At 32.8% G+C, this 144,179-nt stretch overlaps 2 protein-coding genes and 2 long non-coding RNA genes across 6 annotated transcripts in view; all 4 read left to right on the forward strand.

Moving 5' to 3' along the window:
* The first annotated feature begins 23,141 nt into the window (after window positions 1–23,141).
* Window positions 23,142–109,001, forward strand: LOC143079076 (uncharacterized). Of its 3 annotated transcripts, none has more exons than XM_076254239.1 (5): window positions 23,142–23,874; window positions 27,033–27,175; window positions 28,669–28,749; window positions 38,221–38,524; window positions 39,278–39,599. In XM_076254239.1, the coding sequence occupies exons 1-5, from the start codon at window positions 23,343–23,345 to the stop codon at window positions 39,472–39,474; spliced, it is 1,257 nt and encodes a 418-aa protein (XP_076110354.1). In that variant the 5' UTR covers window positions 23,142–23,342; the 3' UTR covers window positions 39,475–39,599. The 3 variants fall into 3 exon arrangements, with proteins under 3 accessions (XP_076110354.1, XP_076110355.1, XP_076110356.1); XM_076254240.1 differs by lacking the exon at window positions 39,278–39,599 and adding an exon at window positions 108,060–109,001 and having other exon boundaries at window positions 23,418–23,874; XM_076254241.1 differs by lacking the exons at window positions 23,142–23,874; window positions 27,033–27,175; window positions 28,669–28,749; window positions 38,221–38,524; window positions 39,278–39,599 and adding exons at window positions 92,331–92,775; window positions 98,504–98,649; window positions 105,839–106,154; window positions 108,060–108,416.
* Window positions 53,404–75,352, forward strand: LOC143079077 (uncharacterized). Its single transcript, XM_076254242.1, has 5 exons — window positions 53,404–53,590; window positions 54,240–54,589; window positions 55,508–55,674; window positions 60,460–60,784; window positions 74,894–75,352. Exons 1-5 carry the CDS (start codon window positions 53,484–53,486, stop codon window positions 75,085–75,087), a joined length of 1,143 nt encoding a protein of 380 aa, XP_076110357.1. The 5' UTR covers window positions 53,404–53,483; the 3' UTR covers window positions 75,088–75,352.
* On the forward strand, window positions 79,401–92,282 carry LOC143078011 (uncharacterized). The gene is made up of 3 exons (XR_012978992.1): window positions 79,401–79,457; window positions 84,558–84,761; window positions 91,799–92,282. It is a non-coding gene; the product is annotated as an uncharacterized LOC143078011 (long non-coding RNA).
* A 25,802-nt stretch (window positions 109,002–134,803) lies between the features above and the next one.
* The window catches only part of LOC143079079 (uncharacterized), a 14,798-nt gene continuing 5,422 nt past the window's right edge, over window positions 134,804–144,179 (forward strand). The window contains exons 1-2 of the long non-coding RNA XR_012979330.1: window positions 134,804–134,985; window positions 136,798–137,110. This is a non-coding gene — a long non-coding RNA (uncharacterized LOC143079079). The remainder of the gene's footprint in view (window positions 134,986–136,797; window positions 137,111–144,179) is intronic.

The following is a 144,179-nucleotide window of genomic DNA, read 5'->3' on the forward strand; positions in this document are numbered from 1 at the left end:
TAGCTGTTGTAGTTTAATATTGTTTTGTAAATGAAAACTTATGAGTGGTTGCATGTATGTTACTAAAAGTTATGCAGTTTCTACTTATGCTTGCGTTCTATGTTCATATATTTTGACTTGCATATTAAAAGATTTAAAATGTTTATTTCGAAGTTTTAAATCCATGCATTTTAGTTTTAGATAAGACTTTAAAAATCAGCATGGATAATCAATATACCTTACTGGTTTCACCCATTTAACAAAACATGACTTTTACCGATGCCAGTCGAATAATAAAGGCCACAGTAGTTTACCGAAATTCAAAAATCGATTGAGAAAAAAAAATCCGGGTTACAAACTTAAACTGAGGGAAACACATCAAACGTCAGAGGAGAACTACGACACAACAGAAACACAACATAAATATTTAACACACACAAAAACGAACATTAATATAACAATGGCCATTTTCCTGACTTGGTACAATCGACTATTGTCAAAAGTCCTTGTTCATGCAAATACAATCATTACACCATTAAAATGAAGGTAATAGCGTTTTCCTACTTTAAATTTAGTAACACCTGATATGAATAGTATGTATATTTTCTTACTATTTAAAATTCATATCTTGCAGCAAAAGCAAGTATGAATTGGACCATGAAAGATGGCAGGGGTGTCAAGTGGTTGATATTTCTTCTTTTGATTTGAAGGAGTAAAAAGGAAGATTTGATGACATTTAAATTTGAATTGAATGGAATATATTATAAACGATGCAGTATACAAAACATAAACCTGAAGTAAAAATGATGTTTTTGAAAGAGAAAAAAAATAAATAAACCAAGTCTTTGTTCTACGTCTTACCAAAAAATATTCAAAACATATATTCGTGGTCACACTCGAAAATACCCGATCAACTCTATATACCTATAGTAAGTATATCAAAGTTTGAAGATTTATATAATGGCAATCCCAATATACAGACTTTCATTTGACTACCATTCAATGATGGGATGGTAGTCAAATGAAGGGCTGTATTAGTACAGTTAAGATTTGTATGTTGTTTAAAAATGGAAAAAAATGTTTTGTAAACAAAGAAAAATACGATATTGGATATCCTGTATCAAAGTGGGTGTTACAACATTTAGATAAACAAGTTACAAATATCGATTAAGTTTTGGTTATTCGATTTTGAAATAATTTAGAAACATATGAATTAGTACATTATAGGCCTATTTCTAGAACAAGAAAAAAACTTCAAATTTTTTCAAAGCGGTTTGTGTTTGAAACGGCCGACAAAGAAGCCAACAATGGGATGGTGGTATGCCGTTTAATACCACATATAATGTTCTTAAGAATACCATTCTTAATTCTTCTACATTAAAGTCTATTTTCTCTCAGCAACAAGAAGACTATGGAATACTCTTCACTTATACATAAGAAAATGTGAATCTCTATCATTATTCAAAAATTACATTGTATTCAAAAATACTAAGGCTCTAACGTATTACTATAAAGGATATCGTTTTGTTAAATTCTTCTTGTTATTCATAAGAATGGATTAAAGTTCATGGAATTCTCACCTATTTCTTTCGCAATTTAGTAAACTCTCCTAATTGTTGTGGTGTTGTAGAAACAAATTCTCACCTCCTGTTGTCTTGTCCCATATACACTGATTTAAGACATGAACTATTACATTATTTTTCAGTTCTTCCTCTCCAAGATGACAAAACAACTTTGCTTTTTGGATCTACGGTACTCTCAGATGAGCAAAAGTTTGGTGCAGAAATATATATTTAGTAGTAAACGTTTAAACCCTTGATGTTAATGCTTCATCACCCAAGTATTTTCCACATTTTTCATATTCATATTCAGAGCATACCAGTATTAATATTTATATATTGTTCAATAGTAAAACTAATCTTTCAGTGCTTTTAACTAGTTCCTTAACTAATATCAAATAATTTAATTTTTATCTTTTAACTTTTGTCATATAATGATTTTCGGGCTATAAACAAATCCTTTGAAGTTTTAGATAGATTAATTGCTTTTGATGGTCCTTTTGATTCTGTTGACAATTTTGACTTTTCAACTCTTGATATTAACATTCACAAAATCTTATCAAACATGTTTTGTTCTATTTTATTAAATGGTCGTTTGGTAAATCTGAATGCAAATGTATTAGCAGCAACTCCATTAAGGCTCTGCTCTAATAAGAAAGGTAAATGTACTTACTGGAGGTGTGATGAGATAATCGGAGATTTTCTCTTTAATACATGTACGTATCGGCAGTAAAGTTTATTGACAGTTTGTAGGTATTACTATGGGCACCAATAGTGCACCTTTAATAGCAGACTTGTTCTTGTACGGTTATGAATCACAATTTATTTCTCCAAAAATATGTTCTGCGTAGCATCATCTTACATTGTTTGTATATGGCAACTAGTTCGCTATGCACGTGTCTGTTATATCCTTTTTGGATTGCAATGAACGTACTCTTTGTATCACTGGTGAATTATCGATCAAGTCACGGATTTCGATACGACAAATAACAGTATTTTTAAAAATCTTTCTTAAATTCTTCAATAGATAGAAATATTTTTTTCTTTCGAAGTTTTGTTGTACTTGTAAAAACTTATTTTAAAGGGGATAACACATCCGCATATGTACGGAGATGTTCTTAGCATAGCCCTGAAAGTTGAAAACGATCCGTGTAAACTTTTCGATCTTCAAATAAACGAATTCTAAATTGTTTCTGATTCAACACTGTAATTAGATCTTTGAATATAGTTTTTATTGGTATTAATATTAATATTGATTTTAATATCAGTAAATTAAAATCAAACTAACACATGACAAATAAAATATTATATTTTTATAAACATATATGCATATTCATGGCTCTTCAATCTGTCGATACCTGTATCTCATATAATTGACAATTTACAAGGTCGTGTTTTACTCTGACAGTTTATGACGTCTTTATACTATATCAAATGGATTTTGGATGTGTACTGGTTGATATTTTAGTCTTAAATGCATTATTTTTCCTTAGTTGATATTGGCTTTGAAATAGCTCACAGTAACCATGGTAACTGCGATTACAATCAAATCTGTACTTAGTGTCTTTCGTTTGTGTTTGTATGTATATGTTTCTTTCGGGCGTCCTCGTCCACTCTGTTTTGTTTTGTAGAAATATTTGTATTTGTACCATTTGTTGAGTTAATCATATTTTAACTAGTTTTGATAGTTTGTTCTCATGATGTTGTACTGCTACACCACTGTCCCCGGTTGAGCCGGGGGAAGGGGGGAGAGGGCTAGAGGTGGCGCCAACAAACGAGTTTATCCCTATACTCTGTATGTGCCTGTCCGCAATGTCAGGATCCTGTGACTCAGTTGTTGTCGTTTGTTGCTGTGTTACACATTTGTTTTTAGCTCACCTGGCCCGAAAAAGTGAGCTTTTCTCATCACTTGGCGTCCGTCATCTGTCGTCTGTCGTCGTCGTCCGTCATCGTCGTTAACCACTGAATGGAATGAAACCAAACATTGCATGAATGTTCCTTATGAGGTGCTGACCAAGTGTTGTTACTTTGTAGACGATCCATCATCCAAGATGGCCGCCAGCGGGGGACTTAGTTTAACATAGGACCCTATGGGAAATGCATACAAATGACTTCTTCTAGAGAACCACTGTATGGAATGAATCCAAACATGGCATGAATGTTCCTTATGAGGTGTTGACCAAGTGTTGTTACTTTGTAGCCGATCCATCATCCAAGATGGCCGCCAGCGGGGGACTTAGTGTATCATAGGACCCTATGGGAAATGCATACAAATGACTTCTTCTAGAGAACCACGGAATGGAATGAAACCAAACATGGCATGAATGTTCCTTATGAGGTGCTGACCAAGTGTTGTTACTTTGTAGCCGATCCATCATCCAAGATTGCCATTGGGGGGACTTAGTTTAACATAGGACCCTATGGGAAATGCATACAAATGACTTCTTCTAGAGAACCACTGAATGGAATGAAACAAAACATAGCATGAATGTTCCTTATGAGTTGCTGACCAAGTGTTGTTACTTTGTAGCCGATCCATCATCCAACATGGCCGCCAGTGGGGGGACTTAGTTTAACATAGACCCTATGGGAAATTCATACAAATGACTTCTTTTAGAGGACCACTGAATGGAATAAAACCAAACATGGCATAAATGTTCCTTATGAGGTGCTGACCAAGTGCTGTTACTTTGTAGCTGATCCATCATCCAAGATGGCCGCCATCATGGGGTGGGGGGCTTAGTTTAACATAGGACCCTATGGGAAATGCATACAAATCACATCTTTTAGAGAACCACTGAATGGAATGAAACCAAACATAGCATGAATGTTCCTTATGAGATGCTGACTAAGTGTTGTAACTTTGTCTCCGATCCATCATTCAAGATGGCTGCCAGCGGGGTCTTAGTTTAACATAGGACCCTATGGGAAATGCATACAAAAGTCTTCTTCTAGAGAACCAAGGAATTGAATGAAATCAAACATAGCATGAATAGTCCTTTCCTCATGAGGTGCTGCATGGCCAAGTGTTGTTACTTTGTAGTCAAATTTAATCTGTTTTTATATGATTTCAAAAACCAAAGTAGTCAGGTGAGCGATACAGGCTCTTGAGAGACTCTAGTTTGTTCATCATTTTGTTCATAAATCAGGCAGGTATTTTTGTCACTTTTATAGCTGACTATGCGGTATGGAATTGCTCATTGTTGAAGGCCATACCGGTGTTAAATTCTTTGTCATTTTTGTGATTGGTTGTTATATGAATTACTTGTATCGTTCAATCCCCTTAACTGGAAACCATTTTAATTATTTCTGTAAAAACAAACAAGAAAATCAATTCTTTATTGAAGATGAATACAAGTATTTTACAAATTTGACAAAACCTTAAGACACCTAGGATATATACTTCCTTATCAAAGACAGTTGCAAGATATCTGAATTTACAAGGAATGTCAATTTTTGCTGCCGGAGGTCGGTGTTTGTTTCCGGGCATTCCGGATTCCGTGGCCAATGTACGGACTGCCACGAAACAGCCAATAGTGTTGATAGTGGCGTTAACATAATCAATCAATGGTGAGACTTATTTTACCATATTTTAGACTATATACTATTATTAAAGATCATAAATTATAAGCTTTTTTAAAAGTATGCTAAAAACCCATGATCATATAGTCATATTCCATAGAACATGTATAACATTTAATAGCTGTACAAATAACCGTAGAAACATTAATATTGTAATATTTGTCTAGCTTGTTTCCAGATCTCATAATATAATTATACAGATTGTAAAACACATTTATAACTAGTAACCATATACTTTTGCTTCGAAACACGTTGAAAATAGAGGAGAGGATCGAAATAAGAGATAATAAAAGGACATATCTTTCTGCTGATTATAAATCTTTTTTCAAGTATTGTTCAATAATTTATAAAAACATTTGGTGTATTGAATAATATTTTTTTTTTAAATGCATTTGCACAAATAAAGTTTTCCCTTTTCCCTAGGTGACTGCTGTATGATCCCGGATCTGTTGAACATAATTTATACATAATTGCTATTTAAAAGTATTCTGGATTTCCGATTATTCTACTTTCACTTTCGTCGTAAACGCACTTGACAACAGTCAACAGGTATGAATTACTGTAACAATATGCGATAATTTATTTCTGCATCCATTTCTTTCAAATTTTGTCACTAGTCATATAAAATTGAATAACAGTTACGTTTTAATTAAGTTGAAGTTATTTTTGAAACATCTAACATCATGTCAGTGTGGTGTCCACATTGCTCCCCTTCGAAATAGATTATAAAGTACTGATGTTTTTATTTCGTATTACGTATGGACTGTTATATTGCATCCTCCGTTATTCGGAGAATAATAGAGATGTGTTACTAACGTATTCACAACAATATGTACAAGATCAATCCACATCCCAACACAAAGAGGATGCAGGGACAATGTGAAGCCTGCTATAATGGTGGAGGAAGCCGAAGTACTGGGAAAGAACCACTGGGGCACTCTACGGGAACAGACAAACCTGAGAGATAGAAGATTGATCTCCAGGTCAAAGAAGGTGGACTTTGAGTAAACTCTGTTTAAACTCTGGTCTTGGTACCAGAGAATTGGATGGTTTGGTAAAAATGACCATTGTGGTGTACAGAAATTTCCAACGTCCCGAGTCAGAATGGTACCGGCACCCTCAACATCGTAGTTATTGGTTTAAGCCACAAGACTACGAACCCATAATGGCATGCATCTAATATAGATCAATATAAGTTAGTTTATAATGAAATGCTATAGAACTTTCCAATTCACATAATTTCATTGAGAAAACCTTATGATACCACTGAATCTCTCTTTGTACTATGTTTTTGCCATTTTTTTTAAAATTTTCTGAGTTAACCAAAAGTGATTGATATTATAGAAATCAGATTTGTATAGCATTTTTCTTAGATGAATTTTCTTTTGAGTTTGGTCTTTTTCTAAACTGCTATATGACCACTATTCAAGTTGTTTGGCTTAATAAACCAGACTGTTAAGTTGGTATGGGAGTCTAAATAAAAACTGATAGAATTTGTTCATACTTAGCCAAAACGTAGTATTTATTGATATATGTCCAAAAATTTAATAAAAATTATAAGTCACTGCATTTTCTCAAGCTACAGGTTGTGACAAAATGACATGTTTAGTATGGATTATACAGGAAAAAGCATCATTATGTGATTAGAAGCTAAACTAAATGATAGAATTGTAAAATAAAATACGAGAAGATAGCTTTTATAAAATGTTTTTCTAAATATCAAATGAAAAGAAAGGGCCACCATGCGTTTTTCCGGCTAAACTAGAAAATAGCAAAATTCCATGTAGATTCCTTCAGAAAATACACTATTTCAGAGTTATCTCCCCTTAAAATGGCAATTTTAAAACATTGAAAATCAAGCAAATATAAGGTGCACTTGGAACAATTTTAATATTTAAAAGTTATAATATAATAAATTTGTTCTTTTAAATGCAAATTCACATGAGTTTTTTGGCATTACTGCATTAGATTTTGCAATCTTGATTGAAAATCTATACCTTAGATTCTATGTTTTTTACAATCCAAGATGGCGAAAAACACCCATACTACCTTAATATGGTATATAAGTTGCCTTCCTACTGAATTATTGCTTAGGGTATACATGTTAATGAACAATATTAAAAATTTTTGAATCTTTTTTTGCCTCTATAGGAAACATATTAGAGATATATGTTGACCTGTTGGACCGGTAATATTTAGGGGGTGGGGATGTGGGGGGGGGGGAGGGTTAATTACTTTTGAAACTGCTCTAATTCTAGCATCTTTGTTGAATTTGGGTTAATTACCGGTAGGACAGGTCGAATATTTGTCTTTTATATATATTGATATAGATGTTACTTGATCCAAATCATAATTCCCATAAAAACCTGCTGCTAGTCAACTTTATGCTATTCTACGTGTAATTGTGATTTTTGTTCTATATGGAGTATATGTGAATTTGATTTAGTTGCTGGCAGAACTATTTCTGAATGTGTTGATTTGCTTTCATTTATCATTCTTTGTTAATAAGATTAAACGTCCATTTTTTGGTTGTCTGCTTTCTTCATTTTGCTCTTTGCTTAAGTGATGATACTTTTCTGGGGTTGTAGCGTATACTGGTTTTAGTTAAATGTATTGTAAGACATGGTTTACAAATATTTGTAACTCTTTTGTATTATGACTTGCTATTGCGATATCATTCAAGCATACAATCATTCTTACAGTCTTTGACATCATAAAATTCTGATTAAACATGGAGGAATGCTTAATATAAAGGAATAATACCGTCATTGTATTCTCGATATATTTCTTTTTGTCTAAAGTCTATTCTAACGATGTGTTCAATGACTTCACATAAAATGAATAACACAACAATTCTTCTGTAGTTCTTTGAGTCTGTCTTACTTCCTTTGTTAGAAATAATAATCCTTATTTCTAATTGGTTGAATTCAGGTATAAATTTAATATGTACGTAGGCAGTGACCAATAATAGCATATACCCAGTGAGTCTTTCCCTACAAATATTATGCGTTTAATTTAAAGATAAAAAATACCTGATTTTTCTGTATTAATATATTTTTATGCTTAAACAAGTTCTGATCTTGCTATTGTTTGAGGAATAGCTTGACCGCGTAGATATATTATTGCTTGGTAGTCTACACCATATATATTCATGTTAATAAGAGCGATGGATTGTTTAATGTATATATATTACCTTGCCAAATATTGCATGCACATTCAGGAAAAGAGAAAAATAATAGTTTATACAATTACTTGTAAAGCAATTAACAACTGGAGGTAAAGGCTGTACATTTTGATTGGTACTGTTAAATTATGGTATGTTTAAGAACAGAAGTATCACTTTACATTAAGTAAATTCATCAACATTTGGAGATACGTTAACACACTATTACAGCCCGTGTAAACCTATGTTCTACAAATAATAATAGCATAAACAGCATAAACAATAAAGGTTAGTAGGCCGAAATCTGCAGTTGATTCGTTATGGAGTTTTTACCTTTTGGGGCCCATTTTAATTTTTTTTTCATGTTTATTGCTGTGCAATCTTGAACAGTATTAAATATTGAGTGATAAACTTTATACAGCAAAGATGAGAAGTGTGGTTTCCTTCACTTGAAGACGTAGATTAGATAACTATGCACACAACGGATATCGAAAAAATAGTTAACAAGTACTGGATAGAAAAAAAACAACCATCAGCGATTTCACCATAACAACAAGAAATGGAACACACCTACAATCACTTCGAGGTATGCAATATCAAACGAAGGAATCTATGTATTGATAAATATTTTCCGGACATCTGAAGCCAACACTAAAGCCAACCAGATATAAATAGCAGTTTGGAAAATCAATGTTCAACATCCAAGAAATATCTCAAGAGAAATGACAGACTGTAAAAAAACGATGAACAATATTAATAATAGAAACGGCCGCACAGGAATTCGCCGACAAAGTCACTTTCCTCGTCGACATTGGAATTTGACATTTGTTATCTTAGATATGCTTTCAATCACAATGTTAAAACGATTCACATAAAAACAAACGCAAATGGCTTGGATTATCTCGTTGCATTACAGTTGTAAAATACAAATAGAATTTAAGGCATTTTTTTGGAAATTATAGTTGTGAAAATGCGTTGAAAGTTTAGAATTAAATGTGCTTTTGACGACGCTTTTACATAAATAAAATACAAAAAAAAAACCATCCAAGACTTGAGTTAAAGTTGCCACGGTAACCAATTTGATAAAATTCAACTTGTACGTTTGTTTTATAGGACCTCGCTATACTATTTTATATTATCAAATGTTATATTTTGTGTAATTATATAATTTGTGTAGCGAATCTGATAGTATGACAACCCTAAAAGGAGATAAAAGGTAAAACCAGAATTCGTACAACAAACGACTCACAATCAAATCAGGGCAATGAGTGTTCCGATTATGAAGAAAACAGTCCAACTGTTTTACAGCAATTGTTACATTATAGTTCGTTTCTCTGTGTGTTACGTTTTGGTGTTGTGTCTCTGTTGTGTCGTAGTTCTCTTATATTTGTTAATTTTAGTTTGTAACCCGGATTTGTTTTTTTTTTCTCTATCGATTTATGAATTTTGAACAGCGGTATACTACTGTTGCCTTTATTTACAGACGTCGTCAAAACACAGAACTAGAATAATGGATCGAAAAATGGACGAAGTCGAAAGGAGGTTAGGGGAAGAAAAGTTTTTGGGCAGAGCGTCAGACGTATTTACCTTTAAATTGTCCATGTAAGTTGATTTGTAGAAATGCTATTTATATAGATAAAACTAGACGAGCTAAATTCAGTTAATATATCTAAGTGTATTAATTCTTAAAACTCTCTATCATGATTTAGATTACAATATTTTCAAACTTTGTTATCCCAATACAGTAAGATAGACTATTGTTCTGTTCTTTCACGTGAAATAGCAGTTTCGTTAGCTAGATTGTGATGTGTTATGTTTATGTAAAACCATGATAGGTTGAAAGTTGGAAGTCGATTTATTGTTGATGATTTATGAAATCGCATTGCCACTGGTGTACAATAAACCTTTATGCCCGCGTCACACTGTCCCGATTTTTACGCCGATGGCAACACGATAATGGAAATTTTCGAAATCGGGACTGATCGTATCCAGATCGGGCTATTCGTAGTGCCATCTTTAACCATCGTAGAACCATCGGCCACATTTTTTAGCCTTCGGGGACAACTTCGGGAAGGGTTCTAAATTTTTTAACATGTTAAAAAATCCCCGAAGGTGCGTCCGATGTTGAGGGTTCGTATTGAGTTCGTATTACCATCCTCACCATCGTAATGTCACCGGGAATGCATCTTTGCACATCGTATTGCATTCGTGTTTCCATCGTTTCCATCGGGAAGTTTTGACATTACGATGTCTACACGAATGAATCACGAAGATACCCGAAAGTCTTACGATGACAACACGACTTCGTGAAGACCTCGTAATCCCGTCGTGTTGCCATCGAATAAAAGTACGAAGGCGACAAGATGGAACTACGACGGCAATAAATCCAGCTTAATGTAAGTTAATTTTCGCGTTAAAATACATTTAAAGTGCCATGCGCGATATGCACTGGTCAGTCTAATACGACAGTTCAGAAAGACGTTCACAAAACATGGAGCTCATATCATATGATTCTATGAGAATAAGAAAGGCGACAGCGTTGTTTCTATTAGTTCAAATGGAACAAGAAGAGCAGCTATTACAGGCTGAGGATTTACTTTTACAAGTAAAATATTATTTTTTGTCAATTGTTGATATCAAGTAACATAATGAAAATCATAAAAGCGCCTCGTACACCAACACTACAGGTACACGTATATAGGGAAACCAACTTTTTCTTCATTATTCTGATTTTTTATGTATCGTCGGAGTTGTTGTCACACGAATGTTTACTCCATAACCATTTTGTTTTCTATATGTCATATTTTGCCGCATTTGTTGCTTTCCCCACATCCTCTCTTTTGTCTATATATTATTATGATATTCTCCTGGAAAGAGCTCTTTTTGAATAAAAGGGATCAACCAACCCATTACCTTACCTTCAAGATAGATCAGTAAACTTGGGCATAATTATGGGTGATTATTCAGACTAGTGCACACTTTTTACAGTTCAAACAAGGCAATGCCGAGCGTGGCACCCCCTCGTATGTAATATATTGGGGACAAATATGGACACTATATTTGTATATGACACATGCAGAAAATGGTAAATTGAATATGCATATTTGATACATTAACTATTTTTTTAGAAATCAACCAAAACAATCAGTAACTGGAAATACCTTTAATATTGTCTTCATAGAACCAGCAGGTAAAAATATGAGCAACCAATTTCCTGTGTATTATGCTATTTCAAGGAGAAAAAACAAGTCCATCTGCATGACCTTGACCTTTGGCCTTGAACGTAAAAAATGTCAGATCATTACAAGGAGGAACAATATACCAAATGTGGTTAAAACCTTTTGAAGCATATTGGTTTTAGAGTGTCAACAAGGGTGATATTGCCTTGTATTACAACTGCCACTGTGACCTTGACCTTTGAACTTTAAAGTCAATAGCGCTTAAGATATTCTTAACGAGTAACACCATACCAAGTTTTGAGCATTTTGGTTCTAGAGTGTCCATAACAATTTTATCTACACGCAAATTACATGTAGTAGGCCAGGGGATAATAAACTAAGTTTTATAAGAATTAGACAAAAAGATCGATTTCCCGCCATGCATGGCAGACTTGTACAGAAACGAAATGTTGTCGAAATTCTGTTCGTATCTTTTAGACATCGTATGGCCATCGCGCCATCATCGTAATCCATCATGTAGCCTTCGTAATCCATCGTGTAGCCTTCGTAATCAATCGTGTAGCCTTCGTGATCTATCGTGTAGGCTTCTGCTGAAATATGAAGCTTAAATACCCGTCTTCGGTTAACCTTCGTATGTCCATCTTTTGCTATCGTATATAATTTCGGCACCATCGTATATACTTCGTTATTCATCGTACTTGCTTCGGTCACTTTTTGGTATTTTAACGAGATCGGAACCAACTTCGTACGAACTTACAATTTTCGCATTCGGGTGTCCATCGTATATTAAAATCGGGACAGTGTGACGCGGGCATTAACTATTATTTTCTGTTCAAGAATAAAAGTTTTTGGAAATGACACAAGTTAATATGTTTTCAAGTAACAATTAAATAGGTAGCGAATAGTGATAAATGTGTACCACCAATCAGGATTTTTCGATCTTAATACAAGCCTGAAAACGCAAATTAACCTATACAATGACGTTATAAGTAATAGTTATCCAAAGAGGACACGATGTGTCAGTGTAAGATCACCACGATGGTCGGAGGCCAGAGAGTGACCTTACAATGACACACCAAGTCCGAATGGGATAACTATTTTACATCCCAGTTGTTTTAGATTAGACGAAAACCAATAACAATTCATAAAATATTGTTTAGAACGCCACACAACCATTATAATATACTTTATATATTAGTACATAATGTATATCCTTTATGACACCCGAACACGATGAGTAGATATAAAACAAAAGAAAGCATGCAAAACATCCCGCTCAGACCACCCCTGTTAGAACAAAGGAGCTGGGATGTAATATGTGTTCTCGTTCATTTGGAACTATATCAATATTCTTACTTTTAATTGATTTTTTTAACATAGGGAGATTGTTTTCCCAAATGTCAACACTAGACTATTCGTTGTTCAAACTGTTCAAGTAGAAAGTATGCTTAGGATCATTTTGTTTCAATTCAATGCTATGTTTAAGTGTGGGTTTTCAGTATATAAATTAAATTTTCTATAAAATTTTTAAAATACCAATCAAATATCGAAACTTCGAATTTTTTTTCATTTATATTTGAATACATACACAACAGAAAACTTGTTACAAGATAAACATGTTCGTTGGTGGGAATTGTATGTATCAAAGAACCTGTTCATTAACAGAGTAATCTCAGGAATACAGGAACCAATGTTTCTTCTTGTGTATAACTTGAACACGGTTTACCTAAGAAGCGTTTAATTATCATAACAATTAAACATTGGTTTTGAGTTGTAGATCTTTCCACTAATACGAAACGGTTAAGTGTGTTGTTTTGCTACTAAGGTTTTTCTAATTTGATAACACCTTACTATGATATTTTCGTCAGTGATCGCGTGATTGCGCAATTTGGATCAAACGAAATAATTATTGTCAAAACATCTTAAATTTAAAAAAAAACAGGCATAAATATAGCAAACAAAAACTTATTTCATACCACTTTTTATTTTACAAATCACCCGATATATTGTACACAGTGCAAATCCATTTGTTCCTGAATATATGATCGTGAAAGGAGGAAAACTCTATTACGGAAAATATATACCTTCTGTTGTTATTACACAAGGCATACATATTTCTCCAATTGTGTCGTCCATTTTAATTTTCTGATCATGAAAAAGTTTGATGTGACACGCTCTTATTTAAACCACGTAATTGCCAATCGTGATGGCCCAGGGCTTTAAAAATGATTAGTTTGCAACAAAAATATGTTCGGGTCATATGTTAGGAAGATTACCATGGATTCCGAGGTCGATATATAAAGGCGGTAGTCTCTATATTAAAATAAATAGAAAAGGCGTTTATCGATCATATGTCCAGGACTTAAGATAGGCTGGAACCAAACTTAGATACCGTATATGGTAGCATACAAGGGGAAGTAGTTAGTTATCAAAGGTACCAGGATTATAATTAAGTACGCCAGACGCGCGTTTCGTCTACATAAGACTGATCAGTGACGCTCATATCAAAATATTATAAAGCCAAACAAGTACAAAGTTGAAGAGCATTGAGGATCCAAAATTCCAAAAAGTTGTGCCAAATACGACTAAGGTTATTTATGCCTGGGATAAGAAAATCCTTAGTTTTTCCAAAAATTAAAACTTTTTGTAAACAGGAAAGGAGTAGGTCCAGTAAGACCCCTTTTTGGCCCCAAAATATAGCAGTTTTAAAAAATTGTTAAAATGTAAACTTTTAGTCATTTATTGCATAGTAGAAAGGTTCTGCTACATAAATATGGGCTCTTTTTGACAATACAAAGCACATATATTGAGAACTAGCACCATTAATTCATGCTAAATTACTGAAATCTTCACAATTCCAGCATTTTAGTTAATTTTTAGACGGTTTCCGTGTAAAACGAAAGTGGCCGCATTCGTGTTCATCCAAAATATTGAAATGGAGGTTGTATTTAATGATAATACATAACATATATAAAGATTGAGGATGAACACGGATGCGGCCACTTTCGTTTTTGACAAAAACCATCTGAAAAGTGACATTTTTTCGCATATTTGGTAGATTTCTCATATTTGAGCCAGAATCGGATCGTTTTTAATGACTAAATAAGTTAAAATCTTTCACATAAATAAATTGCATTATATGAAATAGACACTTAAGTGTTTAAAAAGTGGTCAAAATCTTTCGTCAGATGAAACTGAAATTTGAGGCCAAAATTGGTCCTTACCGGACCTACTCCTTTATAAAAATGACCACATTATTGATATTCATGTCAACACCGAAGTGTTGACTACTGGGCTGGTGATACCCTCGGGGACGAAACGTCCACCAGCAGTGGCATCGACCCAGTGGTGTAAATAGTTATCAAAGGTACCAGGATTATAATTTAGTACGCCAGAAGCGCGTTTCGTCTACATAAGACTCATCAGTGACGCTCATATCAAAATATTATAAAGCCAAACAACATCCCTATTGATTATTAGTATTTTCCCGCGTTTCGATCAGTATAGCGGGAAAATGTTGTATTCTCGATATGGGAATCGTCAATTTTCGGTAGGCCGAAGAAAATTTATCTGAGTTGTGGTCATATATAAGGTGTTTTTTCTGTGGTAGCTTCACTTCTAGCCGTCGTATTGACCGTGTAAACCAATGGACGCCGAATTACAGCAAGTTATCCAGACAGAAGTACAGAATGCCGTTCAATCCACACAGGACCAGATGTTGAACAGTATGACGAAGTTACTGGATTCACGTTTAGAAGGGTTCCAAAGAAGGATACAGGACAACCAGAAAGTGCTGTCGGACACACAAATAGCTAGGATGGACAAATCACTGACCGACAGTTATAAATTCCGAAAGAGGGGGAACGAAGAACAACACAAACATAACCAGAAAGTGTACGCCAAAATCAGAGAAGTACATGCAGAATTTGAGACGGACAACTTGACGCAGTCCAATATTAACAGTACAAAAAGAAAAATTTCAGAAGGTATGGACTTGATAAAAAATCGACAAAAGCTTATCAAACTTGTCGATTCTTCAGACGCGGGTTGGCGCGTGGTAGAAGAATACGTTACCAACCCACTCGCTGAAGATTCCGAGGACGAGAAGAAGATGTATAAAGCGCAGAGTAGAGCAGAAAGCAAGCTGAAAAAGGAAAAGTTAATTTGACGCCCAGACCGCAAGAGCGTGCCCTACACACAACAGGCCCCAGCAAAAACAGCAAATTCGATCCCTGTGAACGTTAGTGGTGGATCCAGGTCTGATGTACGACCCGGTAGATGTTTCTATTGTAATGAGTACGGGCACTGGATAAGGAATTGTCCAAAGTCTGCTGCTGAGCAAAAGCATAAGATAAGTATTGATACTACTATATGTAAAATTGATAAAGTAGAAATGCATACTCACCCAAAAACAGATCTAGCATCGGGTGAACTCTATTCAATGAGGAATGTTAGTTCAATAACACAGACATCACGTGATGTCCGGTCAATGAGCAATACACATACTACTACTACTATAGTAAAATATAACGGTACAGGTGTAGGTCATTTAAAAGAGAGCTTGAGCGAATGAAAGAGAATAGGTGCCACGGATTTTGTATTAGATATTATAGCAAACGGGTATAAAATTCCTTTCAGTACCATTCCATGCATGGTTGAATTACAAAATAACAAATCAGCAAGAGACAATCCCGAATTTGTTAAGAGCGAGATTGAAAAATTGCTCGAAAAAGGATGTATTACTCAAGTGTCTCGTAAGCCATATGTAGTTAATCCTCTAACTGTAGCTCATAATAGAGGTTCAAAACTCAGATTAGTATTAGATGCAAGACATATCAATCCACATGTAGTTAAATTTAAACACACATATGAAGATGCAAAAACTGCTAGACAATTATATGATCAAGGAGATTTTGTATTTTCTTACGATTTAAAAAGCGCATATCATCATATAAGCATTTTTGAAACAGATACTACATATTTAGGTTTTAAATGGGAGCATGAATATTATGTGTATAATGTGTTGCCTTTTGGGTTGTCAACCAGCGGATATATTTTTACAAAGGTAGTCAGGGAAGTTATAAAATATTGGAGAAGTACGGGTCTAAAAATTGTAATGTATCTAGACGATGGTCTCGGCGGGGGCAAAAACATGAAAGAGGCTATGTTAGCGAGTGAAAAAATCCATTCCGATTTGGAGAAATTTGGGTTTGTTCTTGCATGAGAGAAGTGCAATTGGGTTCCTATTCAAGGTCTAGACTGGTTAGGTTTTCATTGGGATATGATAGAAGCGGTTATAAGAATTACCGAAAAAGAAGCTTTTAAGAATTTTGGAAGTTTTCAGGATACAATGTCACTACGGAATTAGGCTTTTCCGGGTGAAATTTATTGCAAGTCTTGTAGGACAGATCATATCAATGCAGCCTGTATTAGGAGATCAGGCACGTTTAAGAACAAGGTATTTGTACCAATGTATATTGCAAAGGGCAAGTTGGAACGTCAAAGTACTAGTTAGTACGGACGCATTCGAGGAGTGCATTTTTTGGGAACATAAAGTTGAAAGCTTTAACGAGATAGGATCTCGGTTAAGTCAGTTGACTTATAATGTACCACAAGATTATTATGTGTTCAGTGATGCATCTGGTACAGGTTTCGGTGGTGTTGTTACCACTGGTTCAGAGGACGAACCTTTGGAAATGTTTGGTAGTTGGTCAATGGCGGAACAGGCCGAAAGTTCGACCTGGAGAGAGCTCGAGGCTGTAAAAAGATTATTGATAAATTTTGTCAATATCCTCTCTGGTAAGACTATCAGAGTTTTCACAGATAATCTGAATATCACACATATACTTAATATTGGTAGTAGGAAGATGGTTTTGCACAAGAACGCTTTGTTCGTTGATGAATTTTGCAGAGAGAATGCAATTAAGTTGAGCTTGGTTTGGTTACCAAAAGAATCAAACCAGTACACAGACACTTTAAGTAGGGTAACAGATTCTGATGACTGGGAAATACAAGATGAGATTTTTCTGTATCTTAATCACGTTTGGGGTCCACATGACATAGATAGATTCGCACATGATTACAATGCCAAGTGCAAGCATTTTAACTCAAAGTTTTGGTGCCCCGGGACTGCTGGGATAGACTCGTTTACATTAGTATGGGGTGGACATAATAATTGGATAGTTCCACCACCAAGTTTGATTCCAAAGGTTATTAATAAGATTAGAATAGAAAAATGCAATGGCACTTTAGTCATCCCGGAATGGACATCGGCACCATTTTGGCCTATGTTGGTGGATCGATTTGGAAATTTTAAGGATTTCATAGTTGACAGAAAGTTTTTTCAAGGGGAAAATCTGACTAAAAGAGGCAGAGGGCAGTACGGAGTATTTGGACAACAGTGTTTCAAATTTAGATTGATTGCTTTAAGAATAGAATTTTATTTTTCAATATACTTATGACGTTATTTATTTCAACAGGGATTACATTAGACATTACAGTGAAGGAGGCCGTCCAAGACAGTGGTATAGAAGTTGGCAGTTATATGTACGAGCTTTATCCGAAGATGTGTGAACTGTTGATCAACTCTAAAAGTGACAATACCGTTAAATCATATTTTAATTCTTACAAACGATGGGAACGTTTCATTACTTTACAAGGACACAAATCTTTGCCAGCTCAGACAGTTCATGTTGCACTGTATTTAACACATTTATTGAACAATAAATCTACTTGTCACCCTATTTCGAACGCAGTGTATGGTATAAAATGGGCACATGAGATAAATGGTCTAAACGATCCTACATCAAACACTTTTGTAACATCAATTCTTGAAGCATCTAAAAGAGTAGCACCAAAAAAGACAGAAAAGAAAGATCCAATTACTCCGGAAACTTTAATCGAACTTTGTGATATGTTTAAAAATTCTTTAGATTTACTTGTCATAAGGGATTTGGCAATGATGATTTTGAGTTTTTCAGGATTTCTTAGATATGATGAGATCAGTTCGTTACGCTTTTGTGATGTGAAAGAACACGAATCTCATTTAATTTTGTGTATCGAAAAAAGCAAAACAGACCAATATAGGCAAAGTTCCGAAGTCTTGATTTCCAAGGGTAATTCATCTGCTTATCCTTACACAATGTTTTTAAGGTACACTAGGTTAGCAGGTTTCAGTGATTCTTGACAGCATTTTTTTTATTTGTTTCGGCCTATTTATAGATCTCGTAATACATGCAAGCTTATTACTAAAGATGAAAAGCTAAGTTACACGGCGGCTAGAGAGTCCATTCTTAAGAGAATTCGAACAATTTGTCCAGAGGGAAACATAGGTCTTCATTCATTCAGATCCGGTGGGGCCACAATGGCGGCAAACGCCGATGTTAGTGACAGATGCTTAAAGAAGCATGGTAGATGGAAGTCCGACTCTAGTAAAGACGGTTACATAGTAGATTCCACTGAGAAACGTTTGAAGATATCTAAGGTATTAGGCCTATAGATTACCCCTTTCTTTGGTTTTCTATCACGTTCGACGGGCTGTCGGCAAATTTGAATTTGTGTTTGAGTTTTATTTCTTTTACTGCCATGTGTACAAATAAGGTGTTGTTGGTGTGCTGTCAATGGCAGAAAAGGGTGTCATTTGTGTGTCTGTCGTCTGTAGTATAGAGAATACTAGTATTTTCCAGCGTTTCGATCAGTATAGCTGGAAAATGTTGTATTCTCGATATGGGAATCGTCAATTTTCGGTAGGCCGAAGAAAATTTATCCAATCAGAGGACTGAGTTGTGGTCATATATAAGGTGTTTTTTTCTGTGGTAGCTTCACTTCTAGCCGTCGTATTGACCGTGTAAACTACATTTTTCTAAATGATGATATTTATCTGTTGTACATTATAACAAAAATCTTGATTTTCGAAAACTGTTTTTTAAAATGACGAGGTCCGACGTCATTATCCTGAGATAGGCTCGAGCATTGATTCGGGCACAGGTTTCCGTAATACGGGTTTTCCTGGTCGGCCTTGGCTATCAATGAGGGGTAATTTTATTAAACGCACAGTATACAATATTTTGCTGTGGTTGTACATAATGAAATGATTGGTAAATAAAATGCAATTTGATTACTGATTTATATGTCACGATTATAGATGTATTATACAATTATATCTGGCGTCCATCACGTACGACGGGCTGTCGGTATCTCGTACGACGGGCTGTCGGCAAATTTGAATTTGTGTTTGAATTTTATTTCTTTTACTGTCATGTGTACAAAGAAGGTGTTGTTGGTGTGCTGTCAATGGCAGAAAAGGGTGTCATTTGTGTGTCTGTCGTCTGTAGTATAGAGAAATACTTATAATTCATCACGTCGAAGTGTGTATATCTGTTGCAGTTAAACCAAGAGTTTTTTTACGTTTTACAAAAGACATAATAATTTGGTTTACCTTTTTTTGTGTCACAGACTACCACAGATATAGGTCACAATCGCTATTTCGTTCTCTTTTCCGCTTTAAGGTTCACGTGGACCTTAGGTTAAAATGGCTGCGTTTAACTTTTGACCTCAAAATTAAATCGTGAGTACAGACAAATCTGTGCATTTGGAACAGTTTTAAGACATATCATGCTCTATGTAAATAGATTTAAATGCAGCTTATGTTTTTATTAGATAAAAACAAATTAACTGGATTTTGCTGTGCACGAAGATGATAAAGTTAACAATTATTAGAGTTTCACTTGATATTGTCTATTCAGTGATACAGAAGAGAGCGAATATACAAGAGAAACATTCAAACTTACAGATAGAAAATAAACTTACAATGCCATGACTTCAAAAGAAAAAGACAAACAGACAAAAAATAGAACACAAGACACAACATAAAAAAAACTACAGACTGAGCAACACAAACCCAAACACAAACATAAACAACAGGGGTGGTTTTAGGTGCTCCGGAATGGTAAGTAGATCCTGCTCCACATGTGATACCAATCGTTTTATATACAAGTATATTCAGGTATATATCACTGTGTAGCATCACCACCGAATATAGGCACCCTGAAGCAAAGAGTAAATTATAGCAAAAGAACCATTTCAAATGCCCGTAGAGTAAAAACATAATTGCCGAACAGTCAAATGAATAATTGAAGGATACATGTTTTTTCATCAAGTTTGAACACGTCTATGCCTCGTTGAACAGGTACCACCCTATCCGATTCTGACGATTTGAAGAAAAAGACAGCCAATTAGGGATATATAATAAAAAGCCATAAATAGTAGCTACATTATCAGGAATCACTTCCGCAACACTTTATTTAAAAAGTAGAATATAATAAAAATAAGATTAGTTTTACGTTACCTGAATTCGAATTTGTATTTTTCAATTGCCTATCTATATCCGATGGTGCTGCTACTCAGTTACTTTTGTCAATCTTTTGCCCAATTCGGGCAAAACAGTTTATCTTAATTATCATCTGTTGGGAAGTTTTCAAACCTCATTCTTAAATATAGGTAGAAATTAAAAAAAAGTGCACTGTAAAATCCTGATTTTGATTTTTTAAAACACAGCTGTTATAGCCAAAGGGTCGACATGGACCTAAATGAGATAAGCAACAAATGGAAACCAGATATTTAAGGGTTTTACTTTTTTTTTATGTCTATACGGTCATTTATATTTGTTTACATACGCCATCTTATTTTGTTCTATGCTGAATACTTGTCTCATTTACAACTATACCAAACATAATTAATTTTACAAGTCCATATAGAGAGTCACTTTGAGTGAAGTCTTAAACACAGAATACCTTACTACAAGTCAGACACGCAATAAAGCTCCTCATTGTGTAAACTTGTTTCCTATATGTCGATAATTATAAGAGTGCACATAACATGATTTTTTTTGTCATTAAATTCTATTCATATTTTAGTTATGCTTGGCATGTATATTTGTTTTTTCTTTTCTTACATGTTTATAGTAGGTATACAAATAACAATTCATACACACATGAATAGTATTTTTTCAATCCCAACTCAAAATTCAAATCAAATAGTTGTCGCATAAAAATGATAATACACTGCTATATGATCGTTTTCCCGAACTTGAGTATCAAAAGTATATACATTTACCTGGAATAAAATTAACGGTACCAATTTTTCTTGCACCAGATGCGCATTTCGACAATACATGTCTCTTCAGTGATGCTCGTGGCCAAAATATTTGCAATCCAAAGCATATATAAAAGATGAAGAGCTATAATCTAAAAGATCCAAAAAAGTATAGCCGAATCCGTGAAAGGAATCAGAGCTTTGCCTGAGGGAGATACATTCCTTAATTTATAATTATTTCTAATATTTTGTAACAGCAAATTTTAATAACACAATACATCCGTATTTTCATGCCAGTACCGAAGTACTGGCTACTGGGCTGGTGATACCCTCGGGGACTAATAGTCCACCAGCAGAGGCATCGACCCAGTGGTAGTAATAAAATTAACGGTACCAATTTTTCTTGCACCAGATGCGCATTTCGACCATACATGTCTCTTCAGTAATGCTCGTGGCCAAAATATTTGCAATCCAAAGCATATATAAAAGATGAAGAGCTATAATCTAAAAGATCCAAAAAAGTATAGCCGAATCCGTGAAAGGAATCAGAGCTTTGCCTGAGGGAGATACATTCCTTAATTTATAATTATTTCTAATATTTTGTAACAGCAAATTTTAATAACACAATACATCCGTATTTTCATGCCAGTACCGAAGTACTGGCTACTGGGCTGGTGATACCCTCGGGGACTAATAGTCCACCAGCAGAGGCATCGACCCAGTGGTAGTAATAAAATTAACGGTACCAATTTTTCTTGCACCAGATGCGCATTTCGACCATACATGTCTCTTCAGTAATGCTCGTGGCCAAAATATTTGCAATCCAAAGCATATATAAAAGATGAGCTATAATCCAAAAGATCCAAAAAGTATAGCCAAATCCGTGAAAGGAATCAGAGCTTTGCATGAGGGAGATACTTTCCTTAGTTTATAATAATTTCTAATATTTTGTAACAGCAAATTTTAATAACACAATAAATCCGTATTTTCATGCCAGTACCGAAGTACTGGCTACCGAGCTGGTGATACCCTCGGGGACTAATAGTCCACCAGCAGAGGCATCGACCCAGTGGTAGTAATACAATTAACGGTACCAATTTTTCTTGCACCAGATGCGCATTTCGACAATACATGTCTCTTCAGTAATGCTCGTGGCCAAAATATTTGCAATCCAAAGCATATATAAAAGATACAGAGCTTGCAAATGGTTTTGAAATTTAAGAATTGTTTGCGATATATTTAACCATTCCTCTTTTCAGACCTGCTGTAGTGTTAACAATAGCTTTAGCAGTATACATAATACAAGCGAAAAACGAATTCGAAACTAAAGTTGCAGTGTTAATGAAATATGAAGAATATTTGGTAAAACTAAACACACTTTCAAAACTAGTGCCAATTTTCGAAAAGGGTTTATTTGATCTAAAGAAACAATTAGTACCAATTGATGAACGTGTCGTTAATTTGCGAAGAGGGATGGATACAGCAAACGATAACTTGACAAACGTAGAAATGAGATTACACTCAATATCGGATACCAGTAGTAAACTTGAAGTCGATTTACCAATTCAGCAGCAAAAATTCACGGACATCACAGAAAAACTTCAAAAAACGGATACTGACATTTCCAGCATATTAAAAGATATTGACTCTGTCAACAATGAAGCCAACGATATTAAGAGCAAACTTAAAATTGCATTTGAAAATCAAACAAGTCTTACTGGTTTGCTTAACAAAACAACTGCTAAAGCTGAATATGTCAATACAACTGTCTCTGTAGTCCATACAGTAATGTCTGAAGTTAATAAACATTTGCCCACTTTAGAAAACATGAACAAGTCTGCTGCTTTGATTATGAGCAGTTATAACCTTTTACCTCTAATGCAAAGGAGCCTTGAGGAAAATAAAGTTTATGTTCATGAAATACAAGTGGTAGTTAACAAAACTGAATCAAGATTAAATGATTTGAAGGAATCTTCAGTAAGTGTAAGTAAAGCAGTTTCTCTTGCTGTGGAAAAACAGACAAATATTGAAAAGGAAGTAAAGCTGTCTAATGAAGATATAGGAAAGCTCAAACAACACATCTCAAACACTGACGAAAACATTAAGAATAGACTGACAAAATTAGCCGAATATTTGAAAATATCAGAAGGTAACATTTTAGCGAGAACAAGTCAATTAGATACTGACATTTTCAAAACAGAAGTTGAAATAGGAAGCATGGTTGACAAGGTAGACGAATACAGTGGGAAACTAGGACAGTTTAATAGTAATGTCCGGGAACTTGAAATAGACGTTAGAAATCTACAGTCACAAAATACGGGTATGTTTTATTTCATTTGTACCATGTCATAACATTTGATGTTTTTATGCAACTAAATGAGTTTTTTTATAAGTAAATATAAATGAGAGAAATGAAGGTAAAATGAATCGTCTTAGTTGCATTTTCATCTTCAAATCTAAAAATATGCAACTCTGATCTTCAATCTACATTTCAAATATTATTAAACTGCTTTTGGTCGTTCAAATATTTAGCATTAATTACCACATAACTAATTATTTTTTGTCTGCATTATTCATTCATAAATTAATGATGTTTATAGTAGGATTTAAAAAAATGGGGTAAGATTGTCAAACCGTTATTACTTTTGTTTGCATCCGGAATTTAAATCTCGAATTCGGTTTCTTTTATGATACTTTTAATTTCAAACAGAAAGCAAACTTGTGACCCCCCTTCATAACTCTTAATATTATCCAAACTTGATTTATTTTCTTTTCGATATTGATATATTAGCAAGATGCTTGATTTCTTGATTGACAACTTATTTGTAACGTTTAGAGGACGTGTTTTCAACAGACTGTCGGCATTCCAATGGGAACCAATTGTGCCCTTCTCCTTGCCGACTTGTTTCTTTATAATTATGAGGCTGACTTCATACATGATTTTCTTAAGAAGAAAGATAAGAAGTTAGCAATATCCTTTAACTTTACCTTCCGCTATAAAGATGATGTTCTTTCACGAAATAATTCATAATTTGCTGACTATATTGAACGCAGCTATTCCATCGAACTAGATATAAAGGATATAACAGATAAAGTCAAGTGTGCCTAATTTCTTGACATACATCTAGAAATTGACAATGAGGGTCGGTTGAAAACACAACTTTACGACAAAAGAGATGATTTCAGCTTCCCAATTGTGATCTTTCTATTTCTATGTAGCAACATTCCAGTAGCACCTGCATACGGAGTATATAACTCCCAATTGATACGATATTCCTTGGCTTGTATTTCCTTTCATGATTTCCTTGAAAGAGGGTTGCTGCTCACAAGGAAGCTATTAAACCCAGAGTTCTAAATGGTGATGTTGAAATCATCCATTCGTAAAGTTTGCGGACGCCATCACGAGTTGGTTGACCGTTAGGGAATAAACGATTCACAGATGATATCGAGTTTCAAGTTTCAAGTTTTTATTAAATCAGAAAAATCAATACAAGTTTAATGATGTCTTCCTCAATATTAACATGATATTACATCAGATAAATACATATATATTATGTATGACAAAATATCTAATCCAGGTTAAATGAATAAATTACAAAGATTCAAAGCATGATGGCATATATTTTTTGTATCATCAATATTTTGTGGGTTAAGTAAACTAATATTTATCATAAGTACCAGGATTATAATTCAGTACGCCAGACGCGCGTTTCGTCTACATAAGACTCATCAGTGACGCTCATATCAAAATAGTTATAAAGCCAAACAAGTACAAAGTTGAAGAGCATTGAGGATCCAAAATTCCAAAAAGGTTGTGCCAAATACGACTAAGGTAATCTATTCCTAGGATAAGAAAATCCTTAGTTTTTCGAAAAATTCAAAGTTTTGTAAACAGGAAATTTATAAAAATGACCACATAATTGATATTCATGTCAACACCGAAGTGCTGACTACTAGACTGGTGATACCCTCGGGGACGAAACGTCCACCAGCCATGGTTAATAATGGTTTTCATAACTTTTTCAGGGCACTGATCTTGTAAATTAATATGTAGTTCATTAAATAGTTGTTTTCTATAGTTTTCATTTTTTTAGCAATAAATAAGGAAATGTTTTTCATCCTCTATTTGACTGCAGTTCAAGCATATTCTGTTTTCTCTCTTCATTTTTGGTCTGAAATATCTACTCTTTTCAATCAAAAGAGAGTGGGAACTAGTTCTTAATTATGTAAGATTTCTTGTTATATTAGAACATTTATACGATAGATAATTTTGCAATTTAAATTCTTTTGAATAAATATTGGCATATAAATGTAAATTATTGTCTTGTTCAATAGAACGTATTTTTTTTTTGAAATTATGCAAAGTGTTATTAGAATGTTGGTTATTAATATTTTCCTTTAAGTTCTTCAAATTAAGATTATTGTCTGTTAAATTATATTTTTCAATATAGTTCGAGATAAATTTGTGCCAAGATCTGTGCCCATCAGCATATAATGAACGATTTAATTAATATATTTTACTAAGCAATCGGTCAGATTGAAGCTGTTCAAGTCGATAATAATATTTAAGGGCTAGGATATCGGATATGTTCCTTACGTTGTAACTAAATCCCTTTCCCTTTTCAAGAATGTGACCTATCGAATTAGACTACTTACCGGGTTTGTAATCACAACACGACGGGTGCTTCATGTGGAGAAGGATCTGCGTACCTTTCTGGTGCACCTGAGATCTTCCCAAGTTTTTTGTGTTGTTCGTGTTGCCCAATCTTAAGGGTTTTTGTTGTTGTGGCTTGTATACTTTTATTTGTCCGTTTGTCTTTTTCATTTTTAGGCATGGCGTTGTCAGTTTATTTTCTATCTATGAGTTGGACTGTTTATTTGTCCACTGAAAGCTTTAGATTTTATAAAAAGAACTTTTAGAATGAACTGCTGCAGTCATCATTTATCAATAGCATCATTCTTTCGTGCATCCTTTTTATTTTATCTGTATTAATTTTGCTTTAGAAATGCAAGGATGAATAGAAAACAGTTGAAATTTGATAAAAAAAAAAAGATGAAAAATCATTATTGTTCCCATTCTGTTATTATAAAAAAATATTTATATGTATATTAAATTTTTCATGAATAATCATAAAAACCATGTTGTCAGTAGGCACTATCTACGATTACGTTGAAATGTAACAATAATCAAACAGTTTTTTTTACGTTGGACATGTAATGCCAAAATGATTTATATCATTTTTATCGTTTTAACTTTTACATGCATATTGAAAATTTCCAAAAGTGAGTTAGAATCCATCGTAAAATACAATTTGAATTCTTCATGCACTCATTCCGCAAGTATTCCTCATTTGATTTATCATTTACAAGACAGAGCATAACTCGAATATTTATTGAATCCAATTTAAAAAAAGGTTATATCAGAAAAAACGTAGAAGAATGTCAAATACTTTTCATTTAAGAAACGTTTCATTGTAGGACTGTTCCAACCCATCAATGTTTGTGTAGTTTTGGCATTTGTATTGATTGCTGTGCTGTTTTATATGACATATTATCGGTATGATAATGATGGAACGCATCAGAGAACAGAATCGCATTCGACTCCACCCTTTATGCCACAGGTAATTTTGTTACAATAGTAAAATGCTATAAACAAATTTAGTCAATGTTGACTTTGAAATTAATCTAATGAACTGAAATTTTATTTGAGTGCTTTTTGTTTTATCGACTCATCAATAAATTACGATTTCCCAGAAAAAGATGCTTATATGTACATATCCTATGGATTAAGGGAAAATACATTTTCTGAACCTTGTGCCATGCCAGTCTAAATATCGTTGAAATATATCATTTATAATTAGTGTTTCTATCGGTAAATATACATGTACATATATGCTTTGACCTACTACATTTTTTAAAAACTAAATAGTGATAATACGGATATATATGAGATTTATAAACTACAGTTGAAAATCTAGTGACAAAATTAAGGAATAACAGTACTGTAGTTGAAGAGTTGCCACCGTCAAATAAAAATTGACAATGTCAACTCTTCAACTACAGTACAGTTATTCCGATTCTAATGCATTCAAAAGGAAAAAAATACGATAAAACATGAAAAAATGTCATAATTTGACAAATAGAACAAATCCGCGAAACCTTATAAAATATTTTGGTACAAAGACGTCATGGCTGAACGTGACGTCATACAAATGAAAACTTAAAAACTGGAGGTCATTACGTTACCTGTACGCTTCAAATTCGGATAAAATTACATTAAAACGGCGAATTCGAGGTACGTGTTGTTTTATTTTCGATTATATTGTAGTTATCGAACGTTTGTTGATTCAATCAATTCAAAATGGCGGATCCCTCCTTAGTTACGCCTGGTCAATTGTGGATTTGACGGCAACTTTTAGCCAATGAAAAAATTTGTTACATCCAAATTGCATTAGAATATTATATACCCTGTAAAAACTTGACCTTTTTAATGTTTTTCCCCATTTTAACAAGACCGCTATCAGTTATAATTTTACAGGAAAACGTAATGTTGAATAATGAAAATAGAAATATTTTTTAATAAAGATAAAACTTCCATTTAATGTTATCATTTCCCTCTTTATAAAGTACAGCAGATTTAAAGAGCTCGGTAAAATATTGGTTTACAAAATGTTGCTATGTGAATGAGTTCCTGTTGTAAAAACTTCAATTTATTAATTTACGGGCTCTATTACTTTCTTGAATATGCCTTTGTCTGTATCTATATGCAGCCGGATCCGTGAAAGCCAGGGGAAAAGACAGAAAATACTTGTAAACAATAGAGACAACCTTTTCTAAAAATTGAACAAAACTTTAGAAGATTTATCTTTGAATTGTTTAACCTGCATAGACAGACTTTGATATTGTTATATCCATAAAAAGACAATATTTCTATATGAAATTTTAACGTGACAAGTTAAGACCGGTGTACTCGAAAACTTAGAATGTCAAAAACAAGAATATTTTGAGAAATTGTAACATGTTATGTTCTTTGATGAACACTACAATTATTGGTGACCTGAAATATCTTTACATTTTGTATGTATATAATTTTTTTTCCATATTTCTTTTACAGCAAATATTGGCATTTGTTAAATTTCAGTTTCACAGACTTCAAATGCAATTATCTCAAAAGATTTTAAACATCAAACATCAGGTATTTGCTTGTATTTTTCAAATACCACAGTTTAACAAATAACTTCTTTAGAATGTACAATTATTGTCATGAAACAACTATTGCTATGTATCGTCACCGGCATTGTTTTATTATTGGATTCTCGACTCTATCATCAGAAAAGTGAATTTTGTATTGTTTTCGTTCATTTTTAGCTCACCTGGCCCACAGGGCCAAATGAGCTTTTCCCATCACTTTGCGTCCGTCGTCCGGCGTCCGTCGTCCGTCGTCCGTCGTCCGGCGTCCGTCGTCCGTCGTCCGTCGTCGTTAACTTTTACAAAAATCTTCTTCTCTGAAACTACTGGGCCAAATTAAACCAAACTTGGCCACAATAATCATTGGGGTATTTAGTTTAAAAAATGTGTCTGGTGACCCGGCCAACTAACCAAGATGGCCGCCATGGCTAAAAATAGAACATAGGGGTAAAATACAGTTTTTGGCTCAAATACCAAAGCATTTAGGGCAAATCTGACAATACATAAAATTGTTTATCAGGTCAAGATCTATCTGCCCTGAATTTTTCAGATGAATCGAACTACCCGTTGTTGGGTTGCTACCCCTACATTGGTAATTTTAAGGAAATTTTACTGTTTTTGGTTATTATCTTGAATATTATTATAGATAGAGATAAACTGTAAACAGCAATAATGTTCAACAAAGTTAGATTTACAAATAAATCAACATGACCGAAATGGTCAGTTGACCCCTTTAGGAGTTATTGCCCTTTATAGTCAATTTTTAACCATTTTTCGTAAATCTTAGTAATCTTACACAAAAATCTTCTCCTCTAAAACTACTGGGCCAAATAAATCCAAATTTGGCCACAATTATCTTTGGGGTATTAAATTTAAAAAATGTGTCCGGTGACCCGGCCAACCAACCAAGATGGCCGCCATGGCTAAAAATAGAACATAGGGGTAAAATGCAGTTTTTGGCTTATAACTCAAAAACTAAAGCATTTAGAGAAAATCTTACCTGAGGTAAAATTGTTTATTAGGTCAAAATCTATCTGCCCTGGAATTTTCAGATGAATCGGACAACCCGTTGTGGGATTGCTGCCCCTAAATTGGTAATTTTAGGGAAATTTTACTGTTTTTGGTTATTATCTTGAATATTATTATAGATAGAGATAAACTGTAAACAGCAATAATGTTAAAATGTTAAGCAAAGTAAGATTTACAAATAAGTCAACATGGCCGAAATGGTCAGTTGACCCCTTTAGGAGTTATTGCCCTTTATAGTCAATTTTTAACCCTTTTTCGTAAATCTTAGTTATCTTACACAAAAATCTTCTACTCTGAAACTACTGAGCCAAATTAAACCAAACTTGGCCACAATCATCATTGGGGATTCTAGTTTAAAAAATGTCTATCTATAATAATATTCAAGATAATAACCAAAAACAGTAAAATTTCCTTAAAATTATCAATTATGGGGCAGCAACCCCACAACGGGTTGTCCGATTCATCTGAACATTTCAGGGCAGATAGATTTTGACCTAATAAACAATTTTACCACATGTCAGATTTGCTCTAAATGCTTTGGTTTTTGAGTGATAAGCCAAAAACTGCATTTTACCCCTATGTTCTATTTTTAGCCATGGCGGCCATCTTGGTTGGTTGGGCGGGTCATCGGACACAATTTTTAAACTAAATACCCGAATGATGATTGTGGCCAAGTTTGGTTTAATTTGGCCCATTAGTTTCAGAGGAGAAGATTTTTGTAAAAGATAACTAAGATTTACGAAAAATGGTTAAAAATTGACTATAAAGGTCAATAACTCCTAAAGGGGTCAACAGACCATTTTGGTCATGTTGACTTATTTGTAGATCTTACTTTGCTGAACATTTTTGCTGTTTACAATTTATCTCTATCTATAATAATATTCAAGATAATAACCAAAAACAGCAAAATTTCCTTAAAATTACCAATTCAGGGGCAGCAACCTATCAACAGGTTGTCCGATTCATCTCAAAAATTCAGGGGAGATAGATCTTGACCAGATAAACAATTTTACTCCCATGTCAGATTTGCTCTAAATGCTTTGGTTTTTGAGTGATAAGCCAAAAACTGCATTTTACCCCTATGTTCTATTTTTAGCCATGGCAGCCATCTTGGTTAGTTGGCCGGGTCACCGGACACAATTTTTAAACTAGATTCCCAAATGATGATTGTGGCCAAGTTTGGTTTAATTTTGTCCAGTGGTTTCAGAGGAAAAGATTTTTGTAAAAGAGAACTAAGATTTACGAAAAATGGTTAAAAATTGACTATAAAGGGCAATAACTCCTAAAGGGGTCAACAGACCATTTTGGTCATGTTGACTTATTTGTAGATCTTACTTTGCTGAACATTTTTGCTGTTACAGTTTATCTCTATCTATAATAATATTCAAGATAATAACCAAAAACAGCAAAATTTCCTTAAAATTACCAATTCAGGGGCAGCAACCTATCAACGGGTTTTCCGATTCATCTCAAAATTTCAGGGCAGATAGATCTTGACCTGATTAACAATTTTACCCCGTAAGATTTGCTCTAAATGCTTTGGTTTTTGAGTTATAAGCCAAAAACTGCATTTTATCCCTATGTTCTATTTTTAGCCATGGCGGCCATCTTGGTTGGTTGGCCGGGTCACCGGACACAATTTTTAAACTAGATACCCCAATGATGATTGTGGCCAAGTTTGGTAAAAATTAGCCCAGAAGATTTTTGTAAAAGCTAACGATGGACGACGACGGACGACGGACGACGGACGCCGGACGCCAAGTGATGAGAAAAGCTCACTTGGCCCTTCGGGCCAGATGAGCTAAAAAACAAAACATTTAGAGCAAATCAGACAATGGGTAAAATTGTTTATCAGGTCAAGATCTATCTGCCCTGAATTTTTCTGATGAATCTAGCAACCCGTTGTTGGGTTGCTGCCCCTAAATTGGTAATTTTAAGGAAATTTTACTGTTTTTGGTTATTATCTTGAATATTATTATAGATCGAGATAAACTGTAAACAGCAATAATGTTCAGCAAAGTTAGATTTAAAAATAAGTCAACATGACCGAAATGGTCAGTTGAACCCTTTAGCAGTTATTGCCCTTTATAGTTAATTTTTAACCATTTTTCGTAAATCTTAGCAATCTTTTACAAAAATCTTCTCCTCTGAAACTACTGGGCCAAATTAATCCAAACTTTGCCGCAATCATCTTTGGGGTATTTAGTTTAAAAAATGTGTCTGGTGACCCGGCCAACCAACCAAGATGGCCGCCATGGCTAAAAATAGAACATAGAGGTAAAATGCAGTTTTTGGCTTATAACTCAAAAATTAAAGCATTTAGAGAAAATCTTACCGAGGTAAAATTGTTTATTAGGTCAAAATCTATCTGCCCTGGAATTTTCAGATGAATCGGACAACCCGTTGTGGGATTGCTGCCCCTAAATTGGTAATTTTAGGGAAATTTTACTGTTTTTGGTTATTATCTTGAATATTATTATAGATAGAGATAAACTGTAAACAGCAATAATGTTAAAATGTTAAGCAAAGTAAGATTTACAAATAAGTCAACGTGACCGAAATGGTCAGTTGACCCCTTTAGGAGTTATTGCCCTTTATAGTCAATTTTTAACCCTTTTTCGTAAATCTTAGTTATCTTACACAAAAATCTTCTTCTCTGAAACTACTGAGCCAAATTAAACCAAACTAGGCCACAATCATCATTGGGGATTCTACTTTAAAAAATGTGTCCGGTGACCCGGCCATCCAACCAAGATGGCCACCATGGCTAAAAATAGAACATAGGGGTAAAATGCAGTTTTTGGCTTATAACTCAAAAACCAAAGCATTTAGAGCAAATCTGACAATTGGAAAATTGTTTATTAGGTCAAAATCTATCTGCCCTGAAATTTTTAGATAATCGGATAACGCGTTGTGGGGTTGCTGCCCCTAAATTGGTAATTTAAAGGAAATTTTACTGTTTTGGGTTATTACATGTATCTTGAATATTATTAAAGATAGAGATAAACTTTAAACAGCAATAATGTACAGCAAAGTAAGATTTACAAATAAGTCAACATGACTGAAATGGTCAATCGACCCCCTAAGGAGTTATTGTCCTTTATAGTCAATTTTTAACAATTTTTATAAAATTTGTAAATTTTTACTAACATTTTCCACTGAAACTACTGGGCCAAGTTCATTATAGATAGAGATAACTGTAAGCAGCAAGAATGTTCATTAAAGTAAGACGTACAAACACATCACCATCACCAAAACACAATTTTGTCATGAATCCATCTGCTTCCTTCTTTTAATATTCACATAGACCAAGGTGAGCGACACTGGCTCTTTAGAGCCTCTAGTTGGTATTTTACCGGCTAGATAAATAACTTTGAAATCATGGAAATACAGTTTCTTTTCGACGGTGCACTATGTTTAAATTATCATTTTGACTGTATATCAATTTCACTAGCTTCATAAACTTTATAGACATCAAAGCATTTACGTAAAAAAAGACTGATAAAATTCAATCCATTGTAAACAATTTGCTGTTGTAGACATTTTTTTTTATCATATGGAAAAGTTTACATGTGGGTTATTTTTTAAACGAGAGAGAACCAAATTTTACTGTATTTGTTTAACATCTATTTAAAAATAACTTTTAATGACTGAGTTCACAGTATCAAAGCTTCATGTGCACATTATTATGTTTTATCAAATGATGAGTCATGAGTGAACTTTAAAAAAAATATTTAGTATTGATTCAAATGATCAATAAGAAAGACTTTTACATACAAATCATTTCTTGGTAAAATATCAGTATGTGTATAAATGTCTTAAGAAGTGATAGGAGTATATGAAGTTGCTAAATATATATGAACGTGTGTATAAAACAACATACAAAAACACAATTTCACAGATATTTTTTTCATTCATGCGTGTATCACTAATGTATTTTATTGAACAATGGTCGGCGTAGTATTAAGTCAATCAGACGATACCTGCCTGGAGTATTCTTTTGATGAATGCATACAATATATGTAGGAAGATGTGGTGTTAGTGCCAATAAGAAAACTCTCCATCCAAGTAACAATATATAAAAGTAAACCATTATAGGTCAATGTACGGCTTTCAACACGGAGCCTTGGCTAAAACACCAAACAACAAGCTATACAGGGCCCCAAAATTACTAGTGTAAAACCATTCAGACGGGAAAACCTACGGTCTAGTCTATATAAAAAACGAGAAACGAGAAACACGTATAAATTACATAAACAAACGACAACTACTGTACATCAGATTCCTGACTTAGGACAGGTGCAAACATTTGCAGCAGGATTAAACGTTTTATGTGTGTGCTTAGTATTAAAATACAATATAGTCAAGTCAAACTTAGGATTAAACTGACTCAAACTAATTGCAACAGAAAATGTTTTAGTTTTAATCTATAGCATAAAGCTCAAAATATACACAGAAAAAGTCCCATAAATTCTAACTCAAGGAAAAATCAAAATCATCATATTCAATTTCCTGTGGAAATTTACATTGGAAAGGGATGATACCTGCGCATCAATTTGTCTTTTTTTTGTCTTTTTTTGGTTTAATTTTCATGGAAAGAATGATACTTTGATTAGGTTATACGTTCGTATATGACTATAATATATCATCTTCTGCTCATGACATGTACAAAACCGAAGTGGTATGTGTACTTTTATTTTTTTTGGCGCATTTTTCATTACAGAGATTGCAAATTTGTGGCTTTTTGACCATTTTGAAAAATAATGTGAACATTTGGTATTGTTTATATCTGTTATTTATATTTGTTCAGCATCTACCTTGATTAAAGAAACTTTACACCACAAAAAGAAAAAATATGTGCTTGATTGATTTAATTTGAGATTCATTATATCAAAATATCAAGAACAAGATCTGCTGAATTGAAGCAGTAAAGTTATAATCTTAATTTTTATTGATATTTCTCCCTTTTTTGCAGAATTATCTCTGATTTCATTGCAAATCTCCATAGGAATTTTAAAATCGTGATTTTTTTAGTCTTCCTCAAGTTATATTGTGTTAGACTTTTTTCTTTGTATATTTGGGGTATAATGCTGAAGATTAAAACTTTAAAATATGATGTTGCAATTACTTACATGTTAGGGTCAAAATTATACTAGATTGACTGGAATAATAGTGTCAGGAAATATTTGCTTAGATAGATGCTATCATTTCATGTATAAACCAAAGCCCCTAAACAAAAAAATGTGTACTAATTCATTGTTAATGAACGTCATACTCAACTCCGCAATATATATATAAAAAAACCTAAATTTAAAAATCACATAAGACTTATAAAGGACATCGACTCTTGACTTGGAACAGGCGCAAAAATGTCATATTTTTTTTAGATCTCATACCTACCCGTATATGTCTAGCCAATGTAGAAAAAAACGGACACAAATAGTAATACGCACAGTTAAACTCAGTTTAAAATTATTTCTACAAACTAAATTTTCAAATAGCCCAAATATAATTTCATTTTGGCTCACTATTTAATAGTGAACAACAATCTGTCTTAAGAAAATTGTGTTTATTTATTAAGTGTATTAATAAAAAAAATGTGTCCCTCCATGTAAATGTAATCGCATAAGCATCTTACTGATATTTATTTCCTTTCTAGTAAGTACAACCGTTAATTATACATATTACTAAACATGTATGCCATCATAATTTTGTACTTTTGAAATATCTTAGTAATACTGTATTTGTTTACCTCAACTATTGTATCTGTAATTTAATTGTATGTTTCTCAGTAAACTTGTATTTAGTTTTTAGAGAATATCTATCTATCTATCTATCTGTCTGTCTGTCTGTCTGTCTGTCTGTCTGTCTGTCTGTCTGTCTGTCTGTCTGTCTGTCTGTCTGTCTGTCTGAAAGAAGTCCGAGTGCGAATAGGTAACAAAGGAAACTAAAGTAAATGAGAATGATACATAAATTAACAAAGGATAACTAACAGTTACTAAATATAACATGCCAGCTCCAGACCTCTATTCAACTGATTAAAAGAGTATGTCTTCATCATATGAATATCAATCACAATAATCATATCATCATAAAATATATGAGAAGAAAATTATGCTAACATTTGGTTTTTATAATAAATGTGTTTATATCCGATGCAAAGACCCTATAAGTGAATCAATATAAAGCCAAATAAGCCATCTTTAATAGCCAGACAGCTGTATCGTAACTATATCCCTTCTTTAGTCTGTTGTCGAAATTGCTATGCAGTGTAAAGAATATTACCAAAACAGTTGAATGTGAAATACCTTAAAAGAGGGACAAAAGATACCAGAGTGACAGTCAAACTCATAAATCGAAAAAAAAAACTGACAACCCCATGGCTAAAAATGAAAAGAACAAACATGATACATTAACTTGTAAGATGTCTGCATGTTGATTTGTATTTACGAATGTTGTCCTTGTACACATACATTTTTATACAGTAAAAAAATAAGAGAAATAAAGTTTGTTTTAATAGTTCAAATGGTTTAACTAACATTATTCTCATAACCGTTGGAAAGAATTGATAAAGCAGATTGCAAATTAAGACGAATTGGTTGATTGAAATACCAGTTGAAACGAATTATCCAGCTACTTTTCAGATCAACCATTTTTACCATTCTTGGGTTATGTCTCTTTATAACGTTATATGCAATGAATCCGGGTCCGTTCACCAAAAATCTTGTTCACTCACATTCTCTTTCGCCTCCTGTAACACCCGACTTCACACGTTCGTACTTGTTTTCAAAGTTTTTGTTAACGGTTTAATTTTTTTAACGACTATCAAATTAGTAACAATCTGTAATTACAAACTTTAGTATTTTTGCTTAATAACAATAGTCAAGTCAATCTAGCATAAATTTGACCCTTATCCGAAAGTAATTGCCACAGAAGATTTTTAAGTTTTAATCTTTTGCATTATACCCCAAAATATATACACAGAAAAAAAAAACCCATAAAATCTAACTTGAGGAAGACTAAAAAATCACCATTTAAAATTCCTATGAAGAATTGCATTGAAAAGGGAGATAACTCTTGCAAAAAAGGCAGAAATATCAATAATTTAAACAAAATTATAACTTTACCGCTTCTATTCATCAGAATATATCGCTTCTTGATTTTTTAGCGGTCTTTAGAGTATAAACAACAACTGTAAAGGTGTTTTCATATAGCTTATCAAGCTATAATCTAGATTTCGTAATTCATTAGTTGACCATTTATTGAATTTTACAACATGTCAAGGTAAAGAATCTCAAATTTTATAAAAAATAATTAAGCATGTATTCTTCTTTTTGTGGTTTAAAGTTTCTTTACATACATAAGTTGCTGAAAAAATTTAATATACAGATATAAACAATACCAAATATTCACATTATTTTTTCAAAATGGGCACAACGCTTCAAATTTGCAATTTCTTTAATAAAAAATGCAAGAAAAAATCAAAACTACCCCTAACACTTCGGTTTTGTACATTTCGTGAGCAGAAGATTATATAATTTAGTCAAATACAAACTTATAAACCCATCAAAGTATCATACTTTACATACATTTCAAGATAAACAATCAATCACTGACCAAAAAAAGACTCATTTTTGCAATAGTTATCTCCACTTCCAATGTTTTATTGCCATAGGAAATTAAAAATGCTGATTTTGAGTTTTCCTCAAGTTAGATTTTATGGGACTTTTTTCTGTGTATATAAAGGGCATAATGCTATAGATTAGAACTAAAACATTTTCTGTTGCAATTAGTTGAGATTAAATCTTAGTTTGACTGGACTACAAACACAATACACTAATACTAAACAAGCTTTGAGAATACAAATAAACAGTAATTCTAAATAAAACATTATTGATAATTAATCATATACAATGTAATCACAAAAAAAAAGCGTTTATTTCAAATTTTATTCCTGAAAATTGAAATATTGTGAAACATACGCCAAAAAACATCTAAACATTATTTGAATAAAAAAAGGATGCAACGGACACAAGTTATCCAGGTGTATGGTACGAATGTGTTTTTGGGTGAACGGAACCAATACTCTATGAAAGAAGGTGTACATTTCCGAATTCTTTTCATTTACAAAATGAAAATCAGAAAACTCATAACGGAATTGTGTCTTATCAAGCATGTGTACTTACTTTGAGCAGAATCTGCTTACCCTTCCGAAGCACCTGGAATCAACCCCAGTTTTTGGTGGGGTTCGTGTTGTTTAGCCTTTAGTTTTCAATGTTGTGTCTTTTGTACTATTATTTGTCTGTTTGTCTTTTTATTTTTAGCCATGGCGTTTTCAGTTTATTTTCAATCTATGAGTTTGACTGTCCCTCTGGTATTTTGCGGCCCTCTTTTAATTAATAATATTAACATATAACCTGTTTGAATGGAGTTCTCGTTACCTTTTTAGAGGCCTTCTAGTATACTGGATATGATTCACAGAGTGCCGGTCTTAGATAACAAAGTATGTGTATTGAGCTTTTACTCTGAATCTATGAAGTTGCACAGACAATTGGTAGAATCGGCTCTAGCAACAAGCAACCTAGAAGTTATCCTTCATCTGATCAGGAGACATGAAGATATCCTAACTATTCCACCTGCAAGATACATCTTTGTATTTGTCGACTTCAATACGCGAAATGTGATCTTAGAGAATCCACAGGACTTGGGCAATAAGAAGCTCGTGGCTGTACAAGCTGCTCAGAAACTTGGTGGTAAGTCTTTCACATAAAAAAAATTATACCTACAGGCAATAGTAGTATACCGCTGTTCGATAGTTATAAATCATTTTAACTGAAACAAATCTGAGTAAAATAACAACACATCAAGTATAAGAGGAAAACAACGAAACAACGACACAAATGAAAAAAAGAACTGCTGCAAAAACAAACGCCAACATATATAGGAACGAATTATTAATGACAGCTGTCATATTGTTATACAGCTCGCAGGAAGACATGCCACCCACACCCACCACGCCAATTTATTCTGAGCCAACCAGTTTTTGCGCTAAATCCTGGGTGGATTCGAAACCAATATATTTCAAACACTCGAACCTATACTGCTACACCAAGATGCCAGCCCACGTCATCAATAATACAGTTAACATTCATCGGTCCTTCAATCATTCTGTTGCACTTTAAATGGACCGTCGTTTTAGTAAATTGTTTAGATATATAGAGTTAAGCCATGTGCACGTACATGATAAAGAATCCTTAAAATACCGTTTAGCTAGTTCGTAGGTAACCTCTTGCCATACCCAATTACAGCCGTTTTCGCAGACATTATATTGTGTTTTAGCGCCTCCACTGTGCAACACAACATTGATGTGAGGTCAGTTCTTATTTTTTTGTGTCCAAAACGATTAATTTCCTGCATGACACCTTGGTATTTTGATTAGCAAGATTTTTTTATATGTTTAACAGTAAGTTTTATGCAACAAAACTTATCTAATATTTATGTTACAGCTGATGTTTTTGTGACATATGCGAAGGACATAGAATCTGATCAGTTACGTCCGGGTAACTTGTATGACCCGGAATTGTCCGCTTTTACAAGTCATGATGTCTTAAAAGATTTGGAAAAAAAACAGAGATGTTTCAGTGTATATGACACTTATAACAACACGCAAAAAGAATCTATTGTCCGTTCTATATCACGATAATTGATACTTTGGAGAATTATCATTGATATCTGTTTGCAATTCGTTTTTTAATCCTCAATATTTTTGGCAACCGCGTGTATTTTTTACTTTTTCTTTTATCTATACTATTAAACGAGAAGACCTCATTTTGTGTGTCGCTTCTCTTCTTTCCACAATAAATTAATCAACACGCCTCTGTGTCCTATAGGTACAGTGCATAGCCGCATTTGTCATCCATTCATATGATTATTCAGATTGAGTTATTTTTGGGAGAAAAGGCATCCAGATATTGTCCCTTCATTGGACGAAATTTTAAGTCTGATAAGACTTCCGGTTTGTGTTTTTCTGTATACTTTGAACATACATAAACTAAGAATAAAGTGTATTTTCAGAATTCTATCTGCTATCATTTTCAAGTTTACTATCCACGGCGGTCACAGAGTTTATTAAATAGATAGGGTCTGTATACTATATCAATGACCACCATGGATCGATTAGTAAACTTAGAATTGAAAGAAAATACACTATATTTATATAGTAATGAATGTTCATAATATACAGATAAGCGCTACAATTATTCATGTGAACTTTTGATACCTTTTCTGAAATTCTCCAGTCATTAAATATTTTACAAAATTCATTGATTACAAAAAAAATGAGATGCTCCGTCATTGGACGAAATTTTAAGTCTGATTAGACTTCCGGTTTGCGTTTTTCTGTATACTTTGAACATACATAAATTAAGAATAAAGTGTATTTTCAGAATTCTATCTGCTATCATTTTCAAGTTTACTATCCACGGCGGTCACAGAGTTTATTAAATAGATAGGGTCTGTATACTATATCAATGACCACCATGGATCGATTAGTAAACTTAGAATTGAAAGTAAATACACTATATTTATATAGGAATGAATGTTCATAATATACAGATAAGCGCTAAAATTATTCATGTGAACTTTTGATACCTTTTCTGAAATTCTCCAGTCATTAAATCTTTTACAAAATTCATTGATTACAAAAAAAATGAGATGCTCCGTCATTGGACGAAATTTTAAGTCTGGTTAGACTTCCGGTTTGCGTTTTTCTGTATATTTTGAACATACATAAACTAAGAAAAAAGTGTATTTTCAGAATTCTATCTGCTATCATTTTCAAGTTTACTATCCACGGCGGTTATAGAGTTTATTAAATAGATAGGGTCTGTATACTTGATCAATGACCACCATGGATCGATTAGTAAACTGTCACCATCTTACGGTGTTTATATATCTCAACTTTTACGATTCGCTCGTGTATGTAACAATGTTTTAGATTTTAACGAGAGAAATTTATGTATTACTGAAAAATTATTACACCAGGGTTTTCGATATCACAAACTAGTCAAAACATTTACTAAATTTTATCATCGGTATAAAGACATCATTCGTAAATATAGCTCAACACGCAGACTTCTTATACGTTCAGGTATTTCACATCCAATTTTTTATGGAAATATTCTTTATAAAGCACAGAGGTGTCAGTATTCACCTTAGAAACTTACAAAACCTTTGAATAGACTTATTAAGAAGGGATATAATTACGATACTGTTGTCAAGTCATTAAAGATTGCATATTTTGGCGTTAATATTGAGTCACTGATAAGGTCTTTGCATCGGAACTAAACACATTTATTCTAAAAACAGTTGTTGGCATGACACGGGTTATGTTCTTCTCATATATGTTATGATGGTATGATACTACACCCCTAACGGGAAGGATTGTGCCTGATATTCATATGATGAAATCATAATCTTTAAGTCAGTTTAATTGAAGTCTGGAGCTGGCATGTCAGTTAACTGCTAGTAGTCTGTTGTTATTTATGTATTATTGTCATTTTGTTTATTTTCTTTGGTTACATCTTCTGACATCAGACTCGGACTTCTCTTGAACTGAATTTTAATGTGCGTATTGTTATGCGTTTACTTTTCTACATTGGTTAGAGGTATAGGGGGAGGGTTGAGATCTCACAAACATGTTTAACCCCGCCGCATTTTTGCGCCTGTCCCAAGTCAGGAGCCTCTGGCCTTTGTTAGTCTTGTATTATTTTAATTTTAGTTTCTTGTGTACAATTTGGAAATTAGTATGGCGTTCATTATCACTGGACTAGTATATATTTGTTTAGGGGCCAGCTGAAGGACGCCTCCGGGTGCGGGAATTTCTCGCTACATTGAAGACCTGTTGGTGACCCTCTGCTGTTGTTTTTTATTTGGTCGGGTTGTTGTCTCTTTGACACATTCCCCATTTCCATTCTCAATTGTATTAGAATTGAAAGTAAATACACTATATTTATATAGTAATGAATGTTCATAATATACAGATAAGCGCTAAAATTATTCATGTGAACTTTTGATACCTTTTCTGAAATTCTCCAGTCATTAAATATTTTACAAAATTCATTGATTACAAAAGCAAAAAAGAAGATGTGGTATGATTGCCATGTTGAGACAACTCTCCACAAGAGACCAAAATGACACAGATATACTATTAAACGAGAAGACCTCATTTTGTGTGTCGCTTCTCTTCTTTCCACAATAAATTAATCAACACGCCTCTGTGTCCTATAGGTACAGTGCATAGTCGCATTGACATCCATTCATATGATTATAAAGATTGAGTTATTTTAGGAGAAAAACGAGAAAAAAGGCATACGGATATTGTCCCGTCATTGGACGAAATTTTAAGTCTGATTAGACTTCCGGTTTGCGTTTTTCTGTATACTTTGAACATACATAAACTAAGAATAAAGTGTATTTTCAGAATTCTTTCTGCTATCATTTTCAGGTTTACTATCCACGGCGGTCACAGAGTTTATTAAATAGAGAGGGTCTGTATATTATCTCAATGACCACCATGGATCGATTAGTAAACTTAGAATTGAAAGTAAATACACTATATGTATATAGTAATGAATGTCCATAACATACAGATAAGCGCTAAAATTATTCATGTGAACTTTTGATACCTTTTCTGAAATTCTCCAGTCATTAAATCTTTTATAAAATTCATTGATTACAAAAACAAAAAAGAAGATGTGGTATGATTGCCATGTTGAGACAACTCTCCACAGGAGACCAAAATGACACAGAAATTAACAACTATAGGTCACCGTACGACCTTTAACAACTAACAAATCCCATACCGCATACTCAGCTTTAAAAGGCCCCGAACTGACAATGTAAAACAATTCAAACCAGAAAACTAGCGGCCTTATCATGAACAAAAAATGAACGAAAAACAAATATGTAACACATAAACAAACGACAACCACTGAATGACAGGCTCCTTACTTAAATGTTCATAACATACTAAATGTATTATGTTCATATTGAAATTGATAGAAAACCAAAAATTGGGAATTTTGGAAATAAAGGAGGGATAAAAAAAAACATTTTCCTGTCCCCAATAACCTATGACTTATGATACTTTTGCTGAAATTCTCCAGTCATTCAATACTTTACAAAATTCTTCCAACAACACTTTACATACTTTAAACTACGCTCTGAATGCCCGCGATTTCGCGGGTGTGTTCTAGTTATATTTAAACGGTAAGGGATCATCAGATAACAAACTCTTAACATGAATTTTAGTTGTGTTTTTCTTATGTTATGTTGTATTTTGATGTAGTGAGTTTTAATTTCAGTTGATTCGTGAATCCTATAAATGTATTTACTTGCATTGTTAAAATGATACTATAATATAAATGATACCGATGTCAGTTCATATGCCAATTGTTTCTTGATAAACGTCTATAAAATGTGTGTGTGAATCAAAGCTTGAAAAGTGAAATAACTGCAATGTTCTGATGTATTGTCAATTGACAAAACATGAAGGGGATATTTACTTCATAATGTGAACAATATAATATAAATATGTTGCATCATTCAAATCATAATTATCCAAAGCCTTGGCTTAGTGGAGAAGCTGTTGTAGTTTAGTATTGTTTTGTTAATGAAAATTTATGAGTGCTTGTATGTTTGTTACCAAATTTTAAGGAGTTTCTACGTATGTTTGCGTTCTGTGTTCATTGATTTTGACGTTCATATTAAAAGACTTAAATATATTTATTTCAAAGTTTTATTCCATATATTATAGTTTCCGTTAAGATTATGAAAATCAGCATGCTTTTTCGTTAAAATTGAGAATGGAAATAGAGAATATGTCAACGAGAGAAACAACCCAACCAAAGAGCAGACAACAGTCGAAGCCCCAAAAAAGGTCTAAAACGAAGCGTGAAAATCCCTTACCCGGAGGCGGTCCTCAGCTGTCCCCTAAATAAAATTGTGTACTAGTTCAATGAAAATGGACGTCACACTAAACTCCATAACATATACATAAAATGAAATTAAAAAACTTAAAAGACCTTCTAAGGCCAGAGTGTCCTTACTTGGGACACAAATGCGACAGGTTTAAACACGTTTTGTGAGATCTCAACCTTCCCTCTATACATCTAGCAAATATGGAATTAAGTTACACATAGCAATTTGCACAGTTAAAACTAGATTTAAAAGAAGTCGGAGTCCGATTTCAGAATAGGTTACAAAAAAGTCTTAGTAAAACAACAATGATACATAATGAACCAAGGATATTCTATACTAATTTTTCATCCTTTTAATAAAAAATGAATTTCCCCGATGCTTGTCGAATATTGGTAAAAAAGCGTTTGTCCCCGCAAATACAGTCGAATATTGTCAAAAGCATTAGTTCACGCAAATACAATCAGTTCACCATTTAAATGAAGGCAATCAAAGTAGCTTTTCCTACTTTAAATTTAGTACCACCTGATATGAATAGTATGCATTTTACTACAATAAAAAACTCATATATAACAGCAAAAGCAAGAAAGACTTGGATCATGAAAATGGCAGTGATGTCAAGTGGTTGTAAATTCGAAGGAGTAAATGTATAAAAAGAAGACGTACTTAATCTTGAATGACATTTGAATTGAATGGAATATATTATAAACAATGGAATATATAAAACATATGCCTGCAAATGATGCCTTTGAAATATAAAAAAGGAATTATTTACATCAAGAAGTATATCTGTTTGAATCGATATACTTTAACGAAAACCGAGCGGTCAGGCTTTGGTATTAAACTATAAATGTGTAATCCTTAGTGTGTTGCTATAATAATGTGTTTTATAACAATGTATAAGTATATATATGAACTAAAGTTATTACTGGCGACCCTACTTTTTGGTAGCGTGGTACTCTGATATCGTGGTTCTTTGTGGTATTCTGGTAGATCTAAGAATGGTTCTGTATAGGTTTTTGTGGTACTTTGTGGTATTCCGGTAGATCTTAGTTTGGTTCCGTTTAGGTTTTGTATGAATGACAGACTCGTTAAAATTCCTACGGGTGCGGGAATTTCTTCTACATTGAAGACCCATTGGTAGCCTTCGGCTGTTGTCTGTTCTATGGTCGGGTTGTTGTCGCTTTGACACATTCCCCATTTCCTTTCTCAATTTTATTGTATTTCCTTTAAGATGCATTAGTATCAACAATTCACACAAATAGTATATCTCTCAGCAGTATTCTAGTCTAACAAATAAATACTTTATTAACCTTAGAATATCGTGAATTAAAGAAAATGTTAGCGGACATATATATATATATATACCTCGTAATCGGCAAATGGTAAATCAAATTCAATGTCAAAAGATAAGGTTTCTCACGAGAATTTATTCTCTAAATGCAACTTGTTAAGGAACTAACAAGCCCACATTTTACGGAAATAGTCTGGTTACTACTTAGTGTAGTAAATGGTTTCGGTACATGTATATTTAAATCGCTTGGAATTAGCGTGTGTTACTTGCCTAGGGTAAAGTCGTAGTACTGAAGTCTTATCCGTTTTCTCCGCCGTATTTATACTTAGGTAAACCAATCAACCGATTTGGTTTATCTTTTACCATTTTGGCTTACCATTCACCTAAATTACCAAATCCAGAGCCGACGTCATAACAAAAATAGGTTATGACGTCATTGTGATGTACGTCATTTAAAGTAAACAATTCACAGGTGTTCCGATTGTAAAAACGTAGACAAAAAGAAAAAGTAACAAACATAGTTACACAAGAAATATATAATAGGAACAGTCAATTAACGGTAAGGTTTTAACAACATTATCACACAATTTTAGGGAAAACAAGTTCCATTTCAAAGGACCCCCATTTCGTTACACTACATTAGCTAGATGTAAACACAACAATAAATACAAATCACAGATGCATGTTTATAAAATATGATACTACAGCATACACAAACGTGTTTAATGTCTTTAAAAAAACTATATTTGAACTTGTTTAGTAATTTCAAACCGTAATATACTTTTAAAGACAACATTGTAACACATACAACTTTTGTTTTATCACTCTTTATAACATTGACAATACTCGAAAAAGCTGGACTGCTTTTGACTGAACCCCGGTCTTATAAAAAATTAATTCATTTTAAAATTTATCTTATTTATACAATAGGATTTGTAATTTCAACGTCTGAATCGAGGGATATACATATTATATGCATGCATTTCCTTTTTTACTAGTATTTTAATTTGTTAGTGCATAGAAAAAGTTTAAGTCAATTTTTTTGTAAGGCTTTATTAAATTTTAACAAAAGAATTCAATGTTTGGATGACTGATCATAGCTATCTAGCGCATATACGAGTTTGTATTGTATATTTTTATCAATATTGATCAGGTCTGTGTACCATGTCTTACCAAAAAATATGAACATCATATATTCGTGAAAATACCCGATCAACATGAAAATATTCGAAGAACAGTATCATACCGGACAACACTTTATACCTAAAGTGACTATATTCATAAATTTATATAATGAGCAGCTAGTGCTATTATACTTTGATTACCTGGTAACTCTATTTAAAATTGAGAATGGAAACAGGAAACGTATCAAACAGACAACAACCCTACCAAAATGAAATAACAATCAAAGGCAACATAGTTTATGTGGCTATATTATAAAATGTGCATGTATACATTATTTTCATTGGGAGATGAAAGAATCTGTACATAAAAGAAGTCTTAATATTGAAGAAGGTGTTATAATATTTTTCAAAATAAAAACTTATTAAAGATGCAGGGCTTTTAAATATTTAAATCAAATGAGCGTTTGTTCTGCATAGAAACTAAAAGTTGCTCTAGCATTTATGCATTTGAAAGGCTAAAAATACCACGAAAATATCGAACATTTTTTAAACGTTGGGCGTTACAAGCTAAGTGTAAAACAATCTGGGAAAAAGTGTAGAAAATGTTAGTGTTTCCAAAAACATGAAAAATTCCATATTTTATATACACAACAAAATTATATAAAAAGTACGTCTCGATGATTTTGACAGAAACACTAAAGTACATGATAACTGTGATAGCCTAGAGGACGAAATGTCCATCAGCAGTGTCATCGATAAAGTACATATAATAAAGATAACATTAGTATATCGCTGTTCAAAAGTCATGAATCGATTGAGAGAAAACAAATCCGGGTTACAAACTAAAACAGAGGGAAACACATCAGATATAAGAAGATATGCGTATAGATGAAACAAAAACAAACGCCATTTAAACATACATAGAAACTAACGTATTGATAACAAGCACCATATTCCTGAGTTAATGCAAGAAATTTTAAGAATAAATCGTGGATTGAACCTGGTTTTAAGGCTAGCCAAACCTCGCACTGAATGACAATATAATAAATACCGCTATAATTACAACATTGTATGAAATGAATGCAATACAAATGAATGGAAGAACACGTAGGACAGAGAAATACATAAATCAATAATGTAATAGTATATTTTGACATGGTTAACCACTAAATAACAACGAACACTTACAAATAATTTACGACAATTCACAAAAACAACATAATACAATTACAAACTAAGCGTCACACGAATGTATCAAAAACTTTTAAAAAGTATAATTTGATGCACCAGACGCACGTTTCGCCTGTTTAAGACTCGTCTTTGCCGTAGTGAATCAACTTTTTTGGTAAATGTATACAAGACAAAACAAACAACCATGTGTATAAAAACAATTAACAAATAAAAGGAGAAAAACTACATGCAAACACACGGTGTTTCATTAAAGATAATAACCTTTTTATTTATTTAACAACAGATAAATACAATAGCAAAAGTACATATTTAAATTTGAGTTTTAATAGGAACCCAGTACATCTTCAAATTAAGATTTGGCAGTAATGTAGATCGTAGTTGCTAAGAAAAGGACTTTTCTATAGAAATGTTTTCTTCAAAAAGATAATGTACAAAATATAGTTCCATTTTCTATATAGCTGAAATTGAGGTAATTATAATAACCCGATGTTTAAATCTCGTAAACCGATCAAGGAAAGAAAATATCAAGGTAACAATAAAAATCTGAGGAAATCCCTAAATTCTTCAAGGAGTGTATGTGTGTGTATGGTTTAACATAGTAACTGTTTATGAATGGTCAGTAACGATAAAAAAAAAGTTATTCCAACTCTTGAGTATGTAAATGCACCCAAACCAGGTGAGGCTTGTATTTTATGGTTTAAAATTAACATTTTGTTACAAAAATGACAAATAAATACTGTAGTCGTTAGTAGATATAGGAAGATGTGGTGTGAGTGGTACACATCTGAACTACACCGGGTAAAGGTAAGAGGAAATACTTTGGTGTAGTGAGTTACGTTGTAATATTTGTTTGTCGTCAGTGCGCCTATGCCTCTTAATCAGTCAAAATAGTAACGACCTCTAGAAACGTTTTATTTTTGCTTGGGACTAAAAAGCAAAAACCTATTTTATAGATATGTACTAGACAACTGCATGTTCACGGGAGCTTATCCATGATTCGTTTGTTCCAAAGAGAGACGGGGGTAACGAATGAGGTTATATCATGGATGTCATTATTTACATATTCATATTTTTTTTCTCGTTTCTCCTTATTAACCTTCCTTTCTTCCTTGTTTTATTATTCAATAACTGTTGATGTTATAATAGACTTGAATGTCTTCCCTTTACTTTAAATGAGAATGATATTTCATATTTTTTTCTGTATTTTAATTTGGTAAATCCAAATATTTCACCCTTAATCCAAATGTTATTACAAATAATCTTTATATGTTATAAATAATATATATAATTTTTTATTTGACCACTCATAATTCAAGAGGTTTGCTTTCAAAATGTATGTTTTCATACCTCAAAAACAACTTAAGTTTGGTCTTTAATATCTAAGGTGTCAGGCAATATGTCCTGTTTATGATTTGCATAATTCAATCCCTGAACCGCACTTCTGGATTAACCTCCATAAGGAATGCTTCAAACTAATTATTTCAGACATATGGGGCCCTTTATAGCTTGCTGTTCGGTGTGATTGGATTGCATAGATGAGTTGAGTAGAGGTGTATAAAGATAACTATTCAGCCATAACATTTTAAATAAAACTATTCAGCCAATAATTTTAAAATACAACTAACTTGTTTCTGCCCACGACGATGTCACTGACAACATGACGTGAACAATTGACAAATGCCTCAGTACGAACCCAGTTTGTCCCGAAAAATCGTAAAATACAGGGACGACCACGAAAAGTAAAAGGTAACATTATTTTCTGAATAATCTGTAATGTCAATTGATTCATCGTTTCACTAAGTAATTAATGCCCATTAATAAGAAGTAAATATACAAGAATTCCAATGCGCAGCGCATCTGATAATTATCAGTGATGTTTTCGTCACGAGTTAAATATTTTTCGATATTTGAATTCTTTGATTTATTTTTCTTAAAAATTAAAGTAGAAATTTTAAGGAACTATATCTTTTTCTATTCATTAACAATCTGCTTTGATTCTACGTTATTCAACAACGTCTTTGCAACGCCTATTGTTGTATGACATCTGAGGAGTAAAATGACAGAGTTTAATTCACATGTGAAACTATCGGTTTTTATTTCACTGGGAAATCACGGTAATTTATTGCAACCAATGTAATAATAGCTAATAATAGTTTGAAATGTCTCTTGCATTGTGTTTTTCTTGAAACAAATTATATGCACATGAAATCAAATACAAAAAGTAAAGACAAACAGACCAATGATAGAACATCAGACAAAACACAGAAAACTGAAGACTTAGCAACATGAACTCCACAAGTATTGCTTTAAATAATCTAACGAATATAGTGCACACTTTTAAATGAGATATTGCACGGATTATACAGTGTGCACAACATGTATAATGTTATTTCTTCATAAATATAATTAATACTAGTATTGCAGTCATTCCTAAAACTAAAGGATACATTACATAACGCATATATGTCGATCCAGTCTCAATAAAAAACAATAATAACAATATATAAATGACCTCAAGAGGTCAACATACTACATTAAACTGGAGACACTTAAACAGGTCGAGAACTCTAGATTTTCTGACGTCAGAATATATTTGCATAGTAATTTCCAAAACACAAGGCCAATATGGCCTTGAAAAACTGACCAATCGACTCAATGAACTACAATGCATTGTGGGCTACTACGAGTAAACTACTACTTAAAACACGTGGAATTAGTGGGAAAACAGTCAATTAATATATTGTCTGGGACTCTCATTATCAAAGTTTTTATTCTGCAAATATATTTAATGTAAAATATATAACGTAATCTTCAATTTGCATGCTCAGATTAAAAAAATATTGTTTATTGGCTTCACGATTCGACTTTCTTTTTCGCCTTGCAAAAGTAGTTGAACCGGTTTTGTGCCTTGTTATGAATTGAACCTGCATTAATTTCACGACATGACACAGTGAAATATCCAATGAAGTGACCACTGCCCAGTAAGAAAATCATTTGAGCTCTGTTATACCTGCATAATGTCATTGCAAAATCATTTCTGCCTAGAAAAACATGAAACTTTCATTGAAACACTTCGTTCTGTACTGAATGTGTATTTTTTTTATCAGGACCTGAACTAATAGTAAGAACATCATAATATTCAGTATGCTAAAAAGAAGTGTTATGAAAGCGGCAGGGGCGGGTCCAGCCATTTTATAAAGGGGGGTCCTAACCCTGGACAAAAGGGGAGGGGGTTCCAACTACATGTCCCCATCCAAATGCACTGATCGTCCAAAAAAAGGGGGTCCATCCCCGGAACCCCCGCTCCCTGGATCCGCCACTGAGCGGGTACGGTATATAGCTCAATAAATTTTTGATAGTTTCATCCATCGATAATATCCGTTTGTTGCTAATTTTATCACAAAATATACCTCAGAGGCTGCTGTCCTGTTGACATATGTAAAATATCTCTAATATTAAAAGTCTCTGGATCATAGTGGGTGCCATATTACCTATTATTATTTTTCTAAAACGTGCTTTGTATATAGAAATAAGAAGATGAGGTATGAGTGCCAAATGAGACATCTTTCCAACAAAGACATAATTTAGTAAAGTAAGCAGTCATAGGTCCAATTCTGAAAAGTAAGTTATTAATGACCCAAAAATTACTTGTGTAAAACAATCCAAAAAAAAAACAAAACAAAAAACGGCCCAATTAAATATATAAAAGGACAAGAAATCTATCCCATCCAAAAAAAATTATTTTGTATAGGAGCCTGTATTTCAGTGGTTGTCGTTTGTTTATGTGTTACATATTTGTTTTTCGTTCATTTTTTTTCATATAATTAAGGCCGTTAGTTTTCTCGTTTGAATTGTTTTACATTGCCATATCGGGGACTTTTATAGCTGACTATGCGGTATGGGCTTTGCTCATTGTTGAAGGCCGTACGGTGATCTATAAATGTTAATTTCTGTGTCATTTTGGTCTCTGTGGACAGCTGTCTCATTGGCAATCATACCACATCTTCTTTTTTTATTATAGACCCAACGCTGCGATTTTCACAAAACATATCAAATTTTCCACCTTGTGACACATACATATGGATAAAATCATTACAGCTTATTTCCTAATGCATGTGGAGCAAAACTTTGGTTAGCTTGCTTGCTTTGTTTATATATTGTACAAAATATAGAATATACAAGTTAAACTATGCCTATATATATATATATATTGTTTAAAGATGTCAATCTTATTTTCAAAGCTTGTATAAACAACTATACAAACAAAGCAAGCAAGCCAACCAAAGTTTTACTTTGCAGGTTTAAGAAATCAGCTGTAATGATTTTATTCAGTTTGGCAAATGTCCGAGCCCGTTAAAAACGAACAAACTGAAACTACAGTTGCTGACTTCACTACCTTCAAAAAAAGGGGAACAGTTTGGAAGTCCCATATACTTATAGATTTTGTTAACACTGCCATGTATGTAAATATTTCTTCGCCTTTTTTACGAACACAAAATTCAAGGATCCCACATTTGATTTTAATTATCTATACGAACATTGCTGTACTCTTGAATATCAGCACCGGCTGTTATCGACGGCTTACTTTACGCCAGTAAGTTTGTCTCATGGGTAATTGTGTTTTTTCGCTGTTGTTTCGTTGCTTCTGGTGGACAAATACATGAAATCTCTGTGCCATCATCAAACATGTTAATTGCTATATATCGGGTAATTCAAACCCTTTTTTCTTCGCATAGAAACAACTCTTCGTTAATCTGAGCATGGAAGTGATACATTATATCACGAACTATAAATGAGGATACATAAAATGAAAAACTAAGCGAAATTGTGAATCCCGCATTGCACGAAAAAATGTGTTGTATTTCGGTAAATAACACGTGTTCGTGGTTGATTGTAAACACGTAGTAGTCCATCATGCATTGTGACTCATTTAGTGGATTGGTCAAAAACCTAGGTAAAAATAAATTGCGTCACATGTAAATAAACAATTACATGTGCGAGAACATAAGTATGCTAATTTATGCATTTCCATATAAGGTAGTGGTCCCGACCTGTTAAATATCTACAATTTACACGATATCATTTAAATGATAACAAAAATTTACACATGATATAATGAACATGTAAGATAACACTAAACGACATTCGTAAGTTTTTATACCTTTTAAGATACCTGGAGTATTAGTTTCACATTTTTTAAAAACCTTACAAATTTACAGTATTTATTTTACATATTAAATGTTAATTAGTTCTAAATTTGCGGGTCAGTCTTGTAATATAAGATAATGTGTAAATTCCTGATTGTCATACCCGCCCCTTTAAGCTAAAAATGAAAGATATATTTTAATAATCAAATTGTTCTATTTTATTCTTTAAAGAGTGCTGTTGTGCAATAATTCAATTATTTGAAGTATTAATAATGAACATGCTTAAATATATTTTTCACGTTTTTAAAAGGTTCTCATTTTAGGCATTATTACTAATTTTTATAGTAAAAAGTCCAAAGATACCAAAGTAATATTCAAAATCATAAGTCGCAAACTAACGAAAAAAAAACATGGTAAAAAGACTGAAAACGATTAGAAGAAAAATGCTAGTTTACAACACACCACGTAGAACACTAAAGATTGAGCTACCATCAAAAACCGGTGTGGATTTCCGCTGCAGTCGGTGGATTAACTTTATCATTTTTCATTCTTCTAAATTGTATGACATGCTGTATTTAGACAACTATTCTGTAAATATGAATATATAGTATTTCAACTTTTATCAGCAATGTTTTATGCACACTACGATAAATATAAAATGTGTTAACTGTGTTATTTTTTTTAACATATTAAAGAATATAAACTTGTGGTTAAATTTGTTTGTATTTCATGCTAGACTCTTGACGAAAGAATACTTATAAAATGCGGATCTGTTATTTGTTTAGGCAGTCATCTCACGGTCTTCAGTTATCATCTGTGATTTCGATATGGTAAGAACATTGGACATTCTATATATACGACTGTTTTGCAAATGATAGTATGTCTTTTATTTTAGAAATACTCGAAAATAGCAGAACCCGACCACAGAAGTTTGTGCAGAGGATAAAACAGAAGACAATTACCTTATAAAAACAACAAAATGACACAGAGACAAACCGATGAGTCAAGCCGCTATTCAAGAATGACATCAGAGAATCAACATATTAGCAGACAACTGTCTCCATTAATAATTCTGTTGTTGTTGGGGTATATACATTTTTGTTTTATTATTTCGTACAGATTGTTAATAAAAAGCATATAATTTGCATAAAGAAGTTATAAATAAGGGTCACAATTATAAGTGAAAGATATCTGTGAAAAAAAGATGTTCTTCAGATTTCATTCGAAAAGAAAGGAGACAGTAGTATACCGTTGTTCGAAATCGATTGAAAAAAAACCAAATCTGGGTTACAAACTAAGACTGAGGGAAACACATCAATTATAAGAGGAGAACTAAGACACAATAGAAACACACCACCAAAATGTAACACAATGTTGAGATTAAGAACGGAAGCAAAGTTTTGATATTTTGTTTAACAAGGGTTTTCCTTTGTAGTGGTTTTAATAAAACACGAGTATGGTGCATATGGCGCGTATGGTGACTGTCATACAAGTGAGAGCTTTAGCTAGGTATAAAACAATGTTCAATCCACCATTTTCTACATAAGAAAATGCCTGTACCAAGTGAGAAATCTGATAGTTGTTATCCATTCGTGTGATGTATTTGGGCTTTTGAGTTTGCCATTTGATTAGGGACTTTTTTATGTCCGTTTTGAATTTTCTTCGAATTTCAGTATTTTTGTGACTTAATTTTTTTCCTGCAAGCATACTTACACAATCATTTGTTTCATTTCAGAATATTGGGGATCCTTATTTTCAATTTATCATTGTATACAAAAGTTGCCACTTTACAGTCCAGAACTCAAAGTTTGCTTGAAAAAGTAAATCAGTTAGAGAGAGAATCCAATGTAAAAATTTCTAATCTTGTAAGGAAGACAGAAAGTTGGACAGTACCGATAAAAAGAATTAAAAGAAATGAAGAAAGAATGACAGTTGCAAGTAAAATAATAAGTGAACTTATTCTGTTGGTTGGATCAATAAAAAATGATTTTGAAACAAAAATGAAAGAAGTGTTGAGCGAAGAGATCACAAAAATACCCGATAGATTACTCACGTTAAACAAAACTACAGAAATTCTAAGTATAGGTAAGTACCGTAACTCACAGTCGCATGTATGTTTGAAATCACCTAATTTACCATTCATTTGAGAAGAAGGATTTTGCATAGTTCGTAATTATATTATGCTGTTTTTGTGTACTGTCCGTAATTATTTATGGTATTGTTTGTAATTCTGTGGTTAACATGTCGAAATGTACTATTATATTATTCACTTTTGTATTTCTCTGTGCTTAATGTTCTTGCATTTATTTGTACTGTGTTCCTGTCATGTAATGTTGTCATGTTAGCGGATATTTAACATTGTCATAAAGCCCGAGGTTCGGCTCGCCACATACAAGGTTTAACCCACCAATTTTCTTTAAATTTTCTGTACCAAGTCAGGAATATAGCAGTTTTCATCTAATAGTTCGTTTCTATGTATGTCGCATTGTCGTTGTTTTTTGCACCTCAGTGTTTCTGTTGTTTCGTTGTTTTCCTCATACATTAATAGTTGATATGTTTCCTTCGGATTAAGTTTGTTACCCGGATTTGCTTTCTCTGAATCAATTATTAACTTTTGAACAGCGAGATACTGTTACCTTTATTTGCCTTCAACCCGGTGAAAGAGAAGTTTCAAAACAAATATATGAATAAGTTATAATGTTGTGTCTGTTTAACAATGCAGAAGATTTAATTCGAAATTATTTACATCGTACCTTTTTTGTTTTATTAAATATCGGAGAAAAATTGTTATTGGTACAGAAAATGACTGTTGTTTTTTTGTTCTGGTTGTTTTCACCGTACAGGGTATTCAGTTTTATAACAGAAGAACTCAGATTGGCGACATGTAGAAGACAGAAAACAAGGATAAACCATCCTTGCAGTATGTTAAAATTAGTAGTATAACGTCTTTCATGATAGTTCATAAAAATGTGAATTTTGATTTATGGATACACTTTGTTTTAGATATAGAAGACAAATGGGTACTGGTACAGAGAACAACTGTTGCTTTTGTTATCACTGTTTTGTCCCTATGTGGAGGTCTGTTATATAGCAGAAAGCACAAGATTGATGATATTGAAAAGAAAATAAGATATCTAACAGAAAACAAGGATAAGCCATCTTTGCAGTATGTGAGTACACCTTTTGTCTGATAAGAAGCAAAGGTAGATTTCAGGGGGGGGGGATTTTTGGTTGATCATACAGAGAATCACTGAAGCATGACTGGAATTGGTCCATTTAGGTCCCCTATGAAAAGTTCTGGATGCGCCCATGAGAAGAATAGCATCCGCTGAATTGTGCAAAAATGATAACAGCAGAATGTAAGCCAAATGCAGCTGGCCTTGCTTTCACAAGAGAATTAATATATGTCACAATGTATTTCGAGCCTCTGGACTGTTCCACGGACAATGTCGTGTACGGAATCTAATGTACTTTGTGTGGACTACTTTATGTTTGTGAAACTCGTCAAACTTTGCGTAAAAGAGTGAATCAACACCAGTCTGATAATAAAGATCCTCAATTTATGGTTCTTTATAACCATTTTAATCAACCGGACCATGATCCTTCTTTATCTATGAAAGTACGCATCATTGAGAAAATTTATCACCACACAAATAGCCCTGTACTAAGTGTACTCCTTTCCGCAAATATAGAGAAAATTTCTGGATAAGGGAGTTAGGGACTGCAATGCCATATTGTTGCAATGATAATATAAAAGGAGTAGGAAATTTGTCAAGTCCTGCCTGCAGTGATGTTAATGAGTTTATTTAATACTACCTTACGACAACAACGTAGTCATGGGCAAAAACATTACCATCGGCCTAATGTAAAAAAGTCTTCCAAATATAGATCACCCTTTGGGAGCTTTGATGACCTTCTTTCACATCTTCATCATCCACTAAGGTTACATTATATAAGAACTATTCTCTTTTCACTGCCAGTTAATTTTCTGAAACGTTTGACAGACTATGCACTTGACAAAGGAGGCACCAATACATTTTCTGCAATATACAGACTAGTCAGTATTATTTGTGATGTAGCTCTTTTCCGTCTTTCAAACCAGTAAGATCGGAACCTTTACATGAGGAAAAGAGGAAATTCCTTCCTGTTGATTTTGCCAATAGAGGAATTGATGCAATCAATATCTGCAACGTTCTACATCACAAGGAGGTAACATCTAAAATTCCTATTTATTTTCAAAATCAGTCTGTTCCTATTGTATCCTACAGTTACACCAAAACCATTGCACCTAAAATATTTAACTATAAACAAGCATTGCAGGACCCTGACTTAGAACAATACATAAAAAACCCTCCGACATGTGACTGTTCCCACTCGCCTTATAATTACAGTTCTCCTGGTCATGTTATAACTGGGGATCTAAACATAATTCAACATGAAAATCTCCGAAAGGTGATTTCTCATGCTCCGAAGTTAAGAGAACCCCAACACATCAATTGGAACCATAACTTCAAAATAATTATGGATTCCATTGAGGACTACGCCAGAGCATGGGCTAAGCGAGAAGAAGTTGAACTTGGCACTTTTTCAGAATGGATTAAAACTATCAGGTCTCTGATAAAACGTCGCATTCACAAGTTGAAAAACTGTGTGAACGATCGACCAAAGTCTGTTTTTAGAGACAAAGAGGCCATGAAATGTCTATCATCTCTTCATGATAAGTATGTTGTTGTTCCTGCGGACAAAGCTTTAAATAATATTGACTTTGTATGCAAATCGTATTACTACGAATGCCTTGTAAAAGAATTGGGTATAAAGGAGCAATCAGGTAATCCCACATACAAAGACATATCATTTGACAAGGATGAGCTTTTAGCAAATCATAAGTCCTTCATGGCTTCAATAAACATAAAATTGAACACCAAATCGGAGGACTTACCTTGTTTGTATTGGATACCAAAGCATCATAAAATTCCGTACAAACAACGGTATATTGCTGGCTCATCTTCATGTTCCACTAAAGAATTATCCATTAGATTGACTAAAATTCTGTCCGCAGTGAAAGAGGGTCTTCAGAAATACTGTGAAACTGTTTACTCGAGTAGTGGTATTAACCATATGTGGATTCTTAAAAATTCTAAAGAACTTCTAGACAATTTTAAATCTCGGTCTTTTTCTGAAATTAGTTCTATCAAAACTTTCGATTTTTCAACCCTGTATACCACCATTCCCCATGTGAAATTGAAAAATCGTCTTAAAGAAATAATCCACAATGCCTTTCAACATAAAAATAGTAGCATACGCTATAAACTTATTACTTTGGGATTTCATAAGGCATATTTTGTTAACAGTGACAAACAAAAAGGTACAACATGCTACACAGAAGAACAAGTGGTCAGTATGCTGGAGTTTCTTATCGACAACATATTTGTTGAGTTTGGAGGTAGACTTTCCCAACAAATTGTCGGCATTCCTATGGGAACAAACTGTGCGCCTCTTCTTGCCGACCTCTTCTTATTTTCTTATGAATCGGAGTTCCTCCAGACACTTGTCAAAAACAAGAGGATCAAAGAAGCCAGATTATTTAATTTCACTTTCAGATATATTGATGATGTTCTATCCATAAACAATCCGAACTTTTAATTTCTGATTGGGTTCCATTAATATATCCCCAAGAACTAGAGATTAAAGAAACAACAGACACGGCTTCCTCCGCCTCATTTTTAGACTTATATCTCGAAATTCTCTTACAGTCATCTCAGTACCAGAATCTATGACAAACGAGACGATTTTGATTTTGAAATTATAAATTTCCCCCACCTTAGTAGCAATATACCTTATGTATATGTAACTTCACCTGCATATGGGATATATATATTTCCTAACTTATTCGATATTCAAGAGCTTGCAGCTCCTACTCAGACTTTGTAAAACGTCATCAGTGTCTTAGTAAAAGTTAATTAACCAGGGGTATGTCAAAGAACGACTCGTCCTTTTTCTAAAAAAGTTCATCGGAAGGTATCAAGACCTTGTTGATAAATATTCCGTATCAACTTCACAAATAATACACGATGGTCTTGATGTATAGATTCTGCGTACTGATGTTGTTTATCATCTTAACAACGTGTTTTATAGTTCTTTCATTTGTCTTTTTTCTATTATTAAGATTATTTTTACTGTTGAATGGTTTTATGTGATATCCGTTTGACGTGGCTCGGTACTTGTACATCTCGTCAATGTGTTTGTATTGTCTTTCAATTTTTGGTGTCGTGCTTTGTATATGCGACTTTTTGTATTTCTTTGGTTCTTATAACGTGACTCTGTACTTCAGAAGATCCCGTCAGTATGATATTGTTCTAGTTTATGTCATTATGATATATTTCTATTATCAATTACAAAATACGTTGAACCATAAACGTCAAAATCATTCAATCGCGTAGTGGAATTTACTATTTGTGGATTCTTATAAATTCTATATGTAACTTTTGGACTATTTTGAATCACGGTCTATTTCTGAAATTTATTCTTACATACTTTTGATTTTTTAACCCTATATGCTAACGTTGCCTATGTAAATTTTATAATTGATTGTATGCACATTGAACGACAAATTTATGTGACGTATACAATTTTCTTACGTCAGACACTCAAATCAATGAATGTGTTTGTAGATAGATGTTTTTGTGTTCTGTTGAATTGTTCCTTTTAAAATTGTTATACGATGATGACTGATAGTGGAATTAACTATTTGTGGATTCTTATAAATTCTATATATAACTTTTGGACTATTTTCAATCTCTGATATTTATTCTTACATACTTTTGATGTTTTAACCCTAGATGCTAACATTGCCTATGTAAATTTTAATATTGTTTGCATGCACATTGAACGACAAATTTATGTGACGTATTAAAATATATCTGACGTCAGACACTCAAATCAATGAATGTGTTTGTAGATAGATGTTTTTGTTTTCTGTTAAATTGTTCCTATTAAAATTGTTATACGATGATGACTGATGTACCCATATTTTGACTATTTTATTTATTGTGTCTGTTTAGTTTACGCGACTGTCATCAAAGTGAGAGGGTTAGTGCTATAAAACCAGGTTTAAGCCACCATTTTCTACATTTGAAAATGCCTGTACCAAGTCAGGAATATGACAGTTCTTGTCCATTCGTTTTTGATGCGTTTTGTTATTTGATTTTGGCATATGATTATGGACTTTCCGAATTGATTTTCTTCTAAGTTCAGTATTTTTGTGATCTTAATTTTTATATTTGAACGATTGAGTGTGGATGGGGATGGATCAGATATGCGTAGTATGCAAGGTTAAACTTGAGAATGTAATGTTTCAAATTGACAACAACCCGACCAAAGAGCAGAAAACCGCTGAAGACCACCAATAGGTCTTGATCAATATAGCGCGAAAATCCTGCAACCGTAATGCGTGCTTCAGCTGACCCCTAAACAATCATGTGTACTAGTTCAGTGGTAATGGACGTCATACTAAAATGTACATTTTTGTATATCGTTTTGCCTTTCCTGCCAACAGTCTTTTATTTCAATAGGCCTGCATGTTTTGTCTTTTAATGCAAAAATTATATAAAATTTTCTATTGTTAAACCACTGGGCAATTATGATTAAACACCGTCACATCTATTCTTTGGCCCTGATTCTGATTATAAGGGACTTATAACTTTAACCCTTTAATTTCAGTGTCAAATGATTATCGTTACCATTATTTTTGGAAAAAAATAACATCATTCGTCGAACACAGTCTAAAAGAAAGTGTACATTTGATCGTCATGCACCAAAATTAACGTTAACTTCATTTTGCAATAATTTTTATCCTTATTCGAAGGTACCCCCATTACGACCCTTTCTTATGGTATAGAATTAAAAGCTAGATTTTTGATGCTAAGAGCCATAATAGTCAAAAATATCATTTTCAGGAGTCCCTAAATATAGTTGAACAAATAAAGAGAAGACAACCAGAAGAACTGGAAAACAAGTTCTGTGTAATAAGTTTCAGTCACGAAACACACAACAAACATAGAAGAATCACCAGACCAAGTGTTGAGCGTCGACTGAGGATTAAAAAAATGAACGAAGCAGATTTCGTGGTCACCAACGATAAGAGTGTGTTGAAAATACCTCACTGTAAAGTTATATTGGTCTTTGTGGACCACAACCAGAAAGATGTTATTTTAGAGACCCCAGGTGAAGATGAAGAAGATATTAAATTATTAACCGTACAGGCCTGCCGTAAAAAGGGAGGTAGGTTTTATCGTGATAGAATTATCATTAGGGCGTGCCATCATATATCGTATACTAGATATACTGTCCGACATTTGATGCGTATGTCAGTTAGAGAGAATTAAAATATGAAGTTTTGCAAATACATTTTAGGGGTTTTTACCACCAAATCATAGTACGTCACATCCTGTTGGATACGAAAAAAGGCCGAACACAATATTTCCTTAAATTTGACAGTTGAAGATAGCTAATCCTTCATCCCATTGCAGTAAAACATTTCTATGTCATAAACATATATCTTGGATAGTTGAAAGAACCCTCATGTTTTAAATTTGGTGCTCCTGTAAAATATTTGGAAACTTGAGGTTACATAGTTACTGAAGCTTGCACTACAAAAGTCAAAAAGTCTGAAAAGACCGGTTTTGTCTGAATTTGTCTGAATTTTTACTCGACATTCCTAATTTGTCTGAATAATTTAAAATCAATCTTGATATAGTATGAATTTGTCTAACAAGGTTCTTGATTTTGTTGACAAGTGTCTTGACAGTATGAACATTGTCTAAAAATTTCTCGACACTTCTTGTATTATCTGATAACAGTATGGATTAGTCTCGATCAATTCTTGACTGTCTTAAATTTGTCTCTATCAGTCTTGATATATTCTTGACATTCTTAATCATGTCTGAATATGTCTTGACATATTCTTGACATTCGAAATAATGTCTGTATATGTCTTGGAGCGTCACTGATGAGTCTGATGTAGACGAAACGCGCGTCTGGCGTACTAAATTATAATCCTGGTACCTTTGATAACTATATTGACCCATTCTTGAGTCTTAAATATGTCTAAACACTATCTCAACAGTATAAATTCCGCCTGAAATCTTAACAGTTTAATTCTACAGTGTTTATGACTTTCTATTGCTGTTATATACTCCTTTTGATTATGGCTAAACTGAACTTTGAAGAATCAAAGATTAATTTTGTACAGTAAGATTTTTCTTTTTGACCCCAAAACAAAGGGACATACGAACTATTAGTCAAACAAGTAAACTGACAACGTCATGGATAAAAGAAGAAAATGCTCAACAGAGAAACAAAAGTACACAAAATACAACATTGAAATCTAAAGACAGTGCAAAACGGACCCCACTTTAAATAGCCTGATCTCCTTCCTGTGCGCCCTTAGGGTAGGCATATTCCGCTCTTAAATTGGCATCGTCGTGAAATGGGACCGAAATGTAGTTACGACAAATGGGACATATTGGTCGCCATCAAATGAAAAACATTCAGAAAACTAATGACAACTGCTACATTAAGCTCCAGAAATAAAGGATTTTACCATAAACTTCTGAAGTTTTTAGATGCAAAATATGGTAGTTATGTTATTATTGAGAAATACAGTGTGTCGGTAAATAAACTCATCATAGATACAAGGATTAAAATTTTGTATTTACGCCAGTCTCGCGCCCCGTCTACAAAGACACACCAGTGACGCTGGATTCCAAAAATGTAAAAAAAGGCCAAATAAAGTACGAAGTTGAAGAGCATCGAAGACCAAAACTCCGAAAAGTTTTGCCAAATACAGCCACGGCCATCCAATCCCGAGGTAAAAAGCATAAGAATTATAAATATTCAAAGCCCGGTCAACAGGTAATCTACAAATAGACATATTCACCATAAGCCGATACCGAAACCGAATCCGAAACCGAAAAGGATACCGAAACCAAAAATAGTAGTGAGGTAAATTGTAAAAGTTTATAATGTTAATTAACTCAATCCTTTACTCCATTATAATTTATGAAAATGTAATACACTAGATAGAGTATTACTTCAATTCATTAATTCACAGAAATCTATCAAAAGATTAAGTTAAAAACAACAATTATCAAATACACTTATTCAAATATATATAAAATTAAAAAGCAATTGTTCAGAGAACAATTGAAGGTCTAATCAGTAAGAATCTATTTAAAAATGAAAATATTAACATTTGATTTTAAATGTCAGTTTTAGCATCAAATGACAGCTTATTGTACGCTGATTCCAAAAATATATGGTTTCTATATAAAAGAATAAAAAAAGGGAGATAATCGTTTACTTCCGTTTTAAAAAGTTTACTTCCGGAATTGTTTGATAGTTTACTTGACACTGATTCCAAAAATATATGGTTCTATATACTTTTACATTGATTTATTCAAAAATAAGCTACTGCCGGTTTACAAAAGGTCACTTCCGGTTGTCTTTTTTAAGGTCACATTGCTTACAACCTAATGCAAAAAGTCCAATGGCTTTATCATGTGTACATATGAAGTAAAAGCAAAGGTCAAAATCTATAACGTTAAATAAGCATATGACCTTGTGCTCGATTTCAAGGTCATAAACCAAGGACCTCAAATCAAAAGACTCTAGTCCTCTACTTTATATTGTTAATGAGTTATATTACCATACGTATGATATTAGATATAAAAAGGGAGAAAACTCGCGTCAAATATCTACATACCCTTTCGACTAAAATTTATGTGTTACGACATGTCGTAACTAACAATTTGTGAAAATATTTTCTCGATATCTTATATGATTTCTGAAAATAAGAGATAACAAGACTACATCAAAATTTTAATCATGACCTTGACCTTTGACCTTGACCTCATTTTCAATTTTTGGGACGAAGGACCTCAAATCAAAAGACCTTAGGCCTTTAACACTTATGGTTTTCCAGTTAAAAATGCATATCACTTATATTAAATATAAAAGGGGAAATAACTCTCATATGGAGTCTCCGGATAGCTTCGGTCAAAATTGATCAAATCATCCTGAGGATATAGCAATTTGGTAAAATAAATTTGTCGGTTTCTTATATGGTAGCGACATATAAGTAATAACAAGAAAAACAGTGTTCGGGGAGATAACTCTTATAAAAGTATTTAGTTACGCAGTGTCATTTTCAAAAGCGTATTTACTGTTCAATATCATATACTATATGTCTGAGCGACATCTTGTGAAACAAAAAAAATAGCGCAGGAAAAAAAAAATAATAATCAGAAGAAATCCAATAGGTCTTTCCACAGAAAGGTGGAAAGACCTAATTAAAAACCAATTGTTCAGAGAACCATTGATGGTCTTTCCACCAGTAAGGATCTTCTTTCATTTGAAAGTATTAAGATTTGGTTTTAAATGTCAATTTAAGCGTCAAATGACAGCTTATTGAAAGCTGATTAAAAAAATATATGGTTTCTATACAAAAGGTATAATTAAGGGAGATAATTTTTTACTTCCGGTATTTTTTTTATACTTTATTTGGTACTGATTCCAAAAATATATGGTTCTATATACTTTTACATTAATTAAGTACAAAATATAGCTACTTCCGGTTTACAAAAAGTCACTTCCGGTTGGCTTTTTCTAGATCACATTGCTTGCTACCGATGGCTTTATCATGTATACATATGAGGTAAAAGCAAAGGTCAAAATCTAGAACGTTAAATTTACCTATGATCTTCATCTCAATTTCAAGGTCATCAGCCAAGGACTTCAAATCAAAAGACTCTAGGCCTCTACCTTATACTGTTAATGAGTTATATTATATAACAACTAATATTAGATATAAAAGGGGGAAAAACTCGCCTCAACCTGTTACGTACCCTTTCTTGTTACGACATGTCGCAACTAACAATTGTGTGAAAATATTTTGTCGATATCTTATAACATTTCTTAAAATAAGAGATAACGAGCCAAAATCAAAATTTTGAACATGACCTTGACCTTTGACCTTGACCTAATTTTAATTTTTTTTGGACCAAGGATCCTAAATCAAAAGACCTTAGGTCTCTATCACTTATGATTTATCAGTTAGAAATACATATCACTTATATCATATACAAAAGGGGGGATAACTCTCATATGGAGTCTCCGGATAGCTCCGGTCAAAATTAATCAAATCATCCTGAGGATATAACGAGCAATTTGGTAAAATAAATTTGTCGGTTTATTTTACGGTTGCGACATATAAGTAATAACAAGAAAAACAGTGTTTGGGGATAACTCTTACATGGAAAAGAATTTAGGTACGCGTTGTCAGTTTCAAAAGCGTATTTACTGTTCGATATCATATACTATATGTCTAAGAGATATCTTGCAAAACAAAAAAACAGCGAAGGAAAAAAAAGTTGGCAAAAGAAAAAAAATAATAATGATAATAATCAGAAGAAATCCAATAGGTCTTTACACGGAAAGAAATTGGGACTATTTTATTACCCTCCATGTTTTGACATGCACCGGAAACTGAAAATGTAATACAAGACTGGTACTTACAACCGATTCAACATTGCTTGGAAAATTACGAAAAAATTATTTAAGAAAGAAGAACCATATTCTGACTTGTATGCCAAATTATTTTTGTAGTACTATTAAATTGCGGCTAAAATTACATTTTTAGACTTGTACCCTTTTTGGGATATTTCAGATTTTTTTTTTAACTATAGGGTCAACTCTAGTTTTTGCTTATAAATTTTTCCTATAGGAGACTTTAAGCTCAATGTGTGATATTTTTGTTCCTTATACATTGATCTTACTAATTATTAAAGAAAAAACTGTATATTTTAATATTATGTAATTTTTATGTATTTTTAATTACTGTATTGTAAAAAAGTTGCTTTTTTATCAAATAAAAGTTAGATTGTTTTCTTGGTGTTAGTTTTAATTCTTCATAATTAGATGACTCTGTGTAGCAGAATGTGTGTACATTCTTTTGACTGCTTTGATGGTTTTATGGTACTTCACACCAAGGTTAGAATTGGGTCTTTAATGTCATGTGGTGGAATTCTATTGAATTGTCATTATCATCCCTAAGGTTCTAAGAGGCTGTAATATCTGGCATTTTGTTGCATTTTTGTGGTGTTTTGACTTTTGAAACAGTTGATTGATGATGTTGGAAAAGTATAAATTCAGAAGTATTTTCAAAATAGGCATCAGAGTTCAAAGATGCCATTTACAAGTAAGTCCAAAAGTGTTCCGTTTAAGAAGGGAGGACATGATAGGAGACTAATTCCTGTTGTTGAGTGGGATAAAAAGACTGAAATTAGGAAGAAATATGTCAGGCCAGATGCTGCCAAGACCAAAAAAGAAATTTTGAATGACAAAGCCTTGACAATTTTGAAGGAAAATGTAACCAAGGTAGATAACTAAAAAAACTCAAAAGTAATATATGTACTGAGACCACAGCCTGGGGAACCCATTGTGTTTGAAAGATACACAGACAACTTAATCAGAGGAGATAGGAACACTTATAGGTTTTTGCATGCAGATAGAACCTGTAAACTATTCAACAGAGCCTTGATTATGATGCCGAAGAGCAGAGAACCATGTGTTGGAGAGAAAAAGAGGTTTGTACCCTGTGTAATTATCAGTCCTTGATGTAGCCATCCAGCTCCATCAAGGACCGACATGCAGAGACAATGCAATGAATGTGGTGATATGTTGGTCGATATGAACAGGGAAGATATGAAACAGCAGCGACAGATTGTAAAACAAGCATTGGAGCGCTCAGAGTTCCCCACCGACACCCTTGGAATTTTGGACATTTTGATCAATTTTTGAAATTAAGCCTGCTAATTGCACAACTTTCCACTGAGGATCCATTTTAAAAATACCATGAGGTAGCATATTACCCAGAATATGTAAATCAGTTGCAGAATCCTGGGAAATTTGCATTTTTAACATGAAACAAAAATCCAAAAATCACTACCCAGGTTACAGTCTTGTAATTGATTGCTCCATAGGCTTACATGCAAAAAAGCTGATCTTCAAAAAAAAATTATTCAAAAATGCTACATACAAAAAATATTTAGTCTACATATCATGCATAGCAATGTTATACTATGATTCCATGCAAAATAATGGCACCTAGCCACGAAGAATAAAAAGTTAATCAACCTCAATGTCAAAACTTCCTTTTTCTACTTTCTGTTTGCTGTCATCCGACCGCACCACTTCTAGTAAACATGAGATCCTTCCACCTTCCTGTTTTAATTTCTGAAAAAAGATGCCATATTTTTGTTACATTTAAATAGTACTTTCAATTCATCACAAAGTTTTAATCAAACAGGTTATAGGCAGTGCAGAAAAAAATTCAGAAGAATTGGGACTATTTTATTACCCTCCATGTTTTGACATGCACCGGAAACTGAAAATGTAATACAAGACTGGTACCTATAAAGAGAACCTATATGTATAAACTTTCATTCGTCTTTCTACATAAACTCTTCTTATACGAATCTTTTCATTTGAATATTTGCGTTGATCGTGAAAAATTCCATTGTAATTGCGTAGCTGCCTAATAGTAAATGGTGTTGCATTAGGATGTTCAGATGGATAAATGGTATAGCAAAATAAGTAACAAAATATATCGATTGGACCGTTCACATCCACCAATCTGTTAGTCATCGGTGTCATTGTTTCAACCTAGGAAAACAGTTTTTATGTATTTGTTTTCTTTCTGTGTCTATAATGACTTGTGTATGAATACAGTGTATACGACGATGTCCAGTATAAAACAACTCCAAGCTTTTGGTTGGACGATTTATTCTATGGGGGTGTCATCAATAGATCCAACTGCGTCATCAAATTCTGGCAAATCACCCTTCACAGCTATATAGATTCCAATTCTTTAGCTGAAGCCATGTTATCGTTGATCGGAAAGCTTGATAAAGAATTGGCCAAATTTCATAGATAGTTTTATGAACTAATGATGATAAGGCCACACCAATTTAATTCCTTGCTCGACGGACTCGCCCGCACATATTTTTTTCAAACAGATTTTTTTAATTTTTTTTTATATTCCCGCTTCCCGCATCCGGAAATGTAATCATGTCCATTTCCCGAACCGTTTTTTGTAAATGATATAAGGTAGCACTCCACAGTTAGAAAATAAAATTAAAAATTAGCCACAAAATGTTTTATCATCTCCTATTCCTGGATTTCTTATGCATTAACCTAACTGTTTGTGTTGTACATGTGCATATGTATGTAATCAGTATATTCCATAGATTTGATTTTCAAAAGTTAAAAGAGTGAAAATAAATTCCTTTTATGTGTATCCATGGCAACATTCTGCATTTATTTACCATAAAATATTGCAAAAAGGGGGGTGGACATGTCACATATCCCCCCAAAATTTGGATCAAACTAGAATTTCAATGCCTTTGAGTAATACCTTTTCAGAAACTGTTTTCATAAATCTTTCTAATGATCAAATAAAAAATGGGTGTCTTTCGCCTCATTTTTTCGTAAAATCCAATCACAAAGTCCGTGCGATAAAAAGTTGGAAAAAAACATTGCAATAATTGCCGGACCAATGTATGGTAGGGACATGCAAATACGGACTGTCATACAGAACACAGCCTATATTACATACATTACATACTCTTGATGTTCATATAAACCCAATACAAAGGCTATTTTAATACTCAGCTATCCAAAAATGAATTTTATTGCACACTAGCTCTCATATTTGAAAAATCCACATGGGCCAAAATGCGAAACTACACACCTAACTGTGGAGTGCTACCTAAAAAGATATCAACATTTGTTTTTAAAATCACAGTCTAAACCTGTATATAACGATTTTAAACCTATAAGCACCCCACCACACTGTAAATATCTGTGAGAATATTTGTATCCAAAGTGGGAGTGTTCCGATATGAATATATAACAGCGGAAATACCTGTAAAGAACAAAACGTTGATTTCTTTCCCCCTTACTCATATTCCCTATAAAAAAATGTTCGTTGTTAGAATTTAAAGTACAAAGAACTTCTGAAGGATTTGCCTTTAACTGCAATTATATTGTATGCTGGCGAAACAAAACTATCCATAGCTGCTGAATGTTTATGCACTTGTCCTGATTGATTCAGGGGCCTGTCGTTCAGCAGTTGTCGTTTGTTGATGCGGTTCATTTTTATTTTTCCGTTTTCCGGTTTGGATATATAAATTAGATCGTTGGTTTTCCTGTTCGAATTATGTACACTAATAATTTTAGGGTCCTTTATAGCTTGCTGTTTGATGACGGTCTGGATCAAAGCCCTGTATAAAAGGCCGTACTTTGACCTGTGTTTGTCATTATCAGGTTGGGAGCAACCCTCCCTCAGACAAGGAATCATTTTACTGATGTAGAAATGAAAATAGAAATACCAAGAATTTGTATAGTGCTACTAAAAAACCTTTGAAAACTTAGAATTTTTTACTCAAAATGAGGAGAAATACATCATTTTTAAAACCACTTCTCTAAAAGAGGGTTCCACTTATTTTGAATAATATTGAGCTGTTAAAGTAAATATGTTAACATGATAAAAGTCCAGGAATATTACAAAATGCTTGGACATGTTTTGACCATTTAATTCTAGATAGTTATATAGTTCTTGTGAAAATATGAGCCCTTTTGTACTAAAAAGTGTTTTTTTTACAAAAAAATATTTTATAACTTATATCAGGGACTTTCTTTACTTACTTAGTATAGAAAGTCCCTACTTATATTGACTCCTCATAAAAGGGATATTTATAGAATTAAGGGGTTGTTCCCAAACTGATTATCACTTGGAAGGAGAATTGTCTCATTGTCAGTCACACATACATAGACCAGATTTAATTATTCAATTATTTCTTGGTGAACAGGGAAAAATTGCTTCATAAATTAAAGAAATGTCAAAGTACAAGTGATAAATGAAGTTTTAATAAATGTCGAAACCTACTATTTTATGTTTACAAAAAAAAAAAATAATCGCTCGCCTGAAAAATTTGCAAATTAAATATTTTTTTTATTAAAATTTTCAAATCGCTCGCTCGCCCCAAATTTTGGAGTAAAAAAATCCGTAAAACAAGAAATTAAATTGGTGTGGCCTAACATCAAACATCATAGCCATTTGTTTTAATGTAGAGTAACATCTTAACCAATATCAAATCCATTTCAAAGTTTGAAAGTGTAAGCTTATAAGAATCGCTTCTTTATTCCTCTGTCTTATTCTGTTTAGTGCTCATATGCGTATCAAATATAGTTCATTAAAACTATATACTGTTTTACCGGTAATCCCGAAGAAATTGATTTCATGCCTTATACCTTGCTGGTAAATGTCATTTTCTTAATATTGGTTTAAACTTTCATTAGGTAGTAATCGGGCTCGAAAGTCTTTTCTACATTCAATGAATTGGGAAACTATTAAAATATCAACATCATTTATATATGTTGTTCGTTCGTGGGGCTAACAGCATCAATTAAACATTATTTTTCAGTGAAACCAATACGTATAGATTATAGCATGCCCTTTTCCATATTGGCCCTGGTATCATCCCGAGACTCCCATATCGGCCTCGAGGCTTTAGCCGAGGGCTGATATGGGTCGAGAGATGATACCAGGGCCAATATGTAAAAGACATGTTATAATCTTTTTATCACATATTTTAAGTTCTGCAGAAAACAGAAAAAAGGTCAATTATAACAATTTAATGAAAGATAAAAGGTAAAATCTTATATATCTTATCACAAACGTGTCGTTAAGGACGCAATGACGTCACGTCATTTAGAATCAGGGCACAATATCAATATACTCTTTTTTTCCCCGGGCAATTTTGAGGTTATTTCATATGCAAAACCCGACGTATTCGTAACAAATATGTGATAAATATTGTTATCTTTGTCTCAATATTATTTTGAAAATCGTATATATTTTATAAAATAAATATAGTCATTACTGCGCATCATATTTTATACATTTTCAATATAGCTTTAAGTACATTTAATGGCATATATCCGACACTTTTTATGGAATCAAACAATCCTTGTTTGGATACGAACAGTCACAAAGACCTTTCAACAAAGTTAGATATCGAATTCACCAGGTTGAATTTATATTTCAACACGAATTTGATAACGGGAGCAAAACGTTCAAATGACTTCGAAGGGTAAAGAATTAGCTTTTAAAGCAAATTTTTTTCTCTGGGAGATAGATGCATGTAAATTGTTGAATTGAAGTTGTACTCCATCTAGTGTTTTCAAATTTAAAACAATATAATGGAGTAAAAGGGATGAGTTAGTTTAAAATTATAAACATTTATTATTTACCACACTACTATTTTTGGTTTCGGTATCGGTTTTCGGTTTCGGATTCAGTTTCGGTTATGGCTTATGGTGAACATGTCTAATATGACCATATCAGTGAGGATTCATGTCAGCAGAGTAGTGCTGACTACTGGGCTGTTGATACCTTCGGGGAATCAAAACTTTAGCAGCAGTTGCATCGACAGTGTTTGCAAATAAACGCATCATAGATAACAGGATTCAAATTGTGTATTTACGCCAGACGCGCGCCTCGTCTACAAAAGACTCATCAGTGACGCTCGATTCCACAAATGTAAAACAGGCCAAATAAAGTACGAAGTTGAAGAGCACCGAACATCAAAACTACTTAAAGTTTCGCCAAATACAGCCAAGATAGAGTCATCTGTTTTTTTTTTTACATTTCATGTAAACTTGACTTCTCGAACTTTTAGGATTACTCGACACACCACGTGTTTCTCATAATTTGCTCTTTGAGTCGATGTTCTTTAAATAAATATTTCTTAATTGGTAATATGCTGTTCTAGCACGTTCACTCGACCGTCAAGTATACACAAATTGAAAGAGTTGGTATTGCTTTGTTTCATAAAAAAGAATGGCGAACGTAGGTACACGTATCTTGTCTTTGGAAAGGATAAATCCTAATAGTAAAGAATCACTCTGATTAAAACAAAAAATTCTTTGAAACTGGCCTTATCAAAGTACTTGATTGATTGACAACATATTTGTTACGTTTGAAGAACATGTTTGTCAACAGACTGTCGGTATTACAATGGTAATCAATTAAACCCCTCTGCTTGCCGACTTATTTCAATCTTTATTATGGTGATGCTTAATTCATACAGGAACTTCTTAGGAGGAAAGATAAGAAGTTAGCTATATCTTTTCACTTTATTTTCCGCTATTTGGTATTTGGGCCGTACGCGTACGGTCTGGACCGTATACGTATACTCGTACGGTCCGACCATACGCGTACGGTCGGACCGTATGAGTATACGCGTATGGTCAAGTACGAGCTGACATACATGTTATTGGATTATATGGGTTAAAAATTTAGAAAACCATTTATCACAATCTTTATTTTTAGTTCTACAAATTGTTACTGTTACAATTAGATAGATAAAATGAAAAAACGAACAATTGAAATTAAACATTTGTTTAATTGTATATCTGAATCCTATTTTGGTACTATCGCCCAAGTTGACAATTGCTAGCACAAGTAACGTAATATTTTTAATGTTTACATGTTTGCAATTCATGCATATTCCTATGCATTTTTTTTGTTTGTAAAGTTGCTAAATATTGTACTCCCACATTGTGTTTACTTCAGATATCTTCAATTTCAGTGATCATATAATTCAATTAATTTATATCTGATCGACATGCTAAGATATACAAGAGATTAACATATTTGATTAGCGTGGTTTATCTTAAATAATTTGACAGTTAAGTTATTTTGATATGTTATATGCATTTGTATCTCATAAACGTGACCAACTTCTTGATATTAGTCCGACCGTACGCGTACCGTATGATGAGTAGTTTGAAAAAGTACACATACGGTACAGACCGTACGCGTACGGTCCAAATACTCGAGCTCATACGGTCTGAAACATATATATGATGTTCTCTCACTAAATAATTCAAAATTTAGTGACGATGTTAAACACATCTATCCAATCGAACGAGAGATAAAGGATACAACAGATACAGTTAAGTCGGCCTCATATCTTGACTTACACCTAGAAATTGGTGAATTTACAATCTCAATCATTAAAACGTTGTACCAACATTAAAACCTTTAATTTTTCAACTCTTTATACCACTATTACACACACTAAACTTAAAGCTCGACTGAATTAACTCGTCAGCTTATGTTTCTTTAACTATATATCTAGTTTTATGCTCTTCAACTTTGTGATTGTTTGGTTTTTTAAATATTTTGATATGAGCGTCACTGATGAGTCTTATGTAGACGAAACGCGCGTCTGGCGTACTAAATTATAATCCTGGTACCTTTGAAAACTATTTGGGCTGGATTTCAACTTACTTTGTGAAAAATCATACAGAGTCAAGGAAAAAATATACCGACGAGGATATCATTTGTTTTAAATTGACAACATATTTGTTGAATTTGGAGGTTTGGTCTTCCAACAGACTATTGGAATCCCAAGGGTACCAATTGCGCTCCTCTACTTGCAGATTTATTTTTATATTCCTATGAAGCAGAATTTATCTAAGGGTTTGTAAAGAAAGGAGAAAAGAGATTAGCCCAGTCTTTTAATTTCACCTTTCGGTATATTGATGATGTACTGTCTCTTATATAATTAATAATAATAGATTCAGTGATCACTAACACTTAATATTTCCAAGTGAACTTGAAATTACAGATACCAACGACACAGATAAATCTGCTTCATATTTAGACCTTTTTCTCGAAATGACTACTGATGGTAGGTTGAATACCAAAACTTATGACAAACACGAGGATTTTAATTTTCCTATAGTCAACTTTCCATTTCTGTGTAGCAACATCCTAGCGGCACCACCATATGGAGTATATGTGTCTCAATTGAAACGTTTCTCTAAAGCTATCTCAAGTACGTTGATTTTGTTGAACGAGGAATACTGCTTTCTCAAAAGTTGCTAAGACAGGGCTATGAATCAATCAAATTAAGGTCATCACTCAAGAAATTTTACGGTCGCCATCATGAGCTGATTAGCCATTATGACAAAAGTGTGTCAGAAATCATATCTGATATTCTTCCTCAGTCATAAAATCCTTCCATCATTTCCGAACTAAACAAAGAAATAACACGACGGGTGCCGTATCCGGAGCACCTGATTTCATTCCCGGTTTTTAGTGGAGTTCGTGTTGTTTCTTATTTATTATTTATAACTGTTGATGTAAATGTCCTTTGGTTTTGTGAGTCTTTGTTTACTCCTTGGTTTTGATTGAAAACAAAACTTAACGACAAAAGAGATGATTTCAGCTTCCCAATTATGAACTTTCCATTTCTATGTAGTAACATTCCAGCAAAACCTGCATCCGGAGCATATATCTCCCAATTGATACGATATTCCCGGGCTTGTATTTCCTGTCATGATTTCCTCGATGGAGGGTTGCTGCGCACAAGGAATCCAAGAGTTCCAAATGGTGCAGTTGAAATCATCCCTTCCTAAATTTTACGGACGCCGTCACAAGTTGGTTGACCGTTATGGAATAACCGTTTAGCAGATGATATCGGATATGCTTCTTATGTCGTAGCTACAATCCACTTCCCTTTTCACCACGAATGTGACCTACCGAATTAGAATGTTTAGCGGGTTTGTAATAACATGAGCAACACGACGGATGCCGCATATGGCACAGGATCTACTTACCCTTCAGGAGCACCTGAGATCACCTCCAGTTTTTGGTGGGGTTCATGTTGCATAGTCTTTTATGCGTTTACTTTCTGCATTGGCTTGAGGTATAGGGGAGGGTTGAGATCTCATAAACATGTTTAACCCCGCCGCATTTATGCGCCAGTCCCAAGTCAGGAGCCTCTGGCCCTTGTTAGTCTTGCATTATTTTTAATTTTAGTTTCTTGTGTACAATTTGGGGTTTAGTATGGCGTTCATTATCACTGAACTAGTATATATATTTGTTAAGGGGCTAGCTGAAGGACGCCTCCGTGTGCGGGAATTTCTCGCTGCATAGGAGACCTGTTGGTGACCTTCTGCTGCTGTCTTCGCTATGGTCGGGTTATTGTCTCTTTGACACATTCCCCATTTCCATTCTCACTTTTATTTTGTTTTCTATGTTGTGTCTTTCGTACTATTATTTATCTGTTTGTCTTTTCATTTTTTAGCCATGGCGTTGTCAGTTTATTTTCGATCTATGAGTTTGACTTGCCCTTTGGTATCTTTTACCTAGATTCAATGCACTCCTTTACCATTATTAATCTACTTCTCATCGTTATATTATCACTTCTTTCTTAATCATATTTTCATAATTCAACTGAATTTTTTATATTTCAGCCGATGTGTTTGTGATTTATGTAGGTGATGAGGGATCAGAATCCCTGATGGCAGGATGTCTATACAATCCACAGTTAACTACAGTAGCCGAACATTTCGAGCTCAAACAAATAGAGCAGAGAAACCGAGTTATAACATGCCATGAGAAGTTCACCATCACACAGCGAGAGAAAGTAGCTCAGGCTATTGCCTAAAGACAGAGAATGGTCTTTATCATTGTTCCTGTTTTGTTTCGTCTTTGTCTCACTTGTTATAATATAAATGTGCAATCAAGTAATGTTAAAGATGTACAAGGTGAAAAATTCAATGCAATTTAAAAAGAATATATTGCATCCTAGATCTGTGCATGATATAACTACTCAAAACTTAAAAATAAAAGTGTAGTCGTTGTTTAGAAGTTTGTACTTCTAATTTTTCTTCAAATTACTTTTTTTAGTATTCCTTTAAATTGATAGGAAATGTGTTTCTGTTCACATAATATAATGTTATAACCATTGTTTTTATTGATTTTTATTGTTTAGCTATAATGTATATATGTTTTATTTTTTTCTGAAAAAATAAATGTCACCCGAGCATTCTGGTCATGATGCTCCAATTCTAATTTGGTAATGAAACTGTTTCATGACATGCAATGGATAATATTTTTCTCGCATTTCGTTGGAACCCATTGGTCTGAGTTATATAACTCATTTATTTATTCAGGATAATTGTCAGAAAAATCCTCATTTAACATATTTCATACATCAAAGGTGACTAAGTACTAGTAATTGTATGTCCTTGTAAATACAACTCAACTCAACGTTTTTAGTTTACCTTGACGTTATAGTTAACTTTTGTAAATGTACAACAGCTATGGTTGTTACAATACCGATTCACGATCCAATGTTGTTTGCATTGATATAGTTTAAATGTGTAACTATTTTTGTCAGGAAGTTCTTAGTTGTTTTTGGTCCTCAATGCTCTTCAAACTTGCACTTTATTTGGCCTTTTTAACTTTTTTTTATTCGAACATCACTGATGATTCTTTTGTAGACGAAACATGCGTCTGGCGCATGTAGAAAATGCCAATCCTATTTTTTATGATGAGTTTATGTGGTCTCAAATACCATTAACTTGTTATTAAATGTTTCTTCGAAAAAGTTCAACGAACTTAAGATAAACGGGATATCTTCAACCAATTTGAAATAGTTACACCTTAAGTAAGCATGTATCAAACAGAAGTTGACGACAGTGTATCATTACTCTAACCAAATTAAAATTGTAAAACTATCCATGCAGTTGACAAAACTAAAGACATACTTACTTAAATGAACTGCTCTAAAGATATAACACAAAATGTTTATAGGTGCATGTGTACACAGAAATGAGAGTCATAGGGAACTATATTTCAGAGTGTTTACATTTTATAGATTTGGTAGCTCACATAGTGATACTTTCTAATATAGAGGCCAGTGCCTTAGAAAAGACTGAATAGTTCCAATATTTCCACACACAAAAAAAAATTAAAATAACAAACATTAAGTTCATGCGTTTGAATCTTATGTGGATTTACGTTCATCGGGAACGCGCAAAGCCACATATTTGAAAGCTGATAATGCATAAAAACCGAAACAGTTAAGGAGATATTCGACAAGAACTTATAATAAAGACAAATCCATCTAAGATAAAGCTTTCTCTGTATGTTTGAGTTAAAAGACGGAAAGGAAAACGAGAAGAAAAGCAAAACTCGTTTTCTTTCTTTGTAAATCACACTTAAAGATTTAGGATTGAGTCTCAACTCACTCAATAACGAGTGAACTGAATGTAAATACCTCAAACTAAGAGCTTTATATAAAATCTTTAAAATTGTTCAATTGTGTTGATAAACTCCTAGTTGTCTCATTGGCAATCTTTTTACATCTTCTTATTTTTGTAATCGAATGTCAGGGATGTGTCAAAAAGTCGGGGTATTTTTATATGGTCTCTGTAACTCTACTTATTTTCATAAAATGTTGCTGCTTTGACATAGCTGACATTAGACTCTAACAAAAAAAGAAAGATATGCATGTTAGTTGAAAACCAACCATAGATTCCTATAAATTGAATGTTCTGACTGCTTTGCCAAAAAATTGATCCCTGATACTTTGCATCATCTAATATAGATTTTGTTCCTTTTTACTACATGGGAAAATATAAGATTCCTTCTGTGCTAATGGATCATTTGTATTGTGATAATAACTATAATATATTTGCTTTAAATCTAGACATTATCAATCTTTGTGAGTGCTACTAACACAAATCTGCCGCTCATTGGAAAACAATCAGTTTGACATTGTTCCATATTTTATTCACATGTAATCATTGTAAAAAAATATTGACATTTGTTTTGTGTGTCAAGAGTTTTCATTTCTATCTATAATAAACAAAATAATTCGTTTGTTACACATTTAAATTATTAAATAATTCCTTGCTTTGTTTGATGAATAAACGCAACAGTAGTATACCGCTGTTCGAAAGTCATAAATCGATTGAGAGAAAACAAATCCGGGTTACAAACTAAAACCAAGGGAAACACATCAACTATAAGAGGAAAAAACGATTCAACAGAAGCACTGAAGTGCAACAAAAAAATCAAACAGCAATGTAACACACACATTAACGAACTATACGATAACAACTGCTTATTATCTGACTTGGTACAGGACATTTTAAGAAAAATAAACGGTCAGTTGAACCTGGTTTTTTGGAAAGCCAAACCTCGCACTTTTATGGCAGTGTTAAATAAAACGCAAGAAGGACAACATTACACGGCAGGACTACAGTACAAATAAATGCAAGAACATTCAGGACGGAGAAATATACAAATAAACAATACAATAATACATTTAAACATGCTAATATTTATCAAAATTATTAATTAATATTCATGTCAACATGCTGACTAACCACATTATAAAATCGTAAACGTAAAACAAGACAGGGCGGCACATAAAAACAGCACAATATAACCACGCGTTCTCTTTCACACGTCTGATGAAATTGCTTTTTTTTTATTTTGTTCTATTTAAATGACCTTTTCACACACTGTCAGGAAACACTATTCACTTACATGGACAAGAACTAGGTTGTCCGTAATTAACATTGCCTTATGTCTATTTTATGTTAATGTGTGTTTCGTACTGATATATTAATAGTTATCAAAGGTATCAGGATTATAATTTAGTATGCGAGACGCGCGTTTCGGCTACATAAGACTCATCAGTGACGCTCATATCAAAATAGTTATAAAACAAAGTTGAAGAGCATTGAGGATCCAAAATTCCAAAAAGTTGTGCCAAATACGGCTAAGGTAATCTATGCCTGGGATAAGAAAATCCTTAGTTTTCGAAAAAATTAAAGTTTTGTAAACAGGAAATTTATTAAAATAACCACATAATTGATATTCATGTCAACACCGAAGTTCTGTCTACTTAAGTTAACTCTAAGCAATTGACATCTGTATAACTGATACAAAACTGTCTCAGGGTAAGGGGATGTAGAGCGCTAACAAAAATATTACACATTAAAAGTCTTTATAAACCTTTAATGGGCTCCAAAGTTAAAGCATTTAATTCAGTGGTTGGTATTGGTTTCTCACTTAAATGGTTTCATATTTTTATAGTCGACTATACGGTATGGAGTTTTCTCGTTTTGGAAGGTTAAAGTTGCCTATAATTGCTTACATCCATTGCATTTGTACTTTAGGGTGGATAGCTAACTCTATTGGCAATTATACCACTCCTCCATATTCTAATTTAGGTTGAAATAATTGTTAATCGATAATTGCTTTGTTATAAAGAAGCTTGGTACTTTCCTCTGTTGAATTGTGTCATAATATTTCAAAAATAGCAGGAAAGACATTCGTCTATATTTGTATAATTTTATTAGAACAAAAGAAAACTCTAATAATAAACTTTTATGTATGTTTAAATGATCTATCAATTTGTTTATATCATGAACTGCGAAGAAATACAGCAATATTTTTGTAAGAGTCGTCATTAATTGTTTTTACGTCGAAAACTTTTCACATTCGACTAATGATATAACATGATTAGGGTTAATGATATTTTTGCTTTAACTTTAAATTATTATTGTTTACTGAAGTAAAACAAATTTTTATTTAATGGATTGCAATATGATTAACTCTTATACTATTAAAGTTTAACATTATATTTTGTCTATAATTTTTTATTTGATTTGTAATCGTCTAGATTAATTTTTATTTATTTATTTTTTTATTAAACAGACAATGCGATTGTAACTTAGTGTAAATAAAGTTTTTTATAAGAATTTACTGTAAATATAGAATTTTAAAAGTGTCTCATAAGTCAATATTATGGCTGGGTATTGATTGAATGTTTTAACTGGTGATATAAATATGTTGTGTTCTTTCTTATGTCAATAAATATGTGACACTATAATAAAATAAACTTATCTTTTATCTTACCTCTTTTTATCATATACATTTGCCACGATTAGTTTCGTTTAAGGTCGATCACGTATTAAAGTAGCTTATGGTAGATTGTAACATATAAGACCATCAAAGGTAGAGTAGCAAATCAGTTATTATAACTTCTTCTCAGCTAACACGCTAATAGTAATTAGAAGCATTGTATTATAGAAGCTGACGTTTAGATCAATTAATTGTAAACATTAGTATGGCTCTTTATTTGAACATTATTCTACTTTCGATTTCGATTTTTCGATTGTTACAGAATGCCTATGACTATATCATGTATATCATAAACTTATATTGAAGTAAACTTTCTATGATGAATTTTCGGCATTTGATGATTGTTAGGTGATTAATGTAAAATAGTCTTTAGATATAAATGTTCATCTAACATAAAGATGGAGTATTATTGTTTTCAAGTTTTAAGTCGAAACACCAACTTGCTTTAGTACCTTTTGACTATATTTCGTTTGTTTCTCTGTTCTATATTTTCTTCTACTATTTTAATCTGAGCGTCACTGATGAGTCTTATGGAGACGAAACGCGCGTCTGGCGTATTAGAATTATAATCCTGGTACCTTTGAAAACTACATTCTCCCATTTATATGTAATGTTGTCATTTTAATGTTATTATTAACATTGCCATTAAAGCGGGAGGTTTGGCATGCCACAAAACCAGGTGCAACTCACCGTTTTTTTCTTAATATGCCTTGTACCAATTAAGGAAAATGGCCATTGTTATATTATAGTTCGTTTCTGCGTGTGTTACATTTTAATGTTGTGTTTCTGTTGTGTCGTAGTTCTCTTATATTTGATACGTTTCCCTCAGTTTTATTTTTTTACCTGGATTTGTGTTTTCTCTATTGATTTATGAATTTCAAAAAATGGTATACTACTGTTGTCTGTATTTGGTACGCTCTGTATAGTACAAATCAAATAAGTTGTTGCCAAATTAAAGGGGTCGTTAATGGCATATCAATAAAAACAAGAAAATAAGACAGAAAGATTGACAAACATATACACATTTTTATTGAACATTTTAAAAAAATTTATGAAAAATATTCAAAGAGTTATTGTTTATTATGATAATGGGTTTAAAAAGTATATATAATTATTGTATCATTGATAACAAATGTACAGCAATTTTCACATAAATTTCTGTTCAAAAGTAAAGGAATATTGTACAGATTATCAATAATATATTTGTAATTATGTATATATGTAAACTGTGACTGTCTTTTTATTTATATTTATTTGTTGAATAAATCTGTCAATAATTGTAAAAGGGCATTAGCTGTCAAAGTCATGTTCACCTATTTGAATCAAATTCTCATATCATAACCATGTAAAACATTTATCCAAGTTATAAAAGTCTTAAAAAAAACTATTTACAGGGCATGGACTCGATAATATGTAGCTTTGTTTTATATGTATTTTTGTCTTGACGTCATCTTTGTTACTATCGAGTTGACTTCCGAATACCTCCGATCGTCATGTAAGCGATATAAACATAAATATAGATATAAATAGAAATAGAAAGGGAAATCATGTAATCGGATTTTACTAGGTCTCTTTAATTTCATATTATATACTTAAAATATATGGTAATCATCGTTTTTACCTGCATGCTTAATAATGATTTTTTGTGGGTGAATCAGTAAACCTTTGTTTCACCTTCACTGTTGATATTTGTTTTAAATAACTTAACACCACAATGCATGCGTTATCTTCCACTAGGTAAGGGGTTTAATTTAAGCTCATATGAGTACGGATTCAATGAGTTCATCAATGTTTTTTTAGCTTATTTTGACAAAATTGAACCATACTTAGCTTGCATCTAAAACCGAATTATTATTTTAAAATTTCACTTTCATTAATGATTGAACAAAATAATATACATCTCGCAGTTAGTGATTGTTTAAAACTGCATGCGTATAACTCGTTTGTTCGATTGAATGAGTGTTACATACCTTAATTCCACTGACAAATATTTAATGCATATTCAGGAAAATATAAAATTAACATTTACAACAATAGCTAGATTCTACAAATTAGGTCATCCAGGATTGAGGACCAGAAATATGGAATATAAGGGAACTTTACCTTGCAACAAGCCAACTATGGATCCCTCGTATGTTGTAGCAAGGGTAATATTTGACGTGAAGAGAGTAAGAGATTTTCCGAGTCCGAGAGATTTTTCTGTGCTGATGTGTTCAAATTGTACAAGAACGGCTGTACATAACCATCGTGTTGTTTGTTCTTTTATTTATAACTTAAACAAATTTTGTGACGATTTTCTTAATCCAAGGTCTTGCTTTTGTGCATTTTTGATCTTGGAACTGTAGACGTGGGGCTTACAAGCCTTGAAGACATCTGAATACTTTAGATTACCATCGACACGATGGCTTTCGGAAACTAAGTAACTTATCACTGGAAAGTAAATAAACCATTTTACTAACGAAGGACCATGCACTAACAATGACTTAAATGTTTAGCGTATGAAAATAATGCTAAGCACGTTAACCATGCGCACCTAAGAAATCTACGTCATAGGAAAAAATCTCAAGAACAAGTAGTTTCGACAGAAATCATCTTTGATATCAAACCTTGGAGAAACACGAACATACCGTTACAGCATGTGTTTACTTTCTATGGATTTTCGTATCCCAGGAATGGATGACCTTAGCCGTATTTGGCACAATGTTTTGGAATTTTTGGTCCTCAATGCTCATCAATTTTGTACTTGTTTGGTTTGGTGTAAAACCACCATTGATTTTCTCCTATTAGTCTTTGTTAAATTTGCACTTTTAAAAAAAATGTACAATAGTTACCTTTATTTCAACCAAAGAAATACTTTGCATGAATAAAGTTTAATCCTTTTCAGTGCTACAGTGAAAATTTCACACTACATTTAATTGCATATAAGAAGGTAACCATCACCGGAAGTAAACAACCCAATTTTTACACTGTTATTTACTGGTTAACTGCCTTGGTAACTATGTAACCTTAACTTTCCAAAATATTTTATACGACAATCAAAAAAAAAAGAATGATGCTTTCAGACACCCAACATACATTTTTATGACTCACAAAAATTTAAGTGCATTGAAATGCAGGGTTAATTTTCTACAACTGTCAAATTCAAGGGAATATTTGTTTACACCTACTTTCGTATACAACCGGATGTGACGTACCATGATTTGGTGGTATTACACTTATAAACTATTTCGATCTGAGCGTCACAGATGAGTCTTATGTAGACGAAACGCGCGTCTTGCGTAAAGAATTATAATTTTGATTACTTTGAAAACTATTTACACCACTGGGTCGATGCAACTGCTGGTGGACGTCTCGTCATTGAGGGTATCACCAGTCCTGTAGTCAGCACTTCGGTGTTGACATGAATATCAATTATATGGTCATTTTTATAAATTTCCTGTTACAAAACTTTGATTTTTTTTTTAAAACTAAAGATTTTTTAATCCCCGGAATTTATTATCTTAGCCGTATTTTGCACATTTTTTAAAAATTTTTGGTCCTTAATTCTCTTCAACTTGGTGATTGTTTGACTTTGTAAACTATTTTGATCTGAGGGTCACAGATGAGTCTTATGTAGACGAAACGCGAGTCTTGTGTATTAGATTATAATCCTAGTAACTGTTTACAATACTTGGTCGATGCCATTGCTGTTTGCCGAGGGTATCACCAGCCCAGTAGTCTGTACTTCGATGTTGACATGAATATCAATTATATGGTCCTGTTTATATATATCCTGTTACAAAACTATGATTTTTTTTTAAACTCAGGATTTTGTAATCCCAGGAATATATTACCTTAGTCGTATTTGGTACAACTCATTTTCAGAAATCAACGCCACTTTGCTTATTTGAATATTAAGGTAGCAATACACAGTTAGGAGTTTAGTTTCGCATTTTGGCCCCTGTGGATTGTTAAAATAGGAAAGTTATTGTGTAATAAAATTCATTTTTAGACAGATGAGTGCTAATTTAGCCTTCAAAGATGGTTTATAAGTTCATCAAGATTATTTGTTACATGTTTTATGGGCTGTTTTCTGTTTGACAATCCGTATTTTCATAGCTAGACCGGCCATCGGTCCAGAAATTAATGTACTGTTTACAAACACTCTTTTTCTACGCGAAGTTTTTGAAGCAATTTTACAAAAAAACGAGACTAAACTAAAGAAATCGGAAACGGATGACGGAAATTATATTGAAATGATAGAGAATTTTGAAAAAAAATATCTGTTTTAACTTTAATTTAAGTGATAGACAGGTTGCGGGGACAGAAAATAAATATACACAACAATATACACTATCTAAGTAAAACATAATGAATGTCGATACAAAAAATCAAGGTTCATGAGCTATTTTAAAAATCGAAGCGAGAGGCTTTTAACATTGCAGTATAAAATACAGGCTGAAAAGGCTGAAACGTCAAATTTGCAAACTTCGTGTTGAAAATTTGCTAACAAGGTCATTACAAAAATCTGTTGCGGGGATGAAACTTGAAACTTGAATTTCCAAAGAATAAGCAATTCCAAACCTTGTATGTGTAGTCGTTGAACTCTAGGTTCTCATGTTATTACACTAAATTCGCATTCATTGTTTTAATCTTGACCGCCAGACAACTTTACAAACATATCAACGTGATTATAAACAAGAACACTGGGACAGGCAACTTATAATATCCGTGTTTTAAATATTTTAATGACATCAAGCCAGTCCAGTTCAAACTATTATCACGTGGTACAATTCTTATTTACAGATTATGCATATTAATTAGCAAAAGTACTACAAATTTCTGGCTATGTGGAAATTTTGGTCCTCATTGCTCTTCAACTTTGTACTGATTTGGCTTTATAAACTATTTTGATCTGATCGTCACTGATGAGTCTAGGGCAGACTAAACGCGCATCTTGCGTATAAAATTATAATCCAGGTACCTTCGATAAAATATAACTATTGACCTACGGGATATTAAGATCAAAACATTTTTGTGATTATTAAATTACTTTTGATTGTCAAGATGCATAGTCTCTTCTGTTACTTAATCTAACATCGGCTTTGGACGTCTTTTGAACGGCGTTAAAACTTTGTTTGATGTTTTATAGGACCACATTATAAGTTTATATTGTCAAATGCTACATTCTGTGTATTTATATATGTGTTGTAGAGAATCTGATATTATGACGACGAGGACAGTACAGAGAAAACGTCAGAAACACAAGCCACCAACTGACTACTTGGGGATAAACCAGGATAATGAGTTCTCAGAGGATAAAGATAGTTTAACAATTTCACAGTCAGCATCACAAGACAGAACTAGAGACATGTCGAAAAAGATTTTTGGACGAGCACTCACCTTTAAGTTATCCCTGTAAGTATAATTTGTAAAACTTTTGTTTAAGAAGACAAAATTTGACAAGATACATGTCTTTTTTACGTAAATTTTCAGAATAAAGTATTTGTCATTATTTAGGTTACAACATGTTTTTAATCATGCAAACTCTGTCATTAAGATACAGTATCATAATGTTTCTTCTGTTTAAATGAATTTCGAGGTCGCTGCTGCAGTTGTAATAAGTTGTCTGTCTTAATCCTAGATCCTTTATTAACTACATTGAATTGTTGATGACCTATAAAACGTTCTGGAAAATGGTAAAGGTTAATGTGTTCACAATTAACCTTTAAATAGTCAGAGAAAAATACATATTTGTTTTTGGTTCATATTTTATATAAATAAGGCCGTTAGTTTTCTCGTTTGAATTGTTTTACATTGTCAAATCGGGGCCTTTTATAACTGACTATGCGGTATGGGTTTGCTCATTGTTGAAGGCCGTACGGTGACCTATAGTTGTTAATGTCTGTGCCATTTTGGTCTCTTGTGAACAGTTGTCTCATTGGCAATCATACCATATCTTCTTTTTTATATCATGGTAAAATGAACCCAATCCAATGCTTCCAAAGAGGAAGTTTTCGTTCTGATCAATCCTGGTCTCAACACACAAAAATAATCTATACAAGAAGTCATTACGTGTGCTCTCGTTAGTTGGGAACTATATGAATAGTCTAACTCTTGATTGAATTCTTTCATGTAATGATATTTTATTTCGTTGTCCAAATGTCAATGTTGCAAACCACATGAGTATTTGGTCCGGACCATATACGTATACTGGTACGGACGAGCTGGAACATACATGGTTTTGGATTTTATGAGTTAAATTTAGACAACCATTTCTCAAAATATGTTGTTAAGTTTTATAAATTGATATAATTACAATTAGATGAATATGGTGAAGAGGCGAACATACAATCAATAAAAATACATAATTTTTTAATGTCTATCTGAATTCTACGTTAGTACTCTTGTACAAGGTAACATTTGCTACCACAAGGAATATCATACTATTTTTTTACATTTGCATGTTTGGTTCATACATGTTCCTATAAATTTGCATTTATTATTAAGTTTCTAAATTATCTGAAAACTTTTTTCCCACCGTGTGTTGACTTCTGATGTAAATATATATTTAGGCCCGACATGAAAACATATGTTTTTTGATCGTTTAAAAAACATATGTCTATAAAATCACATAAAAAACATGTTTTTCATATGTTTTTTATAAAGACATACGCTTTTCATTTTTCATATTGGACCTAAACATATGTTTTCATCTGTCATAAAACATTTGAAAACATTTTTAGCTTACATATGTTTACATATGATATAAAACATATCATTGTAAACATATGTTTATCATATGTTTGTCCTAAACATATGAATTTTATATGTTTTTCATATGTTTCGAAAACAAATGTTAAACATATGTTGCAATTTTCCCTGTGTACTATAGATTCAGAGGTCAATATGTAAAGGCGATATTCTCTACAAATAAATAGAAAAGACGTTTTTCGATCATATTTCCAGGACCTAACATGGGCTGGAACCAAACTTGAATAACGTATATGGTAGCTTACAAGGAGAAGGTCATCCTTATCGATTTGTTTTAAATCATCACGTCAACAGTGCGTGTGCCCTTTACAATTAAACCAAAAGGGTTTTGTTTACGTTTTACAAAAGAATACTTTGTTTAATTTTTTGTTTGTCACAAACAACAACAGATATAAGTCAACCTTGATGTTGACACTATTTCGTTCCCTTTTCCTATTTAAGGTTCATGTGGACCTTTGTTTAAAATGGCGGCATATTTCCCTCAAATTTAGTACATACAAACCTGTGCATTTGGATAAGTTTTTAGGCATATCATGCTCTAGGTAAATCAATTTTAAATGCAGTTTATGTTTATAGAAAATAAAATTATACATTTTCTGAATTTTACTGTGCTTGAAGATGATGAAATTAATTGACTTTCACTTGATATTATCTACTCAACGATACAGAAGATATCTACAAAAGATACACGAGGGGCGCTGAAACTCATAGATCTTATAGATGTAAAATAAACTGACAACTACATCACTAAAAAAAAACCAGACAAATATTAGTACACAGTACACAACATGTTTAACTATCTAGACTAAGCAACACAAACCCCACCAACAACTGGGATGATCTTAGGTGCTCCGGAAGGGTAAGCAGATCTTGGTCCGCATATGACAGCCGCCGTTTTTATGTCAGACTGTTATAGGGTATGTATCAGTGTGTAGCATCACCACCGAATATAGTTACCAGGAAGCAATGAGTTAATATTATAGCAAAAAGTACCTTTTCAAATCCCCGTACAGTAAACAAATATTTGCCGAACAGTTTATCCGCTTTTGATATGTTACATGTCTGTGTGAAAAATAGTTTTTTTTCGAAATGCAGTGTTTTGAAGATTTGAAGAGAAAGACTGCTAATTAAGGATATATACTTAATAGCCATAAATAGTAGCTACATTATTATGAATCACTTCCGCAAAACTTTACTGAAGGATTTACTTCGGTGAGGTTTTGGAATTCGTGTAAAATTTTCGGATTCCTTGGTGTTTTTTCATTCAAAACAAGGTAAAATATTTTGCCCCATAATACCCATTCATTTTTTCATATAAAACTAAATAGCTCATGAAAGGTCATTTGCCAAAACTTTAGAACATTCTTGATTTTCTTTCTTTTGTTTTGGGACCCAAATAATACCACAATACCAATGCAAACATAAGGTAAACTTCAGAGTCAGCCTTTTCCCGCCATATTTTAAATCTCAAATATCTCGAAAAGGAGGTCCATGACCTATCAATATTTTTAGCTTATTTTTATCCTTAAGGAATGCTCTACCAGCTTAAACTATCAATTTTAAATTCTTAATTTATTACTTTTCACCTAACCACCCCTAAGTACATCACTTACCTGAATTCGAAACTGTTTTTTTTTCAATTGCAATATCCATATTTATCCGATGGTGATGCTACACAGTGCATGTTTATTGCCGATCGTTTGTCAATGTCGAGCAACCTTTTGTAGAAACTATAATAAAGTGCGCTACAACATCCAGTTTTTGATTTTTTTAAACACAGCTATTTTAGCCAAATGGTCGACATGAACATTTGACAATTCCACAAAAGCGATAAGCAACGAATCGGCCCCAGATATTTGAGCGTTTTGATTTTTTTTTATGTCTATACAATAACTTTTAATTGTTTACAAACGTCATCGTTTTTTGTTCTATGGTTAGTTTACGTCTCATTTTGCAACGCTGCATCTTGATGGCATACATGTTTCGAGTTTTAAATGGCGTTCATTATCACTGAACTAGTATAAATAATTGTTTAGGGGCCAGCTGAAGAACGCCTCCGAGTGTGGGAATTTCCTGCTGCATTGAATACATATTGGTGACCTTCTGCTGTTGTCTGTTCTATGGTCGGGTTGTTGTCTTTTTGACACATTCCCTATTTCTATTCACAATTTTATCATTAAAGATGATATTCTAAGTATCACAAATGATAACACAATCACTTGTCCTTGTTGTCGCAAATGCAATAGCGTAAACTGTAATTTTTATACATTAATATTTATCGGTAATTTGTACATTTTTCCTTTGATGTGTACTCGCTGATAATGTCAGTATCAGTGGACTGGCCTTGATATTAAAATTATTTGGTCAGTACGCAAATGACATGCGCGAATGCAACGCGCAAGGATCTACTTTTCACATTCATTCACAAAATTGCGCGTGATTTTTTTCGCAGAAACGCACGAATTTTTTGGTGAATGAAACACTTGTCATTATTTGAAACTTTCACAAAGTTAGTTTTGCCTTTTGAACGATTGTTGTAAAAATGGGAACAGAAAATGTATGAAAAACCCGATTAAAAAAAGCGTTATTTACACTATAAATGTAATTGTCAATTGATATAATTATGAAGCTTTCCTTGCACAATAAGTCTAGACGTACAACTAACATATCGTCCTTGCTGTTCCAATCTGAGTTTTTACTGTTCCAAGTATAGTTTTCATTTTCTGTTTCATGAGAAGTACTCGTTTTACCTGTTCAGTCACTATAAATTGTTACGATTCGTATCTCGACGCAACACATAAATAGTGACCAAAAAGGTACCGCTATCGCTTGAGAGAAACTAGGGAAAAAAATGAAATTTACGCATTTACGACATTTTTGTGGGACCATCATATACAACTTTAACAGATGAGATTGCATTGTCAATATTACATGATAAAGACAGATATTCATAGAGCAGAGAACAAAAAAGTGAACATATTTAAATGCGGATCTATAAAGGATGAATTTTAAAAAGGGAGTAGCCGGGGGCACCAAACTATAAAAGTCTGAATTGACCATAATTGTAGCCTTTATAAGGGGTGACTGACCGGATCGCCTTCCCCTAAATTCGCCTCTAAAATTAAAGGTAGCCTAACCGCAGGGCCTATAAACTCCAAGTTTCAAAATTCTGGTCTGTTTTAAAAATAAATGAACATGACTTTGAAAAAAGCAAGAATTATGAAAGTTGAGTGTCCGACGTCTATTAAAATGTTTGAAATAATTATAAAGTCGACAAGAAATGAGCTTGTTCAGATAATTTACAGTCAGCTTACATTGCCTCTTGAAATGTCTACTAACAGTGCTTTCTTAAAATTATTTGAAATCAATGTGATCGTTTTAATGATAAACACTGAGATAATAATGACAGGATAAATGTAATTTTATCCACTAAACTAAGGAAAATAAAATTGTCGTTGAACTTTAAAATGATAAATACATATCGTATCGTTATAATTTCTGAATGAACAAATTATTTTTTTATCCAAATATTGGAAACAAACTTAAAAAAAAAACAAAAAAACAATAGCCTCCTCCACCCCCCCCCCCCCCCCTAAACCACCACCAACACCAGAAAATGAAATTGTTGTTGGCGGTACTTTTTAATTTTCTTTTGCAGGATTTCTTCAACATAAAAAAAAATATATAACTTTGAATGAGTTTTTTGTCAGTCATCTCAGAGGTTCTTGATTTGGGGAGGGGGAGGGGGTGGGGGTGGTGGTGGTGGTGGTGGTGGTGGTGGGGGGGGGGGGTTATTCTGTAAACATTTAATTTTCACCCCTTTTTCCTGTAATCTTCAAAAAATTAACCCCTTTTTTCTCTAATCTTCAAAAAATTAGACCACACATTTCTCTAATCTTCATTTTTTTTACCGTTTATTCTCTAATCTTCATTTCTTAAGGACATTATTCTATAATCATTTAACCCCATCCAAACTCTCATCTAAAGCAGTTAAGGCTATGCAAAGACAGTTTAAGATTTCCTTACCTTGTTTATAGTTAAGTCAAACATTTCACCAACTTTATAAAGAGAATTGTTCATCCAGTCAAATATTCACTGTTGAACTTGCCATTCTTTTTTTTCAAACAAACACACTAAATGTGTGTACATTGTATTCAGATGCCAGTTGACATCGATGTGTAAGACCAAAAGACTACAATGTCAAAAAATGTCTTTCGTTTGGAATTTAGTTCCAGTGGGGATTCCTAAGGGTTGATAGAACGTTAGACTTGGTTTTTTTTTTAACTTTGAGATACGTAGTAGTTATCTTTTATATAGTATCTATATAATCTTTGATTATCTGTGTACAAAAGAAGAAGAATAACACTATTAACAGACAATTTCGCATAATTTACAAACGTCGATCAACGGCGTTACGCAATTGTTAAAAGAAGGCCAATTTAACATATTTTTAAAAGTATTTTTTTCTTTAATAAGAAGGACCATGATCAACCATGCTTTAAAAATCAAACGAAATATATTTCTGACCTCAATGGCAATTTAAAAACAGACAAAAGAAAAGATTCTAAATTGGCGCCAAATTATTTTTTCCGCGAAATTTACGCAATTTTAGAATGGTTGGTTTTAATATCAATCCCATTGTTGTCTTGAGAAAGAAGCAACACCGGTCGTTTCTAAGGGCTTGCTTTCCGACTGTTGACCTACCGGTATGCTACCATTATATTTCATAATTTGGCTATGTTTATAGAGTCATGTCCAAAGCACACGCATGCAATAATTCCTTTTCAATACTTTGTGCAAGAGAACGCCATGTATACTGCACTCGTTTCCCGGATTTGCTTAATCGAATAATGATTTTTAAACAGGTGTATACTACTGCCTTTATTTAAACTTGAAAGGTATTGAATGTCTAAGGTACTGTTATATATAGGAAGATGTGGTATGAGTGCCAAGGAGATAACTCTCCATTCAAGTCACATTTGTCAAAGTAAATCCCTATAGGTCAAAGTACGGTCTAAAACACGGAGCTTTGGCTCGTTAAGCAACAACAAGCTATAAAGGGCCCCATAAAATGACTAGTGCTTAACTATTCAACCGGGAAAACCAACGGTCTTTTCTATATAAAAAACATAAAACACTTATGAACCACTTCAACAAACGACCACATCTGATTATATATATTTCAAATTAATGAGTCTAGTCTTAGAAAGGATAAAATCTTTGATTCAATGCAAAACCAACGCAACTGAATAGTGTCACATTAATTGATGTCGTTAACACAGAACGCCATACTGCAAGTTCGAGACGACAAAAATATTTTTTTGTTTAAACTTGTTTATTATATTTCGGAAAGGGTGCACATAATATGAAGAAAAAAATGCTTCAATTTTCTCATTAAGTTCTGTTCATTTTTATTTCTTCCTGTTGTGCCTGAAATGTATATTCGGTTTTATTTAACATGTTCATAGTAGATATAAAACATTCCACACACAAATACATATGGATAGTATTTTGCAACCCTAAATTGAAATTAAATAGTTGTCGCAAGAAAATAATAATTCACTACTGCATGATCGTTTGACCGAACTTGAGTATCGAAAGTATATATATCATAATTTACCTGGAACTTGTAAATGGTTTTGAAATTGATTTGCGATATATTTTACCAATCCTCTTTTCAGACCTACTGTAGTGTTAACAATGGGTGTGGTATATTACATAATTCGAGCTCAAAACGAGTTCGAAAATAAATGTGCAGTGTTGATGAAATATGAAAAATATTTGGAAGAACTAAAGACACTTTCAGAAAAAGTACCTATTTTAGAACAAAATTTATTCAAACTAGAGGGAAGATTAGTATCAATTGATAAACGTGTAGTTGATATTGAAAGCAAAATAAAAACAGCAAACGAAAACTTAACAAACTATGAAAGGACAATAAACTTAATATCGTATACCAGTAGTATACTAGAAGGCGATTTACTAAAACAACAACAAAGATTTACTGAAATGGAAAATAAACTTAACAATATGGAAACTATTATTTCCAACATATCAAACAATATTACCTCAATTGATGATCAATCAAACGATATCCAGGAAAAACTTACAGATGCAGAAAAAAACCAGATATCTCTGAAAGGTTTGCTTATTGAAACAGTTGATAGAGCCGAAAATGTCCACAAAAATGTAGCTAAAATACAAAATATGTTTTCTGAAGTGCTGATACATTTGCCGACTATAGAGAAAATCAACAAATCTGTAACCCTGATCATGAAAATTGATCACCATCTTCCTGAGCTCCAAAGGCACCTACATGAAACTGAAGACGATCTATCTCAACTAAAACAAGACATGTCAAACACAGGAGAACACATTAAGAATAGACTGACAAGATTAGCAGAAGATTTGGAAACATTAGAAGGAAACATTTTAGAGAGAACAAGTCAATTAAATACTGACATTTCCAAAACAGAAGTTGAAATAGGAATCATAGTTGAAAAGGTAGACGAATACAGTGGGAAAATAGGACAGTTTAAAAGTAATGTGGATTCCCTCAGTGCTGATGTTAATAGGATGAAATTCATTTTCCAGTACACAGACCATAAGGTCAAGGAACTTGATATAGTCGTTAGAAATCTACAGACACAAAATACGGGTATGTTTTTTCTTTAACAGTTTTACAATGTCATAACATTTTAACGTTTTTTGCAACTACATTATTTTTTAATCAGTTAATATAAATGAGTGGTATGACTGTGTAATGAATAGTCACAGTCACCTTTCATCTTCAAAATCCGAAAATCTGCATCTCTAATCAATGAATAGATTACATAGACTGGTCTCTGAAAACAATAAAGCATGTACCCATAACTTTTTTGAATATATACTCCGATACAATCTTCAACCCATATTTAAAATCTTTTTGGATTTCTTTCGGTTGTTCAACTAATTATTTTTACTTAACATATATAACTATCTATGTTTGTTCTGCATTAATCATTTATGAATTTATGATGTTTATAGAAGGATTGACACTCGGGGTTATTCTAAATAGTTTGCAAACCGTTTTTGGTTTTGTTTGTATCTTTTATTTCAATATGGAATTCCATTCCTTTTATGATACTCAAACAATGTTAAACAGAATGCAAACTTGTGATTCCCCTTCAAAACATTGAATGATATCCAAAGTTGACTTATTTTCTTCTCCATATTGGATTTAAACTTCAAAAATATCTTTTTTGAAACGATGCATAGAGGACTAGTTTTGATGTTCCACCGTACATCATTCTACGATTCTTTCTGCCAATATTTCTACATTAAAGCATGTAAAGAGAGGCGAAAGATACCAGAGGGACATTGAAAGTCATATGTCGAAAATAAACTGACGACGCCATAGATTGAAATAGAAAAAGACAAACAGATAAACAATAGCACACACACTACAACATAGAAATCTAAAGACTTAACAATACAAACCCCACTAGAAAATAAGGGTGATCTCAGGTGCTCCGGAATCAGATCCTCATCCACATATAACACCCGTCATGTTGCTCATGTTAGTACAAACCCGGAATCAAGTCTTCGATTTTGTTTTCAGCAAATGAACAGCTAATTAAATATTGTTGTTATATACGTATACACATTCATGGATCTACAATATGTCGATACCTGTATCATGTTATTGCACAAGGTCATGTTTTGTCCTGACTGTTTATGACGTCTTTACAATAAATCCATTGGATGTTGGATGTGGTTTTTTTAATTAAGTCTTAGATGCTTGATTTTTTTTATTAGTTGTTAGTTGCTTTGCACTAGCTGTCAGTAACTGCAAGTACTCTAAGATTAGTGATTATTGTCCTTTGATGTTGGAATAACGTCCACTCCAATTGTATCCATCTGATGAGTTACGCCTTTTTCAACTGATTTTTATAGTTTGTTTTTATGTTGAACTGTTACACCACTGTCCAAGGTAAATGGGGGGTTGGGATCCCGCTAAGACATATGTATGTTTACCCCGTCACAATGTGCATATATGTGCCTGTCCCAAGTCAGGAGACAATTATTTAGTGGTTGTCGTTTGTCGATGTGTTACATATTTGTTTTTTGTATATTTTTTGTTAAAAAATAAGACCGTTGGTTTTGTCGTTTGATTTTTTTTTTCAATTTTTCATTCCGGGGCTTTTTATAGCTTACAATGCGGTATGGGCTTTGCTCATTGTTGAAGACCGTAAGGTGACTTATAGTTGTTAATGTCTGTGTCATTTGGTCTCAGCTCTTGTGAAGAGTTGTTTCATTGGCAATCATACCACATCTTCTTTTTTATACTTAATTGGTAGGTGACATTCGGGAAAAGGGGATGGGATTGTAGCTACACAATAAAGAAAGATATTGAGTTAAGCCATTTCAATTGACATTTTAGTGTGTCTTTCTTTGTTGAGATGTTACACTAATATTTCAGGTTACGGTGAAGCTTCGCGCCTGTTTAAAAGTTTAAACCCGCTGCATTTGTTTCCAGATGTTCTTAGTCAGGAACCTGTTGGTCCGTGGTTGCCCTTTTATTGATGTGGTTCATTAGTGTTTCTCGTTTCTCGTTTATATAGATAAGACCGTTGGTATTCCTGTTTGAATGGTTTTATACTAGTAATTGTTAATGGTATTATAGCTTTTTGTTCGGTGTGAGTAAAGGCTCCGTGTTGATGGCCGTACTTCGACCTAAAATGATTGGCTTTTACAATTTGTGGCTTGGATGGTGAGTTGTATCATTAACACTCATACCACATCTTCTTGTATCTCTACATCCGCTATCGACTGTGAAACGGATATTCAATAAAGATGATGGCGTCCGTTAAACTTACGAAGAAATGATTTCAATTTCACTACCTGGAACTCTTGGTTTTATTTGCAGCAACTATTAAAGAAATCTTGATAGGAAAAGCAGGTATTGGAATATCGTATCAACTGAGATATATATTTTCCGTATACAGGAGCGGCTAGAATGTTGCTACAAATAACTGCAATGGTCACAATTAAGAAGTTGATATTGTACCTTTTGTTATGTAGTTAAATTTTCAACCGACAATCATTGTCTATTTATAGATGTAAGTCAATAAAAAGGCAAACTTAACTGCAACTGTCAGATCCTTTATCTCAAAGTTCGAAGGGGTAGCTGCTTTCAACACAGTCACCAAATGTTTAAATATTTAATGAGAGAACATTATCTATATAGCAAAAAGTAAAGTTTAAAGATACTGCTAACTTCTTTTCATTCTTCCTAAAAGACAAGAAGAGGGGTATGGTTGTGTCTCATAGATATGCAGTTTCAGAGAATATTTTGTTTGAATTAGTGATTTTTTTACAAAGTAGGATGTAACCATCCCTTAGACAAGATACTTGTATCTACGTTAACATTTTTTGTTATTGAAACAAAGCAAGACACACTCATTCAACTTGTCTTTTAGTTTGGAATCCACCAGGAATATGGTGACGAACTATACACAACCAGCGGTGTCAATTAAATGTTCATTCAACGCCATACTTTGACCTATATTGATTATATTTTACAAATGGTGACTTGAATGGAAAGTTGTCCCATTTGGAATCATACCACATCTTTGTATATCTATTCAACACATATCTACATATCTACTTAAACATCATCATTTATTATTCTGATGGTATTACCTGACCTTTACATCGTTGTTTCACTTTTATCGTTTCAACTTTAACAGAAATATCTTTAAATTCCAAAAGTGTGTTAAAAACGTTCTCTGACAAAGAAATATACCATTTGAGTTCTTAAAGCACCCATTTAGCAAGTGTTCCTCGTTCGGTTCTTTCAGTTTGTTTACATATTAAAAGATATAAAAAGATATAAATATTAGAATAAGAATAAGAATACTTATTGTATTCAATTAAAGGGCACGTCTCGGAGCATAGACACACACAAATACATACACACACCCACACATATATATGTTTTCGATTTGGTAATAATTAAATAGAAAGATCCATTTTGTTACTATTGTGATCAATTTATTTGGCAATCAGCAGGATTTAAAAACATTAGTTGTTCGACATGTCAGTCTTATGTGTTTTGTTCAAATATACTTTTTCACTCTTTTGGAAATGTTGTTTGTGCTGTATTTATCCCCCGCTACCACGTAATTTGTTTTATATGCACACGTATAAAAATTGCAGTTTTTAACCAGTTTTCAAATAATTAGACTTGTTTATATTTTTTCGTATGGGCTTATATCATATTTTCCCTCCGGTTTATATGATCCGTTCATCCTATTTTGATTCTTTAAAATTCAAGAGTCTATCCTAAATTAAAGTAAATTATATAGCCTTCCAAATACTGTTTCGATAACTAACATCACTGAAAAGACATTAATAGTCGAAATCCGGATCTGGTGTACTTTTTTTGGCACCTCAAGTTTGTGGTATACTATCCTTCTCACAAGTTTATTGTTTTCTGTTTGGTTATAAATTGATATAAAGATCCATTTTTTTTCTATTCTGATTAATTTATTTGGAAATTGTCAATGACAGTAAGAAGGTTTTAAAAACATCAGTTGTTCGACCTGTTAGCCTTATGCGTTTTGTCCAAATATACTTTTTCACTCTTTTGGAAAATGTTGTTTGTGCTGTATTTATCCCCCGCTACCACGTAATTTGTTTTACATGCACAAGTATAAAAATTGCAGTTTTTAACCAGTTTTCAAATAATAAGACTTGTTTATATTTTTTGTATGGGCTTGTATCATATTTTCCCTCCGGTTTATATGATCCGTTCATCGTATTTTGTTCTTTATAATTCAAGAGTCTATCCTAAATTGAAGTAAATTATAAAGCCTTCCAAATACTGTTTCGATAACTTACATCACTGAAGAGACATTAATAGTCGAAATCTGGATCTGGTGTACTTTTTTTGCACCTCATGTTTGTTGTATACTATCCTTTTCACAAGTTTATTGTTTTCTGTTTGGTAACTAATTAATATGAAGATCCATTTTGTTAATATGAAGATCCATTTTGTTACTCTTCTGAATAATTTATTTGGAAATCGTCAATGGCAGTCAGCAGGGTTTAAGAACATCAGCTGTTCGACCTGTTACTCTGATGCGTTTTGTTCAAATACACTTTTCTCACTTTTTTGGTATTTGTAAAATGTTGTTATATATGACATATATAATATATGAAATTCGTCTAAATATATCGTAGTGTTGTCACTGGTTCAGACGTAAATAAAAGATAATAACGGTTTTATTTCATTACTTGTACTAGCTTTTTCACTGATTTCACAGACCTTTAGGTAATGTGACCTGGGTACATAAGTGTAATATAAATCACTCTGGTGATCCGATGGATAAATCTGTTGTAGAGTCGTCACTGGTTTAGACGTACTTATATATATATATATGGAAAGGTAACACACGGCCAGCGAAAGCTCTTTTTTAGAGAGCCCAGGTGGTCGTGTGGTCTAGCGGGACGGCTGCAGTGCAGGCGATTTGGTGTCACGATATCACAGTAGCATGGGTTCGAATCCCGGCGAGGGAAGAACCAAAAATTTACGAAAGCAAATTTACAGATCTAACATTGTTGGGTTGATGTTTAGACGAGTTATATATATATATATATACATATATATATATTTATATAAGGCAGGGTTTTTAGAAAATCTGTTGTTCGACCTGCTAGTCAAATGCGTTTTGTTGATAGATACTTTTTCACTTAGTCTTTTGGAAAATGTTGTTTGTGTTGTATTTAGACCCCTCAACCAAGAAATTTGTTTTGCATGCACACGTATAAAAATTGCGGTTTTAATCAAAGGCAATCATATGTTTGAACGTAGTTTTTAATTTAGACTTGTATATATATCATATATATAGTAATTTTATAAAAATACGATTTCGTCATTAAAGTAGATAATAAACATAAATACACAAAAATTCTCTTAAACTTATTGCATCATGATAATCGATTTTTATCACAATTACTTTTTTTGAAAGCCATTCTGAAGCTTAAATGAAATGCACATTTTCCTATTACCCCTAAAATATATGATTATTATAAAAATAATGATACAATATTTTGTGGAATGCTTATCTTGTTTTGTGTTTCATTTATCATTTTTTTATTTCTTAGCTCTTACGTGTTTTTTATCTTCTGTGTCAGAATAGTTCAAGCACTGATTTGAAATATTTTTGAATAAAGCATCATTTACACGGAATTTCCTGATAAATACAATGTATTGAGACGAAGTTTCCAAAAAATGTACGAGGATTATTTTTTTTTTATAGTATATTGTCATTAGATAGACGTGGAGGAATGGAGATATACATGGCAAATACTTCTCTCATCCAACAAACGTTTCATTGTAGGATATTTAGAACCCATCAATGTTTGTTTAAATGTAGTTGTGGCATTTATATTGATTGCTGTGTTTTTTTATCGGATATATTACGGCTATGGTACTGGTAGATCGCAATTTAGAGAGAACCAGAGAACAGAATCTTTGATGTCTCAGGTAATTGAATAACAACGGTAAAAATCCCAAAAAACAAAGGAGTAGGGGCAATGAGGCCCTTATTTGGCCCCAAAATTACTGCAAATTTAAAAGTTATCATACATATCCTTAAATAACTGAAAACTTAAGGTATAAGGAATTAAGAAAAAATAAAACAAATTTGACATCGAACAAGTTACCATGGCAACAAATGACTCAATTTGCATATTATGTTAAATTTCGTGATTTTCCTTGTTTTTATGCCCCAACTACGATAGTAGAGGGGCATTATGTTTTCTGGTCTGTGCGTCCGTTCGTCCGTCTGTCTGTCTGTCTGTCCGTCCGTCCGTCCGTCTGTTCGTCCGTCTTTCCCGCTTCAGGTTAAAGTTTTTGGTCAAGGTAGTTTTTGATGAAGTTGAAGTCCAATCAACTTGAAACTTAGTATATATGTGCCCTATGATATGATCTTTCTAATTTAAATGCCAAATTAGAGTTTTGACTCCAATTTTACGGTTCACTGAACATAGAAAATGATAGTGCAAATTTCAGGTTAAAGTTTTTGGTCAAGGTAGTTTTTGATAAAGTAGAAGTCCAATCAACTTGAAACTTAGTATACAGGTTCCCTTTGACAAGATCATTCCAATTTTAATGCCAAATTAGAGAATTTATTCCAATTTCACGGTCCACTAAACATAGAAAATGATAGTGCGAGTGGGGCATCCGTGTACTGTGGACACATTCTTGTTTCATCAAATTTTAAGTACATTTTAGGTTGAAAAAGTATGTGCGCACCCAAGAAACAATAGTTATAATAAAGCTTTTGTTAAATTATTTTGTTCTTTCATGGCTGCGCAGGATGTTTCCACAACGGAAATAAAGATAGAAAACTGCATAAAATATCTATTTTTTCATCGTTTTTGTGAAAAAAGCACATATTATGACGTCATTGTGACGTCATCAGATAAAATCGTTATGTTTTTCATTTATATTTCTTGACCCCATTTCTAAACATTATGTGCCAATTTGAAATGGTTATCAAACATTTTATTTTGTTGGCCAAAACTAGGCCTTAATGCCCCTATTAGATGTTTAGCCTGTAATTATACAAAGGAACAGACATTTTATTTGAGTTTTTTTGTTTTGTTTTATCGACTTATAGATAAGTCACGTTTTCCCAGAGAAAGATGCCTATCTGCACACCTACAATGGATTTGAGAAATAAAAGTTACCAGCACCTGAGAGAAGCTAAACTATTGCGATGCCGTATTGTCAAGACATCGGCATTCTACCGGGGTATAAACATAAAATTGAAAATTAAAAATGGGAAATGTGTTAAAGAGACAACAACCCGACCATAAAGTATAAAACAGACGGAGTCCACCATGGCCACCAATGAGTCTTCAACACAGCGAAAAATCCAGCTACCGGTGGTGTGCTTCAGCTGGTCCCTAAACAAAATTGTATACTAGTACAGTGATAATGGACGTCAAACTAAACTCCGAAAAAAATCAATGAACTAAAATTAAAAATTATATAAGCATGACAAAGGCCAGCGGCTCCTGACTTGGGTCAGGCGCAAAAATGCGGCGGGGTTAAACATGTTTTGTGAGATCTCAACCCACCCCTATACCTCTAACAAATGTAGAAAAAAACAAACACATAGTAATGTAAAGAAACACTAAAAACTTCATGTATTGAAAATTCTCGGATTTAGACGAGATTTAATGATCTGACCCCAACACTAGATTTTTTTATTTTAAGATCAAGTGTTTTCAGCGGAAACTATGACTGTATCATAATCTATTTGAAACATAAACAACATAGACATCAATAGACCGTTAAAAGTTTTATCCATCGTATACCATTTAATGTGGTAGACAAATATATTTTTGATATTGCAAATTTTACATGATTTTTTGTTTTAAAAGAGAGAGTTCTGAATTTTGTTAAACACTGAATTTCACTTTGTCAAAAGCTTTATGTGGACACTTAAATGTTTTAGTAAAATCACAAAAATACTGAACTCCGAGGAAAAACAAAACGGAGAGTCCGTTATCAAATGAAGAAATTAAAAGCCCAAACACATCAAGCGAGTAGACAACAACTGTCATATTCTTATATATAAGTACAGGGACACGTTATATATAAGAAAGAAACACAAAAAAGGCATAAAGGCAAAACGTATGAACAAAAATGAAAGACAAGCATACAAAAAATATCATAGATCAATAACACTATGACGCGATGTATAGATACAGAGCCACGTCAAAGGGATACCATCAATCACAGACTAAACAGTTAAAGCTATGTTCATTAACACAAATAAAAAGATAGTTTTTTATGCCCTACCTTCGATAGTAGAGGGGCATTACGATTTTGGTCTCTGCGTCCGTTCGTTTGTCCGTTCGTTCGTTTGTTCGTCCGTCTGTCCCGCTTAAGGTTAAAGTTTTTGGTCAAGAAAGTTTTTGATGAAGTTGAAGTTAAATCAACTTGAAACATAGTACACATGCTCCCTATAATATGATCTTTTTAATTTTAATGCCAAATTAGAGTTTTTATTCCAATCTCACGGTCCAATGAACATAGAAAATGATAGTGCGAGTAAGGAATCCGTTTACTGGGTACTCATTTTTGTTTTTATTTGAATTTTCTGCGGAGTTCGGTATTTTTGTGAGTTTACTTTTTTTTCATCAGGATTGGAGGTGATTCAGACCACATAAATAAGATATGTTGAAAAAATATGAAACAATCAATGTTATTGGTAAAATAGATGCAATCTATACAAACAAACCAAGTATACATTTTTTATCATTAAATATCAAATATTTCTACAAAAATGTCGTCTCGAGATAAGATTCAGAATATATGAATCTTTTGTGAAGTGAAAGAACCGATTTTTTTTATTTGTCAGTAAATTAATTATTGGTTAAATTGATAACAACAGTACAACCTGTACAGTCTAAATCATATCTTTCAGTTTGCGTCTGACGTTTTTGTAAACATTTTTCATCATTGATCATGCTTCACTTGCAGAATAACATTTCATGATTAAACTAAGTTTTTTATATGTCCAAAGGGGTCACCATTTTTACCCTTGTACGTCTGTACGTTCGTCCGTTCTTCCGTACGTCCGGAAATCGGGTTTGTTTCGTTCTCCAACTATAGTTTGTCTCAACCAAATGTAATGAATCTTATACACAATGTTAAATTTATTACCAAATAATACCCAGATCGATATTGAGTTTTGGTAGCATCACTTTTACCGTTCTTGAGTTATACCCCTTTATAAATTGAAAAAATGCTGTATTTTTTGTTTCCGTTCTTTTACTTAAATTTGCTGCAACCTAATGTTATGAAACTTATACACAATGCGTATTACCACAAAGCTCAGATGAATGCTAGCCAATTGGTTTTGTGTTTTGTCGTTGCTTTTTTTCTAGTCAACCTGTAGGAATATTTCAGATAATCTTACTTATGCATAAACAATACGATTTCATTGATACAAATAAGAATATATTAACATGTGCATATAGCAGAAAACAACAACAGCATTTCACTGATTATTTTTTAATTCATGCGTTCATCACTGATGCATTTTACTGTTAAATGGTCGGCGCAACGTTATGTCTTCCAGACGATATCAGTCGGATGTATTCTTTTAATGAATTCATACAAGACTTTTACTTTTAAGTACTTAATATTAAAAAACAGCGTCATGGAATATTTGCTTAAAACGATACCATCATTTCTAGTGTAAACCACAAAAATCAATTTTAAATAAGTTCTAACATTTATCATATATACATATATACAGTAAGAATTAAATATATAAGGTTATTTCAAAAGTTTAAATGGTTTAACACTGTTCGGTAAACAGTTTAAAATTGACTAAGCAATTTGGGGACGAATTGGTTGACACGAGTCTTAGTTGAAACGAGTGTTCCAAATACAACTCAGATAAACTACAAATTTTGGGAGCGTCACTATTACCGTTCATGGGTTATGTCCCTTTATTACGTTATCTGCAAGAATCAAGCCACCAAACTTGTTCGCTCACATTTTTGTTAGACCCCTTTTATGTCGCACTTCACACGTTCGCACCCCGTTTTTTCTTTATTGTTTAATTTTCAAACGGCTATCAAACTGGTAACAAACTGTTATCCCTCATTTCTTTCTTTAAAAATCTTCATTGGTTTTTTTTCTTACACGTTAACTTTTGTATTTTACTTTACACCAAGCACACCAACACATAACACTGATACCAAAAATGCGTTGTGTATACCAATTAACAGTAATCTTAAATAAAACATTATTTGATAATCAATCATCTAATCATTAAAAAAAAAGTTTGAACAATTCTCGAATCTTATTTCTGAAAATAGTAATGTTTTCAAATATACGAATTAAAACGTTATTCGAATAAAAATAGGGTGAAAACGACCCAACGGTGTTTACTAGTCCAAATAATTATGCCGTCTTGGAAGGTTATTTTGAAATGTTTGCTTTGACGCCTTTCTGAAGTCTTTATCATTTGGACTACGGTGTACACGTGAAGGGTGCGAACATGTTTTTCGAGCAAACAGACCCGATATACTATAAAAGCAGAGGCACATTTTCCATATATTTTTATTGAAAAAATGAAAATAAGTAAATTCTCGTTTCTCGGTTTTTATTTAGATTAGACTGTTTGTTTTCCTGTTTGAATGGTTTAATGCTGGTAGTAATTGGGGGCCCTTATAGCTTGCTGTTTGGTGAGAGCCAAGGATCTGTGTTGAAGACTGTACCTTGACCTATAATGGTTTACTTTTTAAATTGTGACTTGGATAGAGAGTTGTCTCATTGGCACTCATACATCATCTTCCTGTATCTATTATAAAGGAATTGTGTCTTATCTGGCATGCATGAGGAAATGTGTACTTACTTAAAGGGCACTAGGTACGAGATATATGAAAAATGTAAATCATGATTATTGTTGTTCAATCATTAATGAAAGTGGAATAGTGAAATAATGATTCGCTTTTAGCAACCAGAACGGTTCTATTTTATCCAAATAAGCTAAGAAACATTTATAATTAATTATGCACTTGCAAGTGAATTATTCGACCTCATTAAATCCACATTCCGTAGAACTTCAATATAAATCCTTAGCTAGACATGGATAACGCATGTATTGTGCGTGTTTGGTGGTTATTTAAAGAAAAATAGTGTCAACATTGCAAGTGAAACAAAGCTAAATCATTGAAATGACTGATTCGATCCATAAAAATCATTCAAAAAAGGTAAAAACGATGATTAACATTAACAGACAGAACTGTTTAAGAGACCACCTGTATAAAGCAAAACCCTGTGCCATAAAACCATTAATTCTAGATCCCTCTGTAGTACATTTCATATGAATAGAACCTGTATTAAAATACCATCTGTCTTAAATGACAACTTTTTTGCTGTACCTTAAGTGGTCTCTTATAACAGGTTTCACTGTAATCAATAATATGAAATTAATCAGACCTAGAAAAATCTCCTAACACGGGATCGTTTTCTATTCATATCTATATATATATTTGTTTCTCTTATATGAACATCGGAGTTCTTCGGATGTCAACTCATTAATTAATTAGATAGCGTCCAGACTAAAATACAAACAAAACGAAGCTACATTGCAGTTTGACTTTTTAGGTCACCGTTCCGATGGATTAGTGAACTTTTTTCATCTCTTTGTGTCAGTCGTCGTCGTCCGTAGTCGTCAGTCATCGTTCGTCTGGTCTTCGAACTATTTCAAACATCTTCTTCTCTTGAACTACTGAACCAATTCCAACCAGACTTTAGCTGAATGATTCTTAGGGTATCTAGAATAAATCTTGTGTTTGATTTACTGTTTCGTCAAAAAACATGGCCGCCATGGCTTAAAATAGAACATAAGGGTAAAATGCAGTTTTTGGCTTATATATGAAAAAAGCAAAGCATTTAGAGCAAATCTGACAGGGGTAAAAGTGCTCATTAGGTGGAGTTCTATCAGTCCTGAATTTTTCAGTTTTGTTTGATACCCTTTTGTTGGGTTGCTGCGACTAAATTGGTAATTTTAAGAAATTTTTGCAGTTTTTGAATATTATCTTTAATAATATTAATGATAAAGATAATCTGTGAACAGCAAAAATGTTCAGAAAGGTAAGATCTGCAAATAAGTATATAAGACTAAACGTTTAAATTGACCCCTTAATGAGTTATTGACCTTTGAGGACAATTTTACACAATTTGTTTTCTAACTTAAAAAAAATATTCTTCTCTAAAACTTCTAAACCAATTCCAACCAAACTTTTGCTGAATGATCATAATCGTTTAAAAGTTTGTGTTTTATTTTCTGTTTCGTAAAAAGAAACATGGCCGACATGGCTAAAATAGAACATAGGGTCAAATGTAGTTTTTGGCTTATATATCAAAAACCAAAGCATTTAGAGCTAATCTCTTGAGGGAAAAATGTTAATTAGGCCAAGGTCTGTCAGCCCTGAAATTTTAAGATGCATTTTTCAACCAAAGTTTGATTACTGCCACTTTTAAAATTGGCAATTTAACGGAAATTTTGCAGATTTTAGTTGTATCTCGAGTATTATTAATGAGAAAGATAAACAAAAATGTTCATCAAAGTAAGATCTACAAATAAGTTCGTATAACCAAAACTGTTAGTTGTCTCCTTAAGGAGTTATTGCCTTTTAAAATAATTTTTCACAATTTGTTCATTTAGTTTACTTTGAAACATTTTCTCATTTGAAACTGATGAATCAGCTATGACAAACAAGGAGTGAATGAGTATCAGAGTATATACATTTTATATTTTATTTTCTTGTATGTGAAGAAACATAGTCACTACATTGTATTTTAAAATGGAACAAAAGGGGTAAAATGCATTTCTTTGATTTTGAGGAAAATATTACAGATGCATAGAACATTTCAATGGAAGTTTCAGGCCATTCATTAAAATAAATTAGCAAAAATAGCAAAATTAATCATTGATAAAAGATTTAAGCAAAACATTACAGGTGAGCGATTCAGGCTCTTTATAGCCTCTTGTTATAATTAGGATAAATGTTTTACATAGTTATAAATCAATAATGAGAATTTAGCAAACCGTTGAATATAAATTTGACAGATAGTGCCCCTTTAACAGTATTAAAAGATAAACTGTTTGATGGGGGTTTTCACGTTACTGTTTTAGAGGGCTCCTAGTATACTGGATAGGATTCATAAAGTTCCAGTGTTGAAAAACATATTATGTGTCTTGAGTTTTCACTCTGAAACTATGAATTTGCACAAACAATTGGTAGAATCGGCTGTAGCAAGAAGCAGAAAAAGAAACATCATAGTTATCCAGCATCTGGTCAGGAGACATGAAGATATTCTAAGTATTCCACCTGCAATATATATATTTGTATTTGTCGACTTCAATGAATCCAACATAATCTTAGAGACTCCTGTACAGAGCTTAGGCGATAAGCGGCTTGTAACTGTACAAGCTGCTCAGAACATTGGTGGTAAGTCTTCCACATAAAACAAGTGTTAATTAAGGCAATAGAAGCACATCGCTGTTCGATAGTTACAAATCCATTTTGCTGAAACAAATCCGGGTCAAAACCAAAACCGAGGGTAAAACATCAAATATAAGAAAAAACATCGAAAACAACAGAAACGCTAAACTGCGACAAAAATAAACGCCACAATATATAGAAACGATTTATTTGAAACAGCTGCCATATCCCTAACTTGGTAGAATAGATGTAAAGAGAAAATGGTGGTTTGAAACTTGATATATAACCAGTAAAACATCTCGCTTATATTGTAATGTAAAAATTACCACTAAAATGACAATCTAACGTGACAGGAATACAGTACAAATAAATGCATTAATACCTCGGACAGAGAAATACACAAATAAACGACATGATAACACATTTTAGAATGTAAGCCACAGAATAACAATAAACACATAAAATGAATTTACGACAGTACACATTCACAGCACAAAAAAATAAATTACCGTGTAAATTGCATATATTCAAAATTGATTTTGTATTTGTATTTTTGGGGACTTTCTATTTTTTATAACAAAATACAGTTTATCATACTTATACTTACCCCAAATTAAGAACTTACATTACTATTAAACAGAAGTACGAGACTGAACTTTACGTCAAAATGAACATTAAGAAACAAGAACGATCAGTTATGGCACAATTTCGCTGTGGTATTCTACCCTTACGCATTGAAACTGGACGATTTAGAAATGAGGCTCCTGATGAACGATTTTGCACTTTCTGTGATGACGGATCAGTTGAAGATGAAAAACATTTCTTGTTGTACTGTAAAGCTTACCATACTTTAAGACAATTATTATTTGAATCAGTGAACCTTGATAGACATTTTATTGATAATAGAACATTTGCTAATTTAATGACACTTCATCAAAGACAAACTGCTAAATATTTAAATTTATTTTTCTGTAAAAGAAAGGAACTTCTTTATAAGTAACAATCACATTGCGTATTACAAATTTGAACATTAGGTTTAAAGTGACTTATAGGTCCAACGGGCCGGGTGTAAATTTATTTAATTACTGTATTCTTATTATGTAATATTATATATACTACACATGTCACTATAATAAATGATATACTTACTTACTTACTTACTTATACTACATGTATCCGTCAATTTGATTGGCTGACCTTCGCGAGGCACTCCAACATCATTTTATTTCAATATAATGTACAACAGCTGTGACTGAATGTGCTCCCCGTGACAATGTAAAAATATTTCACTGAAAAAACAAACGAAAAAAGACAATAACAAAATAAAACTGTTAAAATAAAAAAATAATTGGAAAGGCCCTTGTCAAATGGCAAAATATAAAGCTTGAACATATTAAATACAACTTTGATATTCTTACTTGGTAAATGGCATTTCCTTACGTAGAAAAAGCTTAATGAATCTTTTAATTTCATGATTAGAGCATAAAAATGTTGTTCTAAGATTTTTGATGTGCTAAAAATATTTAAAAAATACATAGTTTACATTCATCAGTCCTTCAATCATTCACTGTTGCATTTTTAATGGACCGTGGTCTCAGTCAATCGATTTGATACGTAAATAGTTTAGCTATGTACACGTACTTGATAAAGAATCCTAAAAGAAAATGTTTAGCTACTGTCCGTAGATGACCTCTTGCCATACATAATTGCAACCGTTGTCGCAGACATCATATTGTATTTTCACGCATCCACTTAGCAACACAACATTAATGCGAGGTCAGTTCTTATTTTTGTTGTCTAAGACGGCTTACGTCCTGCAGGACACCACCTAGATATTTTGATTAGAAAGATTTTTTATATGTTTAACAGTAAGTTTTATGCAAGAACACTTATCTAATATTTATGTTTCAGCTGATGTATTTGTGACATATGTGAGGGACAGAGGATCAAACCAATTAGTTCCTGGTAACTTGTATAACCAGGAATTGTCCGCTTTCACAAGTCATCATGTCTTAAGGACATTGGAAAACAAGCAAAGATGTTTCAGTGTATATGAAACATTTAACAACACACAGAAAGATTCTATTGTCCGTTCAATATCATAAGACAATTATCATGTCTTTAAGAGATTGTGAAACAACCAGAGATGTCTCAGTGTATATAAAACATTTAACAACACACAAAAAGAATATATTATCCGTTCAATATCATGAAACGTGATACTTTATTGAATTATCATTGACATGTGTCGACACATCATTTTCTAATCCTTAATATTTAAGGCAACTGGGTGTTTTTTTTTACTTTTACTTTTTTTTTTTTTAACGGTGAGGGATCATCAGATAACAAACTCTTACCATGAATTTTAGTTGGGTTTTTCTAACGTTATGCAGTATTTTGCATTGATGTAGTGAGTTTTAATTTCAGTTGATGCGTGTATACTAATAATGTACTAACTTCCATTGTAAATATGATATTATAATATAAAGGATACCGATGTCAGTTCATATGCTAATTGTTTCTTGATAAACTTCAGTAAGATTTGTGTGTGAATCAAAGCTTGAAAAGTGAAGTTACTGAAATGTTCTTTTTAAAGCATGATCAATTGATATAACATGAAGAGGATCTTTACGTCATAATGAGAACAATAAAATATCAATGTGTTGCATCAGTCAAATCATATCTCTCCAAAACTCTGGCTTAGGGGAGTAACTGTTGTAGTTTAGTATTGTTTGTAAATGAAAACTTATGAGTGGTTGCATGAATGTTACTAAAAATTATGCAGTTTCTACTTATGCTTGCGTTCTATGTTCATATATTTTGACTTGCATATTAAAAGATTTAAAATGTTTATTTTGAAGTTTTAAATCCATGCATTATAGTTTTAGATATCAGCATGGATAATCAATATACTTTACTGGTTTTCACCCATTTAACAAAACATTACTTTTACCGATGCCAGTTGAATAATAAAGGCAACAGTAGTATACCGCTGTTCGAAATTCAAAAATCGATTGAGAAAAAAAAAACAGATCCGAGTTACAAACTTAAACTGAGGGAAACACATCAAATGTCAGAGGAGAACTACGACACAACAGAAACACAACACAAACATCTAACACTCACAAAAACGAACTATAATATAACAATGGCCATTTTCCTGACTTGGTACAATCGACTATTGTCAGAAGTCTTTGTTCATGCAAATACAATTATTACACCATTAAAATGAAGGTAATAGCGTTTTCCTACTTTAAATTTAGTAACACCTGATATGAATAGTATGTATATTTTCTTACTACCCTCACGACACTTACCAAAGAGGAAATACTGGATAATCATAGGTCTGTTCTGTGTTCCTTTGGAATTTCAACCAAAGATGAAGAACTGGATCTTCCATCACTGTATTGGATACCTAAACTACATAAGTTTCTTTAACAGCGGTATATTGCTGGGTCTTCCAAGTGCTCAACGAAACCTGTTTCTAAATTATTAACATCTATTTGATCAGCAATCAAAGACGGGCTTCAAAGTTATTGTGAAACTGCCTATTCTAGAGGGGGCGTGAATCTAATGTGGATACATAAAATTTCAAAAGATCTTTTAGAGTACATACGATCTAACTCTCTTTCATCTGGTAACAGTATTAAAACATTTGACTTTTGTACTCTTTAGAAAAGTATTCAACATCCCAAACTAAGAGATTAATCGAAAGAGTTGGTATTGCTTTGCTTCACAAAAAAAAATGGCCAACGTAGATACAAGTATCTTGTCTTAGGGAGGGATAAATCCTACTTTGTAAAGGATCAGTCTGATTCAAACAAAAAATTCTCTGAAACTGATATAATCAAGATGCTTGATTTCTTGATTCACAACATATTTTTTACATTCGGAGGACATGTTTTTCAACAGACTGTCGGCAGTCCAATGGGAACAAACCGGACCCTCTACTTGCCGACTTGTTTCTTTATTATTATGAGGCTGACTTCATGAAGGAACTTCTTAAGAAGTAAGATAAGAAGTTAGCAATATCCTTTAACTCTACTTTCCGCTATATAGATGATGTTCTTTCACTAAATAATTCAAAATTTGGTGACTATGTGGAATGCATCTATCCCATCGAGCTAGAGATAAAGGATACTACAGATACAGTTAAGTCGGCCTCATATCTTGACTTACATATAGAAATTGACAATGAGGGTCGGTTGAAAACAAAACTTTACGACAAAAGAGATGATTTCAGCTTTCCAATTGTGAACTTTCAATTTCTAAGTAGCAACATTCCAGCAGCACCTGCATACGGGTGTATATCTCCCAATTGATACGATATTCCCGTACTTGCATTTCCGATTATGATTTTCTTGATAGAGGGTTGCTGCTCACAAGGAAGCTATCAAACCAAGAGTTCCAATGGTGAAGTTGAAATCATCCCTTCGTAAATTTTACGGACGCTATCACGAGTTGGTTAACCGTTATGGAATAACCGTTTCACAAATGATATCGGATATGTTCCTTAGGGACGACATCAAAAGATCGATGTAGGATAAAAAAAACTTAAATCAAATAGTTTGGGGTAGGGGGGGGGGGGGTTGGTCAACATTGCTGCAAGTTTTGTTAATCTAAAATCGATTTTACATATATCCCTATTGGTGAATCATTTTTTCCCAAATTAAGTTAAGAGGGGTGTGTGGGGGTCAGTGAAAAAACTATGTGAATTAAGTTTTTTTTATCCTTCATTGAACTTTTGATGTCGCCCCTTACGTCGTAACTACAATCCCCTTCCCTTTCATGAATGTGACCTACCGAATTAGACTATTTACCGGATTTGTTATTACATAAGCAACACGACGGGTGCCGCATGTGGAGCAGGATCTGCTTACCCTTCCGGAGCACCTGAGATCACCCCTAGTGTTTTGGTGAGGTTCGTGTTGTTTATTCTTTAGTTTTCTATGTTGTGTCGTGTGTGCTGTTGTTTATTTGTCTTTTTCATTTGTAGCCATGGTGTTGTCAGTTTGTTTTAGATTTATGAGTTTGACTGTCCCTTTGGTATCTTTCGGCCCTCTTCTACGTCTTACCAAAAAATATTCAGATCAAAATTCGTGGTCACACTCAAAAATATCCGATCAACACTATATACCTATAGTAAGTATATCAAAGTTTGAAGATTTATATAATGGGAATCCCAATATACAGCCCTTCATTTGACTACCATCCTATTATGGGATGGTAATCAAATGAAGGGCTGTATTAGTACAGTTTCGCTTTGTATGTTGTTTAAAAATGGAAAACATTGTTTTGTAAACAAAGAACTAGAGACTCTAAAGAGCCTGTGTCGCTCACCTTGGTTTTTGTGAATATTAAACAAAGGACGTAGAAGGATTCATGACAAAATTGTGTTTTGGTGATGGTGATGTGTTTGTTCATCTTACGTTACTGAACATTCTAACTGCTTACAATTATCTCTATCTATAATTAACTTGGCTTAGTAGTTTCAGAGAAGATTTTTGTAAAACCCAACAACAGGTTGTCCGATTCACCTGAAAAATTCAGGGCAGATAGATTTGGACCTGATGAACATTTACCCCATGTCAGATTTGCTCTAAATGCTTTGGTTTTTGAGTTATAAGCCAAAAACTGAATTTTACCCCTATGTTCTACTTTTAGCCATGGCGGCCATCATGGTAAGTTGACCGGGTCACGCCACACATTTTTAAAACTAAATACCCAAATGATGATTGTGGCCAAGTTTGGTTTAATTTGGCCACGTATTATCAGAGGAGAAGATTTTTGTAAAAGATAACTAAGATCTACAAAAAATGGTTAAAAATTGACTATAAAGGGCAATAACTCTTAAAGGGGTCATTTGACCATTTCCGTCATGTTAACTTATTTGTAAATCTTACTTTGCTGAACATTATTGCTGTTTACAGTTTATCTCTATCTATAATAATATTCAAGATAATAACCAAAAACAGCAAAATTTCCTTAAAATTACCAATTTAGGGGCAGCAACCCAACAACTGTTTGTCTGATTCATCTGAAAATTTCAGGGCAGATAGATCTTGACCTGATGAACATTTTTACCCCATGTCAGATTTGCTCTAAATGCTTTGGTTTTTGAGTTATAAGCCAAAAACTGCATTTTACCCCTATGTTCTACTTTTAGCCATGGCGGCCATCATGGTAAGTTGACCGGGTCACGCCACACATTTTTAAAACTAAATACCCAAATGATGATTGTGGCCAAGTTTAGTTTAATTTGGCCACGTATTATCAGAGGAGAAGATTTTTGTAAAAGATAACTAAGATCTACAAAAAATGGTTAAAAATTGACTATAAAGGGCAATAACTCTTAAAGGGGTCATTTGACCATTTCCGTCATGTTAACTTATTTGTAAATCTTACTTTGCTGAACATTATTGCTGTTTACAGTTTATCTCTATCTATAATAATATTCAAGATAATAACCAAAAACAGCAAAATTTCCTTAAAATTACCAATTTAGGGGCAGCAACCCAACAACTGTTTGTCTGATTCATCTGAAAATTTCAGGGCAGATAGATCTTGACCTGATGAACATTTTGACCCCTGTCAGATTTGCTCTAAATGCTTTGGTTTTTGAGTTATAAGCCAAAAACTGCATTTTACCCCTATGTTCTATTTTTAGCCGTGGCGGCCATCTTGGTTGGTTGGCGGGGTCACGCCACACAATTTCTAAACTAGATACCCCAATGATGATTATGGTTAAGTTTGGATTAATTTGGCCCAGCAGTTTCAGAGGAGAAGATTTTTGTAAAAGATAACTAAGATCTACAAAAAATGGTTAAAAATTGACTATAAAGGGCAATAACTCTTAAAGGGGTCATTTGACCATTTCCGTCATGTTAACTTATTTGTAAATCTTACTTTGCTGAACATTATTGCTGTTTACAGTTTATCTCTATCTATAATAATATTCAAGATAATAACCAAAAACAGCAAAATTTCCTTAAAATTACCAATTTAGGGGCAGCAACCCAACAACTGTTTGTCTGATTCATCTGAAAATTTCAGGGCAGATAGATCTTGACCTGATGAACATTTTGACCCCTGTCAGATTTGCTCTAAATGCTTTGGTTTTTGAGTTATAAGCCAAAAACTGCATTTTACCCCTATGTTCTATTTTTAGCCGTGGCGGCCATCTTGGTTGGTTGGCGGGGTCACGCCACACAATTTCTAAACTAGATACCCCAATGATGATTATGGTTAAGTTTGGATTAATTTGGCCCAGCAGTTTCAGAGGAGAAGATTTTTGTAAAAGATAACTAAGATCTACAAAAAATGGTTAAAAATTGACTATAAAGGGCAATAACTCTTAAAGGGGTCATTTGACCATTTCCGTCATGTTAACTTATTTGTAAATCTTACTTTGCTGAACATTATTGCTGTTTACAGTTTATCTCTATCTATAATAATATTCAAGATAATAACCAAAAACAGCAAAATTTCCTTAAAATTACCAATTTAGGGGCAGCAACCCAACAACTGGTTGTCTGATTCATCTGAAAATTTCAGGGCAGATAGATCTTGACCTGATGAACATTTTTACCCCCATGTCAGATTTGCTCTAAATGCTTTGGTTTTTGAGTTATAAGCCAAAAACTGCATTTTACCCCTATGTTCTATTTTTAGCCGTGGCGGCCATCTTGGTTGGTTGGCGGGGTCACGCCACACAATTTCTAAACTAGATACCCCAATGATAATTATGGCCAAGTTTGGATTAATTTGGCCCAGCAGTTTCAGAGAAGAAGATTTTTGTAAAAGATAACTAAGATCTACAAAAAATGGTTAAAAATTGACTATAAAGGGCAATAACTCTTAAAGGGGTCATTTGACCATTTCCGTCATGCTAACTTATTTGTAAATCTTACTTTGCTGAACATTATTGCTGTTTACAGTTTATCTCTATCTATAATAATATTCAAGATAATAACCAAAAACAGCAAAATTTCCTTAAAATTACCAATTTAGGGGCAGCAACCCAACAACTGGTTGTCTGATTCATCTGAAAATTTCAGGGCAGATAGATCTTGACCTGATGAACATTTTTACCCCATGTCAGATTTGCTCTAAATGCTTTGGTTTTTGAGTTATAAGCCAAAAACTGCATTTTACCCCTATGTTCTATTTTTAGCCGTGGCGGCCATCTTGGTTGGTTGGCGGGGTCACGCCACACAATTTCTAAACTAGATACCCCAATGATGATTATGGCCAAGTTTGGATTAATTTGGCCCAACAGTTTCAGAGGAGAAGATTTTTGTAAAAGTTAACGACGACGGACGACGACGGACGACGACGGACGACGACGGACGCCGGACGCCAAGTGATGAGAAAAGCTCACTTGGCCCTTCGGGCCAGGTGACCTAAAAATACAATATCGGATATACTGTATCAAAGTTGGTGTTACAACATGTAGATAAATAAGTTACAAATATCGATTAAGTTTTGGTTATTCGATTTTGAAATAATTAAGAAACATGAATTAGTACATTATAGGCCTATTTCTAAAAGAAGAAATAAACTTCAAGTATTTTCAAAGCGGTTTGTGTTTGAAACGGCCGACAGAGCAGCCAACAATGGGATGGTGGTATGCCGTTTAATACCACATATATATAACGTTCTTAAGAATGACATTCTTAGTTCTTCTACATTAAAATATATTTTGTCTCAGCAACAAGAAGACTATGGAACACTCTTAACTTATACATAAGAAAATGTGAATCTCTATCATTATTCAAAAGTTAAACTGTACTCAAAATACTAAGGCCCCAACGTATTATTATAAAGGATATCTTTTGTTAAATTCTTCTTGTTCTTCATAAGAATGGATTAATGGAACTCTGACCTATTCCTTTCGCAATTTGGTAAACTCTCCTAATTGTTGTGGTGGTGTTGTAGAAACAAATTCTCACCTCCTGTTATCTTGTTCCATATACACTGATTTAAGACATGAACTATTACATTATTTTTCAGTTCTTCCTCTCCAAGATGACACAAAAACTTTGCTTTTTGGATCTACGGTACTCTCAGATTTCTTTTATTTAGTTGGGTGCAGAAATATATATTTAGTAGTAAACGTTTAAACCAGTGATTCTATCACTGGGGAATTATCAAGTCACGGATTTCAATACAACAAATAGCAGTATTTTTAAAAAACTTTATTAAATTCTTCAATAGATAGAAATATTTGTTTACGAAGTTTGGTTGTACTTGTAAAAACTAATATCAAACGGGATAGCACATCCGCATATGTACGGAGATGTTATTAGCATAGCCCTGAAATTTGAAAACGATCCGTGTAAACTTTTCGATCTTCAAATAAACTAATTATAAAATGTTTCTGAATAGATCTTTGAATATAGGTTTTATTGGTATTAATATTAATATTGATTTTAATATCAGTAATTTAAAATCAAACTAATGAAATATCATATTTTTATAAACATATATGCATATTCATGACTCTTCAATCTGTCGATACCTGTATCTCATATATTAAAATTGACATTTCACAAGGTAGTGTTTTTCTCTGACAGTTTATGACGTCTTTATACTAAATCAAACGGATTTTGGATGTGTACTGGTTGATATTTTAGTCTTAAATGCATTATTTTTCATTAGTTGATATTGGCTTTGAAATAGCTCCCTGTAACCATGGTAACTGCGATTACAATCAAATCTGTACTTTGTCGTTCGGTTGTGTGTGTATGTACAAATTCTTTTTGGCGTCCTCGTCCACTCTGTTTTGTTGAAGTATTTCTATTTGTATCCATTTGTTGAGTTAATCATATTTTAACTGGTTTGTATAGTTTGTTCTCATGATGTTGTACTGCTACACCTCTGTCCACGGTTTAAGGGGTGGAGGGGGGGGGGGTTGGAGGTGGCGCCAACAAACGAGTTTATCCCCACCTTCTGTATGTGCCTGTCCGCCATGTCAGGATCCTGTGATTTAGTTTTTGTCGTTTGTTGCTGTGTTACACATTTGTTTTTTTTTTGTCGCTTTTATAGCTCACTTATGCGGTATGGAATTGCTCATTGTAGAAGGCCATACGGTGTTAAATTCTGGGTCATTTTTGTGATTTGTTGTTTTTAAAATTACTTGTATCGTTTAATCCCCTTAACTGGAAACCATTATTATTTCTGTAAAATAAACAAGAAAATCGATTCTTTGTTGGAGATGAATACAAGTATTTTACAAATTTGACAAAACCTTACGATACCTAGGATATATACTTCCTTATAAAAGATAGTGGCAAGAAATCTGAATTTACAAAGAATGTCACTGCCGAAGGTCGGTGTTTCTTTTCGGGCATTCCGGCTTCCTTAGCCAATAGGTACTGACTGCCATGATACAGCCAATAGTGTTGATAGTGGCGTTAACATAATCAATCAATGGTGAGACTAATTTTACCATATTTTAGACTATATATTATTATAATTAAAGATCATACATAATAAGCTTTATTTTAAAAAGTATGCTGAATACTCATAATATACACATATTCCATAGAACAGGTATAACATTTAATAGCTGTACAAATAACCGTATGAACATAGGTATTGCAATATTTGTCTAGCTTGTTTCCAGATCTCATAATATAATTATACAGATTGTAATAAACATTTATAACTAGGAGATAATCGAAAAAAGAGATAATATAAGGACGTATCTTTCTGCTGATTACAAATCTTTTTTCAAATATTGTTTAATAATTTATAAAAACATTTGGTGTATTGTAATTGTTTTTTTTAAAATGCGATTTGAACAAATAAAGTTTTCCCTAGGTGACTGCTGTATGATCCCGGATTTGTTGAACATAATTTATACATAATCGCTATTTAAAAGTATTGTGGATTTCCGATTATTCTACTTTCACTATCGTCGTTAACGCACTTGACAACAGTCAACAGGTAGGAATTACTGTAACAATATGCGATATTATATTTCTGCATCCATTTCTTTTAAATGATGTCACTAGTCTCAGTCACTAGTCATATAAAATTGAATAACTGTTTCGTTTTAATAAAGTCGAAGTTATTTTTTAAACATCTAACATCGTGTCAGTGTGGTGTCTATGGCGCGGGAATAGTGTCACAATGGCGTTTTAATGCAATCGCATATATTTTTTTATGCGATTGCATAAATAATTTTGCGATGGGATAAATAATTATGCGATTGAATAAATGGCGTTTTATGCCATCGCCTAATTAATTTTGCCATTGCACAATTATATTTATGCAATGGCGTAATTATTTATGCGATCGCACTTTTATTAATGCAATCGCAAAAAGCTTTATGCAATCGCATAATTACATTAATGGTATGGCAAAAATTATTTCATTGTCCAATCAAAATCTTTCTTCCATGATGAATTTAGGGTAAAATTTTCGGAACAACTTTCTACAATCTAAAACGGTATGTCTAAGGGAATCGGGTCATTTTCTTTCTTTAGGGGATTGGAGGTAGTAGTGGAATAAAAATTATTACATATAATTAGTCCCAGATGGTGTTATTGAATATGTCTCAGAAAAATATAATAACATTGTTTTAATGATTATATATTAGACAATGCCAATCCAAACCATTTTCTGTGGAAAAAGGGGGGGAGGGGTAAAACAAACTGTTGGTTTCCATTTCAAAATAAGAGGGAAAAGAAAATACAACATTCTGTTTAAAACCAAATCTTGTATGTGAAAAAAAAAAATTGTTGCAGAATAAAGTCACACAAAGACAGTTTCGAATAAAAGAAATCACAACAATTCAGTGGTAATGTCCACATTGCTCCCCTTTGGAATAGATTATAAAGTACTGATGTTTTTATTTCGTATTACGTATGGACTGTTAGATTCAATCCTCCGTTATTTGGAGAGTAAAAGAGATGTGTTACTAACGTATTCACAACAATATGTACAAGGTCAATCCCCATCCCAACGCAAAAGGGGCACAGGGACAATGTGAAGCCTGCTACTATGGTGGATGAAACAGAAGTACTGGAAAGAACCGGGGGTTAATAACTTTTGAAACTGCTCTAATTCTAGCATCTTTGTTGAATTTGGGTTAACTACTGGTAGGACAGGTCAGATATTTGTCTTTTATATATATTGATATGGGTGTTACTTGATCCATATCGTAATCCCATAAAAACCTCCCGCTAGTAAACGTCATGCTATTCTACGTATTTTTGTGATTTTTTTTCTATATGGAGTATATGTGAATTTGATTTAGTTGTTGACTGAATTATTTCTGAATGCGTTGAAGTGTTTTTATTTAGCATTTCTTTGTTAGTGTTGTGTCGTAGTTCTCTTATATTTGATCTAGAGAATTATTCGAAAAGGGTTCTAAAATTTCATAAATTTGGTGCAAAATGACGGTGGGCATGGATAACATAAACAAACGGAGATTGGTCATGATACTATTTGGCTTCAATTTTTAGAATACAGTAAAAAAATACTAACACCACACATAACTGTTTTATCCAGGTTTTTATTATAAAAACTTGCAAATTTAGAAAATGTTAGTATGGCAGAATAAATAGTACCGTTTTCCCTATAATCAAGATAGCAAGGGAAATCAAAATCAATCAGACTTCAGTCATAATATACTATTTTGAAGCATTTGATAAGAACATTTGATTTTTTACCACAAAGAATAGAATTTTTTATCTGAGAACAGTACTGTGTTGAGAAAAGTGCTGAGTCATCATAATAAGTCAAATTGATGGGTACTGATATAAAACTTTATTCTAGGGTGTCAATATTAACTATATTGTATAAACTGCACCAAACTATTGTTCTTTTGTATTTGTTTTCACCTTTCGCAATGATTAATTCAATTGGAAGACCCAAAATTCAAGTCGCGACACATATTTTTAACTGAAATATTTGCCTTTTTTGCTGTGTAATTCCCTAAATGTATCAATTGGGTATTTCCCTTGACACAATCTATTAAAATTGGATATTGTCTGGTTAAGTTTGTACTGTTTATATAGTAAGGCAGTATTTGGTCATACTTGAATCATTTTCACTGTTAGAACTGTTCATCTAAGAAAAAAAGAGGCCCTCTTGAGGCTAAATTTAGATAAAATTTATACTCTCCTGTATAAAGAATTGCTCACATTGTTGGCAATTCATGCAGCAAATATTTCAATAGTGCTTCATTTTGTAGTTTCTATCTTTTATTATATCAGGCATATATAATTTGTCATTTTGTACTGTTTGAAAGGACTTTTGTTGGAATTTAATACTCCCAAGGGACATAATTCAGCTTTTTCATAGATTAATACAGGCAACAAAGGCAACTTTACAGCTGAGTATTTCGCAGATTTAATGTTTTAAGTGTCTAATATCCTTGTTTTTATCATCTCAAGACAGAATATTGGATTTTATAACCAGCTCTGAAATTTTGAACCACAATATGGCATATACTAAAGCATGGAATGGAGATTAGTATGACAAATCTTGTATGTGTGCTTATGTTGTAAATTTTGGATAAAATGTTTACAAATTGAATGAAATTGTCATTTTTATCTGTTTAAATGGAAATGTTTATTATTCTTTTTAAATAAGATAAGATATAGTTGGATTCAGGTTGTTTGTTAAGCCTTATCTGAAAGAAGTAGAGAAAAAGTTAAATCAGCATTTAGGGGTGGGGTCATAGAATTATCCATGTTTCTTTAAGTAATAGGGACATACAAGTATTAATTACAGTCAATATTTCCACAATAACACAGTATTGCATTGATGGTGTCATAAGAATTCTTTATAGCTTTGTGTCACAGTATAGCGAAAACGGTAGTATTACATTTTCCCAGCATTAGGTTGGCCTTTTGTGTACCTAAGACAGGTGAAGGAAGTCAACTTAAGAGAGCTGTGATTGGATGTAAGGGTACAATATATTTTTTTTATTTATCTATGAATAACTGCAGTGTGTAAATTTACAATATAACTTTTAAAACCTATTGAAATACTTTCTAGAGAATTATTCGAAAAGGCTTCTAAAATTTCATAAATTTGGTGCAAAATGACGATGGGCATGGATAACACAAATAAGCTCCGTTGGAAATTGGTCATGATACTATTTGGCTTCAATTTTTAGAATACAGTAATAAAGTAATAACACCACACATAACTGTTTTATCCAGGTTTTTGTTATAAAAACTTGTTAATTTAGAAAATGTTAGTATTGTCGCCTATATATGGCAGAATAAATAGTACCGTTTTCCCTATACTACTGTTGCCTTTGTTTAATAAGATTTAACGTCCAGTTGGTTTTTTTTGTTTTTTTGTTTTCTTCATTTTGCTCTTTGCTTAAGTGATGACACTTTTCTGGGGTAGTAGCGTATAATGGTTTAGTTAAATGAATTGTAAGACATGGTTTACCAAAATGTGTAACTCATATGGACTATGACTTGCTATTGCGATGTTATCCAAGCATGCAATCGTTCTTACAGTCTTTGACATCATCAAATTCTGATTAAGCATCAAGCAATGCTAAATATAAAGGACTAATACCGTCATTGTATTCTCGATAAATGTCTTTCAATATAATTTATGCCTTTATAGTGGAATTTCTAGGTGTAAATCCTCTTTGTAGTAGGGATTGTTTCTCAAACTTATTTGTTTAAAGTCTATTCTAGCGATGTGTTCAATGACTTCACATAAAATGAATAACACAACAATTCCTCTGTAGTTCTTGGAGACTGTCTTACTTCCTTTGTTAAGCCCCAGTCCCACTAGACTACGATCGCACCACGCTCACCGCGATCTAAAATAAATTTAGATCGTGGTGAGGTCGCGGTATGAGCGGCATGAAAATGTTAATTTTCGTTGCTTACACGATGCTACTACGTCCTAATTACACTTCTACAACGATCCCGCTACGATTAAACCACGTTCTCATCGCGCTTACTCTGCGACATCACTACGCTTATAAAGATCTTTCTACGCTCTTCGCGTTCTCACTACGACCATACCATGAGTAATCCGATTGCAACACGATCTTACTGCGATTATAGCACGTTCTTACCACGATTACACTTCGTTCATACCGCGATCTTACTACGTTCTCAGTAATACCGTCAATATCGCGTTTCATATCAATATAGTTCTATTCCTTCTATTTCTGATTAAAACGGAGATTTCTCGGAAACAATACAGTCATGCCACCAAAATTCACTAGAACACGTGGGCGTGGTGGTAGGGGTTGATGTTGAGGCAGAGGGAGCAAAGTATGAACGCCATACTAAACTCCAAATAGTACACAAGAAACTAAAATTAAAAATAGTACAAGACTAACAAAGGCCAGAGGCTCCTGACTTGGGACAGGCGCAAAAATAATGGGGTTAAACATGTTGTGAGATCTCAACCCTCCCCCTATACCTCTAACCAATGAAGAAAAGTAAACGCATAACAATACGCACATTAAAATTCAGTTCAAGAGAAGTCCGAGTCTGATGTCAGAAGATGTGACTAAAGAAAATAAACAAAATGACAATAATACATAAATAACAACAGACTACTAGCAGCTAACTGACATGCCAGCTCCAGACTTCAATTAAACTGATACTATACACATAAGTAGTATAATACTTGTCATCAAGAGATGTCGGAACGACCAATCAAACCTAAATTACAACCTATTGCTGGTCCATAAAGCTCAAATGACGATATTTTAGTGAACGATAGCAGAGATGACACAGATGTGTCAATATATATAGGAAGATGTGGTATGAGTGTCAATGAGACAACTCTCCATCAACGTAAAAATCTATAAAAGTAAACCATTATAGGCCAAGGTCCGGCCTTCAATACGGATCCTTGGCTCACACCGAACAGCATGCTATAAAGGGCCCAAAAATATACTAATGTAAAACCATTTAAACGGGAAAAACCAACGGTCTATTCTATATAAAAACGAGAAGCATGGTTTAGCCGTTAGGGCAAATGGATAAATACATTCAGACAAACGTAATCTAGGGAGTTTTTTTTTATATATTTTATGTGAAAATGACAATAAAAATGATGATCGTAGTGTGAACGTAGGAAGGTCGTGGGAAGAGCGTGATGAGGACGGCAAGGGCGTGCTAGAATCGTACTATGGTCGTGAACAGCGTGGTAAAGTCGTAGCGGAAGCGTAGTTGGGTCAAGGTGAGAACGTGATGGTCGTAGTAAGGTCGTGATAACGTCGCTGTGAGATCGAAGCGCAATCTCTCCGAATAGAATCACGCTTTCGCTACGCTCTCGCTACGATTGTACAGCGACCTTTTCAATCTTACTACGATCTTAGTGCGCTCTCACTACGCTTCTACTACGACCTAATTTCGCCACGACCGCACCACGATTGTTTTGAACATGTTCAAAGTTGGCCACGCTCTTCACGATTTTGAAGACCTCACCACGACTTTACTGCGACCTACAAGATCGTACCACGATCATAAAAAAATGATTTTTTTTCACAGATCGTAGTGCGATCGTGGCCTTGTGGGACTGGGGTATTAGAAATAATAATTCTTTTTTTCAAATTGATGAATTCAGGTATTAATTTATTATGTACGTATACAGTTACCAATAATAGCATATAACCAGTGAGTCCTCCCCTATAAATATTATGTGTTTAATTGAAAGTTAAAAAATAACCGATTTTTCTGTTTTACTTTTGGGCTTAAGTCAACAATACATAATCTCGTTGTGAAGATGAAAAGTTCTCTCGGTTCCTCGGTCATTATTTAAATATGCTTATAGAAATTTTTGAGGCAATTATCCGCATATCCATTGTTATTATTTCTTATTGTAAACACTAATCGCTATAACAGAGGCTGTTTTTTTTTTTTTTAGGTAAATGATTATTTGCTACTTGCACTAGGAAGTAATATCACGGAAAAGACCGGATTGGTATCAAAAGTCTAAATTGAAATTGTCCTTATTATTGAAGAACATCAAGGTATATAAAAACAAATGAACGTGGGATTTATGTTAATTCAAAAGCAACATAAGAACACAGAACACCAAGACATCACAAACATAAGTGATTAAAGATAAATTGCTTAAACTAGAAAAAAAATGAGCTTTAATTTATAAGAAACCATCAAAGATTTCTATCAAGAATCAAATTATCCAGATGACAAAAAAGTACAAATAAACAAAGAGATAAAATTGACTAGGTTCCTTACATGCACATGGACATATGGAGGGGTTAATTTGGAGCTGAAAGTTGCCTTTGAGAGGAACCAAATAGAATTATAGGAAAACCTGATGTTTGTGTTATAAAAAAGACAAAATAAATTAAGTATGTGTAGTTTAGAATCTTTGGTGTGACCACAAAATTTTATTTATCATTAATTACTCAATTAAGCTAAAGAATAGCTACTTCTTATTGATTTCTTAAGAAGACAATACATTTTGGTCCAATTATAGAGTGCAAACAAGAAACAACTAATTCAGGTTTTTAAAGATCATCATTATGTTATTAATAACAAAAGTACAATATTGTGCCAACTTATTTAATTATGATGGTAAATTCTAAGGAATACATCATGTACAAATTACTTATTTACTAAATATAGTAATGTATTGATACTCAAATACTATGATTTGCCTATCAAATAATATATGCAGATATATATAGCGGCTGTTTTTTTATATGCAGATATCTAAGCCATGTCTTTACTTCAGCTCCAGCTTCCCATTGGTATATATCCTATTTCATTTACTTTTAAATTTATCAATGCCATGACTGGTCTTTAGTAGGCTAGATTATCAGAGTTGTTATAAAACCAGAAAACAATTTGTAAATTGAAACCTATTTTATTTTCAATTTTTTTTTAAACAAGGCTTTGATTTAACATGCATTATCAAGATACTACCATTCTTACTGCATGTACATTATACCTTTCATCACCCCAATGTGTATGTATTTTCCCTTGAGTCTTCACAAAATATACCAATATATTTAAATAATAATGAGATGATATTTGTTTGTGTCAATTAATAGGCTTAACTTCCAGTGGCAAACATTTCATGCATGTTTATGCATATCAATTAATAGAAGCATATCTTGTTTCTTTATGACAATTTAGAATAGCTCAGCATTTCAATCTTTCTAGTTGTTCACTGGTTATCAACAAGTATTATACAACGTTATACACATTTGTAAGATTGATTGATTGTGGCTCCCTTGCTTAACTTCTTGAGGCAAATAGTTCATACATTGTATAGAAGAGCACAAATAAATAGCAAGCTTCTGAAAGACATGCTATCTGAAAGGAAGAACTGAGAAATTTGACTGCCATTGAAAAAAGAGAGTATGATAGACAAAACAGAAATTTTGACTTGAAACAGGCAAAATACGGACCCCTCATATCATGCTGTAGCAAGGATCTTAATCACCGTGAGCAGAGTAAGTACTCTCTCTTCGCGAGGATATGGTAACGTCCCATTACAACCGGATGCGTGTTCAGTATAAATACAACCTACACAGCATAACGAACGACCCACTATAGAATGGCCATTGGGTTAACTGTCTGACGAGAAAAGTCCATGGTTAAGCATTTTTCTATAACCCAGTCAAGTAAGTCGACACTTTCGTTAGATGTTTAATAAATAAATGAATATTATGAAACCTGGTTACCAAGAAAAGTAAAAATCAGAACAAATTCAACGTGCAGTAAATTAATGGAAACAATTCGATATAGACAAAATGCAATGTGTATACCGGGATGTATACACACATTACACATTTACATTCATGACATTTAAAACTGATTAATACATGAAAAACTTACAATATATCTGACAATAATATAATAAGATAGAAGCGACATTTGCGTACATGTGAAAGAGATAACTACTAATAGTTGATCGTCATGTTAACAATTTATACACAAATTGAAAAACTCGTTTTATATTCGGGGTATATGAATTCCTTACTGACGATGAAACTTTATAAGTATGGTTTCTCAATATAAATATAAAGCAAACTTAAAATTGTGAATACGATTTAAAAATGAATATGTTTTATTAATTACAAAGGAATTGTTTTTATATTTGAATATGCCATGACCTACTGACATTGGCAAACATTTATGTCGTTTTATCTACTGTAATTTCTAATGAATAACATTAATGCAACATTGCTATACACCTTATCGCTATTCCCGGCTGACCCGTCCGCTTGAACTTTTGACGTCAACAACAATCACTTTTCCATTGTGGCGTCAGACATTTTGTTTTATGACGTCAAAATTTTACGGGAACCTGTGTGATTTCCAGCAATGGCGGACAAATAGCGATAAGGTGTATTGCTATTGCTATCTAACTATATGACTTATTTTCTCCACAACTATACCACAAAGGACGAATTTCTCTTTATATGATTATGCCCACATCTCTTTCAATATTTTAAACAGTAATCATGGTGATTTCAATCATTTTACCATTGCTTTCTTTTCACCTTATGTACCTTTTTTAGCTTCTCTTTCAACACTCTGTCCGATTTCAGAAAAGCATTATATAAAATCAAATATATTATATAGTTTATAAGATATCTTCTAAGGTTGATAAGATATCTTATATACTTTATAAAATATCTTATATCTATATATAGTTTATAAGACATCTCATAATTTATAAGCTATCTCATATAATTCTCTTTATAAGATGTCTTATATAGTTTTCTTTATAAGATATCTCATAAACTATATAAGATATCTTATAAAGTTTATGAGATATCTTTAAGATAGAATCAATAGTAAACGTCTTGCCATAAATGACGTCAATAATTATGAGTATATCTACCTTATATTTTCGTTTCAGGTTTTATCATTGCAATGCCCACTACACAGTCACAGCTACTGGCACAGGTACAGGCGCAGACAGAGGACATAAAAAAACTCCAAGATGATCTTCGGAGATTAAAAGAAGACGTTGACATAAAAAAAACCATTGACATAAAAGAAAAGAAACAACCGTTATTATTGTAAGTAGAATTATAACACCCTTTTGTGTCATATATAAAATTTTATCACAATCACATGGTCAATTTGGAAAGTTGTAATGTTTTGAGTGTTGGAATTTTAAAGTATATTGTTTTCTCTTTTAAAATATCAATGACTAAATTTTGTTTTATTATGGTATTATGGCTATTTGTACCATGTTAGTAGTTGTTTGTTCGGTGGTTTTTTTTTTACATTTTTTGTTTATTTGTTGGATGTTGATGGTTAATATTGACTGTCGGTCTGTGTGATATTTTGGACAATTTCTGTCTTTCCTCGACATATTATTTTTTTGGTCAGACGTTCATCAGTTTTTTTTTTACCCCATATACATATATTGAAGTTTTGTGAAACTCCTGACAAATACTAGCATATATGTATAAATCAATCTTTGACAACTAAAAAATATTTCTGAAAAGAATAATTTTGTTTGTGTTTATAGCGTTTCATTTATCACATGCAATTATTCGTATTAGATTTTAGAACAGTATAAACATACATCCAATCGAAAGATGATCATTTTATAACTAATTCAAATGTGGCCATTATGAAACAGCACCCCATGGTATAGTTGACACACGAACAGTCAATCATTACAAAGGAACGTCTGAGTATACCTTTATATATGAAGATGCCTTGTGTTTCGTCCTCGAGGTCACCAACAGCTCCGTAGTGTGTATAAATCATCATAGATACCATGATCTCCTATCATGCATATGCTGACATTATATTCTGTTGTTAATGAAAAACTGCTAATTAAAATGATAACAAAACGTTAAAATTGTTCAAAGGTTACAAGTGCCCTTAAAACAACAAATTTTCAAATTGTACATCGGGCTAAGCTGTATTCGGTGTACTTCAATCTCGTATTTGATTGAGTTTTCCAACTTTTTAAATTCGAGTGCCACTGAAGCGTCCGTGTTTTGTAGACTTTGGTATCTTTAATGAATTTAACACAGTCTTTTAGTTATTTTTCAAAGAATATATTCAGTGTTGAGTGACCTTATATTTTTTTCCCATTGAGGTCAATTACTGTCGTATAATCTTATTTTAAAGTTGATTATTTTACATAATTGTAGATTTGCGATTATAATAGGTGTAGTGATAGTACCATTTATAGCATTCTCCATTAACAACACGATGAGGCTGAACGAATACGACCGAAAGTTAAAAGATTTAGAAAAATTTATAAAATACATTGACGGGTTGAATGAGATAACGAGAGATGTTCCAATTTTGGAAAGTAGAGTGACCGATGTTAAGAAACAAATTCGTGAGATTGAGATTTTTATGCCGAATGCAACACAAGATATTGCATATTTAAAAAGGGAACTTGAAAATATGAATTCAACAGAAAATAAGGTAAAAGATATAGAGTCTTCTGTATCCTCGATTAACGATTCATATGTTGAGCTTAAAAAGCTATCAGACCTTCAAAAAGAGAAATTGAAGCAGTTTAATACTTCAATTAATACCACCAACACCCAAATTATTTCATTATCGAAAAATGCAGATGTTGCAAACAGTACGTTGGCACCTATTATTCAAAATCAGACAGAGCTTTTTAAAAATATAACGGATTCTAACGTAAGGATGTTAGAAATTAATGACACTGTCAATAGTATGACCTTGCGTTTATTGGAAGTAACTAGGAATATAACAGACCTGCAGCCTCAGTTAGAAATTGTTGGTAAAGCTGCTGCTCAAATGACTGAAATGAAGGAGGATGTAGACCAACTTGAAAAAGAAATTATTAACGTTAATTCAACTATGTCCACATTGAATTTAAACACGAAAAAAACGGAATCTAGTGTATCAAAGACGGCAACAAAGGTCGACAAATTGAGCAGTGTTGATTCTGGTTATGCACAAGTATTACAAACACTTCAAAACCTGCAATCTTATGTTGATACAAAAATTGAAAAGTCACACGAAAGCACAAAGCAGTTAGAGATTGATATGTCGGATACGAAAATCAGAGTTGTTGTATTACAGAATGAAGTGACTGAAAGTGGAAATAAAGTAGAAAATATAAAATCTGAAATAGACGAAGCTGCTTCGAAAATACAGAAAGAGATGTGGTTTTGTAATGTTAGCATTGACGCCCTTAATGATACGATTGCAAAGCTGTCCAAAGAAGTCTCATCAAACGCAACGTATATAGAAAAAACAGTTCCAACCTTGGTTTCTATTGTGAAAACCTTACAGACCTTAGGGACGACATCAAAAGATCAATGTAAGATAAAAATCAAAGAGCTGAATAGCTCTGAGGGGAAAGACGGCCCTTGTTTCTATTTCATTTTTTTGTTGGGGGGGGGGGGGGTGTTATCTTTTGATAGTCTTCATATAAAGAATGAAAAAAAAAAGAACAGCTAGAACATGTGGAAGGTTGACACTATTGGAATCAATTGCTGTTTAATGTAATTTCGTTTCTTTAGAATGGAAGAGATATGCATCTTCTAAATCTAAACATTCAATTAAAGTTGATAGTTATAATTATCTAAAATTCAACTAGTTGAATTCTGTCATTTAAAAACAACTACAATTATTTTTGAAATCTTAATAGTGTACGACTGAACTGCAGGCTATGGCCATTTTTCATTTTTTGTGACAGTACTCTTAAGATTTTAAATTTTTTTCTTAAGAAAGTTAGGACTGAAAAATCTATTCAGTTTTAAATGTCCATTGATAAAGTTCCCAGTTACATCTCTCATCACAGGGATACAGGTACTAACAAAAATAACAGTATGATTGATGTAAACTGTGTGAAGCCTGTTTCCAAATCCTACATTTTGAAATATTTGTAAAATAGGTTTAAACTACAAAATGCAACATTTGTAATTTTTTTGTAACTATTACAATGATTATGTTGGTACACAAAATTTAGTTTTAATGGAAGACTACTTATCATATACTAAATGTCACATTTTAGGTGTTAATTTTAGTGGATAATTAGCTTATGAATTGAGGTGCTCCTGAATTGGAGGAAGATTGTCAAAACAGAGTTTTACAGAAAAAAATGGAATAGATCGTTTCTCTCTCCGATCTCATGTAGCCCCTCGGATTTCCTGTTTACTTTGAAATTTGTTGACCCACAAATTAAAGTATTGCATGTTGATGTTTGAATCATCTACAGCAAACATATGTTTAAATTTAACAAATACTATTTTTTAATAAGTGCACAATCTTTGAGTAACCAGTGAAGGATATCCCTGCTTATGCGTAGTGTGGCATTCCAACAATGACGTCACTATAAAATATAATGTAGGTTGGATATATTTAGCATATCTCGTCATACTGATTTTTCCGGATTGTAAAAGAAACGTTAATAGTGTAAAGGAGAGCTCATTATACGATAATTTCGAGAGAAACAGAAGGGAAATGTGTAAAAAAGTGTTTATAGTCAATTTATTCTTTTGTGTCTCCCCATCTCACAAAGTCAGTAAGATTTGTTGGGGGATTTTCCACACTATAAAAACAAAATGAATGATGTGAGGGAATGTCACTCTGGTCAACCCCATTGGGGATTGACGGATTGAAGCCGTCTTCCCCAAAAACTTAATTGAAATAGTTTGGGGGTGGGGGTTGAACTGCTGCAAGATTTGGTGATCCGACATTGATTTTTACATATCCATATGGGTCAATCAATTTTTCCCAAATTAAGTTAATAGGGAGGTAGGAGGGTCAGTGAAAAAACTATTTGAATTAAGTTTTTTATCCTTCATTGAACTTTTGATGTCGTCCCTTAGGTAATAATATCTTTTTTAAGATTTTCAGTTGTTAAAACAGTTTTTTAAATATATTTAGTTGAACGTTATCACTATAATCTTATTGCGACAATTTCGTAAAAGAAAAGTATTTGTTCCATGTGAAAATGATGATCATGCTTCATGCACGAGTTTGCGGTACTAGTATAACATTTACAGAAAGAAACACATAATATATTTGAAAATTTGATGGAACTCGGACATATATTTGAAATAAAGAACTGTATATATGTAACACTCCCAAACGTGTCCTGTCCCCCAAACGTGTCAGATTCCCCCAAACGTGTCTATTCTCCCGAAACGTGTCCGTAATATCCAATATTCCCCAAACGTGTCCGATTTTATAACCCCCAAACGTGTCCGATAATTGTTATTCGCCAAAACGTGTCCACTATTAAACGCCAGGACGTCTCACGTCTATTAGCGCTAATACATGAATAAAATCAATAACGTTTACGGCAATTCTATAATGGGGGCACAGTTGATAAAGTGGTCATTTATTAGTTTCAGTTGGTTTAATGCCGGTTGTTATTGCAAATTTAACCTGTAACATCTAAATCAACTTTTGACTGAAATTGCTTATTGATATTCCAGTTGCAAGTATTATGCTCGTTTAGAGCGCACATACATGTACAAACAATTCTAGTTCAGTTGAATAAATCGTTTACTATGTAATTATTCTGTACTAATAAACTCTGATGCCTTTTATATTACAGCTAATTTCCTAATGCATGTAGAACAAAACATGGTTAGCTTGCTTGCTTGGATTTTATATTGTACAATCCATAGGATAACACCCAATTAAATTCAAATACAATATATTCAGGTTGAACAATGCCTATATATATTGTTTAAAGATTCCAATCTTATTTACAAAGCTTGTATTATCAATTATACAAACAATGCAAGCAAGCCTAACAACGTTTTACTTTGCAAGCATTAGGAAAAAAGCTGTAATCCGCGAATGTTGCACGGCGGGCTTTTAAAAGGATTGACATCCTTTTTTTTCAACATTTCTGATATTTTATTATCATACCGGGGATTTAGGATTGGGCCTAAATTTGTTTACAATTATTCGGGATTAACATTAGTTAAACTTAAAAATCTTAAGAGCCAGTAAAGACCGAAATTTTATAACTTCTCTAAAAAAATAGAAAAAAAACTCTTAAAATTATAAACTGGTAGTAAGGTTTCACATTATGAACTTTTGGTTTCGAGCATCACTTAAATACACGCAAACAAGAGACATTACGTCCAGTGGCAAATATTTCATGCATGGACAGGACGACAACATACTTTGGATAAGTTATATTATCATATACTTAGACTAAATAACATATGATTTTTACCGTATGATAATAGCATTAAATTAAAGTATTTTCCATATTTTTTGAATTGGTGCTTAGCGGGCTGATATGAAAAGTTTATCACATGCTTCGATTGTTATCACATGCCTTTCCGTAACGTTATCACATGGCATTCCGGTGATACTCGGCAAATTCCGGAAAATACACGTCAATGCTACGTTTTCAATGAAAAACATTACAAAATAGTGTACAAAACAATTATTTGAATACTGAAAAGTATATTGTGTAAAATAATTAAATTCAATTTATAAAAAAATATATTAAATAAATGCATTCTTCAAGTTTTTCTGAAACATAATTTAGAAAATTACTTTAAAAAAGTTGACTTTTCCAAACAATGTTCATTATGTATATTGTTGAATTATTTTTTTGTCGATTCGTTTATATTAAAATCTGTTTTTTTCTCTGTTGAGGCATATGATGGAAAGATTTCATATTGAATGTATCAAATTTTGGGTCCGACGTCCGTGAACTTTTTTCTCTTTCAACTTCTTTTCGGGAACCACGTAGAAGTATTAATATATGAATCTGTTATTTTTCTCTACTGTTGAAGCATATAATAAAAAGATCATAACATGTCATTTTTCATATCGCATGTATTATCAGCCCTCGGTCAATATCAGCCCTCGAGCCATGCGGCTCTTGGGCTGATATTGAACCTAGGGCTGATAATACATGCGATATGAAAAATGCCATGTAATAATCTGATATTATGACATGCGGAAGAATATTTGCCGGAACTCTTGGATTGTACCTTAATTATTCCGGGAATTTGGGATTAGGCCTGAATGTGTACAGTTATAAAAATTTACGCTTTACGGTTATTAGGAATTTACACTAATCGTAACTAGGAATTAAATTATATTTTTTTGGAGCGGAAAAGGACAGTTTTATTTTTACGGAATTTCAGTATAACAATCTTTTATTTCCCTTTATATTATAGAACAAGTTTGGGGAATTGAGCACGTTTGAAGGATTGGGCACGTTTGGGTGTTAGTAAAAAGATGGACACGTTTAGGCGTTTGCATAATACAAATGACACGCTTTGACGCCCTTCTTACAACTAGACATGTTTTGCATTTCAGTGACGTCGATGTGGACACGTTTGGGAGTATCGGACACGTTTGGGGGGAAGGACACGTTTCTGAGTGTTACATTTACACATCGAAACATAAAAGATCGCAGCAATGACTAAACCTCGCTCCTCGTAATTTTACTTGTAAGGTACTTTAATTTTGAGTGTATACGAGAGCATTTGTTATTACATGCAATGGACAAAGCTGAAAAACTTGAAGATAAGCGAAGGAAAAACAAATCTGAAGTCTCTTTTGAATGACGTTGATTTACTTATACGATGGCGTATGGCGTAAAACTTTTGCAGTGCTCTATTTTCAAATCATGCGCTAATTAGATAATACAATGAGGTAATCGGTTACTATATATAATATACCAGAATGTAAAAGAAATTTTGTATGGGTTTCATTTTATGAAGTTGAAATCATCCGTTTTAAAAAGTACAATTTTTGAATCCATTTGAACATTATTAAATTTAAGTTTTTTGGTAAATGAATAATAAGTTAAACGATGTTCTCTTACTAAATACTTCAAAAATTTGTTACTCTGTTGAATGCATCTATCCCATTGAACTAGAGATAAAGGATACAACAGATACAGGTAAGTCTGCCTTAAATCTTGACTAACATCAAGAAATGTTCAATAAGGGCCGATTGAAAACAAAATTGTGAACTTTCCATTTCTATGTAGCAATATTCTAGAAGCGCCTGTATACCGAGTATATATCTCCCTATTGATAAATAATCCCGGCGATTTCCTTGATAAAGGGTTGCTATTCAGAAGGAAGCCTTAAAACCAAGAGTTCAAAATGGTGAAATTAAAATTGAAATCATCCCTTCGCAAATTTCATGGACGCAATCACGAGTTGGTTGGACCGTTATGGAATATCCGTATTACAGATGATATCAGATTTGTTCCTTATGTCGTAACTACAACCTATTACCTTTCCACGAATTTGATTTACCGAATAAGACTATTTGCAGGTTTTGTAACAACATGAGCAACACGACGGATGCAACAAGTGGAGCAGGATTTGCTTGCCCTTTCGGAGCACATGAAATTATACCAAGTTTTTGGTGGGGTTCGTGTTGCTTGGTCTTTAGTTTCCTATGTTGTGTCGTGTGTACTATTATTGGTCTGTTTGTCTTTGTCTATAATAGCCATGGCGTTGACAGTTTATTTTCGATCTATGAGTTTGAATGTCACTCTGGTATCTTTTGCCCCTCTTTTATAGTCACCTCCCCTTTAAAGAAATATTTCTAATATAATGTAATCGTCAAAAAATGAGAGCAGCTTTCTTTATAAATATTGTTATTGAAATATTACCAACAGCTGAAGTAATTAGTCTACGTACTATGCTTAGACTGAGGATACCATTTTATAAAATACCTCCCCACATATTTCTATTCTACAAATTTCAACAAATTAAAATACAATTTAGAAAATAATCACATTTAATTAAAAAAAAAAGGAAAGGAAATAAGAATTGATTCTGTAGAATGTCCATTTTCTTAAGTGGAAAATCAACACGGTTGCTTGTCGTTTACTTATTGGACATGGAAATATGCTAAAATAGAAATATTGATGCTATTGTAATTAAAAGTGAAGTATTATCTGTTGTAAAAATACACAATAAATGTAAAACTGATGCTCATACATGTATCTTTATTATTAATAGGAAAATGTTATTTTGGTAGAATTTGTTTACGTCGAATCAAAAAAGTATTCTAAAAGTAAAACAAATTATAAATGATGATTTGACAGATAAATGTCTAGAGAAAAAACAACCCTGATTCAATGAATTTAAAAAGAACACTAACAATTCAAAAGTCGAAGAAAAAACATCAACACAATGAAAAAACCATCCCAAAAACGACAGAAAGATAATCATTAGCCTTTTGACACGAAAGATTTGACAACTCAATCGGTGATTATCTCAGCTGCTTCGGTAGGAAAACCAGGTCATGCTCATCATGTGGCACCTGTCGTGCTACTCATGATATTTTTAATGACGAGTTTTATTCGTTAAGGAGATAGGGACAGGTGGGCTTCAATAATTATATCATTGTTCATCTTCCAAAACATTAAACTAATGGTGGCTTCCATTTAACTTTCAAAGGAATGACTTTAGCTAAACCACTGGCACATCCTTGTTTAAACAGCTTCATTTAAACAGCAACCGTCTTTTAAGAAAATCACGAGAGGAAAAGCCATCCCTGGAAAACATGAGAGATATACACTACATATCTGCTATATAGAAATGGAAAGTTTACAATTGGAAAGCTGAAATCCTTTTCGAATTAAATACAACGACAAAAAATAAAGTATTTTGAGTGGATCATGAACAATTACATCTTGAAAAGGGAAATATATTTTTGGACAGCTTTCAGCCTAGCCTCGTTCAGTTTATATGTAGCTTAAATTATTTTTAATTGCAGATGCTTTTCCCTGGATGAGTGTAGTATCTGTCGTTGACGTTTTGTTTATATTTGTTTTAATTGTTGTCTATTTAAATAATCATCATTGGAATGTTGAACACTCCGAGAAAGATTTGCCTCAAAATCCTAACGGAAATGGAAATGACAGAAGACAGGGTAACGTTGTAAGTATTTCACATCTCATTTTGATTAAACTTAACATTCAAAGAGATGCCAGATATAGAAAACGACTGACATATTCAGACCTTGTCCTGAATTATTTCACATTAATGTTTCGGGTATTTCAATTTTTCTTTGCAAATGTTTTAAGAATTTTGTAGAAGAAAATCTATATTATATAGAGTAAACACAACATATTTTCTCAATAAGACTAAGCTTAGAGTGAATCCAAGCAAATTGATAATAAAAACAGTTCAAAATCCTTTTAACAATTATACACCTCATTGAAACCGAACACATGATTTTAAAATTTTACAATAATTGTCAAAATAGGCGAACGTTTGTGTAGAAAGCATATACAACTGGCGATAAACGTTCTTGAACTTATTAAAGAATTATTAATCTTCAATTATATTCCATAGTTTTTTTTCTAAAAAATATTAGTCGTTGACATAACTTCTGTTTTTACGATGTAAAATAATGAAAGGGTCACTGACTTATTGGTTATTTAACAAATCTATTCGATGCAAAATTTGAAGAAGAAAAGACAAAGTTTTCAATTTTCCATTGAATAAGATTATTACACAATAGTGACTGCTGTACCCTATTTTTTTTTACATTTGTGCCTATTATGTTTGTTTATTTTGTTCATACATCGTTGTGAGGATAATGGACTTTTATGCAATTGTCATACAAATAAGAGGTTTAGCATGTTTAGATAGCTATAAAACTAGATTTAAAATACCATTTTCTACATAAGAAAATTCCTGTAACAAATCAGGAATATGACAGTTGTTATCCAATCGTTTGATGTGTTTGAGCATTGATTTTGATTTTGCAATTTGATTGGAGACTTTATGTTTTTGAATTTTCATTGGAGTATATAGCAATACAGAATAAAGAATCCTTAGTATTTATATTATTGTCGGATTTGAAAATTAAAAAAAAATACACTCAGGTACTTAAACAAATACATTGGAAATTGGCAGTACTCCTTTCCTTATTCAAAATGGCTCAAATTTGAAAAACAAATACAGGGTTATAAAAACCATCTCATTTTGGTTTTTTTTGTTCTCATTTTGGTGAATAAGTTTTCAATTTACTCGGTTAGTCTTTATGAAATTGATCTTATTATTGATATACATTGTACTAGTAATGAAATTCAATTATTTTGGTAGTGTTTTGAAGGATTGTTTAGATTTTAGCTTGTCATCCAATAAAACTTTTATTTTTAGGTGCCCATTTTTACGACCAATAACGCCTTAAAATAGTTTATTCTTTAATCTGTCATTTCATATGCCCGTTTACGGAACGTATTATAATATACCGTTGTCCGTCTGTCCGTCGTGAACATGTCTACAATAACTCATTGCAGACGAAACGCGCGTCTGGCGTATATACAAAATTTAGTCCTGGTATCTATGATGAGTTTATCATAAGCGCTTTCACCAATTTGCAGGAACCTTTAGTGAATTGTTTATATCTATTGACATGATCTCCCTTTCGATTTTTATCAATTTCAGAGTTTACGTTTCCGAGGTATGGGGTTTTATTCATTAAAAAAGTAGGGATTTTCTAGTTTTGTGACAATTACTCAAACATGATTATAGCAGTTTTCATGAATCTTTCTTTGGGGAATTGTTTATATCTATTGATATAAGCTCCATTTCGGTTTTTATAAATTCAAGATTTTATGTTTTATTTATGGAATTTTTATTCATAAAAGGGGGGGGGGATTTTCCAGTTTTCGTACAATTCTTTGAGCAGTTATCATGAAACGATTTTCATGAATTTCAGTTTTTTTCTGCATTTTGTAGAGGCCACAGAATATACTGGATAGGATTCACAGAGTTCCGGTCTTAGATAATAAAGTATGTGTATTGAGTTTTTACTCTGAAACTATGAATTTGCACAAACAATTGGTAGAATCGGCTCTAGCAACAAGCAGACGAGGAAACAACATTATCCAACATCTGGTCAGGAGACATGAAGACATCCTAACTATTCCAAGTGCAAGATATATCTTTGTATTTGTCGACTTCAATGAGCGCAATGTGATCTTAGAGACTCCTGGACAGCACTTAGGCGATAAGAAGCTTGTGACTGTACAGGCTGCTCAGAGAATTGGTGGTAAGGTTTTATACACAAAACGATTTTACACATTTGATATCTCTTTTACCCTTCCGGAGAACCTGAGATCACCCCTAGTTTTTGGTGGGGTTCGTGTTGTTTATTCTTTAGTTTTCTATGTTGTGTCATGTGTACTATAGTTTTTCTGTTTTTCTGTTTGTCTTTTTCATTTTTAGCCATGTCGTTGTCAGTTTGTTTTAGATTTATGAGTTTGACTGTCCCTTTGGTATCTTTCGTCCCTCTTTTAAATATGTAACTTATAAATAAAATTGTTTTATGAGATACATCTTTATCTTTCAAAGATGCGTTTGTGAAAGTTTAGTTTCATAAATCTATTTCAAGCATTTACCTGAAACACAGATTGAAAATAATCTATGTAACTTAGAAGCTTAGAATATATATATATGAAAATGGTTGACTCAAACGTACTGATGATTTTAAGAGTTATTTTCCTTAACTTCAATCTACCTCTTTAAGATTGTACATAAGCCTTTTTATGAAAATGCAGGAGTCTTGTTTGTAATGCTGTATCTTTTATATTTGGGTCAAGAATTCAAGATGCGTATTAGGTTCTCCATAGGCCGTAATGGTAACGTTTTCTTCTGTTGCTCAGTCCATATCGTTAACTTGGATATGTATGACGTTTTGAAGCTGAGACATTTTCACCTATGTGGTTAAATTTTCGGATACGAAGTGAGATTACTTTTTCTGTAAATTAGCAAACCCTGAGTATCCTTTTGTGATGCGGCTCCTCATGGTTAAAATCCCATTTTTAACACAATAAGTTCTTTGAAAATTTAATACTTTGAACACATTTAATAGCTCCATAGTTTTTACACATTTAATCTGTGTTCCCCTACTTTCTAAATTAACACAAATGGTTCAGTTCAGTCATTTGTTTATCATAGAAATGTGTCAAATATCACTACACAGAGATTTTTTGTTTACAAGTGACTTTTGAGTTCGTCATTTCAAGGCGCATTAGGGATATTGTCCCATATTGAAATCCATAGTTCTGATTTTTCCAAATATTTTTAGGTGATCTTCATCGGTATGACATTCTGAATAAATCTGTGTATTTTTGTCCATTTCTAAAAAAAAAAGTCGTTTCAGCACTATAAGGCAATGACACTTTTATCGCTATATTCATTTAGTTTGAATACAATGTGTATGTATAATTAATTTCTTCCAGTATACCTTCACTAGTCAAAACAAGGACAAAACTTTTGATGATCATCTTAAATTACAATACACAGACCCTGTTAAAGCATTCCATAACTTTTTTTGTGCCTAAAAGTGCATTTTGACAGAGAAATTATGCAAAAATGTAGATTTTATAAAAAAAAAAAAACCCACCAAAATAATTATTCTTACTAGTAGAAATCTGGTATCTAATACTGTGGAAACCACTCAAAACTACTGGGAAAGTCATTCTTGTTATATAATTAGAGTGCAATGAAGTGCAAAGTTTCAAACTTGTCCTATCATTTAATTCTATTTGAGAAAAAAGTTTTTTACATGTATTTCAGTGAAAACCTTTTATCAGTGAGAAATCCACATGAGGTATTAAAGGAAACATTGTGACATCACATGTATTATGGCGTCATTAAATAACAACAGATCAAAATAGTGGTAAATATAGTTTGCAGTGTTACATGAGAAACAGTTGCCGCAAGATTTAACTCGAAATATCGAGTCAAAAAGATCAGTAACTAAGCGGCATAAAGCCTTTTAATTTAATATCAAGACCATAGCAACAGTTTTCATATTAGCATATTTCTAACATACCGCTGTAATTTCAATTGCACATATACCATAAATAAACAATTTAGAGCTTGCCTAATAAAACAAAATGCTTACCAGTTATTCAGGACTTTTTAAAACCTCTAGTTTGCCATCTCATGTTAAAAAGTAATGTTTGTCTGGAACTGAAATCAGACAAAAAATTTACTCAGCCTGTGTTCTCATTTAATTTAAATACATTTAAGTATTATTGAGAGAGAAAAATCTAATTCTTGAAAGTTTTATCACAAAGAAAGAATCAAAGCGCGAAAGCGCTGTAAAGGCAGTTAATTTCATGTTGTGTATTTCTAGTACAGTTATATCATTATCTTCCCTAGTACAGAGGTGTTTTGTTGTATTTAAGATGCATTTTCAAGAAATAAAAAAACTTTTCCTTATTAATATAAATAGACTATTTTTAATTATTGTTTATATACGCATATTCAATGACTCCAATCCTTTGAAAAGTAGTTCACAAAGATTGACTAGTCACCGTAATGTGTGTATTGCAAGAACAGACGGATGGACGGACGGACGGACAACGGTATACCATAATACGTCCCGTCTAAAAGACGGGCGTATAAAAACTTATACCTTAAAGAGAATTTCATAGATTTACAAGTAAGTTTTGTTTTTGCGCTGAATCATTTTCTTCTATTGTCTTAATTGCAAATATGGGAAGTGGTTAAAATCCTAATGAGACAGCTATTATGACCACCAGATGTCAGTGTTTTCTTAATTAAAAACTCCTTTTTCATTCATACCGGTAAATTACTTTATCATGTACATGTTTATACTGAAAAATAATTTTGCTTGGAGTTAGAAAAAGTATGGTCATCAAAAGAGTTGACATGTTATATTACTATGTACATTTACCATTATGTTACTTGATGTCCGTCCGTCGTCCACACTTCGGACAATAACTCAAAAAGGCTTTCACCAATGTCCATAAAACTTTGGTGAATTGTTTATATCTATTGATGTAAGCTCCCTTTCAATTTTTATAAATTTCAGATTTTAAGTTTTGGATTAATGGGGCTTTATTCATAAAAAAGGGGGGATTTTTAACACTTCGGACAATAACTCAAAAAGGCTTTCACCAATGTCCATGAAACTTTAGTGAATTGTTTATATCTATTGATGTAAGCTCCCTTTCAATTTTTATAAATTTCAGATTTTAAGTTTTGGATTTATGGGGCTTTATTCATAAAAAAAAAAAAAAAAAAATTTGTAAAATCTTTAGTTCAATTTAAAACATTAAATTTCTTGTAAAAAATAGGTTCCATGAATGTCATACGTTTGTACTATTATTGAATGGTTGCAAGGATGAAAGCACATTAGCAGTCCCTGAGATACTAACTGTTCCCTGAGGCATATATCATTTTATGATAACATTTTTACTATCTAAGCTATGGATAAAAATCAAATACTGTTTTTGCATATAGGATGTTTTACTCTTGTTAAAATTGGTTGCAATTGAAATCACAAATGATACCTTAGCATTGCAGCTTTTTTTTTATAGAGTTCGGTTTCGGTGGAAGGGTTGAGCGCAATAAAAAATGTTATAGAACATAACTAGTCTACAATAGCACATAATAAGTGAACAAGTGACAACATGAAAATCCTAACATGTGACTAAATATTCCTTAAATGTTAAAGGGTGTCATTTTATGAAAAAAATAAGGAAATCAAGTCTCCTAAACATTTATCAATATGATCATTTTGCCTTGTGAATATTCTAAACAATAAAAAGGTAATAATCATTATCCACCATATTAAGCACCATTTGAACAACTTTTGCATACATCTTTGTATAACTTAGTATGGATTCCTTACTGTGTTCAACAGAATCTAACTATGAGCAATATACCCCAAGAAAATTACCTTCTTTCAAACTACTATAAAATTTGGAAATCAGCCATAGAATTACTATAACCCATAATCATATATCACTTTCCTTATATTGCATTGAAGACTTCTATGTTATATGCCAATGTTAATGATATTTGTTTTTTATGCTAAAAAGCTGAACTAGGTTTAATCATCAGTGTCTTCTTCAACTGTAATCACTGTCCTCATCATCAGAAAAATCCTCATTTTCATTCTCAGAAGAGGCCTCCACATCATCAATGAAATCTTTTTCTTCATCATCAATGAAATCCTTACTTTCATCACCTACTTCCTCATTTAGATCATAACTTTCAGTAGAGTCACTTTCACCATCTTCACTTTCCCTGTTATCTTCTTGTTGCTCCTCATTGTCATTGTAGTCTTTTTTGCCATTTTTATACGCCCGTCGTCTTTCAAACAACGGGCGTATCATGCGCTAAAGCGCAGCCCTTTATTCTCATTGTTGGAGAATGTACAGTAGTACCTGTAGGTGGGTTTCATTGGGGTCTAAGCGTGACGCGGGATTGCCGATTTTTTGTAAGCGTGACACGTGAAAATCAAATTATTTTCTCGAGAAAACAGGAAATGAGATCTAGCGGGACCCGGGAAATGACAAGAAAATGAGAATTGCTAACGTACATAGTGTAAGCGGGATACGGGAATCTGACTAAACAGTAAGCGGGATCCAGGATCGGAACCCCAAATGAGACCCCCTGTAACTGCTTATACCCATTTCTTATGCACTTTAGTTTGATAAACTCACTAAATATTATGTATATGTTACAGTGAATTTGTATAATCAGGGATTATGTAGAATCCCTGATTTTTCAGGGAATATGTAAAATCACTGAAATCATTGGTAATTATATATAATCCCTGAAAATGACAAGTGATTTTACATAATCACTGAACATTTTAATGATTATTCTACAAATTCCCTAATATGATTTCAGGGATTATCAATAATTTAAGGATCCTTTATTTGATATTTTTTTTAAATATAGATAAATTATCATTTTTTTCTTTCATATTCCTTTCCAGATGAGATGATTCTGCTTTTAAACACAGAAGGTGATCTTACAAATATAACCAACACAGGGTTTTGAGAGAAAGTTGAAGACTTCAAAAATTAATAATATCAACTTTCCCTTTATAGCGCCAACTTTAATTTAAAAAATCCAGCGTCAAATCGATATTCATGTTCTATAAAATCCACAGAGCATGTTATTTGTGGTTAAACAAATTGGTGAGGAAGATTATGGAACATCCGCTTTGTGTTTGTTTTTTTCCTTTTTCAAATGACCAAGAAATTCAAACTGTTAACTTAAGCATCTAAATGTATAGAAAAACAGGCAGATCTGAGGATTGACAAATATAACAAAATTTCAAAGGAAGCTGGCATTTAGTGTTATATTCTCATAACAATTCCACAGGGTAAAAAAGGAAAGGGAGACCCCAAAAAACATAATGGCAATTGTTTACAAAAAGTCTGAAAAAGGACATCACCTGGCCACGAAACATGGTTTCTTGTTCGAACCAGTTCGTGGTTGCTAATACCATTTTTGGGGGGAGGTGCGGGAGGTGGAGGATGGTTTTGACTGAACACCTTGTTTCTCTTCGGCTCGTTGTAAAATCTGATTCGAAATGTGAAGGAAAATGTTTTTTAAAATGTGAATATTGGGGTGAAACAGATGTGAAGCAAATACACGTGCCTCTTCAAACTTGTGGTAAATATGCTATGGTCGATGCCATTCAAATTTAATTTGTAAAAAATAAATGATTTTTTTTGTAACATTGTGCTCAACATTCATGACATTTTAATGTATTTTATCTGATGTTATACAATTATAGCCTTTGTATGAGGTCGATACAAGGATATATTGACCTGAAAGAACTATATTGACTTAAGGATTTATTATTTTAATATATTGTGTTTAACATTTTAAAGAATGGTTATTACAACTTTATGTTTAAAATGATGTTTTATTCAGATTTTAAAGAATAAATTATTTGACTTTTATTCATTTTCTTTATTAATAAAACTATTTTTTCATTTCAGTTATTATGCATAATCCCTGGCGTTTTTTCTAGTGATTATACATGATCCCTGAAAATTCTAGTGCTACATAATCACTGATTATACAAATTCACTGTAACATATATACCATATCTCCTTATTTTTATATGCATTACAATAACATGTACAATTGTAATGCAAGTCTATATACCAAAGCAAAATGAATTGCACCACATTCATTTATGCATCCTTTGGCAAAATAAAAGTTCTAAAATTACACAATATAAATTTATTTATATAAAAATAAATTAAGTATATACATTTTTTTTACTCTTAACAGGTATAAACAAGAATGTGTCCTAAGTACACGAATGCCCCATCCACTATCATTTTCTATGTTCAGTGGACCGTGTAAATGGGGTAAAATCTCTAAATTGGTATTAAAATTAGAAAAATCATATCATAAGGAACATGTGTACTAAGTTTCAAGTTGATTGGACTTCAACTTCACCAAAATCTACCTCGACCAAAAACTTTAACCTGAAGCAGGACGAACAGACGGACGGACAAACGGACGCACAGACCAGAAAACAAAATGCTCATTTATGGGGCATAAAAAATGCACGGCTGTGTCATGGTTTGCGAAATCTGTGCTGAAAACATAGGCATTGATGGTGTTTGCGTAATTCCATCTGTGAAGCTCAATATTAGTTCGTCAGTTAGTGGTGGACAGTCATTAATCCTTTCTGCAGGCTTATTGACTTTTCAGGAAAACCAATTTCACAAATCAAAACTTTTCTCTAGATTTCTCCTACAATATTCATCTATTTTAGTTCTTTTGTTTTAACGGGACACTGTCCTGATTTTTATTTTTGAAACTATTTAGTCTCTTGCTTGCAAATGGTGCATGGAAATAGGCTGGGAATGACAGTAGACATAAGTCTCTGTAAGGTGGGTTTGTGCCCTGAAAAAAGTTTTATAACATTATTTTTTTTGAAACTTGTGAAAGACTTATGCAACACACATACCTAAATAACTATAATATAGAAGAGAGCATCATTCATGTCACTGTTTTGTTCCTGTTTACATTGTCATTGATATTTTTCAAGAAAGCCTATGCGGCATAGCTTATGCATTCCTGTCATTACATCATAAATTAACATAATTACTGCTAAAATAATTCTTATTATTGTAGCATTCACCAAAAAATCTCAAACAGATCACATTGAATCGTAATCCCAAAAATTATGACGTCTTGAATTAACCCCCCTTTTTTTTATTCTAAAACGATAATTGCGGTTGCAAACAGACTTTGCAGGGGCGATCCAGCCATTTTAAAAGGGGGTTGCCAACCCAAGATAAAGGGCGGGGAGGGGGTGG

The sequence above is a fragment of the Mytilus galloprovincialis genome, chromosome 6 (genome assembly GCF_965363235.1).
Source record: "Mytilus galloprovincialis chromosome 6, xbMytGall1.hap1.1, whole genome shotgun sequence".
Taxonomy (NCBI): domain Eukaryota; kingdom Metazoa; phylum Mollusca; class Bivalvia; order Mytilida; family Mytilidae; genus Mytilus; species Mytilus galloprovincialis.

Bases quoted from the DNA above. Each gene is read 5' to 3' on its own strand.
- LOC143079076 (XM_076254239.1), top strand. From the start codon at position 23,343: ATGTCTGAAGTTAATAAACATTTGCCCACTTTAGAAAACATGAACAAG. The intron at 27,176-28,668 runs GTAATTTTGTTA...TTTCTTTTACAG, and splicing joins CTCCACCCTTTATGCCACAG to CAAATATTGGCATTTGTTAA. The intron at 28,750-38,220 runs GTATTTGCTTGT...TTACCTTTTTAG, and splicing joins TTTTAAACATCAAACATCAG to AGGCCTTCTAGTATACTGGA.
- LOC143079077 (XM_076254242.1), top strand. From the start codon at position 53,484: ATGACACAGAGACAAACCGATGAGTCAAGCCGCTATTCAAGAATGACA. The intron at 53,591-54,239 runs GTATATACATTT...GTTTCATTTCAG, and splicing joins ATAATTCTGTTGTTGTTGGG to AATATTGGGGATCCTTATTT. The intron at 54,590-55,507 runs GTAAGTACCGTA...ACTTTGTTTTAG, and splicing joins TACAGAAATTCTAAGTATAG to ATATAGAAGACAAATGGGTA.